Below are 144,179 nucleotides of genomic sequence, written 5' to 3' on the forward strand. Positions count from 1 at the left end.
AGGTACCTGGGCTGTGGCTGGGTTTCCAGGCTGCTTGGGCTGAGCGGGTGGGTAGGACTCTGAAGGCACACAGGCTTAAAAAATGTTGCATGGCAAGTGGAGTTGAACTGAGATCCACTCTTCTCTCCCTTCTGCTGGAAGCCCTCTAGATCTTGAGTTAGAGAACTGAATCAAGCACAGCTAGAATTTTCATCATCAAATGTTGGTTCAATCATAGGAGAAAGGGTGGAGCAGGCTATGAACTGCCTCCAAACCCTGAAGCCTCACGCAGATTGCAGTAACGCTCACCTTCTCCCAAAAAGAAGCGACCATGGAAGGCATGGTCTGTAAGCTGTAGCGTGCGCTTAGGCACCTGGCAGGAAAGTCAAGTGTCTCCTTCGTCCTGCATGGAGACTCCACAGTCCTAGGGCATGTCTACCCAAAGCCAGCAGCAGGACTGAGCTGTCAGTCTGTCCTCAAACAAAATTCTCATCCATCAGCAGGAAGACTCGCCTGGATAAGCCTTCAGCATCTGGCCTGCATCTGCACCTTGCAGTTTCCTCTGCACTTAGAAATGCTGTGCTTTCCAGGTACAGTCTTTGAAATCAGCTGGGGTGGTTAGCTTTAAAAGCATTGCTTAGTGTGATTAAGGTGATGAACCATTATGTTGGGTAATGACCTTGTGTCCTAATCATCTGCTCAGGTGTTTGCAGCCAAAATAGGCAACAAAATGGGGTTTTCTAATAGAGAAGAGGCCGAGGTGGAGGGAGCAGTCCGAAGCCTTCCCCCAGGGAATGGACATGGCACAGGGTGGGTCTGACCTTTTGCTCAGAGTGATGCTCGGCTTCCCATGCCCTCCCTTGGCATGGCTGCTCCACTCCTCTGGAGCCAAAAGTCAAAACACCTCCCCTTCTCTTTTTGCAGACAGTGAGCTGGGTTACGGGTTCCCACTGCCATCACTGGCTAATGAACTATATGGCCTTGTTTCATTCTGTCCTGGTTTCGGCTGGGATAGAGTTAATTTTCTTCCTAGTAGCTGGTATAGTGCTGTGGTTTGGATTTAGGATGAGAATAATGTTGATAACACACTGATGTTTCAGTTGTTGCTGAGCAGTGCTTACACTGGTCAAGGACTTTTCAGCTTCCCATGCTCTGCCCGGTGCACAAGGAGCTGGGAGGGGGCACAGCCAGGACAGCTGGCCCAGACTGGCCAAGGGGCTATGCCATACCGCATGGCGTCATGCCCAGTATATAAATTGGGGGAGTTGGCCGGGGGGCAGCGATCGCTGCTCGGGGATGGGATGGGCATCGGTCAGCGGGCGGTGAGCAATTGCATTGTGCATCACTTGTTTTGCACATTCTTTTATCATTATTATTATTATTTTCTCTTCCTCTGCTGCCCTATTAAACTGTCTTTACCTCAACCCACGGTTTTTATCTTTTTTTCCCAATTCTCTCCCCATCCCACCAGCGGTGGGGGGGGAGGGTGAGCGAGCGGCTGTGTGGTCCTTCATTGGCGACTGGGGTTAAACCACAACACATTCCTATAAATATAGTAAATTAGGACAGTTAATGTGTCCTCAGAAGAGATACAGTTTAAATGCTCTTTTGGGAAGTTCTTTTGCTTATCTGCAAATAGAATTGATATTTAAAATTACAGAAGAATTTCCAGATGAAACATTTTTGCATGTGGGAGAGTATTCACAGGCTCGTTTTGGATATCTAGCTTATTTCTCTCTGCTGGTTATATGGGGAGCTAAAGTGCTGTGAGTGGTCCCCTGGAGAAGCTGAAGTCGCCTTTGCTGACTGTCAGAGGAACCTTGAAATCTAGCTTGGCTGTTCAAGGTCTTACAGCATCCTCAAACTTGTAATTTGTAGGAAGAGATTCCATTGCAAAACAATCCATAGGCCCACAATTGAAATCTATGATGAAAAGCTTGTTACTATGTCAGCCGGTGGATGGCTAAGAGCTGGGGCTATGCAAGCTGTGCTCCTCCCTTTCACTGACCCATCAGGCAAACTTGAATCTCCATTTTCCCCAATGTAATAAAGCCTTTATTCACAAATCACACCCCTATTCACTGATGTTTTCTCCCTGGTATCCAGTGATCGGATGTGTGGGAATGGTTCAAAGCTGCACCAGGGGAGGTTTAGACTGGACATGAGGAAGCATTTCTTTACCAAGAGGGGGGTGAAACACTGGAACAGGCTTCCTAGAGAGGTGGTTGATGCCCCAAGGCTGCCAGTGTTTAAGAGGCATTTGGACAATGCCCTTAATAACATGCTTTAACTTTTGGTCAGCCCTGAAGTGGTCAGGCAGTTGGACCAGATGATCGTTGTAGGTCCCTTCCAACTGAAATATTCTGTTCTGTTCTATTCTCTTCTATTCTAACCAATAAAGCACTAAGAATTCTGTTTTATCCTGAAGAAACAGGGTGCTACAGCCTTCCCTGCCCAATGACGGTAGCAAGAGAAATGATGCATCATGCATAATTCCTGTTTCATTTCCTTAATATACAGTGCATATATCACTGTGGTGGCAGGTGGGCCATTATGGACTACCCGAGAGCTGCCTCCAATATATCACGTATATGAAAGGATGATATTCTGAGGACTTTAATGTCATATGATGATCCCCGGCATTGTTTGTCAGACTCCTGGTTTGAATTGGTTTGATGTTAAAGACCGCTGTTGATGGTTATATCTGCCACACCGCATAATTCACACTGTCCTTCTCCTCAACGTGTACTACCTGATGTCATGCATTTAGGGAAAGTGAACGATGATAAACTACAGGAATATATTTAACCTTAACTGTTATTAAATGATTGCTCTTCTCACTGTTTCAGCTGTCAGTGGTCAAATAGATACTTGCTAATGACTTCTGCTTTTCAAGTATGTGTTGAAACTCCTGAAATTCATCAGGGGCAGTTATTCATGCAGTCATACTAACATTTTTATAGCAGTAAAATAGGACAACTACTGTAGGAGGAGGAGAATAAGCACTTGCAGATCATTTAACAGAACAGCACCAACTCACTAAAACAATTCCTTACGTTTATAAGGCTGTTTTTCCCTTCCTGTACATACGAGGTCGTTGAACAGTGCCCTCAGGGTACAGGGATCTGATCAGCCACTTTGAAGATGAATTGTCTTGTCTGGGGGACGGGCAAGGCTGGCACTGGCAGCACTGCTCTGCTTTGAGAAGCCAGGGTATTAGGAATGCTGAAGGACAGGAGCTAAAGGTTTCTTGGTATTCCTCAAATGCTTAACTTAAATTAGGCATTAGATAGACTGAGAAGAGGTGGCATTGGTGACTCTGATACAATCCTGTTTGTCTGCAAGCACTGAAGAAAGTTGTGCTTCCCTGGAGGTGGCTGGGCTAAGAAAGCGGGAGATGGCACTTTGCTGGTAGCTGGTAATCCTTTGCAGCTGAGACCCTCACGAGGTTTCAAAGGCCTGCAGCCCTCGGACGCTGCCTGTGCTTTCTTGCCTCCCTCTCATCCATTCACAAACCAGCAGCTAACAAAAACCATTTTCACATCTTTTCTGTGCTTTTATGGTGAGGTGGCAAAAATGTTCTTCTGGTAGTGGCATTTATTAAAAAAATGAGCATAATTTTTTTTTTTACAAGTATTTTGATTGAATTAGCCAAACCTAGAACCCTGCATTGTCCCTTGCTAAAATTGACAGCAACTATTTTTGTGATGGGGCTGTCTATCAAATGTAAACCCAGTAGAGAGACCTCTCGTCTCATCTCTCCAAAGCTACGGAAGACTCATTTTCACTTTTGATTTAAGTTGGACTTGAATAGATGACCTGTCTGAATGGGAAGGACTTTTCCAGTTGCTTCAGTTGCTCGCTTTATAGTGATTTTGATCTTCCTTCCTTTGATGCATTTCTACTGCTAACCTTTTGTTAATGACACTTAATTCAGTGTTGTTCTCCAATACCTTGCCTTCACTGAGAAGCACCTTGATACAAATCAGCCATTGTTGTATTAGGGAGATGTTCAAAGCAATGCCTGATACTGCAGGGCAAGCTAATGGCTCGAAACCAGAATCACTAAAAAGTGTAGTTGTCTTTTTTTTATTTTTTTCCCCTCCCTGCTCAGAAAATCACACAAAGTGTATTCTCAATAGTCAAGAATACAGGAAGGGGGGGAGGTATTTATCACAGCAGTTTGAGTGCTGGAAAGGGACCATTTGAAAAGGACAGAGGATAAAAAGCCATGAATCAATATTTCTATGCGCCTTCTGCTGCTGTTTATTTGAATCCATTTATTTTGCTGACATATTTCCCATGTGGCTGGAAATGCTATTTCCTTTGATAACATCAGCAACTGATGTGTTGCATTTGCTGTACAGCTAGGTGCATCCTCGGCAAAGGGATGTCACTCTGACTCTGTAACTCTGCTTTAAAAAAACACCTGCATGTTCACTTTTATCTCCCAGCTGTGCACCCCTGTGTGATAGGCACTAGGTTCTGCCGCTGGGCGATGCCTCCCTCGCAGGGAATGAACTGACAGACAGTGAACAAATTGCTGTTGACCAAGGGCATACCATTATTTTTGTTGCATGAGAGCTCTGGGATTTCATGGGATACGAGGTCTCTTGGAATGAATGCCATCGAGGTCTAGCAGGTCTGCTGCTGACACTGTATACCAGATAGCGGTGGGGAGATGACAGGATCAGTAGAGAGGACTTCGAGAAGTTTTTAAAGCTAAAAAGGACCGCTGCATCATGGGGCAGAATGCATCACTGATTTACTGTGTGATGATCCTTGTAACAGAGAGGCTGCTGCTTCCTTCACTGGCCACAACTCCTAATGACTTACCTTCACTATGGAAGAAGTATCCTTTAAGCCTAATATTTCTTTCCATTTGTTGATTGCAGTGGTGTAACAAATGGTATATATTTAGTCCAATATTGTTTAAATCTACACACTTAGAATGCAAAGAATTATAAAATGTTAAATATTTCACTAGGAACTCATTTGGTCACGCTTGGAATAATGGAGAATTTTATTTTTTAATATCATATATACATAGATAAATGTACATACCAGCTTTGGGCTGGTATTTTAACAATCCTGCAACTCCTATGAGAACATGAAAGACAGGTTTTGTTAAGCTGCAAACTAGAGTTTGACGTGTTGTGTAAAAGTAAGAGGAGACAATTTCTATTTATCTGACTTCCTTTCAATACATCTTCTGAGAAGATGTCACTTCTGCTAGAAACTCCTCAACTCAGGCAGTAGTAATTTTAATGAATGACATATTGCTTTATGTAAAAAAAAAATCTTGGTCTCTCTCTCATCATTACCGGTATATGGAAAAAGCAATTACATTTTCTTTAAAGATTCAGCAAGGAAAGAGCAGCTTTCCAAAGAATCACAGAGCTATTTATGTTTTGGAGGGAGCAGAGAGGAGAGTGGAGTGGCAATAGAAAACATTCCCTGTGCTTCGCCTGCTTTCAGTGACCTAGAAAAACGTTTTTTTAGCCTCTCCATAGTTACCAGAATATCTATTTTTCTTTTTTTGTTTTGTTTTGTTCTCAAAGGCTGGCACTCGCAGGAGGTACTTTCTGTGCTCTTTGAGCACTTGGTCGGTAAATGGAGAAGAGCACATCCTTTCTTTGTAAAAATGTGCAGTCTCCTATAGTTTTTCCTATTCAGGAGGTGCTCAAAAGAACATACCTTTCAAACATAATTCTTGCTGTTCAGGAGGTGGTGCTGAACAAAGCTGAGGCTGGATACTAACCTCTTCAAGGGAATTCTTCCCTTTTCAACATGAAGCTGGTTGCATTCCAGTTCAGACGAGCTGCTGCTTCTACTTTTTGGAAGATGAAGAAGCAGACACCGACATAAAGGGATTCAAACTTCCACGTGCCAATTGCCATTTACTTCAATCTTACTGTGCACGTTCACACAGGAACTGAGAATCTGTGGCTTCAGAGCAGTGGGGGTGTGGAAACAGATAAATAACCTGGTATGGTGAGGTTCAGCTTCAGGAGACTTCTCCCATCGTCTGGATTGTTCTTTTTATCCTGTCCAACATCTGCTCAGTAAATTGTGCAGAGCAGAGATTCATTGCTACATTGCTCTCTTGGCTACTGCCTGGTACAGCAGGGCCCTGGGACTGGGCATGTGCTTCCAGGTAGGCTCCTACAACAGATAATAAATGGCAAGAGCGTTGCGGTCCCTTCCACCTGTGTTGTTCTGTTTGGATCAAGCTAAATTTCGTTTGGGCAATGTGAGAAGCCAGAGAGACTTTCTGGTGAGTTGCAGAGAAGGAAGAATTTGTGCAGAGCAGCCTGGGTACACTGGGATCTTGTAAGTGGCTTTTATAAAAGGAAGGATGCTACATCTATGCTGAATGGCAAGCACAAGCCACGGCACAACCCTACTCCTGATTGCCCAGAACAGGCACCTGCCCAGAGTGCATTCGCTTTTGACCCATGCACCCAAGTTCTTCTCCTGGTTAAAGCAGAGCATCAAGGTCAAGATGGAGAGGGACAAGGGTTTGCCATGCCTGACGCTTACCTTCACAGAGCCAGGATGTGGAGGGGATTCGCACCCTGACCTGGGAACTGGGAAAGGCTCCGGGAACTCATTTGAGGTAAGTGTCCCCAGCTGGTCATAATACAGAGTGACTGGAAAAAGAGCATGGAAGGTTTCACCATTTTTGGGGGCAGAAATTTGGAATGTTTGGATCCAAGGGAACTGCTAATTTTAGAACTTAAAAAATTATCAGCCAACTTCTCTCTGGCATCCAAGCCATAAATTAGCAGCATTAGTTCACTGCAGTGTGCTGAAGGTTGATGAAGTTCTGTAAGCTTTTCAAGACAGTTCACGAACACACTGAATTATAAGTGCAGGAGTAGTCTTGTGGATGTAGCATTTCTTCGCGTTATCTGAAGCATGTTCTCTTAAACCATATTTGACAGGTGAATGCAATAGAGAAAATATGGTTGCAGTGTGTATATTGAAAGCAGATGCAGTAAACTGAGTTCAATGGCTCAGAAGGGGGCAGCTGTTGCAAAGCTTGACATAGAAGATAAATTATGAGGTGCTATTTCTGGCCTCTGGCAAAAAGAGAGGTGGACGATGGAAGATTGACTTGAAAACAATCACTTTAAATGATTTTGGAATTGTATGAACTGGAGATGTGCTGTATTTACACTGATAGATGAGTCCAGAAGCTGACCTAATTCCCCTTACGTTTGTCAGATAGGCTTTTCTTTACCTATTTCACTTATAGAAGAAACATTTAAAGGGAACGTAAAGTAATTTCCTGTCTGTGAAGGTAACGCACATGACAGGCTACTTGCTACCTTTTTAATTTATTTTTATTTAAGTAACAGATTACTAAGTATTTCATTTGTTTTGTCTAATTCAACCAGTTCCTCCATAGTGATTTACTTATTTGAGTTAACTTCTTTTATAAAGCAGCACATAAAAGCTCACCTATAATATGGTAATTCTCACTGCACCTCAACAGAGAATGCTTGAAGAAAACGATATGAAAGGTGGTTAGATTCAGCTGAGATTTCTTGCTGTAACAGTAAGTGGTCCCTGTGCTTTTCTTAATTATGCATTGCAGCAGTGAGTTTTGTAGTAAAATTTCCACATGCCTTAAGCCACACTAATGAATACACATAAAGAGAAGTGATTTGTTTCTTAATGTCCCATGTCCTTTTATTCACTGTAAATAAAGTTTATTTTGTTTATATTTGCTCCTGCATTGTTTTCCATTCACTTTGTTGTTTTGTAGCATCTCCATTATGATTTTGATCCTGGGTGACATTTTCAGCTGATATATATCAAAGAAATTGCACCAATGAATTCAGCTATTTAAAAGCCTAGTCCCTCTGTTCTAGACTTAGGCATATGTCAAACTGGTAGTGTTTGCAGCGTAAAGCATCAGGAATGCTATGCTAGCTCTGCTGCCACTATAATTCTGCCAGGAAAAGTTGCCCTAGAAAAGATTTATGGCTTAGAAATTGTTGTCTAACAGGAAAATGCAATATTTTTGACCATATGAATATGAAAGAGTATTTTCTTTCAATTCTGCTTTGACTTCAAGGAGACATCAATGAAGCCAAGCGGGTAGGTCTCTAATTTAGGAATAAAATCTGTCCCGGTGAATCAGTCTTGAAGCAGGGAAGGAGCAGCTTGCAAGAAGGAGTGGCAAGAGCAGAGAAACTAATTGTCCTGAAGCATAATCTATTAATGTTACTTATTACCATGGAACAACTACAAAACAGGATCGGATTTGATGGGGTTTTTTCAACATCAGAAGATGACATTTAAAGGGTGCTAGAGCTTTAGAATCCTTTAAAAGCCTCCTTCTCCTTCTATTCTCATTTTCTGATAAGGTCTGCCAGTGCTTAGATACAAATACTTGATGGAAGCAAAGGTGCGAATTTAAAATATCGTACATATAAAAAACTCCCCGGAATGCTTTTGCATGTTTTTATCAGTTTTCTGCTGATGTGCCAGTAGGAAGTTCCATATTTATTTTTTCTTTCATTCTGACATGAAGTCAGAATTAGTCTTCAATAATGTTCATTGATGTTCTTGCTGGCTCATTGCTTCCTTTTATTGTATGCTGTTACATGTGTTGTTTGCACCTAAATTTCTGCTGTCCATGGTGAACTTGGGACAAGCATGCTATCAATTAGAAAAAAGTTTGAAGCATAAATTTGATGGGAAAAGCCTATGGATTGATTTATTCCCCAGATCTCGCTATCAGACAAGAACTAATGAATGGATATAGACAGGGAGGGAGGCAGAAGGAAATATGAGCCACTGTCAGAGGGTTTCAGCACACCAGCAGCCTAACACTTAAGGATTTTATTGAGGTAATGTCAAAGGAGAATTTTAAGGATAATGAGGATGGTTTCACAGATACTTACGGCTGCCTGGGAAAAAGCACAAAGGTGCCTGGGTGAGTGTTTTAACAAGTGGGAGATGAGGGCTTTTATCCTGAAGGGACTGGAGGACAGAGTTGGTTTCCTGATACTTAATGAAAGACAAGAACTGGATCATAAAGAACCTTGAAAATGAAGCTTGTGTTTGATGCGATGGAGAAGGGGGTCCAGAAACTCAAGAGGGGTCTGAGGTGTTTTAGTAACATGGTCGGTTTGATGGATAAGGGAGGGAACGTGACCGCATTTGTTGAGGGGAAGTGAAAAAAAGGTCACTGTAACTGAGGAAAGAGGAGAGAATCTGCTCAGGAGACTCGCACCTTTGGGTGGGTGAGAGAAGGCATATGCCAAAATGTTACTTGCACCAATTTCCAAGAACGGCAGGATGTGGGACACAAAGGCCCAAGCCAGGGCAGCACCCAGGTGGGATGATAGGGCTGTGCCCAAGAGAAGAGGTAAGGGACGGAGATAAGGTAGTGAGTCTGGAGGGAAATTAAAAGCTCTCTTTGAAGTTGAGCTTATAGTTTTTGATATGTTGAGATTGTATTACTGCCAGAAAGGAAGGGAGGAGGAGAGAAAGTTAAGCCAGGGACATAAACACAACCTGGGTGGGGGAAGAGAGGCTGAAGGGAAGAAATAACTGAAGTAGGAAGAAAATTAGAGAGCACTGAGCAAAGAAACCAGGCAAGACAATATTGTGGGTGGTGAATGATGCCAAAGATCTGGGCAGATTGAGGAGGATAAGGCTGGAGCACTAATTGTGAAGTTTGATTAAGATAAGGCCACTTGCCGTGCTGGTAAGAACAGTAGTCATGAGGGCTAGAGGCTGGCGTCTGTGTGTCTTTGGTCCTTGACTAAGAACACTTAAAAATCTCTTGCATTTGTTATTTCTGTGTTTAAGTTTGGCTGTAAGACCTCTTGCATTTGTGCAATTCCTTTCACCCTGAAGTATTTTACAAAGCGGACGTTAGTTTGGCCAGCTGTGATTTTGGAGCAGATCAGAGCCGGTGTCAGCTTCTGAACCCGGAGAATGCCGAATGGCAAGCGGGAAGTGGCACCAGGTCCCACCGGACACACAGGTGGACCGTCCTTTAAGTACCAAATTGAAAGCAGACCGAGAAACCACGCGATAGCTATGATAACCACAAAGAGACTGTCATTAAAGCCTTCCCCACCATGGTGGCTTATTGACAGAAAAAATGTTAATGAACCAGTATTTCTTCTCTTATAGTTATGGAAAGATAGCGCCCCAGTTTAAAACTTAGACACAGTGGATGCATGCATTATCTTCCAGCAGGAGGAACTGGATGCTATTTTTCCACTTTCTGAGAAAATACCAAGAATGAGGAAGTTGATAGCCAGTATCTAATACAAAACAAAGACTGGGCGCCAGTTCTTCTGTTGCTGCGTGCTGGTGGTTCACGCCAGCCAGATATGCGCTGTGCAAATTATTCTCCAGAATGTCTTAGATGTGAAAGCAAATGAAAGATGTGATGGAGAAAGCTTTCCTACTATGTGATTAAACTGTCCTAGAAAGGCCTAGTTTTGATACAGCAAGAGAAGTGCTGCCTAACACCTAAAAGCATTGTGCGAGACAGTAATCATTAGTAGGGCAGCAACGCATCACTCTGTAAGGGAGGTGCTACTTGTTCTCTTCCCCTTTATATATTGTTTTTGCTGGGGCAGTGATTCTTCCTCCCCGTCCCAGTCTCCTTTCCCAGATTTTCCCCTGAAAAATTCTCTTGTGGCTATCACAAATGTATTCTAAACCTTCCAGTAATCTGCTGCTCACTACTGGTGAGGATGTATCACACATGTATAGCCGTTATTCAAGCAAATACATGACTTAAGTATTTTTTTCTTTTTAGTTTTCCTGCATTATTGCTCAGAAAATGTCGTTCCTCTGTGTTCAGCCCTGCAGATAACTGGCTCCACCTCTAGGTGAATGACAGTTGGCTTTACAGGGCGATCGGCCCATCACTGTTTATGCTGGGTTTTTTATTTTCATTTTGGAAAAACCAAACCAGAATGTTTTGTTACATTGATGGCTCTCGGTAACCGGCACAATGCTGCTATTACACCTACCTGGGGAAAGTCTAGGAGGAATGAAAGTTTTCACTCAATTCACTCTATTACGAAAAACTCCCAAATATTTCCTAAATTTTACACCTAAATGTATTGGTAATGTCCCTTTTTTAAAAGTTCCTCGCTACTGAGAAAATCCTATTGGCATCAGTGAATATAAAAATCCATTTAACTTTATTTCTTTTTTAAATGACTAAAATTGTTGTGCTTTTATACCCAATACATCTTTGTATTTGAATTCTCAGCTTAAGAAGTGGAAAGGGGGACCTGGATTGAAGACTAAAGCACAAAAGCTTTGGCAGATTCTCTGAAAATGCTACTTAATGTATTCTATTATTTATTCTTATTTTACTGGAACCAAAGTTTTCATGGACTCACGCATATTCTCTGAATATATTGTGAGAAAGAAATGAAATACTTAATGATACAATAAACAAAATCTGCTCAGAGAAGTCTGGAGTTTCCTTTTTGCTTTTAGTCAAGAAGCACTTGTTTGATAAATGGGGCGCTTTTAGAGAGCTTACCGTACCCTGCACACCGAAGCAGAGGCGGAGGCTCAGCAGAAGATTACCAGGAGATAATGGAGCAAGTCAAATGAGAAAACATGATGAAACAGCAGAAAATTTACACGCTGTTTTGCTTCTTCCTTTTGCATTAATAAAACCGGGGCTTTTGTGTTTATTGCCAAACACTACCCTATAAGCATGTGTCGCTGGATGTGTCCGTGTGGCTGATGACCTGCCCAGCCCCGCGGTCCCAGGGGAGCGGGCTGACATCTAATGACGGGCTGTAAAAACAGCATCGGTGAAACAGCCTCCGCAGCTTTTTACTGCGTTAAATGGATCGGGCCTCTCCTGAAGAACCTAAATCCATTGGGGAGCCAGAACGATGTACCTATCCACTTTGGCCCCAGTGAGACCACACCGCTGAACTGCTGAGCGCAGGTGGTGCAGGGCTGGAGCCAGCTCGTCTTGGTGGGGAACCTCAGTGGGAACCTGCGTGAGCAACACCCAGCACAAGGGCCGACAGCCACGGGTTTGAAGGAAGCTGCATGAAAGTGGCATCGCGTCCCCTGTGAGGACCACGCGGTGCCAGGGCCCTGTGCCGGGAGCAGCATGGCCGGACCTGGACCTAGGGTGATGGCTCAGCCTGGCTGGTGGGAGCGTTGCCTTTGGTGGTGGCCAAACACACGTGACCTTCCAGCGTGGCGTTAGCTGCCATGGGTAATTCAGATACGGCCAAAACCTTGCCTTTTGTCTAACTGCACACAAGAGGTGGTGCATGCTCCAGGCAAGAGCCGTGGCTGGCTGCCTGCATGCATCCTGGACTTCCCAGATGCTTGAAGCTTTCCATGGTGGTACGGAATTGTCTTCAATTGTCTTCATATTTTGTGGTGCACAAGCACTGATAGATCACACTCCAGACTTTTCATGTGTGCTGGAGGCAGGCAGCTGGTTTTGTAAAGCGCTGATTTCAGAGTTCTTTGTATCACTCACACTGGCCCAGCGTAGTCCAGGCAGATTAGACTGGTTGACCAAAGGCCCAAGAAACAACCAAAACATGGTTGCTAATGAATACCAGCCAATACATTTTATTATTTAAATGTGAGTTCCTTTTGATATTGGTTTGTGGGAGAGAATAGTCTGGTCATGCCCATAGTTAGAAGGATTAACCCGTATCACATGCCACAAAAATGCTTGTAGTGTAATTATGCTAAAAGAATTGTGCTTTGTATTGGTGCTGTAAAACCAAAACCAAACCCATACGAGCATAATATACGTGCTGTAAAATTACAGGATACACATGCCACTCATCCTGCTATCCTTGGGGCTCGGGTTAGGGCATTGCTTTATGTGCCTGCCTGACATAACAGAGCACCCAGCGTACGTTCAGCCGAGGCTCTGGCCCAGGGAACACGGCTGCACAGGGCTGTCTCTTCTGCCTGTTCCCATGGGCTAAATACTGAGTTATCCTCATATCCAGGAACTGAGTGACACAGACCTTGAAATAATCCTGTTTAATAATTTATGAGGGAGAGAGTAACATGCAAAGACCTGGTAGAGGAAGGTAACAGGACATACGCAACATAGCATGGGCAAGGAGAGAACCTCAAGCTCTGAGCTTAAATGGAGCTCCTGGACGAAAGGGCGTAAGGTTTGTGGGTGGGGGTCCTAGGTGAGGCTGGTCATGTTAATTATAGCCAACCAGCGCACCGAGGGCTCTCGCGTCAGGCACTGATGACGCAGGGAATGTGACCACTAGTGGGGAAGTTGGAAAAATGTCAGTGGATACACTACTGTAGTCATTGTACTCTTAATGGCTTGCTGATGATGGCATTCAGGCAGAGAAAAGGGAGCTGGTTTGAAAATATATTTGCATTATAAACAGCTTCACACAGTTCTGGGTCCTGTTCTCTTTGTAAGGCTGGAGAGGAGGAACACAGCCTCACTTGCGAAAGGGCAGAAGCAGGTATGCACTTGAACCTAATGTAAAACTTTCCCATTTACCCTAAATGCAAATTATCTGGCTGAGTTTTTGCTTACCCAGGGGTAACAGAGAACAGACCGTGGCGTGTCTCCTATGACTCTTTTGTTAGTTTCAGGAAAATATGATGTGATTTGATGATGTATTTTTGTTGTGCCCTGCACAGCAAGAGCGTACCTGTATGTCCGGTGCAGTACAGGAGAAAGGACAAACATCTCTGGAGCGCTGGTGTTTGGTTTTGCTCAGCAGCTTACATTTACTCTGCTGTTCCCTGGCTGCGCGTGCTTCTCCTCTCCACCAAAGGCACCGTGCTGGCGCCTGGCAAGAGCACGTTCCTGCTGTCTTGGTGGGGGGCAGTTGGGATTCCCTTGTGTTTGAAATACACTGTTTCTTTGGCTTTCTTCTGCCCGTGGAAGCTGGCAGGGATTGTTCCTCTTCAGGCAGCTGATTCCTGCTTGAGCTGTGTTTCCTTCTTCTGAATTGTCAGAAATCAATACTGCTGATAAAACATGTTAACAGCCTTTAGTTCCCAGGAACTTATCACATAAGCTGTTTTGTTTTTTTTTTTTCCTAGGCAGAGACCAACCAAGAGATTGTAATATGAGACAGACTATATAGTCTGTGTTTGCAGACTGTATACAGTCAAGAAACGCTAAGGGTGGTCTCTCCATACCGTGACTGGCACATTTTCATGAAAACTTTACACTAATCAGCTTGCCCTAAGCGGTAGTTGCTGTTGGAAGGGGTATGCCACAGATTGCCAGACTGCAGAGGGACTATCGGTTCTCTGAGCTCGAGCAAGTCATCTCTCGGAGACTGCCAAAATATGTCTCAAAAATAACGAGCACTCAAACCTCCCTTTTGGTTTATCTGCTCTCCGCCAGAATTCTGCGTGGGACTGTCTTATTTGCCATTGAAAGAGCTACGTTTCACACTCCTCCTGTCAGACTGCTATTTAAGGCTCTGCTTAGCATTCATATTTCTTTCTTGTCACAATTGTTTTCTTTTTTCATTTGTTTTTTAGAACCAGAGCTATAAATCTGGAAAGCATTTTACATGCTGTGTTAGGGCTTGATTGAAATCCTATTGAAATCAATGAAAGCTTTCCTATTGACTTCAGTGGACCAGGTGCTTGAGAAATAAGGAAAAATGGTCTGTTTTAAAATAAGAAGAATTGTATCCATGTCATAATGTTTATTACCAATAGCAGGAAATAAAACAAAACATATTATGCATGTCTTTTCCCAACAGGCCTCATATATCATTTAACTGCTACCTACATGCACTCAGCTGTGACACGGAGTGCAGCAACAGCTGTTCTGGGGTACCTAATAATTCTGCTTTACAAACACAAATACCTGAGGAAAAAGAAAATACCCTTATCTGATTGATGCGAATGTTCATATAAAATTGAAATTACACAAGAGAGAAACATCCAGCAGAAGCAAATGTCACAGCCTGCTTCTGAGAGCCTAGAAGGAAACGCTTCTTTGTAGCCTCATTTCTACAAATCTTTGTGTAGAAAATATTTCTTTAATGACTCACACTTTCCGTGGGTATTGTTAGGAAACCTTGATCTTCCCTTTTAATTTGTAGTAAAGCTTGCAGCTGTGACCTGGTTATTAAAAGTACTGAGCCAAAAAAAAAAAAGGTAAATATTATGAAGATGTAACGAATGCTTCTGATACTGCTCTAGGTAATTAAACATGGATCCAGGCGTCTAAAATGAAAGTGTGACATCCACATGTTACTTTGTTGGCGAAAGTACTCTAGTCTGCTGATGAGCTGGTTGCAATAAAGACAAGTCTCAAGTCTCCAGGGATTTTATGGAGATGTGAGGATACTCAGGCCTTGTCAGAATTGCATTCTCAACTAATATTGAAAATAATTATAGTTGTAGTATTGCAAAATGTAATTTTGCTAAGACAGTATTTAAAGCCTGAATCAAACTTTCACAAGCTGACGAGGAAAAAAGGAAACAATGCGGAGAAGCCTCTGAAGTGCATGCAAAAACAAGTGCTGCTTTAGTGATGAAGTATTTGATAGTGCCTTTTTATCAGCATGCAGTCATGTGTTTAAATAGCATGAGCCATAGATGACTGTTGCAGCTTGTCATTTGCCTTATGGGAGGCAAGAAAGAGCTTCTTGTTTGATTTGTAAGATGAGCTAGCTTGTTGCACAAGGCAACTGAGGAGACGCTGTAGGAAAGTCCATAGTGAAGTATTTCCTAAGCTTTGTTGGACTCCCGCCACAAGGGAGTGCAGTGAGTGTAGTCGCAGTGCGAGGAACATTGTGAAAGGGCTTAGAAAGGAAACACACCTTTAAAGATCATGGCAAAAAACCCCCAAATCCAAAAGACCCCAGCTGGTCAGTAAATTACTGAGATGGTAACAAAAATAGGTGTGTGCAACAAGAGAGTATGAAACAGAAAATAGGAAACCCTAGAACTGAAAAATGCTGGGCTTGTCTTACTTTTCCACTGCTCTCAGATGTTAACATAAGCACTTTCGAAACTAGTAAGACAAAGCTAAAGCTGTGCTGATAGGGATAAGTTCCTGATTTCTCCTCAGGTCACAGTGTTTTTAAGCACGGGCAAACAATCTGAGACCTGTTCCTGAGATCAGTGGAAGCGGATGAGGAGGAAAGTACGAGGGATGAAAGTACGACGGAGTTGCTCTGCACATTGAGAACACAAATGTGTCTTTCTTGAAAGAGTGGAGATACGCAAACTTCATTTATATTTCTTTGTGATTACCAGAAAATCGCAACACTTCCCTAAGCTAAAAATGGTTTGCTGCTTTAGCTTTCCAAGTCTAATATCCATTATAAATGACTACTGATATTCACCTTATATTACATATCCCACTTGGTAAATGCAAAGATGCAGCAGAGGTGAACAAAAATGTCCTTTTTCCAGCTGTGGTTAAGGCGTAGATAGAAATAAATCAACAGCCAAATCAGGCACGTGAATGTGCTGAATCCATCATCTCAGATCTATGTGTGATGCGCCAAATCAGCTTTTGGTCTCCGAGACAAACTGTGACCCGCTGGTGTTAACCAAGATGGATAATATAGAGGGCTGTACATTGGTCTGACCAAGCCATTGATGTTCCCAGTGTGATCTTTACATCTAAGAAAAACACTATTAGTTCAAATATGTAAGAAAAAAATGCCATAGGGACAAATTCTTTTCATCGCTTGCCTTTATCAAAGCAACTCGAGATAGACCTGTTCCACAGTGCAGCCAAATCGGTGGCATCTTCTGCTTTTATAAAATAGGACAATTTTGTCTTATGCTAGAATAGAAATCGATGTTTCTATTCGGAAAACAAATGACAGGCCTTTCACTTTTCATGAGACATTTTGGAAAGGCGGCTAGACACCTCTGCTTTTATCTGTTTTTCACTTTTTTCATTTGCCAAGCAAGAGCAAGAACCCACACAGTGGAAACTTATTTTTAGTAAAAACCCACTGTTCATTTCTGTTCTTCCATCGCGGTAGCCAGAACGTTTAGTTGCAAGTGAAAATAAAACCTGAAGTAATTATACTGGAAGGAAACTATGCAGCAGTAAAAACTTGGTTTTAGCTGTTACATTGTCCATTGACAATATAAATGATTTTATGGATTATTTGTGCAGGCTTTTCCTCAGTAACAGGAGAAAACGCTGTAAAACAGCAGCGTTGCGCGGGCACTTCACAGCTCACAAAACGAGAGTGGGGAGGGTGGTGTAACACCCACAGCCATGTTTTCAGTGTTACTCCCATGGGGATGTCGCCGTGGCCGTGCCCGTTTCCCCGCCTGGCCCCCGCTGCCTGCGGAGGCGGCGGCGTTTGAACGGGCCGCTAGAGGGGGACGCAGCCGAAGGGCCTGAGAGGGAGCGCAGGCCCCGGCGGCCGCGGGGGCAGCCCCGCCGCTCTCCCCTCAGCGGCAAAAGGGAAGCCAAACGCGGGCCCTGCCGCAGCCTCCCCTCTCGAGGTAAAATTAATGGCCGGGCCTGGGAGGAGGGGGGAAAGGCGAGGGCCACCGCCGTCCCCTCCCCGCTCCGCCTCAGCGCCGGCGGACCGCGGGCCGTCCCACAATGCCCAGCGGCGGGCCCGCCTTCTTCCGCCCTCCAGCCAATAGCAGCTCCTACCAGCCGGACTACGCTCCCCGGCATGCCCCGTGGTGAGGGTCTCCCGGCCCGCCCGCCGTCTTCCGCCTGCCGCAAAGTGTCGCGCTGCGCGGCGGGAGGTTGGGCTGGCGGCCGCGGGCCGTGCCCGGAGCCGTGCCGCGGCGAGCCCCGCCGGGCGGAGAGCGGCCGCCATGGGCGGCGGGCGGTGATCCCCCGCCCCGCCCCGCCTCGCTCCCCGCCGCGCCGGCAGGCAGGCAGCCGCCATGGAGGAGGAGAGCATGGAGGAGGAGGGCGGGGGCGGCTGCGAGGCCATGATGGACGACCAGAACCACAACAACTGGGGCGCCGGCGGCTACGGGCGGCACCTGCTGGGCCCCGCCGCGGTGCCGCTCGGTGACCGCCTCCTGCGCGGCCCCGCCGCCGGGCCCCCGGCCGGGCCGGAGCTCCCCGCGGTGCCCGAGGCCAACGGGGTGCTGCGAGGCTGCGAGCCGGGGAGCGCCGGGGGCAAGGGGGGAGCCGGAGCCATCGCCGCCGCCATCAACATCAACGCCTCGACCTCCAAGTTCCGTGAGTGACCGCCCTGCCCTCCGCCCCGCGGGCCCCGGGCGCTGGGGGGGGCTTCTCTGTCACCCGCGGCCTCCGCTGCCCCCTGCTCGCTTCTCCCGTGCCTGGGCTCAGGTCTGCCCACGGCGGGCCCTTACGGGGGTCTTGGCCCGAGAGGCCTCTCCACGCGAAATCAAATGGGTTAAAGTGTCTTGGAAGGAGAAAATAACCTTTCCTGCACGCACCCCAGCCTCTGCTGCTGCCCTGTCACGGCAAGGTGATGTGGTAGGTCTGGCTGTAGAACTGGGAGAGCCAGCATAGGCAGGGCTTTCAGCTCTACAGAGGCACTATCGCTTTTCCTCAGGCTTTTGGCTCAGGTCGTGTTTTCCCGAAGACCTTTTTTTTTCTGCCTGAAAACCCCAAGAAGAGGTCCGAAACCTGTCCATGATCACTGATGCAGTGGGATGGTGATGTGTGCGAGGTCTCTGCTATCGTGGAAGGGATGTGTGTCTGTAAAGGCCTCGTGAGAACAACAGAAGATGTATTTACCCTGCAAAAATCTCTCTGAAACATCTATTGCATGTAGCTTTTAACAGAAACGTCACCTTTTTCTGTTTTGCTGAGCTAAGGTTGAGGGAAGATTTTTTTTTGCTGTTCCTTTCAATTCTACTTTTATTTCCAGAAGCTACACCTGTGGGCAAAATATGCCCTTTTCTCTAATGGCTGTTGGAAAACTTGGATTTGGCTAGTTGAAAGTATTCCTGGAAGTATAATCGTGTAACTGCCACGATGAAATTTTGATGGGAAATGCACCTTTTTTTCTTTGTTCCCCCCCTTTCCCCAGTGCTAGCTCACCTGTCCAGCTCCTCAGCAGCTCAGCTTCAGAGCTGATCGGAAGCTCGAAGTTCAGGCTTCTGGATCCCTGCTTCTCTGGTAGCCTGGGTTTCGTGGCTCTAGGCACATTGCCAAGGCTGGCTGCTTTGAAGTTGAGGCTCCCAGACTCCATGAGCTCTCTGGCTCTCTGCCTGCCTTGCTTGTCAGGGCTCCAGGTACTTTGGGGTGGCTCGTAAACACTGAGACAGTTGAAATGAAATGTCGTTCAGCCTTGCTGAACTAAGCTTTTGAATTCCCAATCCAGAAATTTAGAGTCTTAGTTTTTCCTTCTATTTCAGAACAAAAATGGTTTTCAAGCTGGATCTTCACCAAACGGGAAGGTGACTTTCCAGCTAATATACAGTTTATGTCTGAAGGGGAGAAGTTGCTATGCATGATTGTGCTTAGGATGTGGTTTTTGAGTTCTTGTTTTCACTTCCCAGCATTGGTATCCCAACACAGTATCTGTCTTACTGATGTTAAGTATTGTTTTAAAGAAAATTAAAATTCCTGTAAAATACAAAATTCTCTGAGTTAAGTTCATTAGCGCTTTTCTACACCTTTGTGTTGTTGATAGTTTTGACGGTATGTGTATGTGAACGGAACCAGTCCAGTGAAGTAGTATGGACTGAAGAAGTACAGGAGCTGAGTTGGGATCCTGCCAGTTCTAATCCTGGCTCTGACAGAGGATCCCTTAATCTCCTCTATTTAATTTTCACATATAGAAAAAGGGAGAAAGGTCACTTTCAGTGTAAACGTACAATGAAAAGGGCGACAGTGTGTGCTAGATCCCCTCCTGCCTGCTCTGTCTTAGCAACGGCAGCACATGTGTAGAGGAGCTGATTATCAGTCTTAAGCTTGATAGGGAAGTTGTCTGTTCTCTGCTGTGTGAAAAACTTGCAGTTGAACGAGCAAGAACTTATGCCTGCCTTGCTTCATGATGCAGAGGCTTAGTCTTAGTTTATCTTACAGGTGACCTTCAAAAATGCGGGTGACATACAGTTTCCAACAATCCTATGATAGATTGGAGTGATTCTTTCTCCTGATTCTTTCCTCCAGAACAAAAAAAAATCCAATGCCTGTGCTCCAATACATAATTACTTGCAGCGTGTTGGTTTTGTTCATGTTCATAGTTGCAGACTAAAGCTGTCTGGTGGGCCTTTTTTGGTCTAATTTAACTGGCAGAATAACGGGGGAAGAAGGTTAGATGGAAACCCTTTTAAAATCTTTCGAAGGGGCCAAATCCAACTCTTTTCTTGAGATTTTGGTGAGACTGAGAACTAAAATCAAATGTAATAATGTGTAGTTCATTTAATAGCTTTTCTTCTAGTTAAAGCAACTTAAGAAAATTTTCCATGTTGTAGTAAACTTATGACTAAATCTTTATTTACAGTTGATCAGCTTCAGTCATAGTTATGGATTTATAAAGCAGTAGCGTTATGAAAAATATTTTTCAAAGGCCATAAGGGAGAAAATAAGAGTAGGAGCATTTAATACTTAAAGCAAAACTCTTCTGTACTAGTAATTGCAGCGTATCTGAATTGTGGAGAAAATAGAGAGTTTTTCTTCATGTTTTTTTTCATCCTTTTCAAGCCAGGATGACTATAAATGTATTTGATCCCAGTCCCATTGAGGATGGGGACATGTGGCTGTGAGCGTTGGCATATCCATTAAATCTGTTGACTGCCCAGTTGCGTAACGTGGTTCATTGCAGTGCATGTGCGTTGCTGCGTAGGCAAATTGCCTCATGAAGAAAAAGTTTAACATTACTTTTACTAACCAGTCTTAACGCAGACTGAGAAACATGTAATAAAAATAGACTAGAATTGAAAACAACTACAGGGCAGACTCAAAAACTTGCTAATGTATGCTAGGATGCGTCAGGCAGGGGGGTATAGCAAAATCTATTGTGTAAACATGCGCATGACGTCTCAGAAAAAGGAAAGCGTAGAGGCACAGCGATAGCTACAAGTCAGTAGGTTGGATTACCTGTCCCGCTTTGTCCCCTGCTTTTTTTAACTATAGCTATAAAAGAAGGATGTGTTTTATATGTGAAAGTAGTAAACATTTTGAGTACGTGGGTGCGATTATACATTGAAATCTTAAATCAAGACTTGGTCTAATATTTATGCTGACTTCAGTTTAATGTTTTCTGTGGAACAGAGCATTTCTGTGGAGACCCACCTTTCTAGGGGAACCAAAGTGAAATAGAAATGCTCAAATTTTGCTGCTGAGTGTAAATAGGAAAGCTACTACACGGAAGCTGCTCCTGAGAACATCTGTCCAGAGCCTGGGCTCTGTAAGGGACAAGAACTCGAGCAAGTCATTGCAAGACAGATGAATATGGGATGAATTTACTGTCAGGCAGGTGTTGTGCTGTTCCTGACTGCATGGATGCTTTTACAATCGTGGAGCTGACTTGCTGAACACGTTAACTTACGTCCTGGTAGTTGTGTACCCAGACCTGTAACCTTTATCAACTTGTTAGCAAACAGTGTCGTACTTCCAAATTGCAGGCTGGAGTGTTGGGACAGCATCCTGCAGCGTTTGGTGGTGGTGACCCGTTCACTAATCAGACACGTACTATGTTAACTATGTTAACTAGATCCATTTCTGCAAGAGGTATGAAGCAAAAGTGAACCAACGGCTAGCTGGGTGAAGAGGGGGCTAGGAGTACTGCACTAACATACTTCACTAAGAAAGGTTTCTGGCTGAAATACCCTGAAAAGATACAAAACAGGAATCTAATATCTGCTCTTAAGATAGCATGCAAACACTTTCTTGTCTTACACCTCTCTTTATTCCACGTTCTCTTTATACTCTTCTTTTTCTCATGTTAACTGTTAACTGTTTTGCCTGTTATTTCCCTAGAATTGTTCTTCATAGTGCTGCTAAAAGTGACTTACCCAGCTCCTTTCAACCCCTTGTGGAAATAACATTTCAGAAATCTTGCTCCTCAAGATTCCAGCAGTGAATCTACATTTACACATGCATTTAAAATGCAGCCCTATTCAAAATATTTCCAGTGCAGTGTCTAAACTGGATTGTTTGGGGTGGGAACTATCTTTATTCTCTGTTCCATACAGCCCAGACCCACATGGGGATTTCCTGGACTGGGTAGTTTTGATATGAAGCATACCCTGTGCTGTTACTTACTGAGGGCTTTGTTTTGAGTGGCTGCTGTGAAGCTATGGTGGTGTGACAAACCAGCAAGGTAGTCCTGCGAGTACGTCTCTGAAGGGAAGGTGCTAACCCTTCTACCGTGGCTGCTGTTGGAACAGCCACGTGTGGTTAGTTCAGAAATCCTCCCTGAAAAGAGAGAGGCTAAAGCTCTTCTGTGTCTATGAAGGCACAGAGTGGCTTGCGCAAGAGGATGCAGTTGGGAAGCTGGGGAGGGAAATCAGGGAGTGATGGGGAATGCTAATTTAAATGCCTTCCTATTCTTCCCTGTCTTGATTCTTATCTGGAAAAGGAGTATTACTGTGCCTGCTAGAGGGGAACCTGTAATATGGATCCAAAAAAGTTGCCTAGGAGCTTAAATGCAATTGAAGGCAGAGGGAATTGCATCAGTTTTTAGGCCAAGGAAGTTGCGGGTCCCACCTGAGACTTTTAAAATGAATACATCTGCTGGGAAGGAGTATTCCAAAAACTACCAGTCTTGGCCAAAGCCTGTTCTCCTGCATGTGAGGACCCAGTGTTAATTGTTGATTCTGGACTCCCACAAAGTTGCGTACTTTATTAATCTGAACTAATTACTGAACTACTTTTTTTAAAAAAAAAAATTATTATTATTATTATAATATTGTCATAGTAGAACTCCCAGGAGTTTGTTTTTCCCTGCTGCTTGGGCCCCTAAGAAATATCCAAGCACTGATTTGGCAGGTTTTCTGATTTTATTTTATTTTCTGTAAATAAAAAGGTACTAATTCAAGTCTGGGCTTTAATTTTAGATGAGATTATCGTAGTGGAAGAACAGTTCCCAGTTCTTTTGGCCAGCCTATTGGTGTGATCTGAAATTGCAGAGCATTCACTTGCTTCTAATCTTTTAGCTAAAGTTACTAAATGTAGTTTTGTCTTTTTCTTGTAGTAATGAATGTTATAACAATTGAAGACTATAAGAGCACATATTGGCCAAAGTTGGACAGTGCCATAGATCAGCTTTTAACTCAGAGTCCTGGTGACTACATCCCTATCTCCTATGAACAAATATACAGGTAAGGAAATCTTTTAAGTGCTATGTTACTTTTTTTTTTGTCTTTAAAGTTAAATGTTTGTTTTATCTTGCAGCCTATGCATATATCATATTTTGTATTTATGAGGAGGAAAGTGGGAAGGTTATGTAAAGTACAGTATTGTTTAAATGATTGGAATGAGTGAATAATAGATACATATCTTGACATCCCATGCTAAGAATTAAAATGCATAAGTGCAGAAAACATTAAAGTAAGCTCTACCACAGTTGCTTAGTGTAATATATTAAGAAATGTATTAAAGTCTCAACATCCCTTTCCTCAAAGGGGAAGAAGAGGCTGGTATGGTAGGCGTTTGACTTACGGTTTCAAAAGGCTTCTTTGTCATGTCTAATAGGAACCAATTTGGTGCAGTAGAGATGCAGAAATAAATAGAAGCAACTGGTACCAAGGTCCATCCCTGTAAACTGTCATTTGTGTGTTTTGCATCAGGTAGATTAGGTCTGATTTCCCCCTTGCCCAGCCATCTGGCTGCATGTGCTGTTAGAGGCTGTCTGAAGGACTGACACAGCAAAATAACCTTGTGTCAGTCCATTCTATACCAAAATACTAAATGCTGTAGAGACCTGGCAGTTTCTTCGGAGATTGGTGAAAATGGAGATTTTTGTTCTGTAGGTGACAGGTATCCGGGTGTTGGTAAATAGGATGGAAACTGGATAGCTGCTGCTGCATTTACCGGCCAAGAAGCTGTTAAAACTACTGGCCTTTGCCAGCAACAGAACTAGTAGCACTGCTGTCCTGGTTTTCTTTACCATAGTGTTGCACTGTATGAAATAACACTGGTAGCTCAGTCACTGATTGCCATTTTTAGAGGCTTTCCGCTCTGTTGTCTCCCACCCACTTGCTCTTAGCCACTTTGTCTCTCCAGTTTGCAACTTTGCGTTAGGGAACCAGATCCAAGAACGGCAGGTGTTTAGTCTTCCCTCTTAACTCCACTTAAAAACTTTAATAAACTTCCTCTTTTCTCTCCAAACTTTTGGAACTGCTGTTATCAGGACTCAGGCATCGTAATGTGTATAAATAATTGAGATGGTCAATTTGAACTGAGAGACATTTTGCAGCTTTAGTGTAGGTAATCAAAATCCTTTTCCTTGCTTGACATCCCCAGTGTGCAAACAGCTGTCAGTAAGAGTTAAGCCAACATCTCTTGATGGTCATCTCTGATAAAGAGTAGGTGTGCAAAATGAATGCTTTAATACCTAGAGTAGATCTATACCTAGTTATGGTTTTCGGATAACTGCAGTTCATCTTTTGAATCTTTTTACTGCTCAAAATTTTTATTTATTAAAGGAATAATGGGGTTTAAGTTTCTCATAGATAACCCTTATACATGAGGGTGACACTTGATGCAGTATTGTAATGATGCGCAGATGTCTGTTGCATGTATTTTACCAAAACTAAAGATTGTCTGTAGTTTAGTGTTACTGATAAAGCTAGTGTGTCAGTTTAAGTTTTCTTTTAAGAGTTGTATCTGTGGATGTAATTACTCTGACACAGCCTCTTCCAACTAAGAGGCTTTTTAATTTATTTTATTTTAGAGATTGTCCTTTTGCTTGGCTTATAATCTAGAATGCTACAGAAAGTCTGTAGCAGACTTGAGGTTTAGATCCCCTCTGCTTCCCTAGGCTAGTTGTTTAGTCTGAAAATGGGGTGCTTTTTGAAGTGGTTCAAACAGCTACATAGCTTTTATATTTTTTTTACAGTGAAACTGAGCTGAAAATACAGTGGTCTTTTTTTTGATTGTCTTTGTGCTGACTAAAGGAATCGAGGTTTCCATAATGCAAACTCAAAATATATTATTAGATACCCAAACTACTATATTTGACATGATCAGTGATAACTGTAGGTGTCTACTCCACAGCAGTGAAAGCTAGGAGATAACTTCAGAGGTGTGTATGCAGATATTTACTACGGATCAGTTTACCCATAAGGTATCAAAGTGAGTAGTGGCTGTTTTCATCTTTGAGTCCAACGTCTGCCTGTGCATAGTCACTTCCTATTAAAAGGGTTAAATATATTGACAGAGGGATGTGACGGAAACTTTGAGATGAGGAAAATGTGAACAGCTAAGTTGTACTTCTGGCAACTGGTACGACTGTCTCCCAGGTACAACGCAATTACATTGCTGTTCTTCAAGACAGCTTACAGATCTCAGGTCTTCATCCCTCTCAATAAATGCTTACCTTCTAGTGTCCTGCTTGGGTCTTCCTTTTCCTAAGGTGTTTGGTTATGCTAAAGGACTAACAAGCTGCTGACTTCTTTTGGGTAATAGCAGGGCAAGGATGATTCACAGAATCAGCCCACAATCAGGAACTGAAAACAGGATCTGAAAATGGGGAAGGAACCTCTAAATAGAAGTGTGCAAACAAAATGTAAACACACTCTGCATGTACTTTGGAAGATTGGTGTTTGACTACAGAATGTGTTGCAGAAGTAGGTATAGCGATATTGTATGTAACACTAAGGAGATGTGTACTTTAAAATTGTTTGGTTACATCATTGCAAATGAAGTGGTCAAGTTGTGGAAGTGGCTATGTACTGGTTAGTTATGGAGCAAACAAACATACAGCCATTTGCTGTTGTAACCTAGCTGGCTGGTTTGTAAGAGATCACAGAAATCAGTCTGGCTTTTGTTATCAGTGTTTCTCTCTTTGTTCCAAATTAAATGGATATTTTTGCTACTACTGCATCATACCAAAATGCCTTTTGCACTTGCTTGTTCCAAAACAGGATCTATTTGTAGACTGCATGTGATAGAAACAGGACTTCTTTGACTGTTATTTAAATAATATCAAACTACGTATAATCAAATATTTTCAAAATAAAATAGCAGAAGAGGTATGGGATGTCTTGTGGTTTTTAAGAAATAACGTGGCTTGCCAAATGAGAAGACTTTGTATAGGGATGAATGCTATATTTTTGCTGCTTTTGAAATTGTCAAAGGATAGAAATACATACTTCTGAAAGGTAAAGGAATGTTAAATCTCTTACTTATAATTCACTTGTAAAACCTTCTTCCAGAAGACTTTGAGAGTGGCAGTTATTGAATGAGAGTCCTGTCTTTGTCCCTGAAGGCTTGGAGTTGGTGCCTAACCTCTCACTTGCATTAGAAAATCCCAATAGCCCATGGTCTACAGTTGTTTTAATCCTACCGTTGCAGTTTGTTTGTCATTGTACCACCTTCTCAGTAGGGAATGTCATAATTCCCTTACAGAGACAGTGTTGCTGTACCATAGCTTTAGGCTTTCAGTGCTATTAAAAACCTGCAGAATCCAAGTCTGGGATGTAGACCTTGCTGGAAATAGTTTGTTTGCACATGTCCTAAGGAGCAGTCTCTCACCTGAAGTGCTTGCTGTCACAGTACTCTGTGCAGAGGGATGGAGGGAGAGGGGAGTGGAACAGAGGCATGGGGAGGAGTTTGGGCTTGCCCGGGATATCGGGTGAAGTCTTCCTTGTGCCTCTTGAGTTTTGGCAGCTAGCTTTCAAAATGCTGACTTCAAAGAAAGCAAGCACTCGAGGAGTAAAAGCTCCTTGGTACAGATAACGTTGGTGTTAGTCCTGGCAATGATGACTACCTTAATGTAACTTCTTGCTGAAAATGATATATGTATTTGTTTTACAGCTGTTGTAAATATGTTTTCAATACATAGCCTTATTTTGCAGGTACGTTATATTGCAGTATGAAAGCAATAAAATGTTCTTAAAAAACAAAGGTAACACTAAAGACCAGAGCTAATACAGCCAAGCCTACTACATGGAATGTAGAATTCAAATTTTGTTGCTCTTTCTCTGCATCTTTGTTTATTATGAAAATGTAGGGTTTTCTTAGAATTTAAGTAACAAAGGATGGAGTAACACGCTTGGGTCTGTAATTTTAGAACTTTTGCTGTTTCCTTTTAAAACGCTAGCACGGTTTTGGTGCAACTTCTATGACTGCTTGTCAGTGTTGCCCTTCTTTTAATAAGGGTTTTGCCCTGGAATATGCATATAATCATTAAACCTGCTTATTTTAACGGAGGCTTGATTCACATAGGAGAGGCAAAAGGCAGAATTAGGAGTGTGCTGTTGACAGAATTATCCTGGCTGTTCTGAAGTGCACTGTTAAGAGAACTCATTGCAAGTTAAAGTGAGGTCGGGGAGGGGGAATGGGACGCACACACTGGGGCCTCCAGGGGAGACTTATGAGCCTGCTGGAGTTCATTCCAAGCTTAGGGCTGTATTTAAAAGTTCAGCAATCGTTCAGTTAACTCTATTATCCTCTAAATTGAGACTTGAACAAAATATTTTGAAGTCTGTTACCCTTCATTGCAAACTGTTGTAAGTTCATTGTTTGTTCCTATATTTGTTTCTGCAGTTGTGTGTATAAGTGTGTATGCCAGCAGCATTCGGAACAGATGTATAGTGACCTAATAAAAAAGATAACTAACCACTTAGAGAGAGTCTCAAAGGAGCTGCAGGTAAGAAGCTGCACAATCTAATTCTGTCTTTCCTGGGATCTGTGATTATATCAAAGCAGCATGTAGATGGCCCATGGAGGGGATTGCCATTAAGACTGATTTACACGAGCTTACTAAATTGTGGACTGTTTCATTCACTAACTGGCTGTCAGAATACCAACTACTAGATCCAATTGTACAGCACTGATTAGCCTTAGAGATCTGAAGCATGTGGAGAAGAGTGGCTAAACTTGAATATGTAATATAGAATCAAAGACTAGAGAATGGCAGATCTACTGTATAATCTAGGATGTAAATGCTTCAGTCAAACATGATCAGCGCACATGACATGGATGTCTGCCATTGCTGTGTTAATCTATACAAGCGGTTTACGGTCCTTGTGCATCACAAGCAGCACAAAAAGGAAAATCTAAAGGAAAAAAATGAAGTAATTAATATGAATTGTGAAGTATAAATTAGGAATTATTGCATATGAAAGTTTTGTGCTACAGTTTATTCTGCATTTTTCTTGCCTATCTCTAGATGTCAGTGGTCTACAGCAGTCCTAATACAGTTTGTATATCCCTATCCTTCTCTGCATCTTATTTGTGCATCCATGTTTGTTTTCCTGTATGTTCCTTTTTGAAAATTCCTTTTAGGCTAGAATCTCCATGCATGTTCTTGAAATTGTCATTGCTGTAGCAGCAACACTGTTTTATTTCCCTACAGCTTTTGTCACTTCCATAACTGATGTTGGAGTTCTGTACTCACTTGCAGTGCGTCAAATAGAGACGCCAAATATGAAGGAATCCTAAACTACAGCAGCTCCTACAGTGCTTCTAACAATTGATAACTAATTTGTCAGTCAAAAGCAGTCTTACTACTTTTAACTGCATCAGGAACTTCTGGCTAAATGTGCATTCCCATCAAAATATATAGCACTGTGATTGCTCTGATGTCCTTATTTCGCTCGTTTCTTCTTGTTGCTTTCCTTATAAAGCAAAATAACCACCCTGCATTTAATGGGCATGGTCTTTGGTGCAGTCTTTGACTATAAAATAACCAGGTCATCTTGAGCTAGGTTCTTTGCTTCTTTTTTCTTTTACAATTTCTTTATTCCTTCTGGAATGACAGCCTTGCTGTTTTATAAAAATTGGTTAGAGTAGATAGACATAGTATTTAAAATAAAGCCTTCCCTTGGTTCTGCTGAGCTGGTGCAGCCTGCACATTTTTCTTCTGGTTGTGAGAACTACGAATCATTGCAGCTGTACAGGTTTGGCCAGTTCTTCTGATACATCCCATGGTAGTGTACTGCATTACTTTGCTTTGAATTTGGGAATACCCCAAATTCTTTGCTCTGTGGTAGTCCTTGATTGTTTCCTCTAAAGTTCCAGAACTGACTGAGGCAGCTGCTTTTAAAGTTTCCTTTAGCACTTATGTGCATTAAATGCTTCTGCCTAAAAACAAGGCTGCCTTCTGAACATCAGCTGTTGAAAGAATAATTGAGACAACTATTTAATGCAATCTTTGTCTTGCAAAAGTTTCCTTACGTAGGTTAGACACACCTTGGGGCAGGTGGCAAGAGGACTGTAATATAACATGATATCATCTTTGCGTGTATTATGTGAGTTTTGTCTGATGTGATCATGGCTTTGGTTTTGGATGGTAAATCCGTCTTTTTGAGCTGCTTGAAGTAAAACTCATGTGCCTTAGAAAATTGTCCTGTAAAGAAACTGTTTTAACTGTGGGTTATGAAATTTACTCTTAAGAAATTACTTTACTACAATATATTTTATTATCCTGATACCTCTTTGATCTTAATACATTTTGGTGACGCTCAGTCACTTGGGTTTTATGTTGAAAATGTGGTGCTAGGTCTTTACCCTAACAACAACAGCAAATTACTTTATAAATGTTGGTCACTTGGAAGTTTCTGGTTCACACAGGCAAACAATAAAAAAACCCTATATGTACAAAGCCTTTTAATGCACAATATGTGGTGTTTTGCTTTCTGTGACGTAAACTTATTCCACCTGCCAATGATATTTAATCTATTTGCAGAATTCTGTTTAATTGGCAAGGTGTGACTTGATGCAAGATAATTTTTTTTTTTTAGATGCAGAGATGCAAATGTAGCCTGATATAAGCAGGAATCCTGGTTTGTGTGAGAAAGCAGATGATCATGAAAACTGAAATGGCAGGCAAATGCAATGTCTTATTCTCGACAAGCCGAGCAACTTCTTTGCATAGAAGCGCAACAGTTTAATGGCAGGTGGATTACAGAATATCTGCATGTAACCAACATGCCAGAGCAAGCTGTTTCCGACAAGAACCACTCATCAACAACAAAAGCAGTAAAACTGTCAGATACCAAACAGTAAAAGCGGAAGCATCTCAGGGGACTGGTCAGACTTGCTCTTGCATGGTTCTAGCCTTATTGGAGTTTGTTGTCTTTTTGCATGGCATTCACTACAGAAACTCCTTTTTTTTTTGTTTTTTTTTGTTTTTTTTTTTTTTTCTTTTTTGCCCCCCATGTGCTTAGCCCTTGGCTTGCCTGACCAGCTGGCCTCAGCCGAACTCAGCAGAGCGGCGGGTGCTGGGCTGTCCTGAGCTGGGTGTCCCAGGCGCTGCTGCCGGGGCTCCATGGCCATACAGGGACATGCACAAACTCCCTGGTCATCCCCTGTGTGACTTCTGCTCCTCCAGACTGCAGGACACCTTGTGTGGCATTGGTGTTTGTTGCCACGTGCAATCCTGAAGGTCTGCTTCACAGATTTTTCACTTTAAAAAAATTAATTTTCAGTGGTGGCAGAGGCATTATGAAAAGGTGGGTGGGCTGATGTATTCTCTGCATGTTAGCCATTGGGTGAAAAGCAGTGAACATTGCCTGCTGAGTAATATTACATCTAGATGAATTTCTTGTCATCAGACCATCAGCTCTTTGCTATGGGGCCTCCTATATCCTAAAACATTTCTACCTCCCTCCTTACAATGTGTGTAAGTAAATGATCCTCTCTTCAGGCTGTTTCAGTTACGCAGAGGCTCTGAGGAAGGATTGCCTTCCATTCTTGCAATCAATGTCTGACCAGCTTCTCTGCATTAGCAAGACTGAGTTTTGCCATGTGGAGCTTCCAGAAATTAAGAATTAAATTTCCTAATTTTTGAGTTGATCAGAACTTTGGATTTAGTGTGCCTAAAAAAAAAAAAAAAAAAAAAAGGGTGGCTGCAGAAAACACAAATGAAGATGTTTCCTGTTGTCTTGAGGTCTGTGAAGCCTGCAGTATACAGATGATTTTTCCAAGATGCTTTATTTGGAAACATTTTATTGGTAATGGACATAGCCCATTATGTTGTGGTTTAAAATAATGACAGCTGTTTTTGTGGATAAGTGCTGAGTCATTCAGATGTATGAGGTAGGGTGGATACACAGGCATATGCTTTCAAATTAAATACATCTCTCTTTAAAATGAATAAAACTATATATGCATTACATATTAGTGGTTTTGGCTCTAATTTATTCTTATGCACTCTGATAAAGTCATTTAAAATGAAGTACTCTGCCCATTATATATGTCTTCAGCAAAAGACACTGGAAGGTACTTTAAGCATTGACAATCAAAATGCATTGAGGCATTGAGCTGGCCCATGACAGAAGTAGCTTTTTTTGTGCAAGTGCAGTGGAATATTTTCATTTGAGTTAGAATAATCTCAATAATTCCTTTAGGAAATGACTGAGAGCTGAAAAGCAGTTCTTTATCATGTTGCATTCTCTTTTATTTAGAGAAAAGAGAAAAAAGGGGTCTATGGTTTTCTGTTTGTGTGTGGTTTTTTTTTTTTGTCTTGACCAGAAACAGTTGAATTCACTAACTGTATGTAATTTTTATGGTTGTTGAAGTTAATAAGTGAGAATCAGTCTTTGAGTAAATAAACACTGTTTTGCTTGTGTTGTTTCTATTTTAAATCAAACAGAAGTGGTAGAGCTAAACCACCAGAATTTCTTGCTTAAATTCCATCTGTCTAAAAGCATTGGATTATATTTGGAGCCAATTGCTGATAGCATACTTTGGCTCTTGAACACTCCAGAGGGCTTGGGGTTTTTCTCCTTTATTATGTCTTGAGATATATATGAATGTGTATATATGTGTGTGTGTGTATTTTTTTTTTTTCCCTATAATGAACATGACTGAACTCAGCAGTCAGTGGTGTTGGTAGATGATTTGCATGGCTGCTGTATGGCCCCCAGGACCTGCAGATTTAGGGTCTTTGCTGTGCAATGCCGGAAAGTTTTCCTGCCACATATTAATGCTTACAACTTCTCAGCCTTCTGTCTTGACAGCTCTCAAACCAGTCGGTGCAGTGTATGAAATATCTTCTCACCTATTGTTTCCTTGGAAGAATATGCACTGGAGTCAGGTTATTGTAAAAGCTATTCTGCTGTTTTGAGGACTGCCAAATCTCTGGAAACTGAGTGCCTTGTATCAAGTCGCTGTCAGTTGCCATCTGTTCTTAAAAATATGTCGGCAATATCTGTTGTGGACAATCTGTTCCTTCCTTGCCTTTTCCTTTCTTCTTTTCTGTCTCACGTTTACCTTCCACTTGTCCCCTGTGATTATATGGAGTTTTGCCATCCAGTGGTGAGGAGCCTGTCATTTCCTGCCCCAACTCTTTCGGAAACATTAATCTGATAAATACAGGTGTCTTACTCTAAACTTCAGATTAGGTTCTGAACTTTCTTATTTGTCTTTCAGAAACAGTTGTGTAACTTCCAGTATTTTTCCTGATTACAGGAATAAAAGCATGAAACTTCAGTGGCTTCTTGTGTTTACCTTGTGAGCTTTGCATGTAGTTAGGGTGGTACAAAAACACATCCAAGCAGTTCTTTGACTGGTAAAACTGAACTTCTCAGTGTTATGTACTGGGTACCACCTCATAGCAGTTCTTGGTATTTATACTTTAAGGCAGTTTTACCCCAGATTGTTTTGTAGATATATTTTGCTTTCCTTCCAAGGTACAGTGATGGTTATATTACCTTTATACAGTGTTATATTGTAATTGAACACTTATCCCAGTCTGTTAAATAGAACTTTTGACAACAGATTGGTAATGAAGTTAGGATTAAACTTTAGTAATGTACTTACAGGAGGCCAGGTTATATACTCTATCCATGTGAAAAAGCCCATTCTTATTACACTGTTTGTGTGGGCATTGTCTGACTTGCTAGCTAAATGAGAAACAGCAAGCCGCCTTCATGATTCATGTCTCATCTCTTGTAGCATAGAAATAGCACTCAAATTAGGTCTCGTTAGTTTGAAATTAGTTGATGCCCTGAAATAATTTTCATAGTTGCAGTAGTTTCTCCAACACTTATGTAGAAAACAAGTCTGCCTCCTCTGTGTTCTGCCTACAGAAAAGATCAGAAATAGAGGTGGAAAATGGAAATTGAGAACTTGCATTTCCTAACTCTTTTCTTACTAAATATGTTAAATCACCAGTGTTTCTTAAAGTCCATTTGGGTCAACTGCATGATCTGTTAATATCGACAGTCTGTTTTTTAAAGAGGAGATTCAAGACTGGCCATTTATCTGGTCCATAATATTAAAAAGGGGAAAAAAAAAATACAAACGAACAAACATCCAGTGCTGTAGGCATTTATCCATTGGTTTTGCTGGGGGAACATTGCTTAATTGTGTGTGAAACAAGCCTTTACTGCTGTGAATCACACCGAATTGAATCGGATCAAATGAATGATCAGTATGACAACTCAGACGGCAGAAACCAGAAGTGTTAGAAATGTGTGCATCTTCATGTGTGGACATCAAAAAGATGGCTTTTGACTTGAGGCAGAGGTACGGGTCACCATATTGCCAGAATTGCCATTAAAAATGACTTTGTCATGAGCAAGCTAACATAAGAAAATCATCCTTGCCTGCAGCTTTTTGAAAAGGCTTGTATTCCTGCAGGCATTTTTAGTTCCTTGCTACACTACACTGGGTGCTGCAGACCCTGAAGCAATTACAGAAAGATACAAGTAAATACAGCACAAATGAATATGTTTTTACTAGATGGAAAAGGTTCTGAAGATTTCTTACTATTAAACAGAGTTTTGATGGTCCGTAGATACAATGTCTTTTTGTTTTACAAACACGTAGAATGGAAATGGAACCATGGCTTATATCTGCTACCCTGCTCTAAGACAGTTATACAAGAGTATGTCACGATGCTGTACGGCTTTGAACAGCTTTGAGGGCAGACTTGAACAGGAAGACACAGTCAGTCTTTGAATGAATTGTACTTTGGCTTAATGTCTGTTTTGCGTAAAAAGTTTTAATCGTACCCTTGTCTAGCATGGTAGGCCTGGGCATCACATAAATTGTCTGCAAGGCAAAGTAAACAAATTACATTTTCTTGAGAAAGAACAAAAACTGGTTTAAAAGATTCAGACCACTTACATGAATAGCAGGTTAATTTGTATAGTCATAGCCGTTTTCCCTTTTCACTTGGAAGGCGTGGGAGAGATGCTGCAGCATGTATGCTGGCATTTTGGCAGTGAGCATGTTCCCAGGAAAATGGAACTGCCCATTCAACATAGGAATGTAAGCTTTACTGAATATATTGCTGATTATGCCAGACGACTATTCATAAACAGATTAACTTTTGTGTTCCTCAAGCAAAGACCTGTTGTCACTGTTTCTTTCTTGTGAGCCATTTCTGAGTTGTCTTGAGCCAGCAGCATGTCTTCTGGTTTCATTCATATGTTCAGTCAAAGAATGATATTCAAATTGGTTTTCAAAGTGAAAAAACCCACATCTTTTTCATGTATACAGTTTCTTGCCCACAAGTTCATTGAAATGCCTAGATATTAAGATTTCCAGTAAGGGAAGGGTAATTTGGTATACTGGGTCTCTAATTGCTTCTTTTGTTTGAAGATGTCTGTCTTGCATGTCATCCTTTCTCAAATGTGTTTTCTTGTTGCTTCTCATTTCTCTTGGTGCTGAGATGTCCACTATGGTGTATAAGGAGATTAAATGATGTCCTTAACATCAGCTTTTAATAGCAGCCATAGCATTTTATGCTAAGAAGTAGTCAACTCAAAACCAAACTGAAGATGTTAAGCAAATGCAACTGCATCACAATTTGAGAAACCTGACGAAACATTCAGTGCTCCTGTGGACAGATGCGCTACAGAGTTGCTACTGGAAAACTGTTCTTAACCCTATGAGTGGTGGATGAGAGCAAATGTAGGAGAGGATTTAAGCTGTCTCCCCATATACAGTGTCTTAAAAAAAAAAAAAAAAAAAAAAAAAGGCAACTGAATTGACAGTTTAATAGGATTTAGGATGAGGGGTGAAGGAATGAAGGATCCTCTTCCTTCCTGGAAAACCTTAAGCTAGCAGTATATTTTTCTTTCTTTGAATAGCTTCTGTAATACATCCCTCAGGTAAGATAGGAATGGCTTTTAAAGACTTAATATTTTCTGGGGGGTTTTGAGAAGTAAATGTCATACTTAATTCTGCCCCTCTCCTGTGATTAAAACAGCTGAACGTACGTGTTATCTTTTCTGGACTAAGACCAAGAGTGACAAATGTTAGCCTGAGCAGTTTATTTTTTTTTTTATAATAGCCATACCTGAATAAATATAGATTTTCAATGCAAGTTCTACTCTAATGACGGCCATTTAGTAGAATAATCTTAGCAACATCTATTTACTCATGAATTTGGTGCTACACAGTGCTTTTTAGTTTATAAAATTCATGTAGTTTATATAAAGTTAGTCCCACTCCAGTTACTGTCTTATTAATGTGAACGTAGAGATGTGGAGAAAGTTCCTATGCTCAAACAAGTAATTGATTTCAGTCTAGCAGTTTTGAGCAGCCATACAGCAACACCCTAATGAACAGAAAACAGATGGTTCTGTTTTCCCCACACAGATTACGATAATTCATAGATGAGCTGTGAAAATACTGTTATTGATTTCTCTTTGACTTGGGTTTTTTGTTAGTTTACAAGTGAAGCAATAATTGAGGAGAAGTTTTTTGTTTTGTTGTTTTGAAACAAGCAGAGTTGGGTAGTATGTGCTTTCCTGTTAGTTTCTTGACTGTTGAGGCTTGACATGAAACACTATCAGGAGAATAAAACCGAAAGGTAACATCTCATGCTAATAAAGCAATTAACACTGATTTTGCATTCCAGAAGTTAAGACCAAGGCCTGATATTTGCCTGACACTAGTGAGTGCTTCCCCTGAAGCTGTCAGGACTTTTCTTAGCTGTTTTGTCTTTATCTAGAGCAGTTGTTTTCCACTTGGTTGCAAGCTGGTGGCGGTGGTCAACAGGTATCCTTCCATTAAAGGACTCTTGATGTTGTCCTCAGGAGACAGCTGGATGTGCAGTTGTTGTTCCTTCTTAAAATATCTCTCTTAATGTGTTACAGGCTTTGTGAGGTGAGCTAGCAGAGTCTGGCTGTATACCATTGCCTAGAGTCTGTTCATGGGAATAAATCACATACTGTCCGGACAACTTCTGTCTCCTTTTTTTTTTTTGTTGTATGAAAAGTGCAGACTGTCAGTGAGAGGAGTGGTGCCCTGTGTCAGACTATAGTCTCCTTTTGCCTGACGTGTTCTTTGAAGTACAATTTTCCTTTTTCTTTAATCTTAGAAGCTGCATACCAAGTCTTTACAAATCAGAGAGTATAACCATATTTAAAGTTGAGGTTAAAAGGAGTGAAGCGGGAATACATGCTGCTTAGAAATGCAGATTTCATTGCATGTTATTTGCAACAAATTATATATGTAAGTATATATGAAAGGGAGTCCTTGGAGTTCGTAGCCGCTTTTATACGTTGTTGGCATTTTGAACTAAAATTTGTTTGGCCACCCCTGAGAACTGCATTTGCAATAAGATGCAAAAACTTCTGATCAAAATGAAGAATAACCGTATATAACCTTTGGCAACAGCATATGGAATAACACTCTTTATTCCTTTGCCAGTTTTACTTTCCGTTCCGAAACGTCTGCTCTGTATCGGTGTTTGCTGTGAAAATTACCCACGTGTCCATTAAGCGCATTAAGGAGGGAGGCAAAAGAAGCGAGTTTAAAGGAAAAAAACTTGTATAAATTTAGAATGCTTAACAGAGCAAAAAGTCAACATAAATTCTAACTTCTCTTAGGGCCCCTGGTGAATGTCCATACAAAGGTTGAAAAATCTGCTTCGTAACGATAAGAGCTTTAAGTTCCGATAAGGTGGTCAAGGTGCAGCTAGCCGTGAGCGTCTCTCATGCCACAGATGCTTTGGCTTTAGAAAAATCTTTGAGCTTGTTTTCTTGCAAGGTCCCAGTCACTGCTGCATTCTCCATCCTCTGCTGGCTTGGCGCTGTCAGTAGGAAAACAGTGCAAGGGAAGAGAAGTTTTGCTTCTCATTAGCAAGCAATGCTTTGTCCTCGAGTATGTATAGGCATGTATATGTATATGAACAGCAGAAACCCGGCAGCTACCCACCCCCTCCTCTGCAAAGACCATAGTAGGGAAAGCAGGAGGGATTTGGCCAGAGGCAGAGCGCTGTACGTGGGTGGGTTGGGATGGAGAGGGGGATAGTGGAGGAACACGTTACCCCAGCTCCACTTCCATGCCTGGGTGTGTGAGTGCGCTCCTGAATGCTCTAACACAGCTCCTCTGCATCCCTCCACATAAATTAGTTATAAAAGAAACGGTGGTTAGTGCTTCCCATTTTTCTGGTTCCCTTCTCAATTTAACTTACCTTGCTGTGGAACAGATCTTTTTAGCTCCCTTATTTCCTTCTTTGGGAAAGATGGTGTTGTACACAGAAAATAGCAGTGCTGTCACTGTGGGCTCTGCAAGGCCTATCATAAAGTTTAACACATTCAAGTTTTGTGTAGCGAAGTTTTCCTTGGGGTTACAGGGTAATGCTGTGTGTTCGAGCACTGCAGTAGATTTTCATGGGCCTGATCTGGAGTGCAGGACGCCAGATGTGGAGCTCTGTCTGAAGACATTGCTTCGTAGTCCCTCCAACTCAACACCCTGAATACTTGCCTTGCCTTAGGTGACCCAGCAAAAACTTAAAAATATTTTCTGTGAAGGACGGTGCTCCCTGGAGCTGGAGCATGTGCCGCTTGCCAGCTCGGATGCAAAGCAGCAGCTTAATGCCACCCTGCTGTCTTGGAGTAAAAGCCTGCAGGGGGGTGGGAGCACACACCGCAGCACTTGCTGAAATCTGGTGATGAATTCTAGGCGTGACAGATAGTTCTTTCAAAATGAAGGTCTGATCTTTAATAAGTGTTTTTATTTGCATACGCTAAATGCTAGTTTGTTACAGGCATACTGTATTTCTTATTGAATAGACCTTTTGCTGGGCACTGATGTATAGTCCTAGGCAAAAACCAGTTGCTGAAGAAAACTGGTTTTGCTGGAGGGAGTTATAGCAGAAACTCTGGAATGATGTGTGGCTTGCTTTGTGTGGACTTGGTGTATCAAATACTTTGTAGTTTTTTGAGTTTGCTATGAAAGCATAGCCCATGCTGTTCCAGATCTTTCTCTTGCTCAAATTACAACCTGACTTTTACGGTTTCTTGCAGGCCAGCCCTCCAGATCTCTATATTGAAAGATTTAACGTAGCTCTTGGACAGTATATGGGAGCATTGCAGAGCATTGTGCCTCTTTTCATATATATGGTAAGTTTTAGAAAATTCTTTTCAAATAAAGTATGTCCATACACAAGGTGCTGACTGAAAGTGAAAAGAATAAAATGCAGCTATAATGATTTTTAACTTGTAGAACTTAACGATTCATGCCTGGTTTTGCTACCTGCATAACGGTACTGATCAAGTTGTGTGGGGAGAGGAAGGGGAAGCCGTGCTTTTAAATGTAGAGTTTTGCAATTGGTTTCTGCCCTAGTATTTCTTTCCTGGGATTGGGGGGAATGGGTTTTATTTTGATTGTAAAAAAGCTTTCCCAAATAGTTAGGTCATTATTTGTATCTTTTTCAACAGAGATAGTTTATTGGCTTGTTATATGTTGGCTTGGTAGTTTGGGCAAGCTACAAAGATGATTGTTTCTTGCTTTTAAATTGCATAGATTCAGACAAGATGGAAAGAAATGTCTCTTGGAAATGTCTGTGTCACTTGATAAAGCAATTTAGAGCCTTGACTGGATGAAGACAATATGTTCATAGCACGGTCAGGCATACTTGCAGAGGTTCAGAAACCATTGGCTATAAGTGTTTGTCATGCTGACTTTGTAATTTATGAAGTCTTCTATACCTCTGAAGAAGTTTATAATTTGCATTGTTTTTGTCAAAGTGCCAAGACTTTTATTGTGGGGTTTGTTTTTTTTTTTTTCTTATGGTAATGGATAACTTAAGCTTGAAATTTGCCCTTCTCCCAGAAACCACCCTTGCACTGGCATCGCTTAGAAATAAAAACTAAAGGAAGTACTTGTTGGGAAAGACACCCCTCCCCCCCCTTTTTTAAAAAAAAAAAATATTTTAGTTAAATAAACCTCAAACTTTTAAAAATTATCCTCACTGGTAGCTTCCCAGAGTTTTGGAAGCAGTATCTTTTAGAAAGATCTCCTATGTTTCAGTGAATGCACCTGAAACCAGGTAATTTGCTATAGTCTTACAGCATGGTGTCACCATATAGATTTGTTGCATTAAAAGAGGGATTTGCCTTTCTTGAACTGGATGTCTTCTAATGTACTCTTTATTTAGTTAATACAGAATGAAGTCCGTTGCTAGAGCTTCATTTGTAAGCTAAGCGATGTGTTCCTGGTCACAATTTTTATTTTTCTCCTGGTTCCTATCATGATGCTGGGGAAAAACTAGGAAGAGACTTTTTCTCCCTATTGCATTCAGATATTTTTAGATGCTAGCCATTTTTTCACCTCTGTGTGCTTGACTTGTTCATTGCAGATAAGTGATTAAGCAATCTCATAATTTAATATCCATTTACAAGTGGAGATAAGCTGTTCAGGTGTGTACTTTGATTGGGTGCTCAGATCTGTCACTGAGGTTCTTCCATCACAGAGGTCAAAATCTGTCCTTAACAATTAAGACTGCAGTAACTAACGTCTAAAAAATGTTCATGATAGACATATAAACAGACAGGTTTTATCATTATAAGCTTTGTCTATATGACCAGACAAGGTATAATTGCTGAATAGATTTCCATATCTTTCTTTGTACACAGTTGTGATGTGGTGTTTGTATCCTCAAATGAGGAGTGCTCTGTATCCCTTCGTTTCTTTTTTTTAGAGTTTTAGTCTAACTGATATCTGAACATAGTAAAAATGGTTAATGGGTAATAAACAGACCTGTAAAATGAATAGTTAAATAGTTTTTTTTTTTTATTTGAAAACAAAGAAAAGTGAAAATATTTATCATTTTAAAGGAGAAGCTTCTTCGAAGCATGACTAGTGATTTGTTCAGGCAGTAAAACTCTGTTCCTGCAAACCTTTTCTCACTTAAGTGACTTAATTCAAGTTAGGCCTGAGAGTTAGTGACTTATGTGTTAGTTCCTCTTGCTGCCAAACATAATGCTGATTTGGCTCAGCTATATAGCTGGTTTTGAAGGCTAATGTAAAATTAAGTCTCATACTTTTTCACTGAAATCATTTATTGATCAGTGTTGTGCATGATGTGCAAAATATCTCTAGGGAAGTCAGGATGAAAAATGTTTTCCTCTCTTAGTTTTTTCGGTATGCATTTGGAAGTACTTTTATGTACAGCCACTCCTGCAATTTTACATTTTAGCATCTAATCAAGTTTTCTCCCATACAGCAGCAGCAGTTTCCTTTACTTAGAGAAGAAAATGCAATTAAAAAACAAATGCAAGAGATGAAAGGCTAATTATTCTACAGTATAAATTAGAGCTTTGTAGTTAACTCTAATAGATACTTTCAATGTATTTTTAAGTGAAGAAGACTAAGTTGTTGAACTCTGCCTTTTTATCAGAGATGGCAGGGCTTTCCTTTTTTTGGTAGTGATGCGACTGCTTTAATCAGGAGTTTCCAAAGCTGTTGAGTTGCACTGATAAACTTTGTTCTCAAAGGATAATTATATTGCTGCTTAGGAAAACTTTTAATATGCATTTGAATATTTAAAGAATCTATGAAGCCAAGGAATACCTAAAGGTTTTTTGTACAACTGGAACATGCGTTTGTCCCTTGGTGGCCAAAAAAGGCATAGTATTTTGCCTTAGGCTTAGTCCTGTGTGTTTTGATATCAACAGCAGCACTTTTCTGCTTTTTTCTGGTATGTGCCAAACCATATTCTTGTGTGTGAATGGTGGGAATACAGGGAAGGCGTTTTCTTCACCTGCTCGTACGTGGTGACCAAGGTGTGTTTCAAAGCCTATCTTAAGTGATGGCTGAGAGGGCTGACTTTGCAGTTGAGAGAGTTCTTCTTTTTCCTTCTTTTGCTAGGAGCACTAGCCGTTTTCTTTTTCACATGGTGATGGATTTTTTTCAGTCTTACGCTGCTACAGCGGACTTTCCAAGAAAGCATGGAGGCCCAAAGCACTTTTGTCCCTCCAAAATTCTGTGGGTTTAAGCTCCTTCAAAAGTTCCGGGATGTAACCGCAGATAAAGCGAATTAATTTGGAAGTCAGCTTAGCACACAGTGCTTTCTTCCTAAGAATGATTCCTAGTGAATTCCTGTTTGTTTTGTAAATATAAATGAAGTTAATCAGTATGCTTACAGATTGTACATATCACAGTATGCTGCACGCGTGAATGAATAAAAATCATATTTCCACTTCAAGAAAAATTAAAATCAGCATTTAGATGATATACTTTTTTATAATAGGTTCTCAATTGTTAATTATACTTAGAGATGTAGATGAAAATCATTTATCTTGTGGCATGAAATGAGCCTAGCATTTGTGAGCACTGTGGTTTTAGGGTAGCTAGGAATTTTTTCGTTGCCTCTAAGATATTACTGTTCTTGCTGGGTGGTATTGCACTTCATTGCTTATCAGCTAGAGGGCATTTGGTGTGTGTCTGTATACACAAATATATGTGCGTGTATGTGGATGAGATGATAAGCACTCTTATATACTGTTTTCTCTCTTTCAAGTATTTATTGATCTCTTCCTAATAACACAACTATGTCTTTTAACAGTTGCCAGATCGCTTTATGATATGGGGTTTTGTAGAAGAAACGCTTATATCATATCTGACTTTGTCTCAGTTATTGATATCTGCTTACCTTTTACCTGTCAGTTAGACCTTTAGGTGACTTGACACACTTTTCAAGAAATAATGGTACAGCCTAGGTAGCAACATCTCATACAGAAAATCTTCCTGGTTTTCCACTAACAAGAATGGGGAAGCTGACAGCTCTTCTGCTATCTCCTTTCAGCACTGTGGTTTAGAAATGAAGTACTTATGTTAGGTGATTTTTCATTGTCTATTTAAATCCATGCAAGTGTAACATCTTTTTGGAAAGGTGTTTCCAAGTGAGAAAATGTGAAGAGTATTTTACAGTTGTTCTATGTATAAGTACTGTGTTGTAGCTCTTCTTGAAACTACTGGGGTTTTTTTTTGTTGCTTTTCTAGTTATGAAACTTAAGGTATAGGCTTTCCAACCCTTAAACAAAAGAAAGCATCGCAGTTTGCACATGTCGTTGTCAGCTGCTTTTAATGTAAGAAGGTCTGGAGGCTGGGAAAGGAAGAGAGTAAGTTATTTCTTTAGCTGGGTGCATCTCATCTGTCAACTCGTAAGAATCAGTAGTTTGACATTGTCAGGTTTGATTCCGGTCAGCAGGCTTGTGCTGAGATGCGCTGGTCGCTCCTGTGCGTTGCACCAGTGGGTACCTGGTAGTGTGTGTCAGGAAGCTCAAGGTGGAAATGGTTTAGGGAGTTAGGTCTGATGAAAGACTGTAGTATGGTGTGTGTAGCTTAACACTTCCTAGAAGATGTGTATCTTCAGTTGCTGTGAATTTCTGTTGTGGTTTAACCCCAGCCAGCAACTAAGCACCACGCAGCCGCTCGCTCACTCCCCCCCGCCCCGGTGGGATGGGGGAGAGAATCGGAAGAGTAAAAGTGAGAAAACTCATGGGTTGAGATAAAGACAGTTTAATAGGTAAAGCAAAAGCCGCACACACAAGCAAAGCAAGGAATTCATTCACTACTCCCCATCGGCAGGCAGGTGTTCAGCCATCTCCAGGAAAGCAGGGCTCCATCACGCGTAATGGTTACTTGGGAAGACAAACGCCATCACGCCCAATGTCCCCCCCTTCCTTCTTCCCCCAGCTTATATACCAAGCATGATGTCATATGGTATGGGATAGCCCCTTGGCCAGTCTGGGCCAGCTGTCCTAGCTGTGCTCCCTCCCAGCTTCTTATGCACCTGGCAGAGCACAAGCAGCTGAAAAGTCCTTGACCGGTGTAAACTCTGCTCAGCAAGAACCAAAACATCAGTGCGTTATCAACATTATTCTCATCCTAAATCCAAAACACAGCGCCCTACCAGCTACCAAGAAGAAAACTAACTCTATCCCAGCTGAAACCAGGACAAATGGCAATTCACCATTGACCAAAAATATTACAGATGAAGTTATTCTGTTTCTTACAAAACAGGTTATTCTGTCTGCAGAGCCTTTCCCTCAATCTCTGTTCAAAGAACGGGCCCAGGTGAGGGGCAAACAACTAAGTAATAGCGCTTAGATAAAACCTTTACAGGTAGGATAGCTTCAGGACGGAGCCAGCAGTATGAAGTTACTAGATTTTTAAAAAAATCTTTTTAAGATTGTTGTCCATCACTGCAACAAACCTAAACTTCACTAGGGGCATGTATTTAGCCCTCAGAGTGCCTTTGTTCTAACAGGTTCAGTTTTTATTGAAGGTAAATAACTGCTGCTGAATGCTTGCCTTGAAAATTTAAATGGTTTCTGCATGGACAGTTTATTACAGTATGTGTATAGTTTTGATAATGGCCAAGAGAATGGGTTTCACAAAAAAAAAAAGGTAAAGATTGTTCTAATAATGTTCTGAGGGTTTATTCCAATTATGCTAAATGCTTTAGTACATAGGAGAACAACTTGATTTAAACTGTGAAAAAACCTTTCTCCCATAAGATATCCCTTGCTCTAGTAAATCTCTCAAATAAGTGTTCCACTATGTTATTTTTTTATTAAGTTGATTTTCTATTACAGTATCTGTTTAACTCTTTTACACAAGTTGTCCAGATGAATTCAGTTATTCTACTTCCATGTTAGTGTTGTAACGATAGGAGATTTTTCTTGAAATAATTATTTTTTCCAACATTTAAAACCCACCTATGAATAAAATACAGACAAGAAATCTTACTATTAATTGCAGGCTGGGAACTGAGCAATAGCACCAAATAGTACATTAGGTATAGAGGCCCTCAAGGAACTCATGAATAGAATTCCTTTGAGGGTTGAAGAGGTGAATTTGTTATTAATGCTGAGTGGGTCAAGATAACTGAATCCTAAAAATTTTAATGTAATTCAGTATTGTATAGATTTGTATATATCCCTTATTTCCACAGTTGATTAATTCTGAGTAGCTATCCTCTGGAATTATCAATGAGCCACAGAAGTGGATAGCTGTACTGATGATTTTTTATTGTAACATACCTATTTTAATGGCTTAATCACTTTTAGACATTGGTAAAAATGTCTTCTTTCCTAATAAACATGATGTCCAGCCCTATTTTGGTGTTAGAGCATTTATAAAGTTCTAAAATGAAGTGTTTTTTCTACAAATTCCCCAGTCTGGATTGTTACGGAGATATATCTGTAGATACAGGAAAAAAAAATATGCGTGCCTGTATGTAAGTAGGTTTGTTACCAATAGTACCACATGCATTCTTGATTTTAAATACATGGTTTTTGTTGTACAGGAACATTCTATTGTAGTATAAATGCAGTCACCAAGGAAACACTTTACAGGTCAAATATTGTACAGCTTTAAAACTTTGAACTGTTGTTATTCAAGGAAAAAGTAAGTTTACTTTATTTGCTATTATGAAAAACAAACTTGAAAATGTCTGTCCTATTTTCCAGAATAAATTTTACATAGAAACCAAGCTTAACAGAGACTTAAAAGATGACCTTATAAAGCTGTTTACGGAACATGTTGCAGAAAAGCACATTTACAACCTAATGCGTAAGTAAACCTATTGAATTTTTCTTATAATGGGAGTCTGGAAAACCGCAGTGCTTTCAGATATTGCAGAAATCCACAGCAAATAGGGAGAAAATGGCAAATGATCAGTGACCTTAAATACAAATTCCTTTTTAAGGCATCCACATGAAGAAATGTGGCACACATCAACTTTTTTTTTTTTCCAAAAATATGGCTTTGTATGAAGTCATGGTTTTTTTGAGTATCTGGGGGAACGAATATATATTTTCCTGTATGACCTGTGATTATGACATAATGAATGTTTTATTGTCCTGTTGCTTATGCTGCTACTCTTTAATTTCATTATCAAAATATTGACAGGTATCATTAAGAATGTGCTGTGGTCAAAGAACTGTGATACCACTGGGGTTTTTGTCATGATGTACTTGAGTACTCCCTGCTAGGGACAGCAGTTTCTCTGTTAAGCTAACAGGCTTGAAGTGATATGCTTCCTGTTAAGTGCTCCTGTGGGCACCTCCTGTGACCTGCTGAGTTTGCCTGCAACCTGCCACCATCGGCGTGTATTTGTGTGGGCACAGGGACCTTGCTGCTGGCCTGGTTAGCTCCTCGAGAGGGCAGTTAGCAAAGGCAGAGATAATCAGACTTGGAGTTCAAATTGGAAAAGTTTGCGCGGTGATGAGCAGTTGACCGATGGGCTCGGAGAATTGCATGTGTAGGTGCTTTGTGCAACTGGATAGTTCCTGTGCCCCGTGTTGAGTTCGGTATCTAGCCTGGTGTACTCCTTTCTGTGACCCAGTCCTACTGCAGTGTCTCTGTTTTCATCTAGCTGCTCCGTCCTCTTTTCTCTGAAGCAATTGCTGTCTGTATGCTAAATGGAGACCAAATGATGGGCGATTAGAGTTGAGTATATTTCTCCTTTTGCCTTTACTTGGGTAGTAATGCCCTTCTCTCTCTGACGAAGGGCTGGGGGAAAGGAGCTTTGCTACGTTTTTTAGGGTCACTGTGAGTTGGCATCCTGGGAGAAGGGTGGGTGAACAAGGTGACTACCCTGAGGTCAGGGAGCCTGGTACCCTAGAATGATGGGAGATCATCAGCTCTGGTGCCGTCTTGTTCTTGCTGTTTGGAATAGTCTCCCTAAGAAGAGCTTTTAGCCATGTAGCAGATCAGATCACCTTGGAAATAGCAGGACGATGAGGAATGCCTACCTATGGAGCTGATGTCTTATTTTGTGCCAGAGCGGTTTAATGGTATCATGAAACCTGGTAAGATGATTGCCGCAACAGGATCATGGAAAATTCAGCTGATATTGCCTTAAAATTAAATACCTTTAATTTTAAGTGTACGCATTTTTCAGGCAATGAAAACATTAATGTGATTTTTTTTTTTCAATGACAAAGGTAACACCAGTAAATTCTTTAGAATATAAATAATATCAGATGTGTGTTGCAATGTAATTAGTTTTCTGTGGATGATAATATGAGAAGTAAATAGAAATTGCAGATGAGCTATTAAAAGGAAAAGATTTGTGGCTCTCTGTGCGTGTGAAGTCTGAAATACTTCTCCCCGGCTCTGTGTTAGTTGCAGAAGTAAAATTAAAAGAAAACATTGACAAATAAAAATAAGCTGTCACTGACTGTGTAGCTGTATATGGGGCCTATTGTTTAATGAGCAACTTCTTTGGATTTCATTTCAGTCTCACTGTCAGTTTATCAAAACTAAGTTATTTAGTTTTTAGCGTACTTCTAAGTAAGATAATATATACTGACATGTATAAACTCCTAACTGTGATCTGACTTGGTTAACTCTTGGACAACAGGATCTTTAAATTGAGTTACAGTATGCCTAAATAAAATTCTAAACTTGCTAACAGATTCCTGGGAAATAATTGAAGACACACAGCACATGATATAGTACTGTAGAGGTGCTGAAAAAGTTCTGGTGTTGTATTATTTTCTGCCATTCTCAGCTGTTCTTTCTAGCTTGCTGAAATTCAGACCATAATAGCGAAGAATATTACCTTCATTTTTGGAAGTGTAAGAGCCCTATGAAAATAGGATATAAGTCAGTGTTAATTACTTTACTTCCTGATGTCATTGTCAGTGTGTGGTACTGTTTCCTGATATTTGATGTAGATTTGGTTCAACAGAAAAGTGGTTTTGGATTACGAAGGGGGAAAACAATAAGGTTTTGAGTGGGTGTGCTTAGGAAATTAAAGTCAATGAAATTGTCGTCTATGTAGAGAAATGGAATCCTGGGGCTGTTTTAAAGAGATGCTGCAGCTGCCACTTCTGTGAGTAGAAGCATGCCTTCTCTCTATTTTAGAAAACAAACAACAAAATCGGTTTAATCAGTTTGTGATCTAGACTCAGAGGAGAAGAATAACATCTGCTCTTGCTCTTGAAATTTGTTGCTATGTTTTTTGTACAAAGGGGTTTTTGTTTGTAGTATCTTGTCATTCTATCAGAGCCTGGAAGCTGGCATTTCTATTTGAAGTTGTGTTCAGGAAGGACTGTAAGTACATTTCAGGTTCATTTGATTTAAGAAGTTCCTGTTCCACTTCAAAAGATGGGGAAAAAAAATGTCAGAAAAGCAGTGCAGCACAGATCTCTTCCTCAGCATTTGATCTTGCTCCGACTCCCACTGGTTGAGTCAGCCCTAGTCCCTGTGCTGTGTGGTTGAAGGCAGAAGATACAAAATGAACTCCTGGTATGATGGTCTCTGTGGCGGGAGCACTTATCTAGCACTTAGTTGCAGAAAATAGAGTGATTAAGGTGTGAATTCATTATTTACAGAAGAAATATCACCTAAGTGAACTTTACTTGGCTGTGCAAGTAATTTGGCTGTGCAAACACTGATTTTGTTTCTTTTTTTTTTGATAGAAGAAATGTTTAACAAAAAAACCCCTCCAATATCTAGAGTACTTCTGAGCAGTTAAAGTAAATACATAAAAATTATATAATGTACAGATCCATGAACACAATTGTGTTTGTGAAACACTTTTACACATATTTATCAAGTCAATGCTCTTCAAATTAAAGTGGATACATTTGAACTAAGTGAATATAACCTGGTTATTTTCCTTACAAAGCCAAAGCTGGTTCTTGCTGATAAGACTGCTGTATTAAAGGACTTGGTAGAAGTTGCTATGTGCAGAACTACTTAACTGAAGGTAACAAGCAAAGATACAGCATCTTATTTATGAGAAGCTTCAGAAATGAGGGGGGAAGGTGCAGATAATATCCCCTTGTCACTAGGGAAGGGGTGGTGGAGAATGTGTCTTTGTTCCTGCTGGAGTCCTGCATGAGATGACTCGTAAGCAGTAAAATTCAGAAATATGTGGTTTTTCTCCTTCTGCAGCCACTGTCTCTTCTGGTGGGTTAGACCTGGGTTTCCTGGACTGTAATCTCTGTGCCCTGGTGAAAATGCTATAATGAAAATGCTATAATTTTCACCCCATGGTGAAAATGCTATAATCTCAATCCTGCCTGTTTGTTCTTGTGTCTAGAAGAATGGCAATTATTGCAAAGTTTGACTGTCTTCAGTGGTGAAAATGAGTAAAAGCTCCTGAAACTCTCTACTTTTAGTACTTGCAGTAGGTAAAATTCAATGGCAGAGAGTATTTGCAAGTAACTGCTATTCTCCTCTCTTTTTGATATCAGCCCCTTAGTGCCCCAAACAAGCTTGCTTTTAAATCTGACAAAAGAGAAAAGCTATTAACAGCGTACTGTTGTTTCTGCTTGGTGGATAGATCACTTGGTTTCCAATTGCAAAAGTTTGCAATTACCCCTGTTCTCTTTCCAGAAACTAAAGAAAGGAAGGTGAGCGCTAGGCTGGAGTCCTGCTCTGGGAGGGTTGATGAAGTTCTCCGCATCTCGATATTGAGAAGAAAAGTAACAATCCCTTAAACTGGTCACAAAGGTGAAAGTGGTTTTAGAAGGCAGTCTGAGGAAAAGAATTCTCCTTATTCCTTGCTTACAGCGGTGTTTGTGGTGGAAGTAGGATGTATCAGATTGGCTACGGCACTTCCAAATAAGCAGTAGCCTTAGTATATCACTGTAGTACTTAACGCCATTTCTGTCTGTGTGTGTGAGCTGCTTCTTTCTTTCCATGTTAGTATTTTGAGTTCAGGAAGTGGTTTCTACTCTTGCAGGAGCAATGTACTGGTAGGTGTCCTTCCGTACAAGCTGGTCCTTTCCAAAGAAGCACCTGCCTGTACTTCTGGACAAAAGTTACTCAACTAGGAAGTCAAGTGACCTCTGTCAGAGGGAAAACTGCTTTCTTCAACACTTCTGATTTTGTTCCTATTGACTGGGGTAAGCAATGGATGTTTGCGTGTTCCCATCTTTGATCTAATCTCTCAGGAATAGATCATAGAAGCAGGTCCTTTTCATCCGGAGGAAAGGAAACCTCTTGGACCATGGTGAAAATGCTATAGAATAAATAGGGCCCAGGACTTCATGGGTCTTAAAATTGTTATGAGGATCCAAGGGGATAATACGAGGCAAGGGGATAATAAATGAGGCAATTCCCTGAAATGTACTGATTCAGAACCAGAGCATGGGCTTGAAAACACATGAAATTTAAGCAAAATTATTATTGAGGATTAAAGCATTAGATATCCACTTCTGGCTGTCTTTGTTTTTTGTTCATGATATATATCAAGATAACTACAGAATTAGGTACTGGAACCTGAGGATACAAAGCAGTTCTCTGTATGTAGTTTCTAATAACATGTAGGCAGTTGTTGAATGTAGTTCTCCGTGTCAGTGCTTGTGCGAGTTCAGAACTAAAAGCCAGCGTAAAAATGTATCACGTGTATTCACCAAAAGTAGCAGCTTTTGTCGTGGTTTTCTGAGGAAAAAAATCTTTGTGTAAAGTCTGGAGGAGGGGGAGGAATCACAGCCTGTTTTGTTATGTTTGCAGTTTCTCATTAGTTACTGGGAAAAACTTTTCTCTGAAGAGTCTTACGTATGACAGCTTCATTTCTTCCCAGTTATGTCACTTGGATTCAGCTGAGGTGAAGAGATCTTGCTGTTCCATTTTCTTATTTTTTATTTTTTTTTGCTGGTGTTATATTATAGTTCAATAGAAGGGCCATTTGTGTTGGAAAAGGTTTTCCTTTATAAAAATGGCAGGAAAGTGTTTCCACTGCATTGGTGCTTTCTGAAAAGTACCAGAAAAGTTAACTCAAAAGTTGCAGAAGGCTGCTAACAGCTTTCTGACGATGAAGTTGTGCAACTGTCCTTTTTGGTTGTAGCAGGTACAAATTTAATGCAAAATGACAGAGAATGAATCAAGTTACAACTGTTAGAGGTTGCTAAATGTAGCAGGGAGCATGTTTCCTTTGCAGAGGTTTGCCTGTTGTTAGTGCAGTAAGCAGAGGAGAGCGTGTTTCGCCATGGGCACCCAGACCTACATACTTAGCAGATGTGTTTTGCCGTGTTGACCTCCAGAAGCCTGTTGATGGCGGTGAAGGAAGGGACCGTCATCTCTTTGGCTGCATACTGCTATGACATAATGCCTTTTGTTAATAAATTCCATATCTAGCTTTTGTTTACGCGCACCCCAGGAGAAGAGGAGCAGTACAAAAGGCTGAGAGAAGGACCGTGGTTGATGCCAGGTTCACAGCCTGACTATACAGCTACAACAGAGAACATGGGGTTTATTTTGATGTGTTGGGGTTTTTTATTCACTCCCCATGCCTCACCCTTTGGCAGAGATAGACAAGAAGAAGACGGATTGGATTTACTTTTTCCCTGCTCTAGTTGGCATCTTTTCCCCCCGCCTCCATTTTGACATCAGTCTCAAATGATCTGCATATGAGAAGCAAGCTGTCATTGCCTTGACCCACAAACTGCAGAGAAAATCCTCTGAAAAAGGGGGAAACGTTCTTGATATTTTTCAGCTTCTGACAGAAACCATTGCCCCCACTCTTTTTGCATGCTGCCCTTCTAGATTTACATTCAAGAAATTGTTCTTCTTTGTGCTTCTGATTTCTATCTCAGATCTAATGCTTATGCTTCGTAAGGAAATAGCAGTTAGTTTCATAAATGAACTTGTTCTTGAATGGCTGTACTGAGTTGTATCAAAAGTCAGTGTAGCCCAGTGTCCTGATTTTGGCAAAAATGCATAGAGCATCGTTATAGGTTTGGTGCAGCAGCAGTTCGATGACCGTGGGTTTATATCTTCAAAGGTATGTGCCCTGTAGGAAGAGCTGAAGGTTTCCTGGCATGGTTTAGGCTACATTTACATTAATAAGTGGCGTGGTGTGAAGGGAACAGATCTGCAGAGTATGAAACACCTACGTGTTGGTGTTGAAGACTCAGTGTTCACATTTACATGCGTTTTGGAGAGTTTTATTTTACGCTTGCTAATGTCTGGTCCTGTGGACAGAATGCCAGTTAGTAGTTTGAGCACATCTGGTTTAATCTTGCCCAAAAAGAATTAAGTTAATATGCTCCAAGGCAGCTCTGTCATATGAACCAAAGAGCAGTAAGTGGGGATGATCACTGAATTTGCTTCAAAAGCACATTTCTAATCTGAACTAAAGCATTAATACAGAATCTTCCCTTAAGCATTTGAAATCACGGTTCTTTTTTCTTTGAGAGACAGAGTGACTACTGTGGTGGCAGAAGCAATATGTTGTTAAAAAAAGTCCCATTCGATTGCTGAGGCTCTTTCCTTCTGTAATGTATTGGATGTTGCTCAGCCCCTGGACACTGCTTTGCTTACTGATTTTGCACGCTTTAAGGAAAAAAGTATGAGAAGAAAATCTGCACAGCCTTACTCTGCCACCTTCATAAAGACATGTTTCTTGCTTTTTAACTTTTAAAAATGATACAGAAAAATAAAATGGTAGATTTCTTAAAAAAAAAAAAAAAGGGGGGGGGGCGGGCAGAATGACTTGCCTGTGGAGTAACTTGCTCTCTGTCTTTAGAATCAGCCTATGTGTCTGGATAGGTAAAATGAAATTAGAAGATTCCTTCCTGAGGGTCTTAAAAATGAAGCAAAGTAGCAGAGCACTAGGAGAAAATACTGGTCTATTCCAGTGTATTTGTACCAGACTAAAATGGGGTAATTGCTATTAGAATTCCTCCACAACAAAAAGCTAATTTACTTTTTCCCAGCTATAAAACTGTTGAAATACCAGCTTTAGACAGCAAACGTTTTTTGGGGGTAAGAGGGTTCTATAGCGTAAAGGGTCCTTTTTGAGATGTACGGAAGGGATGCATTTATTATCAAGTTCTTCGTTAAAAGTAATTTTTAGAGATTTTTGTGCGTCTACAGGGTTGTGAATTTGTTTAGTGTTCAATTTCTGGTTTATTCTACATAGGCAAATAGTTTAATCCCATTAACTCCACTTCAAATTACCATTCTAGCCTTAAAACAATGTTTTCCTTCCTTCCTATCTTCATTCCAAATATTGGTAGACACAGATAACTGCTAGTGAAAATCAACGGCAGTATGTTCCACTTCTTTTCCAGCGTGTGGGGAGGGTGCTGGGACGCTGCTATTGCAGGATAATCATCCGTTCCTTCTTCTTCAAATCACTGAATTGGCACATTTATGTCAGTCTGTTCTTAGACCTCAGCAGGTACCCCTCCACTCTCAAGGCCTGTATAGGATAGCTTTTGTAGCTATTAATCTTTCTTGTACCCTCTGTGCTCTGTAGATCTGATGGAATAATCAAGAATAACACACTCACCAGTTTAAGGGTGGTATCACTAATATTGAAGTGGTAGCTGTGATTTGACAGGGCTAAGTAATTGTATTGTAACCATATTGGAAACAGTACTGTTACCAAGTATTATAGAATAAGCTCATATTCTTTAAAGAACACTTAATCCACACATAAATTTTGTTACTGAACTGAACTTTTCATCAAAGAACTAAGTTATTTAAAAAAGTTGTAGCTGCGTTTCTTATTTTTCTTGCTTCACGTTGATTAAGTTGCAGCACCTCAAAGTAAAGCAGTTTTTTAATTGGAAAATAGTGTCTCAAATAGTGACTGTCATGTTTAATCTGGCTCCTCAGTAAAGAAATAGGAATAATGTTCCCTGACATGGGAATAAGCCTTCATAAAATTGTAAACATGAAAATATCACCTTATTTTCCAGTTATAGAAGTCCAAAAGTCTGTATTTTTACATTTATAGCTTTGTTTTTCATCTTTATTCTTGTTACAACACTGAATATTTTCCATCTGATTAAGACATGGAATTTTTATTTTGTAGCATTTTTATTAGATACTTAATAAAGCGTTTGGGCTATGTAATGAATATTTTAAGAGTAATCTGTGGCTTTATTAAATGCCTAATGGCAAACACTTAGTAATAAATAAACTTTTCATGTTTTTTTCTAATCTACATTTTAATTCATTACAAACTTTTGAAGAATTTAAGTTGCTAAAAATTTATTTTTAGTTCTGTTTAAAGGAAAATAAAAATACAGAATCACGAGGAGTTTGATGTAACTGCAAACATGAGGGTTAGCCAGAGGGAAGGTCGGTTTTCATGCAAAAGGCTTTTGAAGTTCTAGATCGATAGTTAACATGTACGAATTGTACCTGGGTTAAAGTAATGAAGAGGTAATATACGATCAAGCTTCATCAGTCAATAATATAATAGGCAGCAGGCAAAAAAAACCCAACAAATCCAAAACACCAAAGAATAACAACAACAACAACAACAACAACAAAACCCCAAACCAACCAGCATCCCCAAAAATCTCAACCCAAAACAACAACAAAAACCTACAGCCACATCATGGACGCCAGCCGTAGCGGTTCCCTTGCTATTTAATCGCTGTTGGCATGTGGCGTTCAATCAAGCGCTTTGCATGGACTGGAGTAAAGTTGGGATACGGGAACCATGTTCAAGGTGAATCTGATGTTATCACAGTGAAGTAGAAGGGTATGTGTGGTCAGATGGACCCGATACAATTTAGTGGAGAGAAAGGTAATTTATTATACTACAGATTTGACTACATGTGATCTGATGATATTCCTAAAAGGCAGAACTGCCAAGTGTGCCTGCGCTAGTAAGGTTTGTTTAGGCTGTGCACGGGTGATAGCTCCATCGTTACCGCTGCGCATCCCTGTCTATCTCACGTACCGTTGTGCAAGGGCTCAAATTCTGTGGAAATATTAAAATTGTTATTCTGCAAAACAGTATAAATATTACATACATACTGGAATTAAGTACTAAAGAGCACAGTTTGTACAATGGGATAAAGATCTCTGGAATACATCTGTTTTACTTTGCAGCTTTGTTAAGCAATCGGTTCTGCTTCTGTTGAAGACTGGAGAGAAGCAGCTGGCTAACGCCTTAGTTGTGGAAGCTGTTGGAGTTGCTTTTAATGGGAATATGCTTTATAATTTTTTTAAGTGCATTGTTGAATAATTACAACTTTGAACACATCTGCCTAAGCCATACTTATGTATGATTTGTTAAAATATCTTACTTTGAAGTTCTATTAGATTACTGCAAAGGGAGGAAAAAAAATCTTGTGCACTAACTGCCAAAGTTTCACTGTTCTGCCACAAAAATGACATCTTTGCCAAGCAAAATAAATCTATTTTGAAAGGAATGTTGAAGGATAGAAAAAGATTTTTAGAACAGCTAATGTTTAGTTTTTGCAAGTGAATCTTGAGTTATGAACAAGTGAGTTTGAACTTGCGAAGATATCATCTACTGCTCCTGGAATTCCTGGGGTCCCGGATCTTGCCCCGAGTGCCCCACTGTAATTGGGAAGTAGCTTGAACCTCCGTCGAGGGAGAAACCGCTTCAGTGTTACTGTGCAATAGTGGAGTAACTCGGTTACTGCAGAGTACCCGAAGTGCTGCAGGTTCATACCTCACTTCTTCCAATATGGTTCATCCATTGCTCCTCAAAAAAATCCCGAGGCCATTCTGGGTATTGTGTCTTACCTTGGTTCAACAATATTTCAAAGCATCTTGTATCTTTCTGCAATTAAAGCATTTCATCATGGGAGCCCACACTTCTCTTCTTTGATTCTGCCGTGAGTTATTTTCAAGACTATTTGCAGGTTAATTAACTTCTTTGCATATTGGTTACTTAGTCTGTAAAATGCAATATTAGTTCGTAAACACTGTGGAGGTGGTCAGGTAGTATCATAGTGTCATTACTGCTGTCATTCATCTGAGGTTTAGTTTTATTCTGCCTCACCCAGCTCTATTTTTGTAAGTGCTGCAGGTGCAGCTTCTGGGAGTAGGTAGAAGGAGTCTGTGCAACTTCTGTGTTGTAGAGTCTCATTAATTATTCTAATAAAGCAAGAGCCAAAGCCTTAATATTTGAAGGCCTTTCGTAGGATTGTAAAATAACAACAGAGGTAACTTCAGCATGTCTGGCGCAGCTGTTTCTATTCCTTGAGTTTAAGTGACCCTCTCACAGGAAGTAACATAGGATTGAACGCTTAGGTGGGTTTCATTGCAAAACTGAAGATGAATTTGTGTGCAGAGAAGTTTTACATCTTTTATCTATTTACATCTTTGTCTATAAACCTGAATTGAGATTTTTTGGGTCTATCCAAAGAGAGGAGTCTTGTTCATTCTTACAGAAATCATTCTGAAAATACATATCCCACAGCAGGGCTACTCATTCTTCAGGTATTGATAGCTAGCTTTTGGGAAAGGTGTAGGCTGGATTAGCTTATACTGGATGCTTTAATGAATAGTATATTCTTTTAGTTTTCTTTATTGAGAAACAGGAAATATATGCTATTTGTTATATTGTTGTTGAATATAATACCATCCTGCTTGTATTTGACTGTACCTCAGGAGTGAGCGATTTAAATTTGCATTGTAGCATGTGGTATATGCAGTTGCAAAAACAAAGATAAACGTTAATTTCTGAAGCAGCAATAAAGTGATGAAGAAGATATTTCTGTAGGGTTGATCTCCAGGTGAATTCTTCCACTGATTTTATTAATGAAATCCCTTTCTGATGCCAGGTAATGTGGTCAGTAACCTAGAACAGAAACAAGTGGCTGCTCATTATTCTTGCTTTATATTGCAAATATGTATGTTGACGTTATCTCAAAGGATCGCAACTGAAATGAGCTTCATGGGTGAATATTGCCTTAAAATGACAAATAATATTGCATATTTATAATGGTGAACTACACTCAAGATGTGGACTATCCTCTTAAACTATTGCTTGTGCAAATAATTCTGTTGGTCAGCTCCTTGAGCACGTTAAGGGACCACTTGTGGGAGTGCTGGGGGGGTCCATTAGCTGGAAGGGAAGAAGAAAGGGTGGAGCATCTTGCACCCCCAGCATGTCTCCAGTACCACAGGCTGAGAGGAATGAGGTGGGCCGCCAGTCTGGTGTGCTCATCATGTCTTTGATCCGTATACACCATAAAATAAAATTTTTGTTTCTCTGCCATCTACTCGTTCTCTGTTAATTAAAAAAAAAAAATAAAAATGGAAGATGACAGTACGTACGACTGCTCAGAGTATTTCAGATTTCATCTGTAGATGGAATAAGTGTGGCTTGCAATTTTCCCTTTACTCAGAGGTATGCAAGTAGTCAGATGCCCTCTAGTTGGTTATGTGGTTGTGGGCAGCTTCCATTAATGCACGTGTTTGTCCCCACAGCAACTCTGAACAGCTTCTTTCTCTCCCACAGTATGTCCTGTACATATACAGTTATATAAAGTAGCTTCTGAAATATTTTTGATTGCTTTTACTAGTTATAACTTGGACACTACTGAGAGCACAATTTTCAGTTTATCAGGAATAAATTCAAGAAGCCGTGTTAATTTGATTTTCTTAACATCTTTCAAAATGTTTAAGTGACTTTTAACTCTGGACTTTGTGGTCTTTGTGTCAGTATTAATTCCTAGGCTTACTTTGTTTTAAATAATTTGTTATACATATCTTAGGAATATAATGTGATGAACATATATATAATGTTCATCATATATATATAAAATTAATATAATGAAGAACAAATTTACAGTTCTCTGGACACTTTGCAAATCTATTGGTGAAGTTTAGGCTGAAGTAGCTACAGTCTAATTAAATAGATACGTGTGTGTGTGTGTGTGTGTGTGTATATATACACACATTGTTTGGAATGTGCATTACTGTCACATATCTTCCTTATAAAGCATTATGCCCTTTTTAATTTTATGATTTGCAACTTCCTTGCTTGCCAAAAGGCTGTTTGAAAAATCTTTATATGTCATTACAAAACAAATCACAGGCTCTGACCCCCTCAAGGCTTCAGCTGAAAGGAGCAAGCACTTTTAAGATGGTTCTTTGTAAAACAAATTCATCTGTAACAGTTAAATATAACAACTTTGATTGCTTGGTGGTTAGACAAAATACTTTCTTCTTTAATCTCCCTATTACACGAGCCACTTAAACAGTTTGAGAAAGAGAAGAACAGGCTACTGAAGATTTTTTCTTTTTATGGTAAGTACTATAGTGGCAGATGCTGAAGCTAGAACTGGAGAGGCTCTGAAGCTTAAAAAGTAGAGACTCTACAATGTAAACACAAGAGATACGCCCTTTAGGTAGAATTGTAAGAGTCATTTCTTCTCTACGTAGTGGGTACAAAGGTGTATATATTGCTCAACTCCTTTGTACAGGAATAAAAACTGAGAGGCAGCAGTTGGTTTAAACCTTGTGGTGGGTTTGAGGTTTTTTTTGTGTGTGTTTCTGTAATTCAGATGTACATACAAACCTCACATAAATACAAGGCAGGATAAAGGCCTGGATATTGTAATATAAGCAGTAAATGTGCTATTGCCAGTTTTTTCCACAAGAAGAAGATGCAATTATTGCAATGTTTACTACAGAAGATGCCAAGAATGAAATAAAAATGTTCACTTGTGTTTAAAAGAGCAACTTTTCTTATTTGATTTTAACATTTTTTTCACTCTACTTGTACTTCATTCATAGACTTTCAATCCATCCTTAGTTCTATGTACAAGATGCTAAACACTGTAAAGCGAGGATTTGTGGATCTTCAGGTGTTTAGCACACTCAGTATGGGAGTGCTTCTAAAAATAAATTGTTTACTTCAGTTCTGCATCTGAATACTTTGAGCCATCGCTTGCTTGGTTTTTCCTCGCAACTCCTACTGCCTGTCTGAAAACGGATGAAAAATAGTTATTTCACATTTTCATCATACATAATTTGAACAGAATACTTCTGTTTAAAGGGGATATTTTATTACTTTTGAGAATTAAGTTGTCAATCAGGTACCTGTCTGCTTCCTTTGTGGGGACATCAGATAACAAAAAAGCACAACTACTGTATTTCTTTGATACAAAAATGTATGCATAAGAGCCTATGTTTCTTGATTAGAAAATTGCTAAGTCTCTTAATTTTATTTCAGCTTTACTTTTGGAAGCTCAATCAACGCCGTTTCAAATAACTCCTTCAACCATGGCAAATATTGTGAAAGGCCTGTATACACTACGACCAGGTAAAAAAGAAAAATGTTTCTAGGAGTCTCTCATGCTGTGGTTGTGATATGTTTTCCTAAATACGTACGCGGTCACTGTCTAGCTAATGCACATTTAACAAACGTGTTGTGTTCTGTCCATAACAATGCTTAGTTCTACTATGCAAAGGCCATGGTTCTTCTTGTTGCCCATCTCTGTGACCTGTGCAAGGTACCATGTGAATACCAAATTAATTTTAAAAAAACAACCCAACCCGCTACTCTGGAGGCAAAGAGAAGACCTATTTCTTTCACTCAGTAGAAATAAAGGAAGGAGGCTGTTTAATGAGTCAGTCACGGCAGAAGTTTAGAAGTCTTGAAATGGTGACAGTTATATTGTGAGTTGCACTTCAAACGGTGAGATCTTCGACGTGAGATGAATGACTGTTTCTTCTATGAAGTCATTGGTTGGTATTATTTCACGGAAGAGCTTAATTTAGCTCGTGAGTATATCATGACATCTTGTGCAACAACAATTATATTGAAAGGAAAATGGTATTGCAGATTTTAATCAATTTTGTACCAAAATCTTTGGTTCTGTAAGTTTTGGAGAACTGAGTAGAGCTCTAGCCTGTGTTTTAAAAGACTTTAGAAACAGGAAGTATTCAGAATATCCATAAGTAAGTGGTACCTGCCTCCTTCCTTTTACAATACTGATACTTTCTTCTTACCTTGGTGTGAGTGAGAGAAGGGTTGTGTCTGAGCTTCAGTCTATTTTTGCTTTGCAATCCCCATTTACAGAAATAGAAACGAGGATGGGAAAGCTTTACAAAAAGCGTTAGTGCAATGTTTAGCATGTGTACAAGCCAGGAATGTGGTGGACTCTCCATTTACAAAATACACGGGTAAAGCACTTTTAGTAAGCAAGGATTATTTTTACAACAGCAAAATTAACATCCTACCATCATTTTTAAGGCAATACTAATTTCATTTTTATAAGCTGCTCAGTACCAAAGAAAGGAAGGGTGTATACATAAGTATAAAAGTATAATTCTTTTGAAAGCAGCTCAGTGTAGTTTTCTTGTACCACACTTAATATTGTAGGTGATGGACTTGTGATTTCCCAGTTTTCCATTTCAGATGATCCCTGTCTTGCTGTTTACTTCACAACAGATACTGGCTTGGGTTGGTATCATGGGCTTAATCAGATTTTGAATAGTTGTCTTATGTCTGTAAGATATTCACGTATAAAAATTGTTCCTACAATTTGCAATATCTGCTTTCCACAGCTGGGTAGGAAGACCCAAGTGATTGACTGTAAGCTATTGCTTAAACAGATACACATTTGCTCTAATTACCTGCTCCTCAAACTTCTCAGCCTCTGAAAAAATGATGAACTTTAATGTCGTTCCAACCAGAAGAGCACAGGATAGACTTCTTGATGTAAAAGGTTCTTGAAGATGAATTCTGAAGCAATCAGGGCAAGAGTTCCTCTGAGGTAGTGCTGCTCACTTATTCTGTGGACATGCTCCATTGGATGTATCATGGGGACTGGCAAACACATAACTGGGGAAGTAAAGCAGAAAATGTGGCCAGTGGGAGGTGCTGGGGGATTAGAGCAGCACTGGGAAGCATCTGTTTAGGCAGTGCAGAGGGCAAAAGGAGAAGCGATGCTGGTGTGGCTGGTGGCCGTGGGCTTTCTCTTCTCTTTCTCTTCTCTTTCTCTTCTTTTACTTTCTCTTCAAGTTGAAAGTACTTGACAGCTGTTAGACTTCAAATGTTGCCAGAAAAGACTGTCTTCTAATTCTAGCTCCAGCACATGGTGGCTGCAGTAGAAAGCGCTGAAGCCTGGGCAGGTGCTCAGGCTGCTAGTGGGCCCACTTGGATTTAATCTGAAATATTCTTTTCACCTCACCTGTAATGATCGGACAGTGGCATCAAATACCCTATGACAGTATTTCATGCTGTGAATTCCAAGTCAGTTTATTAGCTTGGCTAAATTATTCAGTAGCAGTAGGTTTTTTGTAGGTACCGTGTTCTACGTGGTACACTTTTACTGTATTTCATAAGATGAAAAGTACTGTTTCATGTTTGTAGAGTTGTTTTTTTGGGTTTCTTGAGGGTTTTTGGGTGGTTGGGGTTTTTTGGGTTTTTTTTGTTTGTTTGTTTGTTTGTTTTTTTATCGAATGCTGCTGTGATCTGGGGGATCTGGGGAACTACAAGCCTGTCAGTCTGACCTCGGTGCCAGGGAATATTATGGAGCAGATCACCCTGAGTGCCATCACGCAGCACGTACAGGACAACCAGGGGATCAGGCCCAGTCAGCATGGGTTTATGAAAGGCAGGTCCTGCTTGACTGACCTGATCTCCTTCTATGACAAGGCGACCTGCTTAGTGGATGATGGAAAGGCTGTGGATGTTGTCTGCCTGGACTTCCGTAAAGCCTTTGACACAGTTTCCCGCAGCATTCTCCTGGAGAAACTCGCTGATCATGGCTTGGATGGGCATACTCTTTGCTGGGTAAAAAATTGGCTGGATGGCTGGGCCCGAAGAGTTGTGGTGAATGGAGTTAAATCCAGTTGGCAGCCGGTCACAAGTGGTGTTCCCCAGGGCTCAGTACTGGGGCCAGTTCTGTTTAATATCTCTATCAGTGATCTGGATGCAGGGATCGAGTGCACCCTCACTAATTTGCAGATGACACCAAGTTGGGCAGGAGTGTTGATCTGCTGGAGGGTAGGAAGGCCCTACAGAGGGACCTGGCCAGGCTGGATCGATGGGCTGAGGCCAACTGGGTGAGGTTCAACAAGGCTCAGTGCCAGGTCCAGCACTTGGGTCACAACAACCCCATGCAACGCTACAGGCTCGGGGAGGAGTGGCTGGAGAGCTGCCCGGCGGAAAAGGACCTGGGGGTGTTGGTCAACAGCTGGCTGAATATGAGCAAGCAGTGTGCCCAGGTGGCCAAGAAGACCAATAGCATCCTGGCTTGTATCAGGAATAGTGTGGCCAGCAGGACCAGGGAAGTGATTGTCCCCCTGTGCTCGGCACTGATGAGGCTGCGCCTCGAATTCTGTGTTCAGTGTTGGGCCCCTCACTCCAAGAAGGACATCGAGGTGCTGGAGCGTGGCCAGAGAAGGGCAATGAAGTTGGTGAAGGGTCTGGAGCACAAGGCTGGTGAGGAGCGGCTGAGGGAGCTGGGGGTGTTTAGCCTGGAGAAGAGGAGGCTGAGGGGAGCCCTCATCGCTCTCTACAACTGCCTGAAAGGGGGCTGTAGCGAGGTGGGGGTCGGTCTCTTCTCCCCGGTAACAAGCGATAGGACGAGAGGAAATGGCCTCAAGCTGCGCCAGGGCAGGTTTAGGTTGGATATTAGGAAAAATGTCTTCACTGAAAGGGCTGTCAGGCCCTGGCACAGGCTGCCCAGGGCAGTGGTGGAGTCCCCATCCCTGGAGGTATTTAAAAGCCGTGTAGATGTGGTGCTTAGGGCCATGGTTTAGTGGTGGACTTGGCAGTGCTGGGTTAACGGTTGGACCTGATGATCTTAAAGCTCTTTTCCAACCTAAATGATTCTATGATTCTGTGATGAAGGAGGTTAGTGCATTGTTTTTTTGTTTAAACCACCTGTACACAAGTAGTGATTATTTTGTGAGTTTGCTGATTAAAGGCGACTGTCGAAGCTTAGTATCGACCAAGTAAACATGTGGGAATTGGATAAAAACTCATGATGTGCCTTAGAGAATGTATTTAAAAGCATCCCTTTTTTTCCAAGTAAAGATGAAATTTAAGATAACTGCTATAATCTCTGGAAAGTCTGTCTTCAGAAATACTTGAGGAGTATTTCTTTTTCTCAGAACTTCTTACACAGTTGCTATAAACCCAATTTTCATCCTTTGCTCAGTCTTCTGTATTTCGTATAATCAGCCTTGAAGCAGCTTTAAGGTAAACTGTCTTGCTCCTGTAAGGCAATGTTTAGTGTAGTGAAATTAAATCACATTTTTATCCTGAAGCTGAAGTAATACAGGTTAAAATTTTACAATGAACATTAAAAAAGTGTTTGTCTAAGCTTTGGAAGATCTATGACAGAATTGCATTAACTCATTTGAAATGAGGGAGGAAGAAGCAGGGTTGTATGGTGATATTACTGTGCTTTCTAGAAGTACGGCTCAGGGAACAGAGGTGTAAATTTTGTGAATATGCTTCCTGGGGTGAAGTGTTACAAATGATCTGAGTCTCAAGGTGAGTTTATTGATCATCAGTCCTGTCCTTGAGAGTGTCCAGAGACTCAGCAGGCCCTGTGAGATGCAGCAGGAACTGAATTTCAATATGATGATGAGGTTGATGACCAAAAAAATAGTAATTCCTTTATTTACATGTAAGTATTGGATTTTAACAGTCTGGTTATTTGTTCTGCTTTAAGACTTGGTTTCTGTGGATTTTCATCAGATTTTAACAGTCTGGTTATTTGTTCTGCTTTAAGGCTTGGTTTCTGTGGATTTTGGGGAGGGTTTTGGGTGGCTGTTTGTTCGTTTGTTTTTGATTCAAGATCCTAAAGTGTATTTAAAATAGAGCAAAGTTACTTTCGTCAAAGAGTAAAATTTTCACAAAAGATCTCTTCTATGTGTTTTGTTGTTGCTTTCCCTCTTCTTACAGAATGGGTACAGATGGCACCAGCTTTATTTTCTAAATTCATCCCAAATATTCTACCCCCTGCTGTGGAATCTGAGCTTCAGGAATATGCTGCTCAAGACCAGAAGCTTCAAAGAGAGCTTATGCAGAATGGATTTACAAGGTAATAATTATTAGTCTGCAGCAGTAATTGTGCTGGACAGTGCTGAAATGGTAAAAATGGATACACCTAAAAATACTGAAGAAATAATTTGAGTTAATAAATAACCTTCACAACTCAGTATCTGAAATACGGCGTTATTTTCCACACGTTTTGAGCACTACTAACCCCGCAGATGGTACCAAAAAGTAGATGATTGGAAGTCTTGAAATATTTTTGTGAACAGACTGCTTACAGTTCATGCATCCCTGTGTTTTGATTGTGCTTCTAATGCATGATCATGTTCTTGTTCAGCCTTTACTTTGGCTGTTTATTTTCTATAAGCTGACTTTTTTTTCATGATCCTTCTGAAAATGTCAGTTGGTGACTTCTCCTTATTCCACTTTCAGAGCTATTTATAGAGTCAAGGTGTTTATTTTAAATAGGCATTTCTCTTCGGAGTACTGAATTGGGGAGGGAAAAAGAAGAAAGAGTACGAGACAGCGGGCATGTTCATAACCTACGTTGTTCACTCCGGCCAGTGCCTGTTGCTCTATGCTCTTCTATTTAACTGCCTAGGCAGCGCTTTTGCCACAGGAGTGTACCACTTTTGCAGTAGGCTGACAATCCAAGATCAGGCTGGGGAAGCTATCGTGCTCTGTTCCCAAGAGGTTTGTTTCTGCATGAAGAGAGTATATCTTCATCTTTCCTGTTACCTGTGCAACACAGAGAATCTGGTCCTGTAGTTTGAACACCCACTAGATGTGGGTATGTTTAGTGTTAGATGTACTCCTGGATTTCATACTCTTGTGTAGTTTTCCTCAAAGGTAATCTCGCTCTTCAAAGCTTGGTAAATTATTGAGCTTCAAAACTCTACTACTGACCCAAATGCAAATGGTGTTGTAGACTCACTCCTTATAAGGCTTTCTGTTGAGGAAAATAATTTTTTTGATAGATAAGCATGAGCTAAGACACTAAAAAGAAAGCTGTAAGAGCTTAGGCTGAGAAAAGCAGTGCATTTGGCCCAAGATATAGAAGTTTGAAACTGTTTGAAACTGATTAGGCATATAATGTGGATAGTAGAACAGAACAGACTATTTCAGTTGGAAGGGACCTACAACGATCATCCAGTCCAGCTGCCTGACCAATTCAGGGCTGACCAAGTTAAAGCATGTTATTAAGGGCATCGTCCAAATGCCTCTTAAACACTGGCAGCCTTGGGGCATCAACCACCTCTCTAGGAAGCCTGTTCCAGTGTTTCACCACCCTCTCGGTAAAGAAATGCTTCCAAATGTCCAAAAGAAAGTAATGCACAGAACAAAACAAAAAAAGGAGCATTTTACTTTTGTCTAATTTTCAATCTTAATTCTGTAGGTGGCTTATAATAGTTCGGCTTACAACTGCATTTCACTGGTTTCGCACTTCATAGAGAATTAAAAATGAAGTTTCAAGTAGTAACAGTCCATATCCACAAAAACAATTGGTTTCAAAAACATTTTTCCCTAGGTACCTGAAGATAAGGCAGGCTTGTCAGCTTGGCTGTAGAGTTCTTTGGCTAGTACTGCGAGGAGGATACTGTATAAAAGGCTAGGAAGGGTAGTAGGAAGGATACTGACCATTGCAAAGGCTAGATGCCTCTGTGGTGTTCTCTTGTTAGAGACTTGGGATCCTCAGAATATATTTGAACAACTCCTGTTTTATGCAGAAAAGTAATTCTCTAGCACTGGAACTAATGCAAATCCATAGGAAACTGTTTCTGTCCTGTGTGATAGGTGGGGACAAAGACGAGATTAGGGCTTGAGGATAGCCGTACAGGGGAGAACTAAGTAAAGGTTTGTGTGTCACATATTCTTTTCAGAGTCTAATTTCCAGGAGTTCCTCTTCTTTTTGGCTTTCTGCAGTATGTGGTCTTCTGGGTATTGGCCATGTGAAGAGTTTTGGTATGTCTTGTAGATTTAGAAAATTGGCCCACCCTAGCCCATGGTTTGGTGCAACTGCTGTTTCTATGTAGGTTGCTTTCAATTTATTACATAAAAATGCAAAATAAAACTTTGCAGTGGAGTAACTGATTGATGGCATTTAGTCTCTGATAAATGTGTTTTGCAGAATATATTTTATATGCTTGTACTGCCAGGGAGTCAGTGCAGTCTGATACACATGGAGGTTATATAAAGTGTTAGAGCAGAGTCTGTCATCATTAAAAGGATGCAGGTAAAAGAAAACTGAAGTACAGGTGATATAATTTGCTACATGGCATTTTGCAGTGGTATTTGAAATGCATTTTGCCTTGAAATGTATTTCAAGATCTAATATGCTGCTTCTGATGTTCAGGAACATAGGTTGTGTTTATTTATAACCTTTCAGAATTCTTTTGAGGCTATATTCCTACATATATAAACGTATATGTATATATGTATAAAAGGGTTGTTTTTCTCTTTTACCAAAGAGTGTGCTAAGTTTGTTCTTTTCTGAGTTAGCATGAAGTGTCACCTGTTCTCCTATAATTGCGCCAAAAATGGTGATGTCTTTGCTGCTGCGCTTCCTACAACAATAACCATGAGGAACACAGCACAGTGAGGTGTCCTCATCAGCATTAATGGCATGTCAGGTTCGAGGCGAAATAGCTTATCGACACTATTAAATACTGTTGCTGCAGAAAGTGGGAATGCAAGCCAGTTGCTTGGTGGGTATGTCTTTTGTGAAAGACCTTAATCAAGGCATACACAGCAGGTCCATCACCTTAAGAGTGGTTTTAGGGAAGAACACTTTGTATTATTAGAGGAAAAAAAAAAATTTCTACCAACTTTCAGCACGTGAATGTGAAATTATAACAATCATGGTGAAAATATATTGGAATCTCTTCCTTATGTAACAGTTTCAGTAGCATATCTATCATCACAAGATGGTTGTGAAGCAGCAAGATTTTTCAGCTTTAAGAGTTTGTGTGCACAAGAATAGAAGGAAAAAATGTTTTCCAAATAGGTGGGAATTTGACTTTGGGTTTTCAGGAGCAATGATGTGAACTGGTGTTTATATAACTTTAGTTATTTATTTAAATCTTTGCTTGAAGAGGGAGTGCTGTCAGCACAGACTCGCTTAGAGTCTGGTTGTTGGGTTTTCAGGAGTGTCTTATCTTTTCAGACTGATAGATGCAGAGCTTTTCATATAGTTCTATAAAGTTTTGTTGTGAGGTTTGAATTAAGGAAAACAATTTTATGCATGACTTAAGACCACACTGCGTAGGAGCAATTTTTCCTCATCTTCATTTTGTAAAAAAATTATCCTGTAAAATTGAACCTACCATCTTCAACAAAATGATGAGCTAATTAAATTTATAAAATATAGCTTATGCTTCTGCTTTAGTAAATTGAGAATCCTGCAGTTGTGTGTTACTGCTACTACGTTTGCATCTTGTTTCTAAAGTCTGTAAAAGCTGATGATTGTGCTGAGGTATTTCACTATTGTTTTCCTTTTCTTAAAATGAAAATGCCTTTCTTCCCCTTCTTTCCTAGAGGTGACCAGTCACGCAAGAGAGCTGGAGAAGAGTTAACTTACAGTAAGTATGCATCTAACCCTGCCCTCCAGTGTGCCACAGTCCCTGACAGGTTGGGCATACAGGTAGCGGTGGGCTTCTGGGTTCTCAGGGGGGTGGCGAGGTGTCGGAGGCTGCACCTCCACATCGTAGCTAGCTGTCTGCCAGTATAACCTTTACTGTTCTAAGGAACAATACAAACTTCTTGGGTCTAGAGCCTGGCTAACTGTGCTAGAGTCCCACAGCCACCTGTAAGGTAGTAAGATGTCCTAGCTACTGAGGCCAAGCTACTTCCACTTCATTTAAGTACACAGCTGTGGTCTTAAGGAAGAAGAACGTAGTTGTCCCAGTCTCTGCCTGGTCAGGATACGCATAACAGGGAATGAAATGATGAGACAGTCCACCTCTGATATAAATCACCCGCTGGTGTTGCGTGTTTCTGTCTGTTGACAGAAAAGAGGGTTTGGAAGGGTTGTGCTTTTCAACTTGAAAGCCTCAATTACGTGTCTAATACAACAAGGGATCCACCTGTGTTGAGATACTAAAGGCAGTATTTGGGAAGTTCTCTTCCATTTGTAGATGAAGTCTCTTGCTGCATGTTTTAACTATGAGGTTCTTGGCTTTGTAACCCCCTCAATTTTCCCCAGTATAGATGAGGGGGTGGTGGGGAAGAAGCACAGGGAGGATATTTCTATTCTCAGTTGGTTGCTGTATTCCAGACATCCCTAATTTGGGTGCAGTCAGTCAAAAGTCTCATTGTCTGTGCTGACTAAATATTTGGCCAGGAGAGAATCTAGTCCCATACATTCCAGGTTAGGATTTAAATACAGTGTCCTGATTGCAGGTCATGAAATAGCCTTGGGGACTGGGAAATAGTATCCGTTCTGGTGCCGTTGTTAACTTCAGGTCATCTTATTGTATTCTTTCTGCCAAGCTTCTTCCTATGCTTTCAGGAGAGTACGTTTGCTTTATTTCCTAACATAAAATGTCGTGCAGTTTTATGATGAACTCTTATTACAACCTGAAATGAATGAATAGCCCTTTACTTGGTATATCAGCTTCAGTTTACACTGTTAACGTTTCGCAGGCAATGCTGGTTTTCAGGTTGTTGGGGGAAGTGGGGCAAAGGACATAGGGTGAAAGTCTAATATTAGAGAATTTGTTGAACTTTTTATATAATTTCAGATGGCTCGTCAGCTTGTGCAAGCTCCAGGGGGTACAGATAGTGAATATACTGGATCAGCTTCTATTCCTAGCCAGAACAGACACTGGAGGAGCACAGGTGGTGTCCGGAGCTTCCTTTAGCAACTGCTGATACGCGAGCTCTGACACGAACTATGCCTCAAAGAAGAGTTTTGGACTTTCTTCTTTATATAATAAAATGTCAGTTGCTGCTACAATTGGGATGACTTTGAAAGACACGATTCCTTGGTCTGGCCTCTCAACAAGTTCAAGTTCTGCGATTTTTGTGAGGAATGCACCTTGAAAAACAATCCTTTCAAAGTGGAAATGGGCAGCCGAAATCAGCAGCTTCCAAAAGCGTTAGAATGGAAGAACCTTTTTTGCACTCTTTTCTTAATATTAAGGACATTCTTAAAACTAGTTAACACGTCAGTGTATTAGTTTTTAAACTTCAAGGTATTTTCTGGAGCTTTTACTGAAATAATAAGAATAAAGTTTCGTTATTTTGCAGTATTTGTTCATTAGTTTAAAAATTGTCACGTTTTAAGAGTTGGTCCCATATAAATGTATCTTCTGTCAGGGAGTTTTAAATTCCAGATTTTTCTTTTATCTCTTTTTTTTTTTTTTTGTTACTTGGTATTTTGAAATCTGTTTTCCTATGTGTTTGTACTCTGTGCCTTCAGCTTGTGCACTTTGCAACTTTATAGACCATATTTTGTTACTGCAAAATGTGTTCTTGAGGAAAAACTTGATGTGAACAAACATGCTGCAAAGTTGCACTTTTCTCTTGCATTAATGGGAGGTGAATTTAAGAAGGAAGAAAAGTTGAACCTATCACCATCACTAATAGAGACTTGGAAGTTTGTCCCCTTTTATTTTTCATATGTATTAGTGTTTAATGCTGGGACCAACTCTTGTAGAACCCCTCTCATTAACTTTTCATTGGCTTCCATAATTGCAATAGATTGAGATGTGAATTCCAGACTGAATGAAATATTAAGATGTGTTTTATGCTGTGCTATGTAGAAACATTGTGGGCAAAATTCTCCAGCCTAGTAGGTCTGCAAAGTGCATCTCCGTCAGCACAAACCAGATTTGCACCTGACTGATCAGCGAATGATGGTACCTATCCAAGCTCCTGTGCCATTTCTCCTGTTTCGGGGATGTGATGGGGGCGTGATAGTGGATGTTGTCAGAATCAGGGAGTTGAGGAGTGGTGTAATGCATGCATGTGTACACATCAGCCTCCTGTTTCCAGTATGTGTAAACTCAGCTGGAGATCCAGCTGTGCCCAGTTCCAGGAGATCTGGACCTATGGTCTGAATCCTAATGATTGACATGGGTTTTAATCAGTAGTATGGGTAATGCAATTCTTTCATGAGGGGAGAAACATACTTGAAAAAGCAGTTTGACTACAGGTTTTTTTTATTATTACTATGGATTTGTTTTTTATCACCTTTAGTTATGAAGAGAAATGAGTTGGTAATATAAAATCTTTCTGAAGTGAAACAAAAGTTTGTTCAGTTTTGTCTTGCACAACTCTTATGCCTGTTTAAAAAAAACAACACACAAAAAAGCAAACACAACCCCCTTTATGATTGCATGAGTTAATTACAAAATGCAGGAAAAAGATAAAAAATAGATGCGGCAGGGACAAAGTTTCTTTTTCTTTTTGTTTTGTAGCCAGACTTCATGTAAATGAATTTAATTCTATTAGTTTCACATCAGCCACTTTGGCAATGCTGTTAGTTTGGAGGGTGGGGGGAGGAAGAATGAGGAGGACACTGCTGTGATTGACAGATTCAAATCTGATTTACCTATATATTTCTTTGCATATTCACAAAGCCTATTTAATTTTCAGGAAGTTTTTCTTTAAAAATGAATGCTTCAGTGTTTTGTTTTCTATGTAGAACAATGCCAGCAGCCTAATCTCATCTCCAATAGTGGAAAACCAAACCACGAAGTAGGGATTTTCAAGTGTTGATAGTGTTTGCTTTGACTTTGCTACCAGCTACTTAAGTTGAAGCAGAATTAGACAAAACCAGGAGTTTTGAAAATTTTGCTGAAGTACGCAATGGAGAAGTTAACGAAGGCTAATAGGGAACAAAAATGATTTGCCAGCTTCCATATTTTTATTAGTTTTGGCGTTAAACAAAAATAAATCCTCTGATAGTGTCCTTAGCTTTAAAGATCACTGTTTGCTGAAATGACAATATTCTTGAGTTAAGAATAGATGCGTTAACCTAATTTGGTTAAAATTTGTTTACAACTTTGTTACCATTCTAGTTCACATAATGCAGTAATCAAGCTCTGTCATCTTGTCAAGTGATCACAATGTTTTTCTGTTTTTAAAGTGGTTTTACTGGTTCAAGTTTGTAAATAACATGTAGTCCTTTTGCCTCATGTTTGAGGCAAGGGTTCAACGTTCATTTTACGTTGCATTATGTTTGGGACACAAACTTCTAGAATAATAATTCCATCAAAAGATAAAGCATTCCTGTCAGCGTGGTTCACTTTGTATCCACTGGATAGTGCTTGGATGCTCCTCAGTCCTGTGTAGCATTCTCACTTGGCCACCATAGCTGAGAAAGCTGTTTGTTAAGCACTGTATCATGTTGTAAATTTGGCATTAAAATTCCTGTATGTTTTGGCATTATTAACATAATGCTGAAATATTGTTTATCTGTCAAAGACGTTATCATTGTGACTGAGCATGAAACAGAATACAGCATACTATACTAAATTATTTTGTTTCTCTGTAAACTTGCATTTTACTTACAGTAAAACTAACTCAGCCAACTTGAGCATTGGTACTGTAAAGCCACAATTACCAACAGCATGATCCTAACTGCAGTATTTAATTTAACCAAATAACTTGTGGTAAATCCGTTGCATCTGTAGCTTACTCTGTTAAGATTAAGCAGTAAAGTTGGTTATACAATGGGTGTCCTCTTTATGTTGCACTGGTTCTATAGCCAAACTTGCTACATTAAAATATTTTTAGATTAATTTCATTTCTTGATTTGGGAAGTTGAAATATTTATATTCATTCTGCTGACTACTGTAATAGCAGGCAGTTGTCAATATATGGTCAAGATGGTCTTTGATACAAATGATGAAGGGGGGTCTAACTAGGTAAGTGCCCAACTCTTCTACAGTTGGATCTCCTTGATGCCTTTCTGCAGTTGTTGAGGAAGAAGTTGTGGATGAATACTGTGAAGCACAAGTTTTTGACTCCTGTTGTTTGATAGAAAGATGATCAGCCAGATTCATCCCTTTTCATTTTTCTCTAATATGATTGCTTACTTTCTACAGGTTTAAAAAAAAACTGTAGAAGCCTACCACAAAGGCCATGTTTCGAGTGACTGAAAAATGTTTTCCATGTAAAGGAGCTAGTGAAACGACTATTCTGTAGAACTACAGAATAAAGACCAGCTGCTTGAATTTGACTCCTGTCTCCAACCCAGCTCCAGTTGAGAGAAAACAAAGATGTTTTGATGACTTGACATGCACCAGATACCCAGAGGGCACTTAGTTCAGCTCACAACGTGCAAGTTATGGTACCTTCAGGATCAATATAGTTCTTGACCACAATGAAAAGGTCCTGCTAGGGAGGAATGGTCACCGCTTGGGTTAGCGTACTGCCCTTTCTGCTCTGCTGGGACTGTGTGATAACATGGGGAGAGTCACTGTGCTGATGCCACTCTAGTTAGAGATGCCTTTTTTTGAGGGATATCTTGTGTTGACTGCTCATTTAACTCTTGAGGTTGCTTTTCACAGCTGAATACTGTAAATAAGTCTGTTAATGATAGTATATGCTTTCATCAGTGGTGTTGCTTTGCTGCCCTGAAGAGTTCCTTCACTGTTCTTAGAGCACCTCCACTAGAAGCCTTTAAAGGCCCATTAATGATGACCGCATCGTTGTGGAGGTGTTTTCTTGGTGCAATACTGAGCTGCAGACTGTGCTCCCAACATTGTCACTGGGCGGGAAAAGTCTAGATGGTCAGGCTTTGTGTGTCCGCCTTTCTCTGGCCTGGGGGTCTGCAGTAAGAGATACGCGTGCCTCGCTGGTACGAGGTGTTCCTGTGGTGTTCCTTTGGCAGGGGAGGCTGGAGCCCTGCAGTGCCGTTGCTTTGCCAGGCTGATGCATGCAGGCCCTGTCAGCGCTGCAGCACGTACTCATGTCACGTCATGCACGTTCTCAGCACAGAGTCTGGCCTCAGTCCTAGTATAACTTTTGTGAAAGGAAATGGAGGTCTCAGTCCTATTCAATCTTTTATTTCTAGGTAAGATAGGGGAGAATTTGCAGGTAGAGTCTGATCTTTCCTTCTGGAGCTTTCTTGGGAAATATTCTCTGGCTGGTAGAGGACAGGGATCTTTCCTCCAAGGAAGAAGACACCGAGTCATCCATCTCTGATTTTTGTCAGCTGGTCTCCAAGGCAATGTGGTGCAAGACAATCAATCATATTGAGTGCACTATGCTTATAGCACGTAGTTCTGGATTTAGTCTAGGATAAAGAGTGATCTTTTTGGTAGGCTTACAAACTAAGGTAGTGGTAATCAGGGAAGGTGTGAACCAGGGAGGGGCTTACTCTGGCAGGTGTCATTCTAGCAATTACAGGACAGAAGTTATTTTGTCCCAGAGGACATCATTACTTTTTATACCATAAATTGGTGTGATATTGGCCCAACAAGATATTTTTATACCCATGGCGCGTGTTAGCAGAAAAAGGTTGGAGAATCTAAATTTCATCTTTATCAGTACTTAAATACCCTGGCTTTGAGTGGGGAGCGGAATCACCTGCGAGGGGAAGCCTTACCTTCTGTCAGGAGGCACAGAAGATCAGCGGTGCTGTGTTAGCAAAACAGGCACGCTTGCTGATTTGGCCTCAGTTGAAAGCTCCCTGACAAAGAGCTTTGTACTTTGCTAGAGGGAGTGGAAGGATTAAACCCGTACATCTTGACCTAACTTGAATGACTGGTTTAAGGGGTTTCCAAAATTTCATAGGCAATGAGTACTCAGAAATCCCTTCTGGCTGTGTCTGTCCCTGGGATGCTCAGATACGCTTTGGTTGATGTTCCTCTTTCTGAGCTTCTGCTAAGTGATCTAATTAGCACAGAACAGGAAAGTTGACTCCCCCTAATGATGACAACAGAATGAATTTAGTAATAGCACTTATTGCCTCTTTAGTATTGTTTTTCAACTAATCATTCCTGAAGAAAGACTATTACAGTTTCCAAGATGACCTGGGTTATCACCAGTTTCTGTTAGCAGGCAGCAGGGAATTTATTTGTTAGCACCATTGGCCATCTATCAGCAAATTGAACGACTTTGTACAGAGAACAGTTCATAAATTCCTATCTCGGGATGGTGGGTAGATGTTACCCTGCGGACGAGGTGCATTGTCAGGATAAGAGCAGCTGTTCGAAGTACAAGATAGGTGGAGGTCTGAGTGTGCTGCCGAAGAGCTGAGGTGGTGCACCCACCTAGGTTCATGCTGCCGTCCCATGGAAGCGCGGAGCGACTGTGCGCTGAGTTGCACTGCGAGCACACCCCCAAAAAGACTCTGCAGAGTCGCTTACCATGGGATAGCTGATGGACTGCAGCTTCACGTCTTATCTTCATATAGTAACCTGTTCCCGGGGTAGGAATGGCTGAGCAGTGACACGTGCCTCATCTTTGAAACGGGTCAAGGCATGAAATGTTAAAATTACCTCTTCATTCAGGTGGCTAACTTAAATTCCCTATATGGTCAATGTGAAGCAAAAGATCTCTCCAGCAGGTACCACACAGCACTAAATGAGTGTACTTCAAGATTTCCATTTCTGGGTCTCTTGTTACTAGCCATGGCCTGCTGGTACTTGAACCCTTCTCATCAAAGGAGCTGGAAGCAGAACTTGCCAGACAGGACCTGTCCTACCTGTGCAAGAGCAGAAGGAAAACAGGCCTGTTTGTTTGGTTCTTTTTTGTAATGACTTTTGTATTAAGTCTTTACTGAGCAGGCACCTGCTGTTCCCAGTTGCTTGGATAGCCCAAGTTCTTCAAGGTACATGGTTTTGATGTTTTAGTCTGTTGGAATGAATGTTAGGCAGAATTTTATCCGAGCTATAGAACCATTTCCCTTAAAATACAGAGATGCATCATACGTGATGATTATCTACTTGTAGTCTAAGTAATCTCATTATCCTGTTTGTTCCCTCAGTTACAACTTCTGAAAGCATGTTCAAGTGATAACGTGCTTTCCAGTTATGGTTCCAATCTTCTGCTTCAGAGAATGTCGTACTTTTTGAGTACAGATACACAGGAGAGAGAGAGAGAGAGAGAGACTGACTGACCCATGGAGTAAAATGAAATTCTCAGTGCATATTTGTGTTTCATGTTTCCCTCCAGCGACGCATCATGAATTGGAAAAGTGCACACACGATCGTTGATATCAATCCTTCACCTCATTCATGTTTTGGCATAATAATGTTTTGTTCTTTCTTTTCTGATAGTTCCCAATGTCGAATTTACCTTTTCTTCATAACCAGCGTATATCAAGCTAACACTTAGAGCTATGTGTTACAATCCCAAGGTGTCATTTGTGAGTAATAGTAGCTCCTCCTTGCGAAAGTAAAATTAGGATTGTGTTTTTCCAATGCATCATTTTGTCAGTCAATGTAAACATAAGTAATCTGGATCTCTCAACCCATTGCTTAGTGAAATGAAGTCCTGTAGCTCTTTGTAGTCAGTCCTCCTCTTTACTTCCCTGGATGACAGCATGTGAACTTTGTGTTTCAGTGTTCACCTCCTTTTCAGCTTTTTATGAATACAGCAATTGGCACAACCCCAGCGCTGTGTTATTCTGCTGGTGACCGACCTCTGTTGTGAGAACTGTCGGTTCCTGCTCCGTAGCTTTCCAGTGGCAATTTATTCACATGGAAAAGCTTCTCCGTTATCTCATGGTAGCTCTGTAAAGCACTTTTAGTAAGAAGGCTTACTAAACACCCTGTGGAATCTGTATCAAAGGATCTCACTTGCCACATGCTTGGGGGGTGATCTGCCCTGCTGTAACTCAGCTACATTTGTTGTCATAGGAAGGCATGTATCCATGCCATAAACTACTGAAACAAGCCCTCATCATTCATGTTTTATAGCTCACCATTTTAGCACATAGGTATTGCTGGACAGACTCAAGTGTCCAAACTCTGACATCACAGATGAGTTCAAATGGGAATTTGTGATGTCACGCTCTGATCCTGCTGATGAATTGGGTATTAACAAGATGATTTCCTTGCGTAAAAGGAAACAGGAAAGGCTTAGTGTGAGAATATTTCATTCATTTTATTTCGCAAAGAGTTTCTACAACTTTTTCTTTGCTGCAGATTCTCTGAACTCAGGCTAACTGATCATCAGCCACTTCATGATTTGCTGCTATAGGACAAGAAAGCAAGCGAGCTTCTAATTTGCCAGCTCCTCTGGTCTGCTTGCCAACACAGCTACTCATCTTCTGAGAACCTACTTGCATCTGAAGATCCAAACTGAGCAAAGGAGACTGAGCAGAGCAGTTTGGCAGCAATTCAGCCGCTGTGGCTGAGGTTTAACCATCTGCAGTTGTTGCTGCAGAATGGTCTCTTTCATCTGCAGGGCACTTTAGTGCCTTGAAATTGCCTATCATCACGCTTGCTTCTTCGTTATATTAAAATAAACCACAGTCAGTGATCTGCAAATTTCAGGAATATTTACCAAAGCCACCGTGTCCCTCCTGAAGCATGGCAGAATCATAGAATCGTTTAGGTTGGAGAAGACCTTTAAGATCATCAAACGTTATCTCTGAGCTCTTTTGTAAGAAATCAAAATTGTAGCTTTCTGGTTCCAAAACCTGTGTGGGATTGGCACGGCTGCTCCGAGGGTCTCGGCTCAGCCGTGTGCGGGCTGGGTGCACAGTGGTACCTGAGGCCCTGGTGTGCATGTGTTGCAGTAAAGCTTTTAATTAAAGAGGTAATGACAGTGTGCATATGGCCCATGGCTAACCTGTGGGGTTTGTACCTGGTTTGCCTAATAAACAGGGAAACAAAAGATTGTCCTTTGCCCTGGATTTACTTAAGTGAGCAGAAAAGACAGCTCTCTCTTGGACTTTGGGGAAGAACGGAGTAGAAAGCTGAATTACGCTGGGCAAACCACAAAACCAGTCTCCTGCCAGAGCAGCAGTGACTGCACTCTTGGCTAACAGAGGGCACTTTTCCATATGCTCTGAAGCGTACAGCTACGTGCTGAAAAAAGGCTGCTCAGCAGAGCAGGATTCCCTGGCGTTTGTATAGGTACTGATGGTGGGAGAACTGCTAGCCACGCGCCTGGGCTGGACGTGTGCGTTGGGCTGGGCAGGGTGTTATTATTTGTACCACCAAATGGTGCTTGTGTTTCTATTTAGCAATTCCCAGGGCAGAAAAAACCTCCACACTTAAATTGATTTAGCTACTTTGAAGCCACTCTTTGGTTGTATTTAAGGTATTTCAAGAGCTTTATTGATCTTTAAAAGCATCCTGAAAAATAATGCACGTGAAGTTAGCTCCCATGGAGCTAATTTAACTTTCTGTTGGTCTGCATCCTCAGAGTGACTTAGTTCAAGCTTACTTTAGTCTGATGAATTCCTCTTGTGTTGAATACAAACAAATGCTTTGGTCATTATTAAGTTATTCTCTTTATTTCTTCCATGGGCTACATCTGCACAGAAAAAAAAAAACAAAACAAACACCAAACAACCATATCTGGCTGCTTTTAATTGAGCCATTGTGACTTACATCATTATTTTTATATCAATCAAATTAAGGCTAATAAACTGAATTTAAAGCAGAAGAGTTATATTTGTACAGAAGAACTAATTCTTCTCTTGGCTAGATAAATTTCAGAAAACAACTGGCTCAGCCCTAGATACTAACCTCTGAGACTTTTCAGAATGATGAGGAGCCAATAATACAACTCCCAGGTCGCGTAGGACATGGCGACTCACAAACAGAAGGGAGGGAGCACTTCACCACATGGAAGAGCTTATCTTTCATCACATGCTGAGATTGTGCAAAACTTGTGTGTGCCTTTATGGGCACGATTTTAGCATCTTTCAGCTTCTCCAATGTATTCCCTGAATTGTGTCTGAAATTTGCAGTTTTCCATGTGGATGTCAAATATAATCTCTGTTTTGGCTCTCCGATGTCTTCTGACTTGCAGATCATAGAACCATAGAATGTCCTGAGTTGGAAGGGACCCACAAGGATCATTGAGTCCAACTCCTGTCCCTGCATAAGACAGCCCCCAAAATCACACCATATGGCTGAGGGCGTTGTCCAAATGCTTCTTGAATGTTGTCAGGCTTGGCGCCGTGACTACCTCCTGGGGAAGCCTGTTCCAGTGCTCCACCACCCTCTGGGTGAAGAACCTTTTCCTAATGTCCAACCTATGCTGAACACTTTCGAATCCCCCAACTTGCCCCCTAGCCCCAGGGCATGGTCTTTGGGCTACTCTGTGAATCTCTATAAGCAGATGCTGTGAGAAGAAAGGGGAGGAGAAGGGGTGGGACAGGACAAGACTACTCAGTTAAGGAAGAACTGCAGTGCAGGTAGGTGGTCTCTTTCTCCCTTTCTAAGGAGAAATAGCATGACCTGAATTCCCTTGCGTTTAGTAATCCTGTTTTAACCACTTGGCAATCTGTGCTTCTGGCTGTCCAAATGTACCGTGAAGAGCCTTTACACTGTGTTAAAGCTGTCTGTACCCTTTCCCTTCCGAGCTGCTGTCCTTGAGTGCTGCTCAGGAGTAGGCCATTTATCATAAGCGATGTTCTCCTGCAGCTGGGTGAGGCTGCAGTTGTCAAAGCAGCTTTAATCTCGCTCTCCTCTGTGGATGATGTACTGGCAATCATTTAGCAATGTTGCGTTTTAATTCTCCTTAATGGTCGTATTGCAGAAAAGATGAAAATATTGGCAGCTTGGTGTTTCAAAACAGATTGAAATCTTAGGTACTTTCAGTGTCAACATAATGGCTTTCCTGGGAATGGGGGAATTAATTTAAATATATTTAAATGTTCTACCAGCGATTCTAGTCTGTTATTCTGTAGGTGTTATTATGCTGTCAGTCAAGTTCTCCTGATTTGTGGGTTCCTACAATGTACAATTTTCTTCTCCTGTCACTGTTTTATGGTCTACTTCAATCTGTGTGAAGCTGATGTCACTTGCAGGTGTGTTCTCTCTGCTTTTATTCTCAAGCCATCCAAACCTGTCACTTCTTCTGCCTTTCACTCTGAGTCAGAGCTGTCAGAAAGGCTTATTCCTGCTTTGTGGAAAATTCCTGGAAGTTGAAGAGATGACAACCACCCAACTTTCAGTAATCTGCCTGATTTCTGAAAGATACTAAGAGGGATTCCTTGGTGACGTCTGTATGCTCAAGGATGGGTTGGATGTGTCTAGACATCAGGCAGTGCCGGCCGTTACTTCAGAATGGCAGAGGTTTGTTTCACGGCAGAGTAACGTTTTTCTTGTCCGTATTTTAATAAGAAAATAAACTTTACATTTCTTCAAATCATAGAGCTGCAAAAAAACCCCTCGCACCACAAAATGAAGCGATGGTTGTAATGAAAACAATGAAACGAGGTGACACACGAAATGAACGGTGAAGGATGCTGATGTTACAAAGACAGATTGAGGTTCTGCCCCCGCTGAACTTGGCAGGGGTTTCCCTGCAAAGTCCCAAGAGCTGCAGTTTTGACCCGAGGCGTTTGTGCAGCAAAGCGCTCAGACATGTGGCTGCATCCGCTCTTGCGCAAGGAAGGAAATGGCATTCAGCTGTTCCTTAAATTATGCACAAACCAAATAGGGATGTTGTGGTACATACAGAAACTGGTTAGACAATAAATTAGGCAAGGTATTAGAGTCTGCTGGGGTCTTTGACCTCAGAGAGTTCATGGCAGATCATTTCCTTTAACGAGGAATGGTGAAGGAGATGATGTGCACTCAGTTTGTTTGCAGTGTTTTCTGAGCATTGGTGGTGGAGGGGTGGAAAAGCTCATCGGAAACAAATGACCCTGCTCACAGCTCTTGAGGGATGGCGGTACCGAAAAGGCTAAAGAAAACACGTCGTGTGGCAGTACAAGTGGTGAGACCGCAGTGTCTGCCAAACACAGCGTGCTTGATTGCTAGGTGCTCTGTGCGCTAGTCCCTCTCCCCCGACAGCAAATATGGTGCTGCTGAGGAGCAAATGGGGTCAATGCCCAATCGCTTTGGGCAGAAGAGGCAAACTTCATCGGGTCTTGTCAGGCCTCTTAAGTGCATGGATAGATCGATTTCTCCATCAGGTAACAGAGCTGCCTGGCCTCCAGGTAAATAGAGGGAAACCTATGGCTTTGAGTAGCAACATAATATTGCACAAAGTGTCGTTAAAGGTCATCTGATGTAACACAGGCATGTACTGTCTGACCTGAACTCATGCAGCGATTGCTGAGGAGAGCAAGGCCTCCCGGCACACTCGTTAACAGTGAGAGGGTGCTGCTTTCTAACCTACCCGAGCTGTTGTCTAGCCTTAAACCAAAAATCCCAATTGTGTGCCACATGGGAAACTTCACTGCTCTCTTTCCAGCGAGCAGAAGCAGCGTGCAGACCTCCTACACATGCTGAGCATGCTTTGTGCTTGGTGCGCCTTCGGAGAGGAAGGATGGAGGAAAGCAAGGAACGTCAGCTGTATTTCTGGTGGTGTTTGAATAGCAGGCAGCCAGAAAGGAGATTGTGGTCACCTAGCCTGACCCTGCTTGTCTTTCCTCTTGTCAAGTTTCTGTTCCACGTTAATGTGTGCTTATAGCGCCTGGAGGAAGAAACCAATGCTGTTTGGAAAAGCTTTATAGCATGAGCTTAATGGTAACTTTGTGAGTTTTAGTAAGATTTCTTACTGTTGCCCTTAACCTGGGCACATCAGTCCCATAGCCGCAGTGTGCTGTCTGCAGGAATGGAGTTAGTGAGTCGGGATGGCTGGAGGGGTCTTTACGTGTGGGAAGATGCAGGTTTGGTACATGGCTCTGCTTGTCTGAACCACCTCAAGGATCCAGCTGCTTCTCGCAAGCCTCCAGATGCAGTGGCTGCCTGTGTGCTACGGTCCCAGGGCAGTCTTTGGGAGGGCTACGTGGGTTCTTGTTATTAAGATTTTTCTGTAGTTGTCAGCATTTCAGGTGATTTTCTTCCTAGAACCTCCCTGAACCTGAGAGGTGATAGTATCTCCTGGGAAGAAACTGGCAGTCTGGACTTTGTGGGTTCATGAGGGACTTCTGCTGGGGAGTGGGGGTCTGAACCTGCATCTCCAGAGTGTAAAGCTTGAAGCACCTTCCTTCTCTGTAGGCTTCCCCCTCCTGCATGCTCTCAGGCCCTCCGTCCCACCGCTGAAGTACTGTGGCTGGGGTTTCAAGATTATGTTCTTGAACATGATCATCATCGGTCCCTTCCCTGCCCCCATCTCTTCAAGTACAGTGACAGATACCTAGAATGGATGAAGTTATAAATTAGATGATTGCCATAATGCCCTGGGCCTCCAAATGACGTTGAACTCCTTCTGCAAATCACAGCTTTGGCTCTGCAGGAAGGGATCCTCTGATCCCTGCCCGCGTCTTTGGGCTGTGCTCCAGCTGGAGGGGCTGGATGTTCTCGGGGGTAGTTTGAGGGGCAGTTAACTACCAGAAGCTGCTTGTAGTTCCAGTGACCACACCAAGATCAAAAGCTGGTTGTTACCTTCTATATGAGGAAATGTGTACCTTTGTGGGAAAACCCCCAGTGACTTTTGGTAAATAATAACTTTGTGGCTTTAGCATAAAGAGACTTTTTGTTCCAGTCGCAAGATCTTTTCCTTTGCTTAAAATCAGATTTTTCTTGATGTAAATCATTGAACTCTACAAAGTGCAATTATTCACTAACATCAAAATTAATGCTAATGTTAGAGTAATGCAATTTATGAGCAATTTAAAAAAGCATTCAGCACTTACATTTATGACAGAATTATAAGTTTAAAAAAAAAAAAAATACCTAGCTCTGCTTTTCCTCACGCAGATTACTGGTCTGACAGTCCCTTGCACAACAATTCTACAAATCCTTCCAGAATAAGGCAAGTAGGAAAGTCCTGGTTTTGGCATGATTGCTTACCTGCTGTGAAGCCAACAGGAGTGCTGAAAGCATAGGAGGAGCACATGGATGAGGTGTTGTGGGCTTGGGTCCTGCTCCTTCCCGGCTGCTGTGCACTGAGGCTGGTGTGTACTGTGTTTCCTGGGTGAAAGTCTGGACTGTTTCTGGGAGCTGAACCCACAAAGGCTCTAAATCCTAGTGCTGCTCTTTGCTGCCCCCAGTTTTACTTGCAGGTTGGCTTTTCTGGGCCATCCTTGTTATCGTGATACCGATTTATGCTTTGCAATCTCTCGACTTGCTCTTTCTCTGCTGCCCCTTCTCCATCTCTTTGGCCATTGAGGGAGCTCCCCATGCCCTGAACTGCTGAATCTGCACAGGCTATGGAGATTGGAGTACAATGTTTGGAGAGAAGTTGCAGTATGGTAAGGGGCGGGGGGTGAAAGGGAGGATCCCAGTGATTTTGGAAAGTTGTATTTCACTTCTTGCTGCACCTCAGCCATACCCAGTCACTTTGGTATCCAGTTCAACTGCTAAAAAAACCATCTGAGTATGGAAATGCTGCGGAAATCAGTGGAGCTCAGCGTCAGATACTTTTTAGCCCTCTTCTGTCTAGTACTCTAGATGTTTTTCCACGTATTGAGGTACTTAACTCTTAAAATGTGACTTTTAGTCATGCTAAGCCTCCATTCCTCACCCATGAGGAGGACATAATTGCTTTTCCTCATCTCAGTTTTGGATGTTTAACAGAGCAGGGTACCTGCGTGTCTTCTTACCAGCCCCACTGGCTCTGTTTCCCCATAGATGATGCTGCACAGAGTACAAGTGCAGGCGCTTCTTGCTTCATTAAATAATTTACAAGCTTGAGGTAGTCTTTGGTGGATTTCAATATCCTCTCTGCTTTGCTATCCACCACATCATTGTCTGGTTTAGGCTGTGTGTTTCTCGATGCACAGCAAGGTTTTGATGGAGATTGCACCTTCTAAATGCTGCAGCAGATACAGCTGTGGCTGGTGCTGCTCGGTCTCTAGAAATGGTGCTTTTGGTAATGAGGTATCTATTTCCTTCAAAAGAGCAGTTGCATAGCGTAGCTGGCCGTGTTCGATACAGCATGTTCGTTTGCTGGAATTGCCTTTCTCAGATCATGTTTCCTCTGCGTTTCTGCCTCATAAAGGGATGTGGAGTTGGTAACTGCTGCCAGATGAACAGATCCTGTCCTGACTCTGATGTTTCTCTCACCGCTCCTGTGCTGTACGGTTGATTTGGCTGCTGCCCAGAGGTTTCATACCAATGCAATAAAAACCATTCACCTGACGGCAGGAGGAGGTATTATGCCATACAAGCTGCTCCTTCCTTGCTCTGTGCGATGCAGGAAATTAAGAGGATTGGATGTAATTTCCACTAGTAAAACTCCACAAAAGTACGTGCAACGTGTGGACAGGGGTACCAGAGAGGCTGATGGGCAACATTGCCCACTCCTGGCCAGTTCACGGGCCAGACCAGTGCAGCCTCCTGCTCTGTAGCTGGAGGAAGGCACTGTATGCTAAGCTCCTCCTTTCCCACCAAGTATGAGGAATGTGGCAGGTCCTTGCAGTGACCTCCAACACCTAGTGAGAGGTTTTTTGTTAAAGGTGTCGCATCACTTGATGTTCTATCCCTGGTGGCTTGGCAGCCTTCCCGGTCTGTGTGCCTCATCTGAGCACTTTTGGAGTGTGGGTGGGAGTTTGAGGAGGTGGCAGCCTCCATAGCTCTGGTTTGGGGGGAGAAGCTGAAGGAGACAAAACTACAGCTTTGTGCTCAGCTGCTGTGGCACTAAAACAAAAAAAAGGTGGGGTAACCTTCGCATTTCTCTACCCTGAGGAGCTGGGAGTGGAGTCTCCGCTGTCAAAGGTGGCCTGGGAGTGCACTGCTGCAGAAGCAGCACCATTGATGCACCCCTACCTGCCCCCATAGGCTCTTTTCTGCTGAAGCTGCCTGGAGAAGAAGGACGTCCATCTTCTGAGATGTGGACATCAACAAAAGCCAGTCACTAAAGCCTGAATCAGCACAGTTATCCCAGACAATGAGTGTTTTCCTGAGATTATCCCAGACAGTGTGTGGTTTCCCAAGACAAAGTGCAGGCAGACCAAGAACCGAGCCTGCCTGGATGCCCTGGTGTCCTGCCTGCTGCAGTGGGGGCTCTCGCTGCCCGTGGGGGCTGCTCTCATAGCCGGTCTGGCAGCGCAGGCACGGGGCAGCTCACCGCGGGGGCCTGCCGGTAGGAATCCCTTCGTCAGACCTAAGTCATGGGGTTGCTGCAGCATCTTTGGATGAAACAAGCTCTCTGAAGGCCAACTGAGCCTTTCACAAAGACTTTCTTATTGAATCCTCTCATTACTGGATTTCTCATTGCCTGCGGTATAAAAGCAATAGCAGGCAGCAAGGCTTCCTTGCGTCACGGCTCTTTGTTCCTTTTTTTTATTAACTCCCTGTGTGAAATTCCTGTTTACTCTCTTGTACTAGTCTTGGGCCATCTTTAAGGGTGTCTCTGTGTGTATTAGCATCTTTAAGTGGTCCTTTTTATTCACTGTCAACTCTGTAAGCACACGGTGGTTGTTCGAAGTGATGATATTGATGCTTCTTTTCTTTTTTCTTCTTTTGATCCCAAGGTGAGCTGGTTCAGGCAACTAAATAAACAAAGAAACAGCCCAGCAAAACCAGGCAAGTGAGTGGTTTTCTGCTGGGTGCCCTCCCTGAACCAGCTGCCTGCAGAATCGGGAAGATACCAGCACCTATGCAGGAGAATGGCTCTTGGGAGCACTAGTGCTGAAGTCAGCTTAATAAATAAGCCCCCCTTAACCGCTGAAAAATCACATTTTCAGGCTCCTGAGGGATTTCTCCATTTTTGGTGGCCATAGCATTGCTACTTTTCTTAACAGTCACATAACAGCTGCCGAGGGAGATCGGTGACGATCCATGAGGTGTGTAATTGGTCACTGCTGCTCCAAGCCATGGGTGCAGACACATCCTGTGCCAGCGTAAAATGATTCATGAGGGTAACACCACAGTTTGCTCTCTGTGGGTAGGTCATTGCAGTTTTTTTGACTGAAAGGCAGTCTATGTAAAGATTTGTTCTGCAGGCATCTCTTCACCACAGAAAAATTATGGTAAATCCATTATAAGGCTATCAACTTGAAGAGTTTCAATTCCCTTCCATACAAGACTTTTCATATATGTCTGTGCCTTGGTAACTGCTTGCAGGAACTTTAAAACTGTCTAGTTGGATACCTAGAAATTGAGCCCAGAAGTGTCCTTTTGGTTAGTGATTTGGTTTTGCCAAAGCCATTTCAATATTTATTTTTAATGAGTCGATTCTTTTGAATTCGTTTTACTGGCTCTCTGCTCACATTGCTTCCCTGTGGTGAAAAGATGATGTAAAATGACTGGCTGAAAAATCCTAGCCTCAGTAAACTTAATGTTCTCAATTGGAAGAAGGTGAGCAATAGTCTAGAGGCCTCGCCCTCTTGATTTGCATTCAGAAATATTTAATTGATTGGCAGCTAGAGGATTGCCTGGCATGAGATGGCATCTACGCTCCAATTTTCTTCATGGAAAGGTCTGGCTGTTTCTCTAAATTCCTGAAATAAAAAGAAAAAAGATTGATAAAACACATTGCAATTCTGTTATTAATAAATGCACAACGATATCTTGGACCTGTAGCTATGATCTTGTACAAACAGAGGCAGATGAGAATCACTAGACAGACGTTTGATCAAAGGTAAGTTGAACACTGCAGTGAAAATCCAGCATGATTTCACCTGCTATTGAGCAGTGCCCAAGTGTATACCTGAAGTGACAGCTTAAATAAACATAACGAGTAACCAAAGGCCATTAAGTTCTTTGTGATTCAGAAATGTGTTGGTCTGCTTTAGAGATTTTACAATGAGCAGTCATTAGTAATTTCCATGAACTGTCTTTGGAGCAAACATCGTTCCAGTCCAGTGTTCCTGCTTTTGTAGTGCTGACTACAAATTCTTCCCTTCTATTTTTGGCATTTATTTGGTACTAACAAACTTCCTGGTCCCATGCCTCTTACTAAAGATGTTCTTAAAAAGAGTGACACAAATTACTGTTGGTTACCCATTGGCCATGAATTCACTTTTCATTAGGAACTGCCACAAAAGCAGTGCTTGCTTTAATCAGCTCTAGTCTCATTGTTTGGGAAGGCTTGCAAGGTTGACTGGCTTTCTCAACTTGATCTGTGCTCACAGTAATGAGGCATCAGGCTAATGAGACCATTGCCATTACAATTACCAGCTTATTAAATCCTAATTAGGGACCCAATCCTGCTAGGTGCTGAGTGCTGGTTGTAAGTAGCTGAATATTTTCACGTGCCCATTTTTGATTTCTAGTTGAAAGCGGTACTTGAAGCGTATTGAAGCTCCCTGTTCACGTATAAGGTCTGTTTCAGTGCTAATAGGGTAATTGACCCTAATGATGTTGGCTTGTGTGTAATGGTCAGAGCTGCCTTTCCTTCCTCTGAGAAGCCTGGCATCAATGTCATTGTTAAATGGGCTGTGATTCACATGGCAGAAGGCTGCATGAGGCTGAAGGACAATATTTCCTATATAATGTTCTGTGGCAGATTATTTTCTGCACATTCATGTGCTAGTGAAAGGAGTTTGCAACTTTATTGTTCATCAGTGCCAATTAAACGCAAACTCAATGTTAGCCAGACATGCTTCCTCCTGAATAAACAACTCAATTCTGTCCTCCCGAGGCTGGAAATTTTAAATGTGTAGTGTGTCTTTTAGAATTTAATTTCCAAATGACCTTCCCACTGCCTGCTTTCTGTTCTGTACAAGTTATTGAGCTGAGCAGGTAGCGTCGGTATGACAGCAGGGCACTTTCCAGAAGTGCGTTAAGGAGCATCTCTCATGTCTGCCACGGGCTGGTTGTTTTGCTTTTGTTTCTGTCGGGGGAAGATTGTATGAACTCTTCTTGATCTTCATCCTGTGGAGATGAAGTTTTAGGCTCGCCTGTGGAGTTCTGCTATTCATGGCAAATGTGTCTTTGCAGGACCTGAGGAGCCTTTCAGCTCAGTCTGCCAGCGGCGGCTGCTCCCAGGTGTGGAGAAGTGGTGCTGCCTGGACCATACCCCCCTCTCTCCCACCAACCCCCGAAGTCGGAGCTCAGGGAGACCCCTCCGGGCTAGGCCCCCTGTAGAAAAGGGACTCAGTTTTGCACATCAGTCCCTATGCATACCTGTGTGCATGCACACGTATGTGAAGCAGATTCTTTCCATCGCAGATTCTCTACCCTATCAACGGAGCAGCCAGCACTCCTTGTGTTGGTGTGCAGATGTGACATTCTCCGTAGATGCTAGGTAAAATTAACATTGCAGCAGTCTTGTCGTGCCCTAGTCTTTCTCATACCTTTTTTTATACTGTGCCATTCCTATTTACCTCCCAGCAATCCCTGCTGAAGCAGCTTTCTGCTTTGTATATTGTACAGAGGCGACACTGTTCCCAGTGATGCTGCATGAGTGTACAATGCCAGATGTCTTTTACTGCAAACAGCCAAATAAAAGCAATTGTGTCCCATTTGAACTTAGGCTGGATTTCATCACAGGTGTCTTTTAAGATCGATACCCTTAACTTTTAGTGCTCTGTCTTCTCACAGCGGGATCATCTGCATCTCTAAAATTGAGCTCAAATGGGGCTCCCATGAATCCATTGCTCCAAAATGCTGCCCTAATCACTTTTGAAAAGCTAGTGAAAGGAAATGGGGCTTATTTTTCAGGCTTAGTTGAAGTAATAAATTTTTTGTGTTACTATTGTGTTGCCGATGAAAGCTAATTTCCTGAGTTTGATCTTGATACCTCTCACAGGGCTCTCTGTGGCTCTGAAGAAGCGGTCTCGAGTACCCGAGGTGCCTGGAACCAATTCTCAGTTTTAAAGGGTTGTTAACATCGTATAACAGAACATTCAAACACTTAGTATTAATCATGGGTTCTTTACTTGCCACGTTAATTGGAAGAATGATGTCTCGTCTTTGTTATGTGAGTGGTGAATTGAATGTTAAATGCAGCAGCCAAATTGCATTTCTGCTTCTTTCCCTCTCTGACTCCTCCCAGATTTAAAGATTCATCTCAACTTTTAGCAGTCCACATCGTTATTGGGATTTCCACCGCATACGCCTTGTGGCCTTTAGAGACTGAGGACTCTTCCTGCTGGTTGCTTATCAGCCTTTCTCTTTGCAGCTGGTCTTTCTGGATCTGAAGTCAGATATTTCACTTAGCAACCTTGCTAATGAGAAATGAGATTGAGACTAAGTGAGCATTTTCCCTCCTGGGGACAACAAATCGACCAAGACTCACTATAAGAAACAGTAAAAAGCAGGACTTTGGGTTCATGCCACCTGGGCAGTTGCCATGCAGAATGTGTCTGGAGTCTTACCAGACCTGGAGGAAATTGCCTGGCTTCTAGTAAGAGACTATGTTGCAAGGGTTCATCTGAACCTTCACGTTTTAGTTTTAAGCTAGTCCCTGAACTTAGCACTAATGCAGAAGTGTATAAAGCAGGTAAAAACACCCTATCTTAAAAGGCAATTCCAAAAGTTCATTTCTCAGCTCTTCAGTAATGGAAAAGGTCTCCTCTATTTAGTTTCTTCTTCCCTCACAATGTGAAATTGGAACAAAGCACTTACTTAGATGCTACCGTGGTAACTGGGCTTTAAAGCATTTTGAAACAGGTAGAGTCCCAAAATGCTGGCACACAGGATGTCAAAGAAGAGGTTTTGAGCCATGGATATTCCTGAGAAAATCCAACTTGTTTCCTGACTTGCTTTGAAAAATAGGGATGTTCCTGGCATGACACTAACCCTGTGTTCTGATTTCATTTTGAAAATTGAGCAAAGATCTGATTCCATCCAAGTGAAATGTCACTGGCGCAACAGTCATGCTTTTTATAGGACACTTCCTTTCCTTTCCCTTCCCTTACATTCTTGGTTTTCTCCTATTTTGAATTAGCAAAGCACTGATCTTTCTTACATCTGCTAGGCACTTGTGTAAAGACAGCAGGGGAAAAACTGGGCTTGATGTACTCAAGCTTGGTCCAAGTGATCCTGTATGCTTGGCTAAGATCTTGTTCTTGTGTCTGCTTTGGGGCATCTCTTTTTGCTCTTAAAATGGTCTCAGGCTTTGAAGAGAGCTGCTTGATATGAAGGAGACTGGACCAAGAAACAATAAATTCTGGGTTTGGGATGCCAGCCCCAGACATCAGCCTGTCCTTGCCCTGTTCAATGGGACTAACACCGCCCCCAAGCAGGAGACTTTGAGCTGTGAGACACCAGTTGATTAAGAGAATATATTTTGTAGGTTTACATACAGGTTATCTCAAGCAGGCAGATGAACTTTTTTTTGTCTGCTTTGCTTCCAAACATTCCCTTCTCAGAGCTCTCCTGTACGAAATGGGCTGGATGCTGAACGAATGAGTTGATTCTGGTGGGACTAAGGCATGAAATTGTTATGCGGCTCTGCTTGGAAATGTCACGGCTATCGGGTTTGCAGCTGATATCACTGGTGTGATTATCTGGGCGATGTTGGCCTTGCAAGACTCTGCTCCCCACCAGGTTCTCGATACTCCCCTTCGGTTATGTGAAGTTTGGCCATTTCTCACATAACTCCTCTGCCACTGCCCAGGAATCCAGCTGTTCCTTACCATGCAGTCTGTAATGCTCGTCAGCTTCTTAGACTCTTATCTATCATCACATCCAGTAATTTCTCATGTCACATCCAGGAGTTTTCTACGTCTTTCCCAGTTACCTTAATGTCAGGCAAGGGCCTCGCCAGCAGCCAACCCAGGCAGTATGGAAACACAAAGATACAGGTATGATTAAGTCTACTGCTGCCACGAGTGAGCAAGCCAGATTCACGTCTACTGTAGAGGGAAGCAACCCCCCATCCACATAGCTTTTCATGGCATGCCCTTTTGTGCATCACTGTGAGACTTTGTCTTTGATAGTCTGCAGGAGAAGCAAAAGTAAAGCTCTTAAAAAAATAGCCACAGGAAAGAAGATTCAAATATGTACATATTCAAATAGCTGCAGTGCTGTTATTCACCCAAGAATTTTAAAGAAATGGCAAGAGTCTTCCAAAAATAGCCCTGGGTTTAGTAATTAGACCCAGCAGAAATGATCTGTTGGATTTTTAAATCTTCAGCCTCAAAGAGACATGTATTTTTTTGTATTGTTTTGAATCCCGGAGAACAACTGAAGAGTCAGTGTTAGGCACTGTACAAAGCTCTAGGAGATGTGAATCTGATATCAATCTCTTAATTACAGTGGTTTCATTTCCTGAAACCTTTATTCTCTGGCATAACTTCATTTAAAGATCTTGGTTGCAATTAACCTTTAAATGCTTAGACAGTTGCGAGGACTACTGAATCCCTTAATGCATTAAGAGATTAAGGGATGCCTTTTGATGGTGGGAATTCAGCTTCTGGGCTGTCTGGGCTGGGTCATTTCCATTGTCTCTCCCCCATTTATATTTTGTGCTGTATGCAGCTCCTTTGTACTTACTCCATTTCTTCCAGGTCTCCATGGTCACACCTTCATCCGTGCCCTTGGGCTTGTTGCTGCAGCCAAGGTAAAACCATTTAAAGTCATGCATAAGTGGCCGCTGTCCAGGACAGGCTTCAAGAAAATCTGTGGGCTTTGTTTTTACTGTCAGCAAGTGTTCCTCTGCAAAGACAGACTTGTGGAGTCTCAGATGAGGCACTGAACCAGAGACTCCTGAGCATGCTGCATCCCTTTCTATTTGCCCTGTGAACAACACACACTGCAAACCACACCTTTACCACAGTCATCAGTTCATAAAAGACTCCACTTATTGCGTAAAAGAAAACTATTTGCAGTCTGGCATGTTACACTGTTCAGGGATACAATTCACCAACATAAATATTCCTAAACCTCTCTCGTTTTCCAGCAATTTGACTGCAGCAACTATTCATGTAACACATTTCTTCCTGGAGAGGGGTACAGCACAGCTTTTTGAGCCATTAATTGAAGACAGGAGCCCTTAGATGTATCTTTTGCTATGTGAATGGCATGTTCTGACTTTCACACCTCTTTGTACATCTATTAAAGTGGAAAACAATAGCTTTCACTGTCTTGCAAACAAGCTATGAGGCTTAATTTATCACTGGAAGTGCTCTGAGGTGATTGATTGAGCGTCCATGAAAATGCATGGTTTCGCTGTATGTGTCTGGTAAATACATAGCTCTGATATCCAGGTCTTGAGCAGGCTCTTTGAATAAAGGAAAATTTTGCACGTTGGTGGTGGAGATGCCTCTGGCATGGCAGCTCAGAAAGAGAAAATGGTAATGAGAACTTGTCATGATTGATAACTGCAGGAATTTTTATCAGACGGATTAAGGCAATTACTGATGGGATAATGATCATTAGTACATTTTTTTTTTTTTTAAATATGGAGATGAATTGGTAAAAACCAGAGAAATGTGCTGAGATGAAAAGGAATCCTTCATATAATGCTTGTTTTTTTGCTGGTGTCTTTTTTTCCTTGCTAGTCGTGAGGCAAACTAGTTGGGAAAACAGACGGGCAAACCTGGGTGACTGGGCAGGGGAACAACGCGTGGGAGCAGGGAGGGGATGTGGTGCCTGCGCGTGCTGCTGGTGGGCCCACCACTGAGAGGACTGTCACCATCTGGGCACTTAAAATAAAGTAGAAAAAGTCAAGAGTGGGTACAAAAGAACCAGAGACAAGAAAACAGCCTGGCAGCAAGAGCGTCAAGCAGACATGCCTGTTTAGCTAATGGAAATACTGCAAGGGCACTTGATTAAAGCATGCTAATGCCTTCATGGAGATGGTTCTTGGTGTTAAAAGGGCTCTTTTATGTAGCAACAGAAGTGACAGTGAAAGGGACTGATTAGAATTGAAGCTGGACAAATTAGGAGCAATTTCTTTTTAAGATCTCAACTGCTGGAAGAAGCTGCTGAGAGGGTGGCAGGTTCTCTGTATCCAGATGTCGTTGTTAAGAATTTAATCTTTTGCCAAATATGTTCTGTACTTCAGTCAGATGTGGATTTTTCCATTTCCAGCGCAGCAGGCTGGAGCTACATGTAATGGTGTTTCAGCAGAAACTTGGGTGGTCATCATCCCTGCCTGGCTGCGGGTGCTTCATGGGCCCTGCTTATGGACCAGCTCTGGGGAACAGCTTTGCTCTGCGGCAAACCCAGCCCTCAGGCTTTAAAGCATCTCCTTAGAAAAAGAGCCCCCTGTCCCAATGGGCCAAAGCCAGGTAAGGCAGAAATCACTGGTAGCGGACCTTGGTCCTGCCCACAAATCCTACTGAAGAAAAACATTTCCAAGGGGGATTGTAGATGCTTTAGTGAAAAATTCCTGTGATAGCCCTTTAGTGTGCTTTAAATCATATGGCAAATTACAGGCTTCTGCATAGGTCCATGCATTGATATATATAGTCCTATAGTAATCATGCGAACTGTGATTAATGAGCTGTGTCACATGGGTGGGGCATCTAAGGCTGGTATTGAAGCAGATTGTTGATCCTTTAAGGTGAATTTCCTGGTACAGATGTTGACGCTGATAATTTTATTTTTAAAGTAGAAGAGAAAAGCGCGTGATCAGCCTGTTGCAGCTGGCTGCCTCCGCTGGGAATGCAGACGTGTGCTGAGGGGGAGGATGAGTTGCACTGATGTTTACATTGGCAGTGCCCAGTTTGAATGTGTACAAAAACAGGATGGTGGTACTGATGAAATCTAGCTCTGGTATGATGGACTTCAAAATAAATAGCTTAAGGAATAAGATCAGTTATGGCATGTCCCCTGTGGTGGGGCCTGGGAGCCGATGCAAAGTCCTTGTGCTGAGAATGCGGTAGATGTGAAGTCCTGTGCCCTGGGCAAGGCTGTGTCTCCTGCCCTGAGGAGTTTCTCCAGGGTGTGGGACTTGGATACAACTTGTAACATCTGACCTCCCTTCTTTAAGTAGGAAGCCCTCTGCAGTCTGGAAAGTCTGCATAGCTTTCCCGAGATGAAGGAGAACCAGGGCTACTGCCCGCTCCCTGGGTGCAGCAGCGACGAGGTGCTCACCGGCTCTGCATGGTGCTCGGCAGCTGGGGGTCCTGGTAGAAGTCAGGGTGCGTGCACGTGGAGATTCAGTGGCTTCAACAAGGGATGCGATGTCAGCAGCAAGTCTGTAACCAGTGCATGCCTTGGCTCTGCTTGGAGGAGTGGATTTATTCACCTCCATTTTAGAGGGGATTCTTCAAGGGAGGGGATGACTCTCAAGGTGACAAAAGAGGAAACGGTGGACTGCAGGTAAGGAGGTGAAGGAAAGACATCATGTTTGATAGCTGTTTGCCTTGTGTTTTCCTTCCAGGCATCTAGTATAAACTACAAGGGGAAAACAGATGGGCAATGACTCTGCATCTGCCTGTTTCTCTCCCTCCCATCACCTAGGTCTGGCAGAGCGCCCGGGCTGTTCCACTGAGCTCTTGAGCAACTGCAAAAAGCACACGCAAGATGTGCTGTTTGCCAGGCTTGGGAATGCAACCAAGCTCAAAGCAAAGGCCTAAGTGAGCCCTCAGGTTTCATGAGCTTGTGCTTTGTATTTGGGAAGATCATCTTCTCACCCTTAACATGAAAACATCAGCTTGAGCCAAATAGACGTAACGCCTCAAGAATCAAAGAGCAGTCTAATACCAATATCGTGTACTTCTCCCTGGCAAGGCAAGCCAAGAGAAATTGGAGGACCCTCTCAATGTCAAATCCAAGTAGTGGATTTGACTGCTGCCCTTCATGTGTGAGGGGATGCATTTTCAAGCAGGGAGGCATTAGATACTGAGCTGCTCCCTGATTCTGAGGTGATGGGCCAAGTTCACAAAGTCTGGGGAAAATATCTCACTTAAAAGTTAAACACTTCACATAAATGTATGTCTGGATATGTAAGCATTGAAAAAAAACTAGCCTTATTTAAAAACAAACACAAAAAAGCCACAGTCTTTGGCAGTAAGGAATATTTCAGAGTCTGAAAGCAAGACAAACCTGGTATTTCTATAAATCCCACAAGAAGAAGCAGTTGTGCAGGTTTATTCTTTTGCTTTGCATCTCATTTTAGTCTCTCATTCCTTCTGCATTTTCACTGAAGTGTTCCAGTTGCTTGGCTGCCCTGAGTGCTCTCTTCTCTTGCTTGCACACACAACCTGGGGAATCTTGTATGCAAAGAGCCGTTTTCCCTAATTTGACCCCACAGCCATGACAAGTCTATGCAAATGAGGGGGTGCAATAGTGCATAAATAATCACCAAGGTTTTCCATATGATGTGCAGGTGGATGATCTGACACTGCCCCAGCACAGTGCTCGTTTGTGGGTGTTGTCCCCATGCCCCTGCTGGGAGCATCTGATGGTGGCACCAAACTGTGGAGAGCTCAAGGAAGAACAGTTCCCCCTTGGGGCCAGGGGGTGTGGGTGGGAGGTGGGCTAGCAGTGAATGGCTGCTCCCCACCCCTGCAGGGGCTCTTGCACAATCCCTCCCTATCAGTGTGCTCAGAGGAACCATGCCTGCGCCACAAGCATCCTCTCCTCCGGCAGGAGGAATAACCCAACAGCTTGGAGGGAAGCTCCAAGGAATGATGTTCTGCTGCCTCTTCCTCTTGCATCTTTTTATCTGTTCCAAACAGACACCTTCTCCTCTTCTTGACTTGCATAAGTGGCAGCGCGGCATTGTGTTGCCGGGCTTGGCTAATGCCACCAGCCCACGTGCTTTTGGTCTGATTTGGGCTTTTGTTCCCTGGCTGTGGGCTGGCTTTTGCGGTGAAGCATGCAAGACCTTTTCCTCTTGGCAGTGGGTACAGAGGGCAGACCCCACCTGGCCGGTGCTGAAGACTGAAGTTAGTTCCCAAAAAGGGGATGAACAACAGAAGAGGGGGAGGGTTTTGTGCAGTTTACTTGTGCCTGTGGGCTTATCCTCCTGGAGTCAGAAAGCAGCTCACCTGTGTGCTGACAGCAGCTCCTCCTGCACGGGGTGGATCTTGTGCACATAGTCCTTGCTTTAGTGTTAGGCAGCTTCGGCGTTCCTCTAGTCAAAGGAGGAAGCCAGATGACTAACCTGAGGATGATAAATGGCCCACAGCTTTTGCATGCTGGCTGTGACTGGCTTCTGTTTGGGAGGTAGATAAGGCTTGTGATTTGGAAATAGCCAGACATCAGAATGTTAGCAGGGAATGATGATGAATAATGTCGCTTTCCAGATATTGTTTTGCTTCTAATCCTGCATGGCTTTTGGATGGCATTGATGATGAGGGATCATGTCTGAACTGGAATTTACAAGGAATCTTGCTTCTTGGAAAAGGCTGAAAATCCCCAAACCGCAAACTTATGCAAATTCAGTGCAAGGTTTGCTTCAATTTTTATATTGTCATCACTATTTATAAATGACCTCTTCTGACCTTGGGTTGTCACAAGGACAAAATACATTTTCACCAGGCATGTAGATATGGAGTCAATTTTCACAGCAGCTGGAAACTAGCCAGGGCTTGTCTAGCTGCTGGAAGCTTGCTTCATCGGGAAACAGGAGAGTGAGTATTTCTGATCGTCAGGCCTGCAGCCAGGCACAAACCAGTCCTTAGGATGCTGTACAGCAGCATTTAGTTTGAGATCTGCACTCTGTCTTATTCTTGGCTGATGAGATGATTGGGGCTGACAAGTTTCCCCAAGGGACCTCAGCTCTGGTCCTGTCCAGTCTGGACTAAGAAGATAATAAATTTAAGTACTAATCCATTTAGGCTGAAAATGCGATTCCAGAAGATGTTTGCTAAGTGCAGTCCCGTTCCATGAGAGCAGGTGCAGTGCGTATTTCCCATATGTATTTGTAAAATAATTCTAAATATATTCATTTATTTTTATAAGTGCTTGTCATTACATAAAGTATCGACAGCCAAGAGTACACCCCTGCTAAGACTATCTCTGTAGCAACCCTACCGAGCAGTAAGCAGCCTAGTGCTTTTATAGTCTGATTAACGTCTGCAGGAGACTCCACTGGCTTCTTTCGGCTGCAAAGAGCACCGGTGGAGAAAAACCTTCTGGCTGAAGAGCTGGGGGCAGGGTAGAGCCCATGGGGCTCTTGTTTCTTCCCTCTGCCTTCAGTTCCCTCACCTCTGCTGCAGGCAGTGTCCCAGGAGATGCTCGGCCAGGGTACCATTATTGAATGAGAAACATGTTGCATTTGGGTAGAGGTTTACAGTCACCACACTCATCTGATCTATTCAATTTGGATAATATTCAAGCAATGCTTTTAGATAACTGGTGAGGAAACTCTTTAAAAGTGGTTTTAACTAGATCTGGATGAGGGGTTTTCAACGGAGGGAATCAACCCCCCAAAATGGATGTGTGCTGTGAATTTAGAGAAAGGTTAGTGAATTGTTTCAGTTGAGGGGAAAAAATAATCACTTTCTTATTTGGAAGCACTGACTTCCTTTTTATTTGAAACGTTGACTTTTTATTGAACAGCTTCCCTTATTTAAAATTTGATCCAAGAGCAAATGTTAGTAAATGGATTTAAATGACCTTTCAAGTCAAACAATTTTGTAGGCTGACTCCAAGCAGTGTGTTCATGTTTGCTTGTCTTAGTGAAAACTTGAAAAGAAAAATTTCAAGTTTGATTTATTTGGAAACAAACCATTTTCCAAAGTTCATCCCAAAAACCTGAAAAAGTCATTATTTATCAAGTTTTAGTCACTAGTTGGAAAACAGCATTACTTTGCCTAAAGCAAATTTATTGGAAGTGCAATTTAAAAATAGAAGCATTTATTTTACAATTAACCCTAGGTAATTTTTACATTTCAAACTAATATATATAGCAATGCTTTGATAATGACATGCAGTTTCCTTTAAGGTTACTTTAATGACTGTGTTGAAATTGGACCTATGTATTTTTTTTAGACTTTAATGTTAATTGATGAATTTGCCAACATCTTTCAATGACCTTTATGACTTGAAGCTTTCCAGAACTGACTTAATTAAAGATGAGATGGAATCAAAGTAGATTTTTAAAAAGTCTGTTTTATTATTCCCTATTAAAATTCTCCTGAATTACTCGGCTGTCAGAGATGGAATGGAATTTATCATTAAGTTATTCATTTAGATAATTAAATGAACCTGCAGCTTTAGTTGAAATGAAAGTGAAAAAAGGCAGCGGGGTGCTACATGTGACAAGTTCGCTTCCTGGCAGACTTCTTGGTGTTATTTAATTGTCCACCCATAGTTTGAGGAGGGTCCATTGAGTTTCTGCTTTTGATATTTTAAATCTATAATAGAGTCTGCAAATACAAGAACTCCCAGGAGTGTTCAGCTCAGCTCTTCTCTTTGTGTTGAGCCTGAAGGGGATTACAAGTAGGGATTACAAGAGCTAGCCCCTAATGCATCAGTTACTCCAAGTGCACCCTAAACCACTCTTTTCTGCCCTCACCATCATGTTGCAAACTAATTGCAGAGAAATAAAAGAATGGCTGGAAAGAGCAACACTGTGTGATACAGAGTCTTATACACGGATGCCTGCCTTGCTGTGCACCAAGGACATTTTTGATGAGGCTACTTATTCAATTTCTGTTGCTGTGCCTCATAGTAACTGTGCTGGAGGAGTCCTTTCCATAGAGTGGGTGCGATGAACATTTGGCTGTTATGAGCACCAAATTGGTTGAATGAAGCCATATGCTATTCATAATTATTTTCATAACACCTGCTGGGTTAATTTTAAAATAAATATCCTGAAACGTGAGGAAAGCCTAACTGTAGAAAATCCTGACTAATGGGAGAAAGAGAAGCTTTCCAAGCTAAGCCTGGACCTAGGGATGTTTTTGCCCATTAGTGATTTAGCAAATTCTGTAAGAAGAGGATGGAGATGGCAAAAAAAGTAGCAGGGACCATTATGGTGAAAGCATTTGTTAAAACCCCAAACCTACAGCACTCTGTGCTTCCTAACCCTATGAGCCTACTTGACTTGGATTGTGTGGAGACCAAGGGAAAGCATCATCCGGGAGGGAAAGAAGATGACAAGGGGGCTGAAGCAGACCAAAGGCTGCCAGTGAGAAGCCCCATCGAAGTTTTGTCTGGTGTGTTAAGTCAGTGCAGTGCTTTTGGAGAAGCTAGATTCAAACTTAGTTTTTAAGAGGAGGCATAAAACCATGCTTGCCCCACAACAGAGCAATGTTTGAACCTGCAGGTAAGCCTCAGCTTGTTCTCTGTTTTCCCCCTTTTCCACAGAAAGAATATTGCTTCATGCTGGTCTGTTCTGGGAACCGACTGCTTCTCCGCATGCACTGGCTCAACTCTGCTGGTTGACATTTCCTGGCAGAGGGCAGGGCAGCGCTCGCTTCATTACCCACCTTTATCTGCTGGTCCCAGAGAAGATGCAGCAGCCTGCAGAGATTGCTGTTCCCCTTGAACCGTGACACAGGCTGCAATGCTTGTCTTCCCAGTGTCAGAAACCATGCAGTGTTTCAACCAGCCCATTCATGTGAAGTTGGCCAGTTTTCTGCTGAGTTTTTTGCATTATCTGCATTCTGCAGGCTCTAAAAAGAGCCTGGTCAGGGTCTGCGTGATGGTGCCACGCTGTCATACAGGGAAGCCAGTTGAATGAGGTGGGAAAGGTTGAATCCCCAAGGTGTGTCTACACTGTGCACACAACTGTGAAAACACCTGCTATTCAGGGGCTAAATTTATCTTCTGGCTGGAGGTGAGGGCACTGGAGGTAGAGGAGAAAATGTGACTATAAAGAGAAAGCATTCCCTTCAGTCACTGTTAAACCTCCACCATTTGGCTTTCCTATGTGGCTGCAAATTAGATACCATGTAATAAATCCTGATCTGTTTATCACAGAGAAATTTCCAAACTGTAATCTTGATTTTAATTAACAGGTCTCCTGAAAACAGAAGCTCTTAAATTCAGTGCTCTCTTGGGGCTCAAGTGATTGAACGCAGTACTAGGTTCAAACTTCAGCAGCTCTTCTATTGCACCTGCAACTCTTAGATATTGCTTTTCCTGGCTGACTGTCTTATTACTCTGCCAGTAAATACTGTCTGTACCAACAGTGCATAAAAGGAGAGACGTTATACCGCTGGCTGTTGCATTCAATAGACCTTTCCCATCTCTAGGACCACTTTGAAAGGTTTAATAGTCTTGCTGAAACATATCCTAGCTACTTCTCCAAGTCTGGATTTTCCAAGCCCAAAAACTAGCCTCTGGATTTCTCCAAGGATTCCTACTACCTATTCCCACAAAAATGTCTTAGTTCTTAATGATATGAAGGTAAAAATAGATATTCTTTTGCATAGTGTTTGCTGTCACAGACTTTATTTCTAGGAGTGTCCATAACTGATGGATCAAGCAAGGTTGATGCAACATAAGAAAGCAAAGTGTACTTCTACCCCCTGTGCTCTCTTCTCTCAATAGAGAGAAAACTGTTATTCAAGGTGTTGAAAGTGAATGAATTTCTCACAGTCACATGTCAGATTTTGTTGGTATTCTTTTTCTAAAGAGTGGACAACCCCTGTAGGACAACAGTGCATTCCTAGCCAAGAGGCAACATAGTTTTATGGGTCTCATCCTATTCTTCCTTGAAGATATGAGTAGAAGAAAAATGCGAAGATTGAAATACATTGTTCTAGCAGTGACTTCTATATGTATGGCCCTTGACTATGAACAAGCCTGGGTAATTGCTTCCTTGGCTCTTGGACGCCAAGACTGATGCATGCTTGTATATACATCATGAATCTTCATGAATGTGTCATGAAGCCCTCTGGCATTCACTCCTCATGACTTGCTCAGTAAAGGAAGGTAGCTTTGCATTTCTGATAGTGATGGAGTGGTGGATATGGTTGAAAGAGAAAAATAAGTCTTTAATCTCATAAGCATACTTTGGTTTGCATTTCATTTAGGTTTAATTTGCATTACAAGAAAATGCATGTTTACTAAAAAAACATGTGATTGAGAAACTGATCTCTCCACTTTAAACCCTCCAGGGAAGCTGATCAAAGGCAGGCAGGAGAGCTGCATGCCTACGGGTGGCGGTCTTCCTCAGAAATCCCAGCCTATGCTGAACTCAATTATTACCTATACATAGTGGTATATGATTATTGATGCTATCTTAATTACTTTTCCATTATTATTATGAATTTTTTTCCCTTAAATATTTTATCCAACAGTTTTACTGTGAACCAAGGAAACTAAGAAATTTGTGGGAAGAGGTTTGCTGCAGTGTAACATCTGAATTCACCATAGGAATAGAAGAGTTTTAATAAATAACAGCAAAGGAAATGAATTAATAAAGAGCATGAGTGTTCATGAAGAGTTAATGGAAAGCAGCTCAAGGGAAAAGGGCAAGATGCTGATCAATCTTTTCTTATAGCTTGCACTAGGAAAGAAAAATGCATATCTATATCTAGACAGCAGATGTCATGGGCTGCAGTGGCTACAGAAAGATGTTTTTGTGGTTACAGCATTTGTGTTCATTTTTAACTCTTCTTCTTGGGAAAGGCTGTTTGAATCAGGACTTCAACCTGCTTGTGTCTGTTCCTCTGTCCCCACCCTACCCACCGGCCCTCATCTAAACGGGGAACGTGAAGCAGTTTACAACATGAGGCAGAGATGTCCGGCTCTGCTGATCCAGCGAGCCATGTCCCAGCTCTCAGAGGGCTCTGCTCTCTTCCCCTTGTGTACAAGACCGATGTTTCCCAGAGATGTCAGGTCCATATCCAGGCTGACAGACAGTCTGAAGTCTTCATGACATGACTATTACCTTGGCTCCAGGTAACGCTACCTGCTGTTTAATGAAAGATATCTATATTTGCATAGCATTATTTGGCTTTGACAAATTTGGTGAACTCATTTTGTACAAACTCTCTGGGGACTCTGAGGATTTAAAAAAAAAAAACACCAAAACTCTGATTTGTTCATTTTTCTCTCCTACTTCTAAATTTGTGCTCTTAGTGAAGTGATTTTTAAAAATAAGTATTTCTAAATGACAACAAATTACTCATTTGTGTTAATTTCAGCCTCACTTAAAGGGTTTGCAGATTTTAGTGCGTTTTTTAACAAACTCGAGTTAAACAAACTAAAACCCAGATAATTGTCACATGGCTTGAAATGTGTTTTGTGAGTGCCAAGCACATCTCTAAGTGCCCTTGAAAAATGGAAAGCGTCATATTTATTTACGTAGCCACATACTTCCACAGCCAGCTCTCTGCTCTTTAGCATTCAGAACCTGGCAGTTACTGTGCGTTACGAGGCAAAAATGTGTCCCGGTGGCTGTAAAGGAATATAATTCATTCCTGTGAGGAAAATGATAGTAATACAACATAATATAGTGGCACCCTTTGGTTATATCACAAAAGATTAGTCAAATTACAGGCGCTGTTCATGTATGAAATGTACATAACAAAATGTAACGCAAATAGAATAATGGTTTATTGCCTAATTGAGGGAAAGTACGTGTCTCCATCAGCTTCCCTTTGTTCTCAGAAGAGTGTGTGCTGGTATATAATCTGCTGTGGTATGCACATGCTTCACAGGAACTTCACACTGATAAGCAAACAGTGGTCTTAGGCACATTTTCGGACTGCTACAATGTTATAGGACTCATAGATGCTCAAGTAGAATGCTATGGGAGCGGTGGAATCACAGTTCCTTCACTTGTGTTATTCTAAGTACTGGATTTCTCCTGTGAAATCACTGAAGGAGAACACCAGGTCTTCAGCTTTGCCCCCAGAATACGTCCTTCAGGCTGTTTTACTTGTGGGGACCCTGACAAATTATAAAATTCCACTGAACCGTGGCAATGGCAAGCAAAGACGTGCCGGGCTATGGCCTGAGAAGCGGGAGGGCTGTACTTACCCTGGTCCCCTCCAGCTGCAGCAGTGCTGGCTGAGGACATTGCTGTCCCCAGCTGCTTGGTGTGCAGCCCCACCGGGGCAGCCACCCTGCCACCTCTGCTGGGGTAGGTATACATGTTGGCTGAGTGAGCTCATAAGGGAAGACCAGCTAAGCTGGCTAAGTTATCCCAGCTCATTAGTGGCCCAGGGAGTGGTTGTGTGACCAACTCAGGGTCACCTGATGAGGCTGGAGGTGAAGAGTGAGTGTCACCACCATGCTGAGGCTTGGCCAGACCCAAATGCAAAGAGCTGCCTGGGGACAAAACTGAATGTTGCACCATTGCTCCTTCCCCCTCAGTAGTGAAGAGAGCCCAGACTTTATTTTTAAACAGTGATGCAGAGTTTTAATATTTTTAATATTTTTAATATTTTTAATATTTTAAAACAGCTTTGCTGCAGAGATGAGGACTGCCTTTCCCCTTCTCTTGTCCTCTGCAAGGTTTTGTGAAGGAGCCAGTCTCTTCGCCACATCATCAGCAGTGTGTGCACGTCCTTGTTTTCAAAGTAGCAAAAATATGTTAGTTGTCCTTTGTTCTCTGCAGATAGAGAAGTTTATTGCAAAACTATTATGATTATCATCCTTCTTAGCAAGAGTTGTTGTTGATCTCTGCTGTTATCATCTGAGAAGCTCTCCGAGTGTTGATTACTTCCCTTGAGAGTGTTCTTGGCCCACTGATGCATGGCAATGCGAGTGTGTTATGCCTACGACCTGTTAGGTATGCATGAGCACCCACAAAACAATTAAACTGCTCAGTTTGATAAAAAGAAGGCATCTGAAAAGACTCCAGTCCTCTCTGCGTGCACCAAAAAAGACAAGGGTTGCTACTTATATATAGCAAGTGATGAGTGTACAGAGTTGACTACGTAGTATTTATTTGGATAAATATCTCTGCCCTTTGAAGGCAGAAATGGCAATGTTAGCTGTTAGCAATCACTTAGGGAGATGATGTATTTAACAACTGATACAGTTTATCCTCCCCTTGTATGTGTGCCAGAGTGACTTTTATTTTTTTAAGTAGGTGCAAACTGAATTTTGTGAGTATTAAGGGAGCTCTCCAGGTCTTACAGAGAGTGAAGTATGTTGTAGAAGGCTGTGATCCAGCTACTGGAGATGAGTGTAGTAGAGGTGTGATCTACTGTGCCTGGCGACCTGCAAATTTGGATCTACTGGAAAATGTAGGCATATGGACTCAAACTATGATACTTTGCACAACCATGCTGTTTAATGGAACACACTGGAAACTGGATTTTCTCTTTAATGGGTAACTCACACTTTTGATAAAATGTGACAGTTTCTAGCAGAATTAAATTCTGAAAACAAATTTCAAACTAATGGAAACTTTTTGAGAAAATTGGAAGGTTCAGTTGAATTTTTAATGCCAGAAACCTTCTTGGAAATTTCTGGATGAAAAATTTTTCAGGGGGAAAAATAAAAGTTCTCTGAGGGAGAAAAAGTGTTCATGAGGTTGTGCCATTTTTCATGTTAGCACATTGAATCAGCCATAAAATTCCATTTTTGGGGATGAACTATGGATATTTGCATATGGAACATAGGCCAGAGCAATCTCTAAGCTATGCAATGAGTTTACATTTTTATAGAGGAAAGCATTCGTATTTTTCGTGAGGTTGGAGTGGGGTCCCAACTGTATTTTCTTTTACTTGCTCCTGTCAAGAGGAATAGAGCTTTTAATTAAAATGACAATGTTAGACTAGTCAGACTTCTATTATCATATTTAAGGAGTGCTTTGGGGAGCTATAAACATGACAGGGCTTGTATTACTGATGTGATTTAACAGAAAAGTACCTAACTTTCTAAGCAGTTCCTCTAGGTGCTTCAACATGCTTCTTGGGCTGTTTAGTAACTCTAGCACATCCCATTTGCTGCAGGACCAAAGGACATGCTTTGTTCTGATGCTTGTACAGCCCTTTGTATCCTGTGTATTTGAAAATCAATTTTAAAGCTTTTGAAATAACTAATTGTTTATTATCCTCTTTTAATTCTGTCCTCCCTTACCTTCCCCACTTCAATTTATGCTCTTCAATGCTCCACAAACCTCAGCAAACCCTGATCTTTCTGAGCCAAAGAGGAAAGTGAATCCCAGAGTGGAGAGATACCCTTGGCAGGGCATCCCCATGGGACAAACCTGCACCACCTTTCCAGCCAGCAGCCGCTGAGCACCCCACAGCACCCCAGCGTCTCCCCAGAGTGTTGCTGAGCATTACTGATGTACTGGAAGAGGCGAATCCAAACACAAGCCTACCACCCACCAGCTGAGGCATGGATGCAGGAGAGGGCTCTACAGCAAGGGGGGCTCAACCTAGGTATAGGATTTGAACTGGATCTGGGCTTGCAATAGAGTAAGCAAGGATTTGGGAAATGAAAGAGAAGATGCTCTGCATCTAATAGCTTGCTTGGTCACATCTCTGAGGCAATAGGGTTTAAATAAAGCACAATCTGGCTCTGGCCATGTTCCTTTCTGTGACTGGAAACAACCATTGCACAGACCCAGGAGCAGAGCTGGCCCTGGGCTTATCCCCTGGGGATTCAACTGCCTGGAGACTTGAGCTTCTTCAGCACTGGTCCCTTGACGAGTCTTTCTGTCCCTTTGTTTGGATGTCTTCAAATTAACACAAAAAGGCATGCTTAAGATCTTGAAATTGCACTATTTTTGTTCTTTTGCATATGTAAATCTAGATTAATCTGTTTACAAGTCCAAAATGACTTTTTTAGTTCATAGTATAACTGAGAGCAGAATATCTCCACATTTATTACAGTGGAGGTTCAATTAACCTGAAAAGCTGGCAGAACAACTAAATTACAGTTTCAACACATTGTCAGGGTGCTAATAATTTTTTTTTTCATTAGGATCACTAAAGAACAGCTTTCAGCTGAACTTTCAAATATGGGTCCAGTGTGCTTATATAATTACCACCATGGTTTAGAACTGGATTGTGTCCAATATAATCTGAATAACCAGATACTGATGTCTATTTAGAGAGACCTATTTTAATTCTCCTTTGGTAACCTTACATAGGCACTCAAGGAGAGTATAATGAAGCAGCTAACATATTTTAACTCCAAGTATAGCAAAGTTTTGGGATAAGTTTAATTTTAGTATTTCCAGTTTACCGGTGTTGAAGGAATACTGAAAGCTAAAGCATTTTTAGGGAGAAATAGCAGAAGGACAAGTTTTTTAGGGTCCTGCAGTGAGGATTATGGTTGTTATGTTTACTGGATTACCTATATTGCTGCCCCATCTGAGTTCATCCAGAGTCTTATCCCCACTGGAGGATGTGGAGTTCCATCCTACAAGAAGCACCTCAGCAAACCAGTCCACCCATTTGTCATCTTTCAGAAATGAAAAGGGTCCACAATGATCTCTCTTGTCGCAATTGCTTCAGGCTCCCTAGCTGCATCTACGGGCTCCAACTGTGTTACTGTTATGACAGTTCATTGAAATGACTCAGAAATGATACTTCTCAGAACAGAGCACTGTTTCTTAATAAATCCAAGAGCAGAATATGAAGGGTAAAGGTATAAGCTACAAATCCCACATAAATATTCCCTTAGGAAAGTATTTTCTCATTATTTTATGAAGAAGTTTAGTGCATTTCTGACCTGCACTTTTATTAACACAGTTAAATGGGAGCCTTGGAAACAAACATATTTGAGCAAGAAAGATCCCCAGAGAAACATGCTTTTAGCAAAAGGATCCTTTTTAGCTTCAGCTGGGACTAAAAGAAGCTGGCTGCACAAGACTGGCCTGCGGAAAAGCTGCGTGGGGAACAGGAGACCTTGAAATGTAAGTTAAGTCTCAAAATGCCTGAGAACAGTGAGGAATTTAGACGGAGAGATGGATACAGGACTTCTATTGCTGTCTCTTTTTTCTTACTTACCTAATGTATGAAAATCATCCTCCTCTATGTAGGACTGATGTGTCAGAAGGATCAATGTCTTTGATTTCTTGAAAGCAAGCCTTGTTAATACAGCCCTGATGTGCAAGGCTGGATTAGATTCCTCTACCTACATATATATGCTTTCTTCTTATCTGTGGTATTTTATCTTTGGAGTATTGTTTCTCGTCTCTAGTGATTGCTTTGCCTGTGGTGATTTAACCCTGCCCCTGACACGCAGCATTTCAGTGGTTTCACTGCTGCACAAGTATTGAATGCTCCAGACGTGACTCCATTGCCTTGAATCCCTGCACCCAAAACTCGACCTTGCTGGTTCTGTGAGCCTCTCTAGTACATTCCTGTATGTGTTAAATGAAGTCTTTACTCATTCAGTATAAAAATATGAACAGTATAGCACTTGTGATAGCTGTCCTCTGCTTTGTTTTGGATCAGCCTCCCATTTGCCTTTCTGCATGTACCCGCACCCCTGTACTAGAAGTTGCTGGTAGGAAACGCGGGCTGATGGCATTAGCTGAGGGACATCTGGGGCTACAACATTATAGGAGGTGCAACAAGTGGCCTGAGGAATTAACTGTTTGTGTCAAAATAACCTGTTGCAAATCAGGTGGCAATCAAACCTTGTCATTTGGTCATCTGTTTTGACTTTCAGAGGATTCCGAGTCTCTTCCAGGCTGACACAAACATTTAGCTTCATATGTATATAAAACTGACTGCAGAACAGGTATTGTGAGAGGCCCAGTTCAAAGGCTTCCTCCTAATATGCATGCTGGAGTTATTTACTCACAACCAGAAAGCTGGGATGCTGGGATGTTATTCTGCAGGTTGATAAGATCCATGGTGGGAGGGAATCTGAGAAACAACAGTGTTCAGCTAAAACAACAAGCAAAGTGAAATCAGCAACCAGAAGTCCATATTCAGAAAAACAACTGAATTGCAAATGATGCCAATGCTTCAGCTCTTAGTTTAAGAAGCAACATCTTCAGCAGCACAGGTGCTCTCTGGCCATGAAATCATTAGAAAACAACAGCTTGTACCTGGAGAGGTGCAGCCCCTGCTGACCATAGGCTCTTTGCTGCTGCAGAAGTCATATTGGCAGTATTAACTGGTAGGGGTTTTTGTAATCTGTCTCCTTTGGGCGGTGGGATTAGGAGGACAGAGAAAGAACAAATTAGAGAAAGGGGGCATTGAAGACGGCAGAGACTTTTCTTTTTCAGCTTCTTATTCTTTTTTCATTACTTGCCCTTCTCATATGGTGATGGCTCCATTGCCAAATGGAAACTGAGGTGGGGGGAAGCATGAACAAGGAGACTAAAAGGTGAATCTTGCAAGGAATTATGCACCCTGTGGATAATAGTGAAGCACATGGGTGTTCAGCATATTGCAAATCAGGCCGTAGAGTGTCCCAAACAAACATGTAGTTTCATAAAGCCTAAGTTTGTGTTCCAAGAGGGGTATAAAGTGCGGAAGTGACACTGCAGATATTAATGAAATGATCCAGTTATATCACTCCATTATAAATAAAGTTCAGTGTCATTGGGACATTGTTGTTGTAGAACAACTAAGTCATTACAGCTGTTTATCTGTGATTATTACAGTGTATAAAACACTAAAGGTAGATGTGTTGCAATGATTTTTAATGTTTCTGCAATGTAAAAGATTCAAATTGTGTATGAAAGTTCATGTCTAGGACATCTTTTTATGTACTGTATTGTATTAACTTTAAGAATCTACTTAAGTCTTAGTGATTTCTCTTGTTGATTTAATTTCTGAACTCCTGACAGCCTGTATTATATGATAGATCAGAATGATGCCCTTAAGTCATCTGTGTAAAGCAGTGCTCCTCAGCTATACTCAGTGCTGTGGGAACTCGATTACCTGAGTTTCTGACATTTACTTGGACAACAAACAAGCTCCAAATCCTGCATCAGATAGGTGAAGACTGGTAAGTGTGATTTAAAAGTAGAAGTAGGTAAATTACCCTGCTAGTTCAAATAAAATAGAGTACTACTGAATATTGGCTGATATTTAAAACACTCCACCCCCAAAACTGTAATTCTTCCAGATATACCCTGTGAATAGAGCAATTAATTACAAAATAAAAGCTGCTAAAAGCTGGTGTCATCAGGGATAGGACTTTATGTGAGTCAAACTTGAATGAGGGAGCCAGATATATATATATATATACATAATTGTTTGGCCACAGCATGGAACGTCTAAGGATGCAAAATGCAATATGATGCACTTTCCATGAAAGCATGTTAAGTAAGGATTTATGAATCCATTGTGAAACAACTGTAAAGTCAAACTCTTGAAGCTGGTATTAGAAAAGGGTTTTGTTAAGTCCTTTCCCTCCCCCCCAGAATCTGGAATGATATTTTGCTTTCTATATCAAGGTACTTCTCTCACCCTGGATGGTTTCTAATACTCCTTTGTAATGGCTGTGCTTCTGCTGGTTTTGTTAATGACCATCCGTATTTCCATTCCAAAGGCTATAATAACCTAGCTATGAAATATCACCGCAAACTGCTGCAGGTGTCAACTTAGAAATGTGTTCCCAATATGCAGAAGGAGAATTCTGCCTGTATGAGTTATGAAGGTATACATAAACTGAAGGGCAAACTTGCTTTCTTGTTTCATTTGGATCACAGGTCGCTGGGCTTTGACATGAGTTACTCCCTTGAGTGAATATCAGTAGAGCTGACTCTAAACATCTACATGGCTGGTGCTGCACCAAGCATGTAATTTATTGGACTTGTGCTATCTTCTTCAATGCAAGGCGAACTCCTGGCATAAGCAAAGGCTAATCCCTTCCCTTCCCAACTGCTGGAGTACTTGGTTGGCTCAAATATGTGAATTACAATTGATTTTGGAGAGAGTTATTTACGGTCTTGGTGTTCTGAGGCTACATAGTCTGTAGTGAGCTGTCAGACAATGCGAAAGGCTAGGCTTAGTTCAGGCAGACCCAAAGCTGATAAACTCCAGCCTCAAGGAGGATTATTTTACAGATTTATGGCATTCCATTGGCAGCCTTGATGGTTCAGATTGACTGAGCCACCTGATCCACAGGCACAGTTTTAACATCTCTAGAAGCGGACACAGAGGTTAACAGTCTCAGTGTGTCATATCTGTTTCAAGGCATGCTGGTGAGAGAACTGAAAAAAACCAAGTGTTTGTTGTATATAATGTGAATTGTAAAACTTTTGGGTTTGCTGCTTGTTAAGGTGCTTCGATGTTTAATCAATCCAAGAGTGAAAATCAATTGCAATTCCTGCTCTCAAAGTCATGGTCATACTCATGGACAGCTCTGTTATATCACTGAGTTTGGCTTTGGTGTATTTTGTAATAAAGGCACAAGTAAGATTAGTGCTGAGGAAAGTTCTCATCAAGAAGCTTGATATAACGGTATAACTGTTGAATTCTCCTCATTCAGCCATGGCCAGTCTTTTATAGTTTTAAAGTCTTAAGAATTTCAGCAGCACCTCTTTGGGCTCTCAGTCTCCTCGCAGGTGTAACTTCTCTCACGTCTTCAAGGACGTGGGATCTTCTGGTGCAGCAATCCCTCACCCTCCAAACAAAGACTAACCCTGCTCTGTTGAGAGATCCTTGGAACTTAGGCACCCGGTCTCAGAGCTTGAACCCTGTGCATTTACCATGGATTTGTGCCAGTAGGAGCAACAGACCCCTGAGTTTTTTGTAAAGTGTTCCAAATCCAGCCATTCCTGGCTTAGTCAAAACAATAAAGTGAATTTTTTTCTTGCTCAAGTTCTCTTCCTGTTCTGAAGGATTTTTGGCTGCAAGTCACAGTGCTCCAAGAAGTCAAAGATCACCCATCATCTACGTGACACCTCCGCAGACTCCAGGAGTCCTTTCTGCTGTCAGCTTCTTTTTTACTCTGCTGTTCATACAGCAAAAAGAGCTTCTTCCTTCTCTGAATTTCTGTTTTTCGCTGGGAATCCCTCCCAAGTGCCAGTGCTTCTGCACTTTTTAACAGCTATATTTACTCTATTGAGGGGGAGTGAGTTTGCTCCCATAGAAGAGAAGTTAGAGAAAACAGAATTTTACAGAATTTCTATGAGCTGCATGTAGTTGTCCTCCCAGGCAGGATTCACCGAGCTGCTAGCATTCCTTAATGCTGATCTAGACATGGGTAAACAGATTAATGAGTTGTATGTAGATTCCACACAGCAGCACATGCTAATTATAATATAGGGATCCTGCAGGTTGAACTAGTTTGCTCATGTATCTGGATATCTGTTAATGTTATCCAAGTTCCATATTTAATGTCAACACTTCAATTAAAAGTGAATTAGTGTGTCTTTTATACAAGGTTGCTCATTTGAATATGGGTTTGGCTTTTCTTTATAGTATACAGCAGCTGCTTCAGCTCAAAAGTAACTTCTTTGGTGCTTTTTAACTTCAAATTTTTAAATTATTAGTGATAATATAGGTGAGCTAATTTTGCTGAGATTCCTTTACTCTCACAGGTTTTCCTGGTTCTCCAGGTCTGGTTACAGCACAGGGATCACCTTCCTTTGATTGCGGGTTGTTCCAGGTCTAGCTGCTGCTTTTTCTCATAGGAGACTGGAAGCGTAAAGAAGTCAAGGTTCAATTCCCATAAAGCACCAGAGTAACATTTTTTAATTAAACTATTTCAGTTGTCTCCTGAAATCATTGTTCAAAAGAAGCCTACTGTCTGCAGAACGTTTGATGATTTTACTTCAGGTTTCAGGGAAAAAAGGGAAAAGAGAAGATATTTCCAGTTCTACAGTTCCAGTTGACTTTGAAATGCAGCCAAGAACAGCAAAGCTAACACAAAATCCTCTGGCTGTTCAGAGGTTCAGAGATCATTTTTTCCTGTCTTTTCTCCCTTTGTGGTAAGAACTTTACTTATTTTTAGGTGTCTAGATACTTACAAGAAATATTGCATGAACAGATGAAGGCAAGGGAAATAAAGTGCTTTGATGTTGGGAATTTTATGCAATATAGGAATAAGCTTGTGTGTGTGTGTGTGTGTCCTTCGTCTCTAAACTTCAGAATTTGTTAAATATTTGACACTATATCCTCTAAGACTTGTAGTTTGCCATCTGTCATTTATGCCAGATCATTATTCTTTTTTTTTTTTTATTATTATTAGTTTTTACAAAACTGAGCCACAGTAGCTGCAGATTTAAGAAGTGCAGGTTAGAACATAAATGAATACTATGCAGAGTGGTAGAAATTTGCAGGAGTTGCTTATTTTTGTCTCTGAACTTTGGTAGAAAAAGGTAGTACCAGTTTTCTTTAAAAGTACGTTGGACTGTTCCACTTCATTCATGTATCTTTCCTGTTTAATCTTTCAGTTTTTTTTAATGGGAGTTGTATTTGTGATTCCTCTTATGATTCTTTTTTAATTTTTTTTTTAAACCTAAAAAGGTTAGTTTTCCTGTTTCTCTCCAACTGATAATATGAAAATGTACCTCTCCTTCAGTGAATTAACAAGTTCCGTTGGGTAAAACCTGGCAAGTGCTGACACTCTGGACTTGTTTCTGGCAAGTGAACAGTTATCAGAACAACAAGAAAGTAAACAGCATTTGTGTTCCTGGAGCTGCTGAATATGAAACAGCTGAGAATCATTTGGGTCAGCAGTAATTGAATAATCACACCTAGTTTAGCAACCTAGAAAGCAGGTGTCTGATCTTAGCTGGTGGCCCAACATCCCATTATGGAAAGCGAGATGGAGAAAGAAAACACCCCCATAAAGGGTGTCTAAGCTTATTGCAGCTGGAAATGAATCACCAGCTCTCTTCCATTGATTATAGGGCACGTTGATAACTTAGTGAGATTAGATAGCCACAGCTAAAGAGGATGAATCACATTCTTTCTGTGTTGAGGCATATTTGACTCAGCCACCCTAGAATTTATGTGAACTCCTATAAAAGAAAGGTGATAATACACTGCTCTCCCTTGTTGTCCAATGGTGTAGAATTTAAAGCCAGAAGGGACCATTTGATCTTACTGTATGCCTGTTAAACCTGTTAAATTTCTGGAGAATTTGCTATTCTGGACCCAATATCTTGATCTCAACTAAAGTACAATGAATGGACACTGGTGAGCATTTTGAAAGGAGTAGAAATGGTCTTGAGCATTTTGCATGAATTACTTATTTCTGTTTTGCTTTAATTTGAGTTTGTCTGGCATCAGTTTACTGCTGTAGGCCTTTTCACTGCTTGAAAAAGGAACCTTCAGTATATATTTCATATCCATGAAAGAATTTGTTGCTCTTTTTTTGTTTGTTTGGTATAAATTTCAATTAGCTCTGTTTGCAACGTGGTTCTGATGATTGATTTGTGTTACTGACCTTGTCCGATCACTGGCTGATACTCATTTCTGCTGTTTTATACTTCCATGTACTCATGGAAGTGCTGACTCTAAATGCTTCCATTTAATGATTTACCTGTAGATAACATGTTTTTTAGGTCTCTCATATGGCAGATTCTTCTAGTTGTTATGTCAATTAGATCTTGATTCAGTCGCCTAAATACAGCGATCTAATACCTTTTTGTGTAACTTTCTTGGCCACCAGCTGTGGCTCCAAGAGGGTGTTGGTCTTCCCTAGGTCCTGCATCCTATCTGCTAGTGAATGTCTTAAATACTATAAAGTGTCTCAAACATGCTAGTTTCCTATGTTTAGAGAGCTGAATTGATCCCTTACTATCATATAGCACTAGCTTTTTAATGGTTTTATCATACAGCCCTTAGGTACGAACACAGAGATCGCATTTGCCCGTTCTGAGATGTTACCATCTGCCACCCGGTGAGGCAGGCAATGATTATGTGCAAAGAGAAGGAGATTAGCTTGAATCACCCATTCTGGCCTTCTGTTAGGAAGTTATCTGCAGTCTTTAGAAACAAATGATTTTCTTCTAGTACCTGAGACTTCTGATGTAAAAGTAGAAAATTCTCTTTTACCATACAGGCAATTTCACTTTGCACGTATTTGGGAAACGTGCTGAAGGAGTAACACTTCCTGCTCTTCAGTTTAATTCAGCGGGCAGTACCAGCACCAGGGCTGTCCTGCCTCTTCCATATGGCCTAGTGTCCTGGTTTCAGCTGGGATAGAGTTAACTTTCTTCCTAGTAGCTGGTATAGTGCTGTGTTTTGGATTTAGGATGAGAATAATGTTGATAACACGCTGATGTTTAGTTGTTCCTAAGCAGTGCTTACATCAAGGACTTTCCAGCTTCCCATGCTCTGCCCGGTGCACAAGGAGCTGGGAGGGGGCACAGCCAGGACAGCTGACCCAGACTGGCCAAGGGGGTATTCCATACCATATGGCATCATGCCCAGTATATAAACTGGGGGGAGTTGGCCGGGGGGCAGCGATGGCTGCTCTGGGATGGGCTGGGCATCAGTCAGTGGGTGGTGAGCAATCGCATTGTGCATCACTTGTTTTGTATATTCTTTTATCATTATTATTATTTTCTCTTCCTCTGCTGCCCTATTAAATTGTCTTTATCTCAGCCCCCAGGTTTTACTTTTGTTTTCTGATTCTCTCCCCCATCCCACCGGGGTGGGGAGGGTGAGCGAGTGGCTGTGTGGTGCTGAGTTGCCAAGTGGGGTTAAACCATGACACCTAGCAAAAAAAAAATAAAAACATTGTGCAGATGGAGGCAGGAAGGACTTTTGGCCATAGATATAGCAGACTACTACCTACCTGTGGGAGAAGGGCATGCTCTACATCAGCTTCCTACCCTATGGCCAGCTAGGACTATCTGCTCTGCATCCCCACACTGGCTTAGTCAGAGTTTAGGAGGATAGGAGAGAAAAGGATCCAGATCTTGGCTGTTTGGTGTTCAGTTTCTCAGAGGAGCAAAGGCAATGATGTACATCGTTTGCTTACAGCACCCCCAGGCACACAGTGTCTTGGGTAGTTGGAACTGTGAAGGCTCAGGGTCTCCTCCTGTCGTATGGCCTGATATACTCGTGCAGACCAAGCCATGATTTATGTTTTAAAAAAACATTCCTTTTAGGAGAATTGCAATGCAGAGCATGTTTATTGTTTTAGCTATGTGATTTGGAAAAGGTGTGTTTATTGTTAGTGACATTTGTATGCCTGATACACCATGTGCTGACTGGTTTACGTTTTCTGACATGAAGGCAAATATTGGTCAAGAAGATTTTTATTTCTTTTACTCTGGCTGGTTTGATGCTTCTGGTCAGTGCTGGTGAAGATGGCATAAAATTCAGTTGGTGTGGTTTGTCATTTCTTGGGAGTGAGTGTGAGTGTGCAGTGCATCTGAAGGAGAAGCGCGAATATCCAGTTGAAATCATTTTCAGTGCCAAATTGATATTTCAGAGTAAACTCTAATAACCATTGAAAAAAGCTGCTATATGGATAAGATTGGTTTAATCATTTATGTCTAAATCTAGGAGCATGTCAAGTGAAACTAATATAAGCCCTGAATTAACTCCTTTGCCTTTAAGTCCTGGCCCCATCACGGCTTTTCAGCATTTCTTGCTTGAGGAAGGCATTTACTAAGAGATCATGTAGCAATTCATGTTTGGCTCAGATTAATACAGCATTACAGAAAGTTCTGTTGAATCTACATGCAGACATTTCTGTGGAAGAAATACATTTGTCAAGTGCTATGTAAATCTTGGTTAGAAAATTTGTAAGATATTCATTATGACGCTCATTAAAGGGGGCTTATAAGAAAGATGGGGACAGACTTTTTAGTAGGGCCTGTAGTGACAGGACAAGGGGTAATGGTCTTAAACCAAAAGAGGGTAGATTCAGACTAGATATAAGGAAGAAATTTTTTACAATGAGGGTGGTGAAACACTGGCACAGGTTGCCCAGAGAGGTGGTAGATGCCCCATCCCAGGAAACCTTCAAGGTCAGGTGGGATGGGGCTCTGAGCAACCTGATCTGGTTGTAGATGTCCCTGCCCATTGCAGGGGGGTTGGACTGGATGGCCTTTAAAGGGCCCTTCCAACCCAAACTGTTCTATGATTCTGTGATTCTATGATTATGTTGCATAATAAACATAGGTGGAAGAATTATTTTTTTATTGGACTTCAGTCTCATAGAGGTTACAGATGCATGAAAGGACTAACCATAATAAGCACATGCTGTATGAATCATGTAAGTGTGAGAAAGGATGATTATCTTTTGGATACCCATGGGTAATATCCTGTGGACACCATGCATGATAGGGAAAAATCCTGTTGGTTAATGTGGGCTATATTTCTCACTTTTTCAAATGTGTCAGTGCATGGTCTATTCATGGATACATGATCATGAAAGTATGAATGTGTGGAGCTCTGCCTCTCTGTTCATGTACTGTAGCCTTAGCCTTAGCAGTTATGTATCTGCACAATCTTCAGCTGTTTTTAGAAGTATTTTCTACTTGAACCTATTGGCAGAAAAATAATTTTCCTCCATAAGGACAATTGAATATTCTATGTAATCTTTGGAATTCTAAAATTTTTTCTGTGCTTCTAATACTCACTAATCAGATATTAAAGTCTAATTGACATGATTTTCTTGTCCTTAACTTTTTTAATATGTGCAAAATCAGGGCTTGGATACTGATACTTTAACAAATGTCGTACTCCCAAGGTCTCATTTCTATTCTTCTCTGAATAAGACTAGAATCTTGGTCCCCAAATTGAGGCTCTGATTTAAGACTGCTAGAAGTCTATAGAGAGATTGTGATGCATTTCAATGGGCTTTGAGGCAGAGCCATAAAGACTAGCTGAAACAACTGCTAGCATTTCAGGAGAACCACAGGTTATACAGCTGAACTTGGCAGCATGTAATTAATTACCAAAATTCAATATCATGTTGCACAATATTTGGCTCTTCCCAGAAGAAAGCCGGGTTTTTTTTAATGTTTCTATACTCCATTGCAAGACACATTTTAAGTCATTGACATGAACCAGAAGAATGTCTTTCATTATGTTCAGAATTGACTGTGTTTGTTTTTTTTATCCCCATAAGAGGATAATGAAAACAGCTGGAGTTAAATTATTATAACTCAAAAATATTCACTGGCATATTCCTCTCTCAATATGCTCTGTCTTGTGGAAATGAGTTGTACGGTGTTGAGAAGATCAAGAGCAGTTGTGTAGCAATGCTCCTGAAGTTTGAGATGGAAAACTCCTAACCTCCTCCAATCACACAGTTCGTCTCCAAACCAGTAGATAGTTCCCTGTTCGATGTGGTATTTAGATTCATCAAGTCACAAATATTTCCATAAAAAGTGCCCCATTCACTGTTAGACCGAAAAATCTAAGCAGTCAGTAGATTGACAGGTTATCTATTTGATAATCAGTCTAACAAGCATGCAAAAGCCACAATAACTTGAAGTCCTTGACAAGTTATTGTCTAGTGGATTTAGCAATAGGGATGGTTGAAGAACATTCATGAAGAACAGCAAATCCCATTTATGGTTTGCAGTTGCTCCATAATACAAAGTCATAAAATACTTTGGAGATTGGCCTTCTGATCTGCTAAATCTCAGCTTAGTGACTCAGGCAGCAATGTTTTGAGGCTTATAGAGTATATAACAATCAATCTTCTCCCAAAAGTTTTCTTTGCTTCCCTTTTACATTTGTATTCTTACAGTTGTCTGAATTTCATTTAAAAAATGACTTTACTGTTCACTTTCATGATGCCTGTCTGCTGAAGACAGGATAATAAAAACATTTGTAATTTCTGATTTAATGAGACTGAGAAGGAGGAAAAGTAGGAAAACTAGTGTGATTTTGTATCTATCTCCCTAGATATCTACTTTTATCTTTTCATTTTGTTCTTTAGGACAGGCTCAGAACAATGCTTTTTATCTAATCTCTAGTCAAGTATCAAAAGAATCATAGTTGCCCCTTATTGATCAGTTGTTTAATCATATAGAATGAATATTAGTCGTTCCTCCTCAGAGTGAAATATTAATAAGTATGAGAGAAGAAAGCAGAATATAGTCTGAAACCATATTGCTATAGCAGCATGCTGCCAGTCCTGTGGACTTGCACATCTCAGTCCTGTCTCTTGAGATCCAGCTCTAACACTTATATTTTCACCTTTGGGCTTGTTTGCTCTGCAGTGAACTCTAAAGATATGCTTTGGCATGGTCCAAAACAAAGTAAAAAAAAGCATATTGTCTCCAAATCATAGGTGACCTCTGCCTGTCTCAGAACTTGGCTGTGCCTGATATGGGGAAAGGCACTGACAGCATCCTGAACGCCTCTGCAGTAAGTAACAGATTTGCATTTCTGCATCAGGTTCCCTCTGCATCAGATCAGCTCCTTAACATGCTACAGGAGGTTAAGCGCTATATGGAGAATGGCTGCAGATGAAAAAAGTTTCATCTTAGAATGTGTCTGACAGAGTAAATAAGGCATCTAATTAAAATCCTGTTTGAACTTTGATCTCCTGTTCTTGCTCTCTTACCACCAATGAATGTTTTAAAGGATGTTTTTACCAGCACTTTGCAGTATAATTAATGTTTTCTTGACCTGATTTTCATGTGTACCAGTATCACCTCTCACCTTCGGTCCAGCAGAGAATTACTATCTGTCCCGGGAATTCAGAAATCTGGAGTGGCTCATTGTTTTACTGAATAAATCACAAAGGATGTCCTTAACGCAATGCAATCTTTAGTCAGTCTGACCTTTTCCCTATTATCTTATACCTTCCTCAACTTGTTTACCAACTTTTCAGCCTCCTCATTAAATGTGAAGAATTGTGCAACTCCTGACAAAAGGCTCCAAATATTGACAAACGCTTGAAACAACAGATCTGTTTCAAAGTGGAACTGGAACTGGTTTACAGGCTCTGAGAATAGTGTGGGTTGGCAGTGTACATCCTATTCTCACTCTAGGCTATCATGTCAAATTCCCAGCTAGTGAAATCTCATCACAAGGTGGTGGCTTGGGAAACATCATACAAGCTTTTCTCTCATCAAAGCGTAGGTGTTTTTTCTAGTTTTGTTTGCTTTATGTTCTTTCCCCTGAGAGGCATAAAAGAATATACTGTTAGACTATACATGAAATATGCACCTGTGAACCAGCTTAGAAGCAATCATGGAAGAAAACAGAAAATATAAGAGTTAAGAAAAGAACAGGAGAAACCAGAGGGAAGCAAGTAAAACAAACACAGGAGGTAAGTGCAAGAATCTTCCTTTCTGCCCACGTTCCTGGTAATAAACTTACTGGGCACTGACCAGGAATGGGCTAAAATAACCTCAAGCGAAATACCACTCACAAAAGAAGACAGAGGGTTTTGGAAGCACAGGTTTGCCAAAGCTGCACGCGATGTTAGGGCATCAGAACACATTACAGCTCCTGCAAAGAGAAATGCCACTACGCATGTGACTGGTAATGAATGCCCCAAATTCACAAAGAACATGAGGGTTAATACTGCATGAGGAAATGTAAAGGGGAAAGCAGTGTGCAGGAGAGAATAAAAGCTTAGTTAGGCTATATGATCCCAGAGATGCCCCAGACATGCTGAACTGGAAGCTGAAAAGCCTGAACAAGATACACAAAGATTTATATCCATTAAAAAATTAAATCAAGCATGAGGAATGTAAGGTCTGTGAGCTGGATGTGTCCTGTGGTGCTGCTTTAAGTCACTTGCAATTACATTATTATTAGCAATATGCAATATGACTACAAATATGTATATTAAAAAATACTTTCCTAAATGCGTTTGAGAAAACGATTTAGATTTCAAGGAAAAACTTTCCCAAAGCGCATTAATACACCAGAAAAAGGGTAGAGAGCCCAGCAAAAGTACCACTTGACAGGAATGACATGGTGAACAGTTTAAAAGCCTCTGAATGGTTCTTTGAACCAGGAGACCTAGGCAACAAAGACATAGAAAGCCCATAAATATTTTGTTTCAGGACAAAATGTTCTTCTATTGAGAGTAATATATATACGGAAAATAAACTTATTAAAGGTTAGGTGGAAAGCCATTCTGACAAGGCGTTCTTTGCAAATGTCATCTAGCCTCATAGCATTTCCAGTTTGGGTATAAGGTTTTTATGTCCTTTTGCAAACAGTGTAAAAATACAGATGATTCATGTATCAAGATTTATTAAAGACAAATGCAGATGGCATTTTAGACTGAAAAAGTTATTTTGATTATTTGCAATTATGGGACAAATTAAGTTAAAATGGACCCAATCTGAAATCAGCATCCAAACAAAAGGACTGGAGTCCAGATCTAAGTTTTGTGGCTTTGCTTGGAAATAAGACCTCATCTGATGAAAATGTGAAAAACTCACAGTTCTTGCCAAAATTAAACTATGAAACAGCCAATTCATAGCAGTTAATGAGAATCATTACATTTTATTACTTGACCTTTCTTTCCCTCTTTTTGTCTCTTGAATCATTTAAAGGAAACCTATTTGAAAATGGCGCATTGAAATAAATTGATTAAATCTGGTTGTCCTTTTGTTCCATTCGTTGCCAGTGGAAACAAGCACATTTAAAAAGAGCCTCCGCTTACTCTTTGCAGTCTATCTGACAAAGGCCAGTAGGGCTGATATACATTCAAAAGCAAAAAGTGTCCAGCTGTTAGCATTTTGCTGATAAACAGCTTCTCCATTGCACTTCTTTCTGTCCTAATCTTGGAAAACACCAGGGTATTCTAACCAGCTTTTAAATTACCTGAGGGATTTATTTTGTAATTGTCATGCAGATTAGAAACCCAGGTGATGGGATGAACCCAGGTGCCTCTTTGCAAATGATTTATTGAACTGAATTGCAATTGAAACAATGAAGGGTTATTCACAACTTTTCACAACTTTTCCTTTGAAATCTTGTCATACTAGCCAAATATTGACAAAATAACTCTTCCCAAATTCAGTGTATTCTTTGTCTACTTTGTTATAAAATCATTAGAATCATTCTTTAGACCATAGATTATTTGCCATTGTGAATGGGATTCTGCAAGAGACAGCCTTGATTTGGGTTGAGTTTCTATGTAACCCTGTGGTCAGCTATCAGAACAGAAAATTAATGAGTTTGAAGAGTGGAAGAGGAACAGGAGGACAACGAGTAAACCAGTCAGCTCTTATCTACCGTGGTGTTCACCTAATGCCATTGTGGCTTCCCTTTTTTGACTAACGTAAGGCCAGGACACACAGAACCTAACAAAGTGTACCCATTATTTCAGGTCCCATTGCTGAGCCTTTCCCTCTGCTGGAAGACAGGACCATGTTATCACTGTTATAGTGGGCTATGAGGGCTTGATTTAATTGCAACTTGAAGAGGCCTCTGTGGAATCAGTTGGATTTGGACCAGACCCTCAGGAGGAAGTATATGGGCAGAAAACATAGATCCTGTTAATGTTTCGCTGAATCTATTTATTAAAGGGATTGTGTAATACAGGGTGGCTCTGACAGTTGGAGGCAGTGCCGTAGGATTTCCCTTCAAGTTCTGTTTCCTAAATTTAAATTACCAGGGAGTAGCCTGATGGGATATTCTGGTAGATTATTTCAGATTGGTGTGGCTTTCCTCTTTTCGTCAGAATAGAAGTTTTAGGGACTACAGACACTATGTACTATAACTGCTGTTTAGGTGAGAGCCCAGATTTTTGGCAAAACTTTTGATGAACAATGTCAACAAGCTCTTTTGACTTCTGTAGCAGTCTAAACCCTTTACTAAGATCACTCAACTCCTTACTGTGTCGAAGTCATATAAACTTGGCTGCGAATTTGATTTTGTCTCTTTTATGAAATAAAACTATCAGTCAAAGATTAGAGGACAGCTGTGCTTTGCTACTTGTTTGTGCCACTTTGCATTGAACACGGTAAGTCCCAAGGTAGCCTAGAGGTCTGGGCAGCATTGCCACTGTGCTTCTGAGAATAGCAGCAGCAGCCTTGACAGTGTGAATCTATTAAATCTCAGGACTTACTGTGCTTGTTGAATGAAAATACCAATGTTTATGCAGGTTATTATATGGCATTTCTTGTTTTTGCTTGGCATTACTCATGTCATTTGCTTGTTCCCTTCAAAGACTTGTAGTGACCTGTTTCAGCTGAGGGTTCATGACAGGAGGAATGTGCTCACATGTGGCAGCTGTTTGAGGGCACAGAAGCTGCAACCAAGAGAAGAAATTCTCACCCCAGCTCTGCTGACGTTGCTGAGGCTTTGTCAGGTTGCATCATGCAGTGACTGGCCTAGAGCTTTGGTTATAAACAGGATGGAGGGGTGCTGCTTAGAGGAACAGGGTCATTATCTGAATGATGCTTTGGCTCTGTAGGCATGACAACACTAGGGAAATTTAAAATTAATTGAGGAACATGAACTTGGAGCACTAAACTTGGTGTCCTAACTCCTGTGTAAGCATGATTTACTCCTTGTGTATAGTAGATCTATATGGATGGACACAGAGTATACCTTGCAAATGATGGCCATCATTTTAAGAGTGGAGCTTGCCAGGCACAGGGTGTAGTTAGGGCAAATGGCTTGCTATCCCCAAAGTTGATGTAAGCGAGGCTGTCCAACTAAAAATGTCCAAGTTCTGGGCTGCAAGAGTCACTTTCCTTCATAAACCCTTTTTGATGTTAGAGATGACCTTTCTTTCATAACACTGAAAAAACTATAGGACAGAAGAGAATAGGAAAAGAAAAGGGTCCTCCACCTTTATCCTTTGTTCCATGAGACCATCTAACAATACATTGTTGGAAACCCCTGCTTGAGAGGGGTTCAAATCCTATCAGGAGAGTACTCGGGCTATAAACTAGATTACTTCATTGATGAAGAGATCCTAATCCTTCTGTTGATGCTATTTCAGCTTTCAAAAATACTAACTCCTATGCATTTTAAGTCTTTCTGTGTCAGAATACTGAAAGTTGCAGTCAGATGAGACTCAGATGATAGTTAAATCCACTGTGGATTGAACTCAGCATGATCACAGCTGCAAATTGCTGCTGGGAAGGCCCAGGCCGGATGTTAGAAAAAAAATTTCATGAGGAGGGTGGAGCACTGGGACAGCTTGTTCAGAGAGGTTGTGAAATCCTTGGAGGTTTTCAAGCCTTCATTTAAATGAAGTCATTGCTGAATGGGTGTACTCTGGGCAGTAGACATGCTTCGGGGGAGGTTTGGTTAGGTGACATTCAGAGGTCCCTTCCACCAACACTTCTGTGATGCTGTGAACCCCCTGAAACACAGGAAAGTTAGGCATAATGTGTTGTTAACAGCTCCTAGTGTGGGGAAGAGGAGCAGAGGGGAAGGTATCGGAAGGTACCAGGGAAGGGAACAAGCTGCAGTGCGGATGGGCCCCCCAGGAGTGGCTGGGTGCTTGAGTGCCTTTAGCAAAAGGCTGGGGTGGGTGATTTTTGAGTAGGAAATTCACCACAAGACCAGAGGGTTTCTTGAAAGCATGGGGAGGAGAGAAATTACTTGTGAATTTGAATTGAACTTAGGAAATAGAGTCTGCTGGAGGGGAAAAAAGAGAGGAGAAGGAATGTAAAAACATGTCTCTCCTCAGCATTTTGAAAAAGCTTCACTCCAGAATTGCCCGAATATTTAATTTTCATGTTGCTGGTTTTTTTCTCAAAAAGCAACCTTGACTTTTCATACTGACATGGTATATTTTGATGATGGAAGAAAAGGTGAAATAACCCCAAACGGAAAAGCATTGTTCAGAATGAAATTTTGGTGGTTTTTTGGTTTGTTTGTTTGTTTTACTCCAGTCATATCCTTCTTTTTTTAAATGTTTATCCTAAGCCAAGTTTTTAGAATAATTTTTTAATTCTTCCCTCAAACTGAAAAATCCATTATTTATGCAGTGAGCAGGAACAGTGTGCTGGTTTTGGCTGGGATAGAGTTAATTTTCTTCATAGTAGCTAGTGTGGGGCTATGTTTTGGATTTGTGCTGGAAACAGTGTTGATAACACAGGGATGTTTTCCTTACTGCTGAGCAGGGCTTACACACAGTCAAGGCCTTTTCTGCTTCTCACCCCACTCCACCAGCGAGAGGGCTGGGGGTGCACAAGAAGCTGGGAGGGGAGACAGCCGGGACAGCTGACCCCAACCAACCAAAGGATATCCCACACCGCATGACGTCATGCTCAGCGTATAAAGCTGGGGGGAGAAGGAGGAACGGGGCGATGTTCGGAGTGATGGTGTTTTGTCTTCCCAAGTCACCATTATGCGTGATGGAGCCCTGCTTTCCTGGGGATGGCTGAACACCTGCCTGCCGATGGGGAGTAGTGAATGAATTCCTTGTTTGCTTTGTTTGCGCGCGCGGCTTTTGCTTTCCTTATTAAACTGTCTTTATCTCAGCCCACGAGTTTCCTCACTTTTACTCTTCTGATTCTCTCCCCCATCCCACCAGGGGCGAGTGAGCGAGCAGCTGTGTGGTGCTTAGTTGCCTGCTGGGGTTAAACCACGACAGTCCTTCTTGGCACCCAGCGTGGGGCTTGAAGGTTCAAGCAGCTGCAGCTGATCCATCAACAAGACCCATGAGAGCAGTCCCTGAACTGGGCTTTGGCTCTGCTACTAATGAGGTTGGATCATGGCTGCATCGTGCCAAAGGAAGGGGACAGATATAATGTGCTTGAAAGACTGAACATGCTTTCTTAGGAAATACTCCCAGGCCTTGTGATTGCATTGGATCTACATTTGCATAACAATCACCTTGTCTAATTACTTTCCAATAATTTGTAAAGATGAAAGGGTAATTTTCATTTCAGTGTTCTCCATGTTACTTAATTCGTATGGAAGTCAATAGGATTATATTTTTTTAAAGTGCAAATGATTTTCAATGTAATTTACTCACTTTTTATTTATTTCTGTATTATTTATATTAGTTTTACTCAAGGACACTTTGAATACTTAGTCATCTTTTTGCAAAAACAAACATCCCTTTTATATCTATTTATACCCATTATACCTAATTGTTATACAGAACAGCCAGGGTATAAAAGAATAAGTGATGATAGGCTAATGTGGAAAGTGTCAAAGAAAATCTTCCAGTGTAATCATTGACTTTTCAAATCCAGCCCTTCAGAGGATTCCTGTTGATTGACCAGGGCAGTATAGTGGTAAATCTGATTCCCAGCTTACCAGGAAGGGCTTTTTCTATGGGACACTGCTACGTGGCCCTTGATCCGCTCTGTAGCGAGTCTCCGCAAGCTGTGGATCTGTCCCATCAAGCTTTGTGAAGGCACCTATTGCATGAATAAAGGTGGGTGCAGAGTCCGGTTGGTATTGAGCACAGCATGATACCAGTGGGAGGAAAGTAATTCTACATGGCTAGTTATTCACATGGCAATTATAACTAGTACTTGTTGCTCTGCACAGCCTTAGTCTAGCTAATACTTTGAAGAACCAGAAAGGTTTGTTGTCTGACAAAAGGGGCTGAAAAACTTTTCTAAAATGTCCACTTATTTCTGGATGCAGATGAGCTGGAAGACAAGGGGAGAAAGGAGTATTAGAAACTATTGAGTGTTACACACACACAAAAAAAGAATTTTCTCTTTCTTAGTTGTCTCATAGACAGGCAGAACTTTGCTCGTTTGTAGACGTGATAGTTCTGTATTGCCTGTATTACGCAAATTGCTTCCTTTGGGAAGATTTTAAGGCTATATTTGTTCACCTGTACAGTGAATAGTCACGTGAAGCCAGATTTCAAGGTAGTGAATATTGCCATGGCACCACTGAATCTCTGCTGAAAAACTTGGAGGTTGCATCGAGCCTGTGCTGATTTTTAACACAGACCTCATCATCCTCTCCATTCCCATGTGTGGAGTGGGAAACAAGCAGTGTGTCAGTAAGCTCAGCCAAGAGCCAATGTCACTCTGTGGTACAGTCCATGTCAGCCACATTAATCTTTTCACAGCTGGGAATTGTGCACAAAAGGCTCTTTCTCCTTCATTACTAATTGCCACTTGTATGACTGAAGCAACCAGCAATGCCACTTACAGGATGGACTCAATCAGCGGGGTTGGTTGTTATGAGATGGCTGGCTGGAATTTTGTACCCGTTGGAGCTTTGTAGAAAAAGATAATTTCTGAGGATGACTCATGCAGATCTGTCTGCCACTTGCTGAAAAATATGTGTGTATGTGGGATGCAGCAAAAATTAGCTGGATCTGTTGGGTAGCAATAGAATATGTACAGGGAAGACGTTAAAAATATGTGAATGGCTCTCTCTAGTGACACCCCAAAATGAGGATATTTCAGGGTAACAAAGGCAAATGATGCAGTCAAATAAGCTTTTCCCGGGAACAGTGAGCTGTTATCTATCTTCTGGATTTCCATCTAGAGATCTCCATGAGAACTGTGGGCACCCCTTGTGCTGCTTTGCAAACGCCCGTGTGTTTTACACCACTACCAGAAAGGCACAAAGGACTGTGTCAGAGCCACGGTCTGTCCACCTCCAGCCCCTGGGACTGCTGTGGTGAGTCAGAGATACAGCGGTTTGGGAACAGCCTGTGAACCAACCCTGCTTATTAATCATTTTGCTTTTTGCGGTGTTATTTTTAAGCTAGATCAGTTCCCCAGTCCAGCTCGCCAGGCAGCTACCCAGACGCTTTCAGTGGCAGACCTGAGGGGCAGAAACAAGTCAGCCGTAGGAGGCAGGGAGAGGAACTGGGAGCCACACCAGCTGCTCTGCTATTTAAAGGAGTTCTGCATTTTGAAGTAAATCAGCCTCTGAACTCTAATAGCAGCCTTGACATTAGAACTTGTTGGCTGGCTAGCTCAGCGCAGCCATGTGGAAATTTGGACCTGGGCATGTCCATAATGGCAAAAGAAGAAAAGTTTCTTCAGCTTCTGCAGCGTTGAGTACATCCCCAGAGCTGGGAGGCTTTGAAGGAAGGAAGTCATAGGCTTGCCATGCAGCCACCAGTGCTCCTTGGCTGTCCTTGCCATGATCTGGCAAGGGGACTGAAACTGAAAAGGAAGCTGATTTTTTTAAAAGATCCAGAATTGAAGCACTTAATCAGTTAAATTCCTCACCACTGACAGGTCTGGGAAGATCAGAATATGTAACCTTTGTCAAGGTGCACATTTTTGAAAGGACATCTACTGTTTTCGTAGGTTTATCAGAAGACCTGAAATCCCAGTTTCACAGGCAAAATCTTCACTCCTGTACACCTTCAGAATAAATTACTAATAAATCCTTGTTCTTGTAATACTTCAAAATAGAATATGCTGTGATTAATAGTTGCAGTAAGTTCTTGAAGCACTCTGTGTGTTTAAAATACCACTTAAACTCTTGGGGGTCAGGCAAAGGTAGACTAAGGACAACTCAGGAATTCCTGACTCCTAACACAGCTCTCAGTCTGATGTTTTAATAGGCTAATATCACAAACAAATTCTCCCTAACAGAGAAGTTGGGGAATATCCCTCTCTCTTGGTTTGTGAATTTCAATAACACATATTTTAAAACAGTTATATTCTGGCTTTTACAGTGTGATTATCATTCTGGAAACAGTTTAAGTCAGGAAATTCATTGCTGCAATATTAACTTAACAGTCATCTAGCAAATAAAATTATCCAAGTGTTATTATGAATAGTTTTAAATTACAAATGAGCTTAAATTCCAATAAATTACTTAATCTGAAATCAGTGGCTCTGCTGGGAAATGTGTGAATCTCATGTAGCTAGTACGTGAACAAAAAGGTCAATGATGCAGTTTGTTACTTGGAGAAGAATTTTTTTAAAACCTACTTTGTGTTTCCTTCTACTAGTATTTACAGCTATTAGCACTAACTATGCAAACTAAATCAATATTGTTTCCAGATGATATGCATGGAGTTTTCAAAAATATTCGGTTTCTTTTCATCTGAGATTAAGCTGCTGATCTTGTTAAGATCAATAATAGATGCAAGATATTCTTAATTAATTCATAATTTTAAAATTAAGTTACTGCAGGACAGACGAGAAGCGATCATTGTATGGAGAAGTAAACACTGTTGTTGATTGTGGATGAGGCTTGTGGTAACTTAATGCAGTACTAACACTGGCGAATAACTATCCAGCTCAATACAGTTTCATGACTGCCTTCTGCTGGTTTTTGTTGAGGGAGTGAAATTAGAAGTCAAAAATGCTGAGCTTATTCACGTCTTTGGTATCTCATTAGAGATGCTTAATCGTTTGGAGAAGCTCTGACTAGCTGGTTAATGTGTTTATTCCATGGCATCCAGCTCCTGTGGAGAGCTCTCTATAGCAACATGAGATTGAAGGTGTTTACAAGAAGTTCACCTGAAAGGACCTCAGCAACAGCGTTTGAGACTCTCCTGTGGGAATTTATAGCAGGATCTTCAAAGAGAAAAACAGGAAAGATTTGTAGGTTAAAATGAGTGAACAAATGATCAAAGCTTCTGAGGGTCTCTTGAGTTACTGATTTTCTGGTTTTTTTTCTTAAGCATCACAAGCTTACTGCTCCAGGCAGAACTAATTAACTAATGAAGACAGGAGAGAATTGCTGAGGAAAGGACGGAGAACAAAAACTTATTAAAATTTAACAAGAAGATATCTCTGTTTCATCTAATATCTGTTATGTTGATCACTTTTAGTGACAATATCTCAACAGTATTTTTTTCTAATTATGCAGTAGTGCCAGGTTCTGTAGGCTGTATAGTCTCCTGCTTTGACATTCAATCTGTCTTCAGCAGTAGTAAAGATTTTCTTTTTTTGCTTCTGTAGGTTACAGAAGTCAGGCATTCAGACACAATTTCTGCCCCTGAAGTACCACCTTTAATTATGCAGCTTTGATTTTTAAGTCTATTGCCTGATTGATAACTTTAGGGGTTCAGTGTAGCAAGCAAACTATGTGGTAGAACTTGAGGAAGCAGAAACTAGGAAGTGACCCATAAAGTTGTCAATCAGGCAGTAGGCTTAAAACCCAAAGCTACGTAAGTGTGGCACTTTTTTGGCTGAGATTGTTTGGGATATGTGATGAATGGAGAACAAAAAACAAATAGACAAATTTGTGGAAAGAAAGCCCATGGAACAAGCCTCTCTGGATTAAACCACTGGCTTAAAAGAACCTAAAATGTTGATTGCTGGAAGGCAAGCACAGGGAAAGCATCAGTATATACTATTTCTGCTCCTCCTTTCCTTCTCCCAAGAGATATTACTGGAGATAGGCTGCTGGACTAGATAGGTTAGATAACCTAGTGCTGCTATACTTCTGTTATGCAATTTAAATTCATTTAGTCATGGACTTAGTTTGTGACTCAAAAAGTCACAAGTACTATTCAAGGGCAAAGAACAGGAAGATTTCATCAGTGTTGACTTGTAGCTACTTTTCCACACCTCCTTCGATAGGCATAATTTGCCCCTTTCATCTCCTGTTATGGGAATGTTTCTCTGTCCTTCCATACTAAAACTTTTCAAGTCTCAATTACATACCTGGATCATATTCCTAGTGAAAGCATTGGATGCATGTATGATTCATTCTTCATATGTAACATATATATAATAATTATATATTATATATATAACACATATTCCATTAATTTCATGATTCTTCATGTTCCTTCTCAAACACCTTTTTCTGGACATCACTGTGCCTCATTGCCACTCAAAATTATCCCTGTACCTTATTTTTGGAGTTATCTGTCTTTTTTTTCTTTTCAAAATATGTAGATATTCTGTAGATAACAGTGTATATGTAGATAACATCTGTACAAAATAATTAGGCACCATAATGTTAGGCAGAGAGACCAAGCTTTCAACACCAAACTTTTATTGACTCATAAAATTTAACAGCTGTGATAGCATAACACATGTGTGTGTGTGGGAGGGGGTTCCTGTGAAAGATTACGTTATTCGGGGATTAGAAAACCTGAGAAACATCTGGTTAACAAATGAGTCCCGCAATAGAGTTAGTTCTTCAGCTTCCTTTTATCCCTAGCACTAATGTTAACTTTACTACTAGATATTCCCAGTGCCAGTGAGTCCTCACCAGCTGGTGGTTATAATGGGGAGCTGAGAGCAATGTGGTGAGCAGGTCATAATGGACTTGAGTGTGGGACAACTACTGTGGTATGGGAAATGTAAGATATATCTCTTACATTAAATATTTTTTTCATGGAACAGGTTTTAGATGTCTGGGATAATGAGGCCCCTGAGTTGTTTACGTGGCAGTCAGTGACAGAAAGTCTGTTGACTTAAGAGGAAGACTCCAAATGCCTCATCATGTGCGGGGGCAGACTACATCGTCCCTGCCTGGTGTGAATAATACCCTACAAGCAGTAGAGTCTCCCCTTTTGAGTTTTACAGCAGGGTGATTCCTTCTTTGGCTGGAGTTAATATGTCTTGTGTTTCCAGTTTAGTAATTTTAGACTCTCCAATTGGATAATTAACAAATGTTTAAACTGTGGGAGCCACAGAGCTGCACCCAATTATGGTAGCTGACGTACGCCATTTCCAGCTATGCTGTCAAGGGTGATGGTGAGTATATAGCAGCAAGGCTACTGCCAAGTTACACGACTTGGAAGACTCTGTCGGGTTGATGCAGTGAACTGCAGGGGAATCTACGTGGCTTCTTTTGCCCCCCCCCCTTTGCACCAAATGCACACCTCTGCTGAGCCTTCCAGATCTCTCTCTCAGGTTTATGGACGTGGTGTCTGATCTTTGATAACCTGATGCATACAAATTGCTCCAACAGTGTAGATGTGTCTTTTCCCACGACAAGGAAATGTGTAAATATCCCAGCCTTTGCATTTCAGGGTCTCAGCACTTTGTTTCTGTTTTTCACCTTTAACAAATGAGTGAATGCTTGTGCTTGTCTGCTCGAAGCCCTATTGACATGAGGTATGTTTTTCAGCTGGTGACAGCTTCTGTGATCTCTTTGCTATCTTGTTTCTTCCTTGCTGCTTCTGCAGCATTTTGGTAGACTTCAAGCAGCGTGTAATTTCAGTCTTGTGAAATAAGTCTGTGTATAGCAACCAACCAGCTAGACTGGATGGAGGCAACTCCTGCTGTACACGGCAGAAAATAGAGTAACTCTAAGTGCAAAAAGCATTTCAAGTGGCTTAAAAATTGCTTTATTATAAATTATAGACTACTTTTGCTGTCCTGATAATGGAAAACACCATCTACTGTGATTCATTGTAGTCAAGCAGCATTAACTTCAGAGAGAAATGGGACAAAGGGAAACTGCTCCCTTGGTAATGGAGTATTTTGTGTGGTCAAGCACTGTAGCTATACTAAATTATTTTACTCTGCTCATTCATCTGTCCTTCTAGGCCCTTTTGATGTTGAAGTTATATACTATATAGTAAAAAGCAAGCTAAAGAGTGTCTGAGTAATTGAAGCAAGGAGTAACAGGTGTTAATCAGAGAATAGAATCTTGACACATATTAACAGCTCTTAAACCAATTAAGTTTAACAGAATAGCAAAAAAAAACCAGAAGTAGCAGAAAAATCTCATCTTTTCACAAATGGCTTTCTAAAGTGTGAAACCAAAGATAGACTCCTTGGGTGCCATTTTATAAGGGACTGGTACATTTGGGTACCCAACCATTCAGTAGATGAACTTAGCTGCTTTTTAACTACACTCTCTCAGTCTCTTGTCCCATTGACCCCCTGGAAGCCCAAGGAGATATATCTCACTAGGCTAAATTTAGTCCTTCTGAATATCTACCTCTGCGACGGATTATCATACTGTATTAATTGACAATCTATTTTAGCAGGAAACGCTCTCATTATGAAACATGAATGCTGAGAGGGCATTACAGCTTACCTTTTTGTTTTGGATGTGCGTGTTCAAACTCAGTCAGGTTGGTATGCCACATGGTACCATTTAATTTAAATTGAATTAATCAATCGAGTACATTAGCCACATCATTTTAATATTGTCTTGGTAAAATCCTTGGCCTGTAGAAATCAAGGACAAATCTGGACACGGAGGTGAGATGACACCATGACATTAGCTCTTTTGCAAAATTAATGCAGCAAAATAAATCACTTCTTTTCTCCCTTGTCATTCTTCAAATTTTGAACCACTGCCATTTGGATGAGCATCCTCCACGTTCTGCTTTCATTTATGGAGCAAAGGTATTGCAGGGGTTACTAATGGGGGTTTAAGACCTTTCTTTCTCGCTCATTATTTCTTTCTCCTGTTGAGAAAGTTGCTTAGTTACTTCATATTTTAGTTCCTCATTTGAAGACTGAGTGGCAGCATTTTCCTCATAAGAGCGTGCTCTGAAGATTAAAATTCCGAATTTGAAGAACTCATGTTCTCCACAAACCATGTCCAAGCGTGGGGGAAAAAAAGCTAAATTCTTGTGTGTATAAACTGGACTAAATTTCTTTTTTGGCCTGTATTTGTGTAAATTCTCTCTTTATAACTTTTGTTTTGCTTTTCTGATTCTATGAGCAAAATGATACAGCTAGTTGTCTTTAAAGTGTCCTGGAAATTGGTCCAGAAAGAATAACATCCCAGAGTCCACCGGTTTTGGCTTCCCTGAACAGAGGGGTCTGCAAGAAATAGTGAGAGCTGTTAGTGGTTTGCAATGCCCAGCTCTAGAGTATTGTGATTTTCCTTGGCAATTTCATTTTGTTTCAAGGGAAAAGATGCTCTTTCCGCTATGTAGTTGGGAAATTCAAAGTTGTGGCCATTGCTCAAAGCTCTGTTTCCTGAGAGATGCAGTTTTATTTTAACTGATCAGTTATAATGATGGATGATGAGGACAGACTTGGGTTCACGGAGGGCAATTCTAGCCTTGCTGGAGCTGGAGTTTACCATTTATTGGTAAATAAATGGGCAGAACTTTGCCTAATGACTTGAACAAGTATATTAAGAGAATTGGACAGTCACAAAGGATCTTGGGAAAACTGAATTAAGCTTCACTTATCCATATGAGTTAATTTCAATCATGCAGAGGTCTGTACTGAATGATTTAGACATCCCATGGTCTTTTATTTATGAGGTCTGTAGGGTCTATTATATTATCTTATAATTTCCATTCTGCCTCAGGTTAAATGCAGATTTCTATAGTACTCAGAGAACCAATAGTGGGAAAGATTTGTTTCCAGATTAACCAGAGGTGGTCCCACACTAGAGACTGTTCTGTTTTATGTACGTGAAACTAAGCCTGTAGAACTTTCCTGCTTTCATTTTCTCTTTTCAGTGTGCTTTTGTTATTTATGACTTTGTGCCTGAAATTTTGCTATACCCTTGTAAGTCACAGAAGAAATATTTGAGGGATTGTTTTTCCTGTTGGGTAAAAACAGTCATAACTAAAGGGTTTACTTAGCTTGTTTATATCTGGCTTTTTTATAAGCCTTTTGTACTATTTTGATTTCGTTACGGCAGCATGTGCTGCATAGTCTGGCAGTGCAGATCCACAGGATTATAGCTGGGCATTATGTAAATACTATATTTATTTTAATGGGAGCATATTTTTTTTTTTAATATGCTTTTGGAGATAAAAGGAAAATTCTCTGAATATAAATTTGGCTCTGCTGAATAGTCATTTATAAAGAGTGACTGGAAAGTGACATGTGTACCCTTTTTAACTTGTATAACATTGAGAGCCTTAGAAATTTTAGCATCATTCATGTTAACACATCAAAGTATTGCTGGTTGAACTCAAATGTCTCTGAAATGCTAATCTGCACCCTTAACTGTAGTGGAATGAACATACAGATGGTTCTTCTAATTACTTGGAGGAAGAAAAGGGGATGATTTCCTTTAATGATTTCCCCTTCTTTCCAGACTGAAAGCAGTTCCAACTCTTCCCTCCAGCTAATTTGACGATTAAAAGATGCCTTTGTCTTGCTTTCAGCTATTGAGGTTTCATCACAATTTGTTAAAACTTTTCGTCGTGAAGTGAGGTGTGAACCCAGGGCTATGTAGGTTTGGTTCAGAGGTCATGTGAAGGGGAATTATAACCTTGAGTATTTAAAATCAGAATTGGGTGGTATTTTCATCATCCCATATTATTGCACTGATGGTAAAGATGGGGTTTTAGGATTAAAATAGGAGCTTGAATCTTAGATGCAGAAGGTCACTGATCAGGGAATAGACCCCAGGTGTTCAGGCTCCAGACTCACGGTAGCTCCATTTTCCCAAGGATACAAATGAAGAGATTTGAAACACATTTCTAGAGCTGTTGACTTCACTGCTGCTTTGTGGGGTAATACATGCTTCAGAAGAACTGGAGAAAAATGGTCTGTGAATAATTTCAAAGCTTTTAATTTTCACTATGGACCAGAACAAAGGTTGAGATTTTGCAAACTTCATCCTGAAAAGTGAGATCTGCTCACTGTAGAAACAGCTGGCGTGATCACTGGTCTATTGGCCTACTACCTCTCTGTACCTCCGGATCACAGTGGTGAATGAATCTCTTTTCATTGACAGGGACAGTCTCCAGCCAGGCAGGTCCATGCCAGCTGTTGAAATACATGAGGGACAAACCTCCTGCTCTTAGGGTTCACATGGAGCTACCTGAGGAGACAGGTGGTCTTTGTTTTGCCTGGGAGCATGGCTAAGCTGACACAGGTGGCTGAGAAGGGGACTGGGGCTGTGGGGACCATCGTCATCCTGTTTGTGGCCTCTGTCTGTCTTCAGACCTCAAAGGTGAGTTTCATGTCTGCTGCCTTCTTTCAGCTCGGAGCCGGGTCCCTTGTGAGCTAAGGCTAGTTGGTGTAAACCAGAACAAGACTGGGGAGCAAAAAGGAATGGACTTGGTTTCTTCTGGCTCATGATCTGGATGCAAGCAGAGTAGCTCTTTAGCTCTGTTTTTGAAAGTTGGGACCCCATAGCCTTGCAGAGAAAATGATACGTCAATGCCAGCATCATCCCAGAACTCCTCCAAGTATTTCACTTCATTGAACATGGCATCAAGCTGCTACTGTTATTTCAGGATTTAATAGAATTTTCAAATTACCATTTGATGATGTATTTTCCTGAATATTCTAGAAGCTCTCATGGGTATTTTTCAATTAAAATACTCAGTGGGATCAACAACGAAAAGAAAAAAGAATAGCTTAAATAAATATAGCTACTCCATTTCTTCTGAACTTCTATGTACACATCTTAATCACTCCCTATCAACGTTTTCTGTTCTGTTTTTCAGGTGCACCACTTCCCTCCAAGCTATTCAAAAGAAGGGGCTTTGGGTTCATGACTGTAAAAAGACTATTTCAGTACTCAGAGAGACTAATTGTGAGGTCAGAATTCAGTGGTTTTTTTCCCTGATATTTTCTATTAACCAGAGTGTTGCATAATGTTTTTGCTAAGTAAAACTGTAATCAGGTTTAAAAGCTTTTTTTCCTACTAGAACCAAAAATAAGAACCATAACTGATATACGATAGCATTTTGGCTTTTTTGAAAATACAGTAGTGTGGGCACCTTCAGGAAAGGCTTTGGAGGAGTTTGTTTCCTAGGGCTGTGTATTTTGATTTTGTCTGCTTGAAGCTAGGCTTTTGCAATGTTGGAAAGGAAACAGGGGAAGGGGAGAATGGTTAATTAGGAATTCTTGCCTTTTACCTCTATTCCTCTGACGCCTCATCTAGTAATAGGGAAAGGTAGTTTGCCTAGGTAGTATATCAGCAGATCTAGATTCCCTTGTCAATTCTACCAGCAATATCTGTCCTTCTCCAGGGTAAAAATTATCCAGCCTCAGCTTCATCCTCCCTCGTGGGGAGATAACAGTGATCTTTGCTTGGTGTCAGAAAGACATGTTCATTATTGTGCTTAAAATGCTGTGAGCTTCTTGGCTTGTTAAGTTTGCAGTGATTAAGTTGTCTTCTGTTTGGGCAAGTCTTGTTCAGTAAGTAATGCTGATTGCAAGTCTCTCTGAACACCTGGAGTATTACTAGAGCAATAGGGTTAAAATAATAAATGAGTCCTATGTAGCATATATCAGCTCACTTTTATGGAGCTTTTTCATTTTACTCTAATGAGGATATGGTTCTCATGATTCAATACTACTAGGAATGCAACATCTGAAACAATATTTATGTTTCTTGATAGGAAAGAATTATTTTGTTGCAATGATGAAACAAAATATATGTAAGGTGATGTGAGAAATGTAAACATCTGGGGCGTGCTAGACCTTACAGATTTCAGCCAAGCTCTCCTCATGTATTATATAATATCAGAAAGTACTGCACTTGAGCCGTTAGTTATTTTGACCCTGCAGTGTTCTACTGCAAGTTTTTAGCAAAGCTAACATAACGTAAAATTCCAGGTTAAGGTCCTCACATGCTTTGGTTAATGACTATGAAATCAACATTCACAAACCAGTGGAGTTCACCTGTTTAATGAAACAGTAGGGACTGGGTTGGTGGTAGAGTTGGCATTAGTCACCTACAAAGGAGGAAAGAATCTGCTGTTTCAAAAAAAAAAAAAAAAAAAGGGCAAATTTCTCTGCCTCAAGTAGCATATTTCAGAGCAGAGCAGTCACAAGAGAGGAGCAGTCATGGGAACGCCTTTTGCTATCATTCACCATCATCAGATGGTGGTTACATCCAGCCCTGAAGCTAGTGACCATGGATAACAGACATTTCAAAATCTTGCAAAGCATAACAGATTTGTTCTGTAGAATAAAAATGTCTGTGGAAAAATGGATAAATTCTAGGATAGATATTTATTGTAGACATTTCATGTTCAAGTCTGCTAATCGATGGTAGTTAATTAATGCATTCAGTTGAAAACAAGGGTGTTCATAAAATTAGAGCTAAACTGCAACTTTTGCTCATGTATTTGACAAAGCCCACACATAAAAACAATTCTCCCACCACAAATAAAGTCATAACATGAACAAAACACTTCTTAAAGTGGAATGCTAGGGAAAGCTACTTGGACACTAAACTCTTAATCTATTAGCAATCAGGTAATGGAATAGTATCCATGGGGAATAATAGGACTGACTAGCATGAGCTGAGGGACTCTACAGATGGGGCTGGATTCCTGCCTGGTAAGATTTATTAAACAGTGGAAGAGTATTCAAAGGAAGGACTGAAAGAGGTGAGCTGGAAGGAGTTGCAGTAAAGGAAGTCTGATGGTCTTTGTGGTTTCAAACTTCTCTTATTAGATAAAAAGATGGGGAAAAGCTAACAGAGCTAGAGAGAAGATTCTAAAACAAACATATTAAAGAAAAGAGCATGAAAGAACCTGGGTGTTATTGAAATCTGCAGCAAAATTCACTTTGGTTTTCATGAGAAGAGAATCTCAGGTCATGACTATTGCCATTTGTAACCAGAGCTATATATATCAGAATAACATGAAAGAGTAAGCAACAGAAGTGGCGGTGGTGGTGGGGGGATAAGTTATGGCAATGGGAGTCATCATTAAATGATCATTCAGGTTCTATGTTCCTCTAATTTCTTCCACATTAAGCCTTTTCTGCTTCATATTTTGCTCATCTAACAATGAATGCCTTTAATGGCTGCTGTGAGTGACACTGTGAAGCAGGGAAAAGTAAGCAGCCAAAGAAGAAGAGAAGGTAAGAGAGATGGAGACAGAGAATAAACCCAGATGTTGAAGCATAGCTAAAATGGATCCAATGTGCACACATGCGCACACACACACACACAGAATGAGAGGATAGTTCTGATAGCAAATATAAATCTGTATACTTGAAGGGGGAGGTGACTATAAACCTGCCTGGCTGTGAATATGCTGGGAAACGTTTTATTTTCTTTTTTTAAATGTCAGTTCCTTAATCCAAACGGAACTGTGCTGAAACATACAGAAGGCTTCATTAGAAGTTATGTTGTTTTTTTCTCCTGATGATGTAGGTTATAAAAGTCCAATCTCTCTTCTCCCCCCCCCCTTTTTTTTTTTTCCAGACATGAGTTTTCATGACAGAGCAGAACAATGCATTTCCAACTAGTGTTTTTATCTCCATATAGTGTTATTATGCAAACTATAATCAAACTAGATGACGGTCCTCCAGACAAACCTTTAGTATTATGAGCTTTCAAAGCTTCAGGACAAATTGCTGTTGGTGGGATAGTTAATTAAATGGAAGTTGGATTTTCTTACTTTATATAAACAACAAAGGACAGCTGGAATGATGTTAGTCCTCCATGTTTTTTTCCTTTCTGTTTGACAAATATTAGTTGAACTCATTGCCTCATGAAAACTGCAATTTATGGCAATGCGGTCAGTACAGAACATCAGGGGGCAGTTGCTCCCTTCTGCTTCTGCCCTTTACCCATCACCAGGGCAGATGGGCACTTTGGGATAACGCAGGAAGCAGGAAATGCTTTTTCCTTCTTTAGCTCATGGGGAGAGATCCCCTTTGGGTTTAGGGTTCAGTATAACCGCTGGGCTGCCTGTTTTTCATGGGTTGTCACCAAGCATTTTTGTCTGCAAAGTACATTTTCTGTGTGGCGCCAGAACTCCCAGGTGCGGGGGGATTTTCTAAGAGTCCTGCCCTTGCCTTTCAGGGGCTCTCTGGGCTGACTTGCCTTGTCACACAGCGGGGGGACAGAAGCTCACCCGCGGTGACGCCGTGACCCCCGGACGGCTCCGAGCCGGGGCGGCGGGGCCGGGCGCTGTCCGTGGTGCTGCAGGCGGCGGGGCCGGGCGCTGTCCGTGGTGCTGCAGGCGGCGGGGCCGGGCGCTGTCCGTGGTGCTGCAGGCGCCCGCCCCCGTCTCCTCTGGGCGGGTGGAGAGCCCACGGGGAGGGAGACTTCTGGTGGTGCAGGCCTCTTGGAAGGCGTTCACGCCCCAGCAGCACGGGAGTGCAGAGGGGCACTGCTTCTCCCTGGTGCTGCGGAGAAGTGTCACGGGCCAGGCAGCGTTTTTCCCTGTTGCTGCAAAGACTCAAACCTCAGCCGTCAGGTTTTCTTGGCAGCCCTCTTCTACAGGGCTAAACTGCATGCATGACTCTGACGGTATATAGTGACCCTGGTCCTGGCTGTTTATGTCTGCAGGGAACATTTCTAATGCTAAGTTTCTCCAGGGCTCAGCATTCAATCTGCAGATGTTTCTGGGAGCTAATTCCCACAGTCTGTTTTAGCTTGGGGCACGTATTGGTATTGCACTCTACATCCCTTCAGGGCTTGTGAGCAGAGGAGAAATGCCTGTTTTTCTGGGGGTAGGAATTGTTGGATCTGATGTATATGCAAATCTGCCTTCATACTTTTTCATTTTAATCCTTCCTTGTAAGAGGAACCTTTCAGCCTTTAGATCAAAGATATTCACATACCTTTTCCCACGTTAGTCCTGACTTACCTATAAAAAAAAAAAAAAGTAAGCTCACTTTACCATGATATGTCAGCACTATTGCCTAAAATCATAATTATAAATGATGAAGGAAGCTTCTAGTGCTGATATTTTTAAAGGTTTTTCCCCACTTCCCCCCCCCCCCCCCCCCCAGTATTGTATACCCTGTCTAGGGGAACTCTGAAGACAGTAACTGTCTCTTACTGTATTAAGGGTGCTAACACAATAAGGCGTTGTTTCAGTGGTGGTTTTACAGAAGGACCCGTAATATAACTCTTGAATTCTATTGATGTCTGTCCAGACAATTGGGAGATGGTCAGATGTGTTTACTCAGTCCCTATTTTTCAGCAAAATTCTGCTTTAGCATGCTCAATCAACAAATTCAACATGAATACTTCTTGAATCATCATAGAGTTTAACCTACTTATCCTGTGCTTAGAAATTTAAAAAACACCCACACAAACCTCCCCTCCCCCCCCCCCCCCCCAAAAAAAAAAAAATCACAAAACAAACCCTACACCAAGACCTAACATTAAAAAAATCAGGTCAGCTTCTTTCTTGGTCATTAATTCCTGCGTGGGTTTGGCTGGAAAGGAAATCTAAGGGGGGGGGGGGGGGTGGCGGGGTGAGGATGTGGGGGAATTAAGTTGTATCAAGTCTCTGGGTAGCAATCTTGCAGGAAGGCAAGAGCAGAGAAGAAAGAATCGGTGATTGTACTGATTGAAGTGCCTTGGGGCTGAAATGTTTTTACAGAGTGACTTTGCTGACCTTGCCTTTCTCCCTACTTTGTAGATCGCCTGCTCTGAGCAGGTGCCAAGGTCAGCAACAGTAAAAGTTCATCTGGCAAATGTTCAAGTGCTGTTCTAGTTGATCTGCACAGGCACTAGTGCACAAATCTTCACATTAAAGAACCACAAAGAACACTAGAAACATCTTAGGACTTAGTCTCAGCTGTGCCCATGTGTGTGGGTGTGCATGTATATAAATTTTAATTCTATCTTTTCAACATTATCAGTGGGAATACTGTTGAAAAAGATGATAGCGGAGCTATTTTCAAGTAGGATTGAGTGAAGTCCAAAGTCTAAATCTGTGTTGATGCATGATGGAAAGGAACCTGCTGAAGCCCCAGCCCCATCCAAGCAATCATACCACATGCATGTGATAAATGGATCAGGCTTTCTGTTAAAAGCAGGTGTTTTATCCCCCATAACACATTGACTGTTCCAAAAGCCACCACTTCCAAGGGGCAATTTGTTGCCCTCCCACTTAGAAGTGTTCTACTTTCCATCCTAAATTTGCCCATGGTGAATTTGTTCTTCCATTAGTATTGTTCCTTAGCTTAAATACGTCTTTACCTTCCCTGGAGCTTACTATCCTCCCCAGTGTTTTTAAAGAACACAGTGCAATTCTGCTCGAGTGAATAGACACTTATAGCAAGAAAATTGTCCGGAGATTTTAACAAAGTAAAGACAAATTCACCCTGGAATCTGTCACAAAGTAGTAGATTTTCTTTTCCTTGCACTTTCAAATGCCCTGCCGGCTCCTTTGTATAGACCTGCAACAGAATTGACTCCATCTTAAGCCATAGTGAAAATGCTTATTATCAGGTGACCTTGATCCTGTCTTTTATGACAAGTTTTCCCTCTGCAATGGTATCAGACTTCCTCCCATTCTCCTTGAGGCTTTCAAAATTTCTCTGTGTAATTGTGCAGTCATTCTCCATACTGTCTCTGGTTCCAAACTTGGTGGTTCTCTCAAGTTCATTCAGTGTGGTCCTGCTTTTTGTGTTAACATAGTAAAATGAAAAGAGCTACCAAGGCTGGTCAATCCCAAGCAAGGTTCTTGAGGAGCATAGTTGCTGTCTTCTGGTCCAATTCCTTCATAAATGTCACTGTTCTTTGCCTACCTCACAGTTCTTAGGATATTTCCTCTGGTATAGATGATGGTTTCTCATATGCTACCACATCACGTGTTATGCAAACCCAAATTGAGAAGAGCTACTACATATTCTACATTGAGAAAAATCAGTTTAATAGCACATAGGTGGAAGATTAATTTGACAAAAGCTTCCTTTGGTATCCTGTTCTGTCTCCTCTCTCTCTCTCTCTCTTTCCTCTGTCCTTAAATCTTGTCTAAAACCTACTGTAAAACTGCTCTCAGACTGAAGGGCCCACACTTTCTCATCACATCCCCCTCCTTCCTATTCTTAAGGACAGGTGGCCCGTTTGTTTTTCTTCAGTCACGGGGCTGTGTTCCCGTGCCATAAAGATAGGAAAAGCCCTTACTTCTCACCAGCAGTTCCATGTGCCTGTTCTTGCAGAACCTGGCAGTGGGGATTAGCTAGCTCCTGACAGTATGAATTTATTCACTTCTATATTTGGTTTTTATCTTGTTGTGGTAATTGTGATCCAGCACCTTCATTCCCAGGAAATCACTTGTATTTTTCCTCAGTTTTTACAGTTATCTTTATTTTAGCACAAGATCTTTGTCCTCTAAGGAACCAGCTCACTTTTCTCATCTCACTTTGCTCAGCAGACTAAGAATTCAGTGCATACAGGGAAGAGTAGAGCCCCTGTTCTATATTTAGCACGCAACCTCAAGCATGTTTTGACTTAAATTCAAGCCTCCTCTTCATTGAAGTTGTTAAGCTCCTATTCAGCTTAAATGAATTATTTTAAGCTGAATCTTGAGTTTACCAAAGTTTCATACCTTGAATTTAAGAAAAGCAGCAACAAAGCCCAAAAGACTCCAAGCCAACCAAACAAAACCCTTACTTGTAAACATGGTTTTTAGAGTTTAGAGACTGTGATGTCTCAGTCCACAGCAGGGGCAGGCAGGATGCGTTTATATGATTAAATGAGAGAAGGAGGGACAGGCTGCCCTGTCTTGAAATTGTTGTGTGATACACAACCTTGTTCCCTGGCTGGTTATAAGAAGAATTTGCTAGAGGAACCCCCAGCTCTACTTCATTTAAAATAGACAAAGCATCTATTTTTATTGTAGGCTCTGCAAGAACTACCTGATCTGCTCTGCACAGAACATTCCTGGAAGAATGTGAAAGACTTTTTAAAGGAGTTCTGTGATGCAAAAGAAGTTACATTTTACAGAAAAAGACACATATCAAATAAACAAGAGCATGGAAAACTAACACCTGAAACTGTGAGACTTTAAGGACAGCAGGAAATTTTTTTGGTCTGTAAAGCCTAAATAATGGAAGAGAGGGCCTGCCAGTACTGTTGAGCTTTGCAAGTATAGCTGCTAGGATCAGATCTCATTCCTGGATCATGCTGTTTTAGTTAGGAACTACAAGGATGATTAGACATTCACGTAAGGAACAGGGTTAGCACTTTAAGAGGTTTACCACTTTCTGAAAGTCACATAGCAGCTTACAATGTTTGTACTCAAGGTGACTGTACAGAATTGGACAGGTTAATGCAAGAGATCGTGAAAGCTCAGCTGTGAAATGTTTCTGTGAAGTCTTGGTTTGGCTCTAGATATAACATTTTCCATTGACTCAAGGAAGACCAGGGTTTCAATTAGACACTAATCAGCATTCCTATGTGTGACACCCTTATACACTTGGAATGTCAAAACAGTTCTAATATGATGGTAATGCAGTTTCTGTGACCTTTTCTCTTTTAATGAGAAAATTCTGTGTGTGAAATAGACTTATACTCAGTTCAGGAAGGACTTTGTCATCTAGCCTAGGAAATTCTAAACAAGGTTAATATTTGCAATTTTAAAAGGAGGAAAGGGGATTTCTGTGGGGTAAAATGCTGAAACACTTTTTCTATTCAAGCCCCTATTAAATATTATCTTTCCAGGTCTTGACTGTAGAGCACAGTTGAACTGAAGAAATTTTCAGCCTGAAGCCAAAACAAACAGAAAATCACTAACAGAAATAGGGTGGGAGCCTTCAAACAGAAGGTGTACTGATTACTGGTTTCAGAAGTGAAGAAAATACATTTAAAGGCAAGAGAAAATGCAGGAAGATTGCTTGGTATAGCTTGAAATAAAAGAACCTCTAAGGTTACTTACAGGTTTTCGTGACCTGAGCATTAAGGTGCCCTTAAAGGCTACTTTAGATGATATGTTGTTTGATTTTTATTCTCACGTAATGAAGTATAAACCTTTTTCTCATAGGAATACAGTAAGGATATTTATTGGACCTACTCTGCAGCTCTTGAGAATGAAACAGAAAAATCACTTAGTTAAAAATGTGATTTTGAATTATTATGTGTGCACAGATATTATTGTGAGGCTTCTTTCCTAGCATAAGCCTTGCAATTCCAGTAAGTTGTGGGCAGTATGAAGGTCATTTACGTATGCTCCTCATTAATTTTTCTGTGATGTCTTTTGGCTTATACTAGAGACCACATTCAAAGCCTACTGAAATCCTACTTCAGTAGGATTTAAATCAGACCATACTTTTCTCCCACATTAAGTGAAACAATTGCATTTATGGGTTTTAGGAATTACTTTTGCAGCACGCTGCTTATCATCAAATAGTACAGTTGCAGTGGGTGGTGAAAGCAGTAGGAATCCCCTTTTTCATTGCCTCTTTGCAACCTTTACCCTCAGGTCCCTCTTATTCTGGATTTGGGTATGTAGAGGTAAATAGGTACTACATTCCTCTGGGTCCCATCCAACTCAGCTAGGTGAGATTGGTCTCCGAAGTGGGATATAACATCCCATTCTTTGTATGGGTCACGGGTAGGTTACTACACCTGTGAAGTGAAGGATGGCACTCCTGAGCAATGCGGCTACATGCTTGTTCTCCCCTCGGGCTGGAATTATAGCCATATTCCAGTCCATAGGATAATCTAACCATAAATGCAGCAGCACAGAGTCAGCACTTACTAGGTTTGAAATGCCCATCCATCATAAGTAGTTGGGAGAATGGCTCCAGTCTGAACAAGGGCTACATAAGATTAGCTTCTGTTGGCCTAAATGAAATCTATTTAAACTTTTGGTTTATGTCAAATTACACCAAATCAAAAGACGGATATGGGTCTGCCCACAGCCTTATAGAAAATAATGGGTTAATATTTCCTTAGAGTAGTCTGAGAGATTAGGACATAAACTGTCCATTGAAGTTGCGCCTATATCCCCCGAGTGCCTTGCAAAACCTAGCAATGTTCCCTGCTCTGAAGTATTCAGAAGCTGTTAGGCTGTTCCATTTATTTTTTTGTTTCCCTAGCTGGTATAAACGGATGCAGTGGAGTTTCACTATTTTTCACCAGCTCAGGTCCTGGTCCCAGAAGTGATTGAAATGGAGGTGAGTTAAGGGACAATTAGAGCAATAGGTAAGAGCTGGATGGGGATGTCTGCTTAAATGTGTGTTCTCTAGGCACCTATCCTGATTTTTTTGCCTCCTAATATCTGAATGAAACAAAACAAGTATAGACTATTTTACAGACTGGTTAGCACTTGTTGTCTGGTACAGAAAAGGTTAACAAACCTACTGCAGGAATGAAGAAATACCCCAAATATTTTTGGGCAGCTGTAGTATTAGAAACAGTTTGCTGTAGTTCACTGCAGGTGAACCCTTACAGCTAAGCTATTCGGATGCTAATATTTCCTTTGAGATACTCGCATGTGTTTACTTTTAAAGATATGTAAACCCCACTGAAAATACTCACAATGGGTGAGCAAACATTGTACCACCATTAGAAAATAAATTGAAATAAAATAAGATCCTTTGTGCTACATGCTAAATGCTCTTTTCTAATCCTAATTTCATTCACCGGGTACGTAGCTGAGTCCCTCTAGCGGCATAAACATTTATTTAGCTTCAGCATGTTATTAAAATCCTATTTTACAGGCACATTATAGCAGCAAATTCACAGGTAGCTTTTTTGGACACTCTGAGGACTGTGGCAAAGTGAATCTTGGATTAGATACTGTGCAGGCTAGTGTTAATTAATGCACATTGATTTTTAGCTGTGAGGGGCAATTATAGATACACTGGAAGGAGAAGGGAATTTTTTAAAGGATATTCAAGAACTAATTACTATCAGTAAGAAACACGCAAAGAGCAACGTAATACCCAGGACAGCCAATAGGGATAAAAGCTTATACACAAATCTGTCATGACCTGGTAGTGAAGACTGTTTAAAAACACTGATCTCCACTTAGCTTGTAAATGCGCATCACCCTCTTTCTCACTCACACATTCTCTCTCTCTCTTTCTGATACACACACACACACACACACACACACACACACACGGTCCTGGATTTGCAGAAGACAGACATCTAGGGCACTTCTTGGCATCCACAGGAAAATCATATGGGATTAAAAACCCACAGCAGTAAGTACTCACTGCATTAAATGTTTATTAAGTGGCATGCTGTCAAAACCTAGATTTAATAGTAAATACAGGAGGACTTTAATGGAAATTGGTTGTATTTGATTTTTCTTAGGAATTGCTGAAAGCTGCCTCCCGAGAACTGCAACTTCACCTTTTGCTTTTATGGATGCTTGTTTACTATCCATGTGGTAACCTCTGGACAGCCAGTAATCCATTCATTATCCACACTGATTGAGTGCGGGAGTAGTGCAGTGGTAACTACTTCGCTCAGCTGACGGCAGACGACAAAAGGAAGGAAATGATGAATTCGGACAATTTAACCTCGCAAAGCTTCCTCTCTGTGATTCATAGCAATGCCAGCAATTTATTCTCAGGGCTGCAGTTTGTTCAGACCTTCAAGCCACTCATCATCCCCTGCTACTCACTAGTGGTTTTTATTGGTGTCATTGGGAATTACCTTCTCATTTATGTTATCTGCAAGACGAAAAAAATGCACAATGTCACCAACTTTCTGGTAGGCAATCTGGCTTTCTCGGACATGCTCATGTGTGCAACCTGTGTACCCCTGACACTCGCGTATGCCTTTGAGCCCAGAGGATGGGTGTACGGGCGTTTCATGTGCTACTTTGTTTTCCTGATGCAACCCGTCACTGTGTTTGTGTCTGTCTTTACCTTGACTGTCATAGCTGTGGATAGGTATTATGCCATGGTGTACCCATTCCGCAGGAGGCTCACAATCCCTATTTGTGCTTATATCCTGGCTGCTATTTGGCTGCTGAGCTGTACCTTGGCTGCCCCAGCCTTGGTCCACACTTACCACGCAGAGTTCCCGGAACTGGACTTCTCCATCTGCGAGGAGTTTTGGTTCCACATGAAAAGAGATCGCTTAGCTTACGCCTACAGCACTCTCATCATCACCTACGTACTGCCTTTGGCTGTCATCTCCCTGTCCTACCTGAGAATCTCAGTCAAGCTGAAAAACCGTGTGGTCCCAGGCAACGTAACCCAGGGCCAAGCTGAGTGGGATCGAGCAAGGAGGAGAAAGAC

General features: G+C 41.3%; 2 protein-coding genes across 4 annotated transcripts in view; both read left to right on the plus strand.

Moving 5' to 3' along the window:
* The first annotated feature begins 17,762 nt into the window (after positions 1-17,762).
* CACUL1 (CDK2 associated cullin domain 1) lies at positions 17,763-70,723 on the plus strand. Of its 3 annotated transcripts, XM_082309842.1 has the most exons (9): positions 17,764-18,157; positions 23,094-23,220; positions 27,611-27,713; positions 38,278-38,373; positions 44,731-44,833; positions 58,182-58,271; positions 62,874-63,012; positions 66,501-66,544; positions 67,706-70,718. In XM_082309842.1, exons 1-9 carry the CDS (start codon positions 17,854-17,856, stop codon positions 67,744-67,746), a joined length of 1,047 nt encoding a protein of 348 aa, XP_082165968.1. In that variant the 5' UTR covers positions 17,764-17,853; the 3' UTR covers positions 67,747-70,718. The 3 variants fall into 3 exon arrangements, with proteins under 3 accessions (XP_082165969.1, XP_082165970.1, XP_082165968.1); XM_082309843.1 differs by lacking the exon at positions 58,182-58,271 and having other exon boundaries at positions 17,763-18,157; positions 67,706-70,723; XM_082309844.1 differs by lacking the exon at positions 38,278-38,373 and having other exon boundaries at positions 17,763-18,157; positions 67,706-70,721.
* A 72,677-nt stretch (positions 70,724-143,400) lies between these two features.
* The window catches only part of PRLHR (prolactin releasing hormone receptor), a 7,297-nt gene continuing 6,518 nt past the window's right edge, over positions 143,401-144,179 (plus strand). Inside the window, exon 1 of the mRNA XM_082308911.1 lies at positions 143,401-144,179. This exon is cut by the window's right edge and continues 328 nt beyond it. Coding sequence (XP_082165037.1) covers positions 143,431-144,179 — 749 coding nt within the window. The 5' untranslated portion in view covers positions 143,401-143,430.

This window comes from Platalea leucorodia (assembly GCF_965183815.1).
Source record: "Platalea leucorodia genome assembly, chromosome: 4".
Classification (NCBI taxonomy): domain Eukaryota; kingdom Metazoa; phylum Chordata; class Aves; order Pelecaniformes; family Threskiornithidae; genus Platalea; species Platalea leucorodia.

What these genes read in the sequence shown, in the direction of transcription:
- CACUL1 (XM_082309842.1), top strand. Translation starts at nt 17,854, where the DNA reads ATGGAGGAGGAGAGCATGGAGGAGGAGGGCGGGGGCGGCTGCGAGGCC. An exon ending in CCTGTATACACTACGACCAG is followed by an intron (nt 58,272 to 62,873) that starts GTAAAAAAGAAA and finishes CTCTTCTTACAG; the next exon opens with AATGGGTACAGATGGCACCA. An exon ending in ATGCAGAATGGATTTACAAG is followed by an intron (nt 63,013 to 66,500) that starts GTAATAATTATT and finishes CTTCTTTCCTAG; the next exon opens with AGGTGACCAGTCACGCAAGA.